Source organism: Manis javanica, chromosome 9 (assembly GCF_040802235.1).
Source record: "Manis javanica isolate MJ-LG chromosome 9, MJ_LKY, whole genome shotgun sequence".
NCBI classification, from domain to species: domain Eukaryota; kingdom Metazoa; phylum Chordata; class Mammalia; order Pholidota; family Manidae; genus Manis; species Manis javanica.
Window position 1 is genome coordinate 157,571 of NC_133164.1, and position 139,120 is coordinate 296,690.

General features: G+C 55.6%; 1 protein-coding gene and 3 long non-coding RNA genes across 15 annotated transcripts; 2 read left to right on the plus strand and 2 right to left on the minus strand.

The window, feature by feature from the left end:
• Positions 1-3,479: 3,479 nt before the first annotated feature.
• Positions 3,480-8,809, minus strand: LOC118973614 (uncharacterized). 3 transcript variants are annotated; one of them, XR_012120946.1, is made up of 4 exons: positions 8,435-8,706; positions 7,839-8,157; positions 7,324-7,621; positions 3,480-5,347 (listed from the first exon to the last, which is right to left on the minus strand). It is a non-coding gene; the product is annotated as an uncharacterized lncRNA (long non-coding RNA). The 3 variants fall into 3 exon arrangements; XR_012120947.1 differs by lacking the exons at positions 7,839-8,157; positions 8,435-8,706 and adding an exon at positions 8,765-8,809; XR_005063059.2 differs by having other exon boundaries at positions 7,839-8,706.
• Positions 8,810-9,068: 259 nt separating this feature from the next.
• RASA3 (RAS p21 protein activator 3) lies at positions 9,069-100,960 on the plus strand. Of its 5 annotated transcripts, none has more exons than XM_017665056.3 (24): positions 9,070-9,235; positions 38,293-38,410; positions 52,142-52,245; positions 61,299-61,393; positions 67,488-67,564; positions 76,577-76,657; positions 76,958-77,030; positions 79,301-79,377; positions 81,089-81,193; positions 82,501-82,657; positions 83,199-83,347; positions 83,814-83,928; positions 84,690-84,764; positions 85,587-85,710; positions 86,570-86,676; positions 87,362-87,439; positions 88,784-88,861; positions 89,769-89,842; positions 90,521-90,627; positions 91,149-91,231; positions 94,149-94,357; positions 95,110-95,213; positions 98,805-98,988; positions 99,605-100,960. In XM_017665056.3, the coding sequence occupies exons 1-24, from the start codon at positions 9,181-9,183 to the stop codon at positions 99,678-99,680; spliced, it is 2,505 nt and encodes an 834-aa protein (XP_017520545.1). In that variant the 5' UTR covers positions 9,070-9,180; the 3' UTR covers positions 99,681-100,960. The 5 variants fall into 5 exon arrangements, with proteins under 5 accessions (XP_036880764.1, XP_017520545.1, XP_073068391.1 ...); XM_073212290.1 differs by lacking the exon at positions 67,488-67,564 and adding an exon at positions 39,412-39,502 and having other exon boundaries at positions 9,071-9,235; XM_017665058.3 differs by lacking the exon at positions 9,070-9,235 and adding an exon at positions 36,729-36,821.
• Positions 100,961-107,131: 6,171 nt separating this feature from the next.
• On the plus strand, positions 107,132-120,848 carry LOC108399962 (uncharacterized). The gene is made up of 7 exons (XR_012120954.1): positions 107,132-108,114; positions 108,199-109,174; positions 112,436-112,506; positions 112,646-114,966; positions 116,220-118,730; positions 118,972-119,036; positions 120,499-120,848. It is a non-coding gene; the product is annotated as an uncharacterized lncRNA (long non-coding RNA).
• A 145-nt stretch (positions 120,849-120,993) lies between these two features.
• LOC140843330 (uncharacterized) lies at positions 120,994-132,866 on the minus strand. Of its 6 annotated transcripts, none has more exons than XR_012120952.1 (3): positions 132,722-132,866; positions 126,036-127,989; positions 120,994-125,945 (listed from the first exon to the last, which is right to left on the minus strand). It is a non-coding gene; the product is annotated as an uncharacterized lncRNA (long non-coding RNA). The 6 variants fall into 6 exon arrangements; XR_012120949.1 differs by having other exon boundaries at positions 120,994-123,770; positions 123,868-127,989; XR_012120951.1 differs by having other exon boundaries at positions 120,994-123,233; positions 123,488-127,989.
• Between the last annotated feature and the right edge of the window lie 6,254 nt (positions 132,867-139,120).

Here is a 139,120-nt window from a genome sequence, read left to right on the forward strand (position 1 = left end):
ACCACCAGAACTCCAACCTCTGGGACCCTTGACTCATTGCTTAAGAGGGTGCTGGTCAGTAGGCTGCAGAACAGCTATGGGACTGGAAAAGTCCCCAATGACACAAAATGATTATGATGTCAGGATCTTAATTCTCACTTTGATGTACCTTTAAATTTCCATTTGAATCTAACTACTTTTCTTTTTGTCAGTTTCTTTTTCAGTGGCTAACTTGGATGGCTGTGAAAGTAGTTTGTGTGTGTATGTGTGTGCACATCTGTGTGCAAACGTGTGTCTGCATGCCTGTGGGCACATTGTATGTGTGCACACATGTGCACATGCATGTGTGCACGTGTGTGTGTGTGCGCATGCCCATGCACGCACGCATGTGTGGGTAGGCCAGACCAGGGAAAACGCACACACACAAATGGCAGGCTTACTTGCTGGCATCAGACTGTCCTGAGCAAGGGTGTTGAGCAGCAAGTCTCAGCTCCCTTGCATGGCTCTGGAGAGAGGAAGGAAGTGGCTGGCTAGCTGGGAGGTGTGAGCTCGGGCTGAGACTCCCTTCCAGGAGGGCCCAGATGTGCGTAGGGGCTGGTCAGCCCTGGGAGTTCTGAGAAGCTCCGGAGCATCTCCGGGTCTCAGTGCTTTCTGCTCAGCTTCTTATTGACCATGATTCAAAAACCACAGTGTGTGAGGTTCAGAAATCCTGGGCATGTGGAAACTGGGACTGCTACTGAAAAGTCCATAGACTGGGTGTGCGGCTTTGGAGAAGTCAGCAAGCCTCTGTTTCTGCACTTGGTGGGAGTCCGGCGAGGCAGTGTGTGACATCCTAGTGTGGCGTGCGGCAGGTGGCAGATGGCAGATCTCAGGCCTTTCAGTGCTGTCATTCCTAGTGCTGGGTGGATATTGCCAATTTATCCATGGAATAGATTTGCAGGACTTGAAAAATAGAACCTACAGAAGCATCATTCTGAGTGCAGATCAGTGGCTGGCTGTTGCTGCAAAGTAAGGTCTAAATTAGATATTTTCACCTCACTAAGTCTGGGAGAGACAGACAAGCAATCAATTCCGTATGTAATAGGTCAGGTCGTGATAAATAAAGCAGAGTGAAGAGCTGAAGGATTAATGGGGTGGAGAGGGCAGTTACTGGACATGAGGCCATCAGAGAAACCCTTTGGCAGGTGTCATCTGAGCCAAGTCTTGAAGGAAGAGCGACATGTGGCTGTCGAGGGTCGGGGGGAACAGCCAGGGTGGGGGTGTCCCAGCGCAGGTAGCAGGGGGGTCAGTGGGCCAGGAGCACAGGAGGTGAGGTCGGCGGACGCAGAGCAAGACCTGGTGGTTGCGGCTGCACAGCAAGCCTGACCGTTTAGACAGGAGGCTGTCAGGGTTTGAGAGGAGGAGGGAGTCGGCCTGCACCAAGCTTCAGAGGATGGTTCTCATTGTGAAGTCAAAGGCAGAAGTTTATTCCTGTGCAGTGCAGGGACCATACTTGAATTCATCCCAAATTTCTGGTCTGGTAAAATAGAAATGTATGCTTTGAAAATCTCAGTGAGTCTGCGTCCTCTCTCAACTCCACACGTTCACTTTACAGGTGGCCTCAGGGTGCACCAGGAGCAGTGACATCCCAGGAGTCCTCTCACCACCATGAACATGTGCTCCAAGTGCCCTGGACTGTGGGCCACAGTAGAGTGTGAACAACAGGGTGCCCAGGAATGGCCCCGCTGCCCAGCGCCCATGCACACTCGCCTGCTTGGCCACCGTTCTCTGTCTGTCCAGAAGCCGCGTCTCCACAGCAGTCGTGCAAGGGGCAGAGACACCAAGGCCGGGCCTGTGGGCACGGAAATTGGAAAGTCAAGGTTCCTCCTCCAGAGGAAGGGGCCTGCTTATGGTGTTCTTTCTTGATTGAACCTGAAAACTGCAGGAGAGCCAGGATGGAGTGGAACTGTGGCCTTGCGTGCCTGGTGCCTTGTCCCGTGCAGAGCCCAGGTGGGCAGGCCCAGGCCCAGGCAGACGGTCAGGTAAAATCAGGAGGGGACACAGTGGCTTCTAAAGGGGTGTGTGCCTCTAGCTGTCTGGGGCCTGGGTTAAAACTATGGGGAAAGACACACCTGGGGCTCAGTCTGCTGGTGTGAGTATAGGAACATGAGTTCAAAAGAGGTTTATGAATGTGTTCTTTGAAATTTCCCTTACTCTTGCTTTTAGAGCAGTTGAGACTGGTGATGGAGAAAATGCTTTGAAATGTGGTAATTAGACACTTTGTGTTGGTGAAAGGATCACATCACCAAGGGCATTCTGTGGGTCACATTCTCGAGGGGCGCCTGGAGTTGCGGCTAGAAGGACCCACACTCTTACTTGTTTTTTCCCCACTTCCTAACCGGTGTGTCCTGAATAAGCTTGGAAAGAGCAGATGCCCCTAGAGAACACCACAGCAGCAGGACGGGGTGGAGAGCAGATCTCACCCCTCCGCTAAGCTGGGTGCTGACCTCCACACCATCTCCTCTCACCCTGTACCCGGGAGCACCAGTGTCTGGCTGACCGTAGGTTCCGGGGCTCCTGACGGGATAGGGGAGGGCTACTGACTGGAACAGGGCATTTCAGACTGTGGGTCTCAGCCAGTATGTGCTGGTGAATGGAAATAAAGGGGTCAGTGTCCATGGTGTAAATACTCCAAGGTAGCAGGAAATGCAGAGGGCATATCATTGTATTGTATTTCCACCCCATAATAGGCAATGATGACTTCAATAGCGTGTGTTTTTGTAAGCTTGTATCATTTAAGTTTTAATAATGGGTCCGTTTAACAATCAGCTGCCAAAATCCCTGAAGTTTAATGGTTGGAGCTCGGTGAGCTGGTACCTCCAGTGCACCAGTGGCTCACTATCTAATTGAAAATTTTAAATTAATTAAAACTAAGTAAGTCATATTAGTTTAAGTGAGCTAGGATAGAATATAAAATGTTGGGACACATTATATCGAGTCATTGTGTGCGTGTATCAGGTTGTGACCAAAATGCATTTACTTTTAATAAGTTTGAGCAGCTGCTTCCACCCAGTGTTGGTTCGGGTGCCTGTGGGGAGGGCCACATGCCCATTCATGTGGCCCAAACCTCAGCCTTAAGAGAGCAATCCCAGTGGTCTGCTTGCTTCCTGGAGGAAGCAGAGGTAGCCAAGCCTGGGTGATGGAGCAGGTTCTGGGGAATGGGGCCCTGCACACGGGGTGGCAGAGGAGCAGGCCTGCCTGGGCTTCCTGGAGCTGCAGGTGCAAGTGCAGTTGAGACTCCTGCGGTGTTGCAAGAAAGGACCTTCCCTTGACACCATCAACCGTTTGCTCGCAGGGCAAGGTGAGTAAACACAGGGCACACCCTTCCTGTGGGGAGCCAGATTTCAGTCTCCCCGCAGGAGTGGGCGTAGGCCTGAGTGGGGCAGCAGGAGAGTCAGCCAATTTCTGTCTACCACCGTGTTGTCCTGTTCAAAACATTTTTATTTTGAAATGTAGATTCACATGAAATCCTAAGGAATGATACAGAGACCCATGTGCCCTTCAGCCAGTTTCCTCCAGTGGTGACATGGCCCAGGATGGTGGTGACCATGGCGCAAGGTCACAACCAGGAGACTGCGCTGCCATGACCGCACCCCTCGGGCTGCTCCAGCTCCACCTGCACTTGCATGTGTCTAGGTTGGTGTGACCCTGACGCGAGTGCTCCATGTGGCCACCACTGTGGGTAAGCAGACTTCTCTGTCCTTCAGGGTCCCTCCTGCTGCCTTGCTCAGCCACAGCCACCTGTCCCTCCCCGACCCTGCCACCCCCGTCTGTCTCCATCCTTACAATTCATCCTTTAGGGGAATTGCCGCGTGTGGGACGGGCCCTCCTCTCTCAGCCAAGATCTACCCAGGCCGTCGTGGGCATCAATATTTTGTTCCTTTTGCCGAGTGAAGTCTGGGAGCTGGTGACCTGCCCGAGGACCGGCTGAAGGCTGTTTCTGGGTTTGGCTGTCCCAAATAAGCTGCAGTGGACAGAGGGCTTAGTGCTACAATATCTTTTGCAGGGCATCTTCTTCCCTGGGAGAAGTTGCTCAGTGTGAACCTGAGCCGAGTCCCTCAGATGCCAGCCTCCCTCTGCACTGGCTGCAAGCACACCCAGGGGGCCTGACGTCCCCGTTGTTGTGCCTGTGGGGGCTGGGCAGGCCTGGCAGACCCAGAGCAGAGCCAGTGTCCGTACTTCACCCATTGCCCTGTCCTGGAGCTCTGTCCTGGCATCACCAGGCTGAGAGTGGAATGGCCCCACCCTTGTCCCGGGGCAGTGATGTTTCTCATTTGTAGGACACTGGCTAGCTGCTATACCACAGCCCACAAACCACCCGTGGTCCACGCAGTGGCAGGCACCTCTGTTATGCCTATTTCACAAACTTAGAGATCATTGGGGAGAAGAGTCACGTTCACATCAAATAATTTTGAAGGAATAGAAAGTAATTTAAATGGTATGTCACAGACCATAAATGTAATAGACACAGTGTCAATCATTTTCATACTCAAAGTCAAATGAACATGTTACCGCCCGCAGCTTTGTCTCTGCCTCTCTGCAGTCGGGTCCTTCCCGGTGATGCAGTTTGGCAAATGTCCTCCTCAGCCAGCTGCCACTGTCCACTCCTCCATGCCACCCACACCCTGAAGCTCTCGTGGACCTTGCCGGGTGCCGGGTGGCTCTCCAGTCTCCTGTGGCCATCACATCTTGGAAACGGGCCTTCAGTTTTCATGCATGCTCCGTTGTACCTGCCTCTTGGAGACTCTCTACTCCAGGATTTCTCTGCTGTTTGTCTTTCTTGCCTTACCATTCAGCTGGGCTGACAGCAGGCAGACAGAGCTGCAGCAGGAGCTCACAGCCCTCGGAGCCCTGAGGGCCCCGGGGCAGTTGGGCTTCTCTGGTGTTCCCACAGGACCGAACAGGTTCTGGACAAAGGTTTGCTAATAAATTAGTTGCTAAACAGAGTAAACACTCATTACAATAAATTATATATCTACTGTGTAAAATTGTATGTAAATATTATTAAAACCTTGAGACAGAAATAAAAATTCTTGTGTTGTAATGGTGGGCACATTATACATTTTGCCTTTTTGAAGTTTCTTTGAGATTATGTCACATCTCTAAATCTAATGTTTCACAGAGCAACAGCTCTTGCTGGCCATTGATGAAATTTGTTTCGCACAGTTCTAACAGTGAGGCAGTTTGGGGCTCGCTCTGCGTTACCGCGGCTCTGCAGTCGGGTCCCTCTGTGGTCAGGTGCTGGGTTCTCTGGCGTTCCAGGATCGCTTCTCCTCAGAGTGGGTGCTGTGATTCTGCTGTGAGAATCCAGTGTCAGAATAGAGTCTTCCTAAATTATGTGAATCAGGAAGGAGGGAAGGAGGGAAGGAGGATTATTATCATCAAATAATACTTCTTTGGGGATAATTTGATGGAGATTTTAGAAGGGAAAAAAAATCCTATCCTCTTGCCATAGCTAAGAAGACGAAATTTGGGGTCTAGTTAACTGCTGATTTCAGGATGTCTTCAAAAATACCTTGATATTTGGCTAATTAGGATCAAGAATAATAAGCAATCAAGGCATTACACAAATCTGTTCAGCAGGTAAATCCATTAACTATTGAGTTATAGTTCACTCTTAACTCAAATTGACATTTGCACTGATCTTAACCAAGTGGCGTCCCATAAAAACTCTATTAAGGTCTTATTAGTGAAGATCGGACAGGCTTGGGCTACCCCAACAATTCCCAGATGGTATTGGTTTTACACACGGAATTTCATTTCTGGCATTCACGGACAGCCTGCAGTTGACCCCAGGACAGCTGCCCTCTGTGGAGTGACCCAGCGGTCCAGGCTGCTTCTGTCTTATCTCTGAGTTTCAAAATGAGGCCTCTCACTTGCCATAGCAGGACAGACTGGAGAACACCACAGCGGCTTCCTTGGCTGCCAAGAGAAGGGATTCCTTCGTGTTCCCAGGTGTGCAGCTCCATCCTGGGCTTGGAGGAGGGTGGACAGTGTGGCCCCCACCCTCCCAGGAGGGAGCCGCGGGTGAACATTGGCAAGGCCCACCCCATCCTGTGGTGGAGGGGCCACATGTGACAGTGTGGCTCACGTGCCCCTGGGCCCTCGGGCCCCTTCCAGGAGCAGGACAGGACGTCTGGGCTTGCACACTCAGGAGAGCCTTACTACAGGCGCACTCAGTGCAGCTTCTCTGCTGTGTGTGACCCAAACAATGCGCACTGGAGAAAAATTATCCAGGGCATTTGTCAGCTCTGTGGCCATACACAATGGGCTGGATCTGCCCATCACATCACATGCCTGGGGGGGCACATCAGCACAGCCCTGCAACTGGGATCCCTGAGGGCCTGAGTTTGTGGGTCCACTGCCTCCTCCAGAACTGGTATTAGAGGTGGGGCTGCTGAATTAAATGACCCCTTAGGTCTTTACGGGCAGTCATGGGCTCTGTCTCTCCCCCAGGATGTGTCACTACTTCTGATAATCCCCTGGTATCCCACTTGGCCTTCTCTGCTAGAACATCTCCTAAGCCACCAGACGACCACTCCACACCCCTACCACTGCCATCTGTGCAGTGGGGGGGGGGGGTCACTTGGAAGGTGCCCGGATCCATGGTTAGCCACTCCTGGGCTAGGGCTCCATTCATATAGACCTCTCAAGTCCCACTCTCACTGGGGCATGACAGCCTTCAGGTTCCTGGGCACCAGTGTTGACACAGACCCTGTACCCAACAGCCCTCAGAATGTTTAGGTGTTTTGTTTCCCCTTCTCAGGTGTACCATTACTTGAGCAAATAGCCACAGACTCCTTTGGGAAGTTCCTCGGGAATCTACCACGTACAATGTGGCCAGGTCCTCTGCTCCCACCAGTGGGCTCTGCAGACGAGAACAGCCTCACGTCTGGAAACTGGGCTAGGGATTGTGACGTTATATTAGGACAACTTTCTTTGGCTTCCAGACACCTTCTGGGATCTCCTTTGATTGTATAAATCGAGCTATACTCTTGGCTGCCCCCACTGGTGAAGGTCCCACCAGCACATTGTTCATCACTTTCATAAGTGGTGTGTCCTCTGGGCTTTCCAGGAAACCTAGTCAAAGGCTTACAGAGTTTATTTACCCTCCTGTGCCCACTCTGAGTATTCGGGTGCTTGCCTCTGCTGTCTGCCACGACAGCATTGCACTCAGATGTGTGGGAGAACATTTAACGAGCTTCCAAAGGCTGTACTGGGAGCATGGGGTACTTGCCAGGGGCCAAATCCTGTATCATGGTCGAATGATCCCAAGACAACAGACTCTAACCTCCCCACCTTCACCTCCTGCCTCTCCAAGTCCAGCGTTCTCTGAATCTGGCTCTGCACTCAGTCTCCCAGCTCCCACTGCGTGGGTTTCTTGGGTCCTGAAGCTCCTTTGCTGAACGGACCTTTCTCTCTCGGTGGACCCAGCACTTCTCCAGCTGGGTGAGGCCGATGGGTGGAGCGCTGCGGCTGGAGGCAGGTCTTGGGGCACATGTATGCCTTACAGGGTTTCTGTGTCATCGTCAAGCACAGAGAGAGCATTGCCTTTACAGAGAGAGGTGGGACACCTGTTCAGGTCCAGAAGATTTAAGGATACCTGGAATTCAAGATTTTTAAGGGCATTTACTCCAGACGAACCCTCTCTCAAGCGTTGGGGTCTCCCTTCCACCCAAGAAGGGTCCTGACCCTGACACAGCTTCCTTAGTCTGAGCACCCCACCTCCCCTGAGCACCCCTCTCCTCGTCATCAGGCCCTGGCAGTGGTACACAGCATTGTTTTAGGGTCTCTTGCAAGAGATGAGGGTGTGTACGTACCGAGGAAGTCCTCTTTCTCTCACATTTTCTTTAATGGCCACAGACACCTCCTGGGGTCCTCGAGTTAGCAGCAACATGGGTTTGAACTAAGAAAAGCTGCTTGCCTAAACTCCACGCAAACCACCCACAAACGCCCCACACGAGGGTCTTGAGAGGATAAACTGCCGGTGACGGAGAACCAGGCAGGAGGCTCAGTAGTCAGGGCAAAGAATGGACATTAATTCTTCCAATTCTAAGCATTTCTTTAGGAAGTGAGGATGAAGCAGTGAAACAAACAGGCATGTATTCAGGCACACGCAGGGTGTGTGTGGTGCCCGCCCTGTACAGATAAAGGAGAGGAAGTCGGGAGGGGGCCTGGGGGAGAGGAAGGGGCCCTGCGGATGCCTGGGGGTCAGCGGGGCAGTGCGGCCCTCGCCCTCCCTCGGCTCGTGCGAGTGGGCGCGGGGGGGGGCAGCAGAGGGCGTCGGGGGGAGATGCGAGCGGGGAGCCCAGGGCTTTCCTGCCCCCCTCCTGGCCAGCTCTTGCTCCCTGGGGGTCATCTCTGGACACACTCCGAGGGGACTCAGCTGGGCCAGGGAGTCCTTCTACGGTGATACCTTTAGGTCTGAGTTTCTTAAAACCCAGAGCACCGCCACTTTCTAAATTTCTCCACCGAGGTAATCACACAGATCCTTGCAGTGTAAGAAACCCAGGAGGTGGGGGCCAGGCCGCAGTCGCTCCTGTCTCCAGGCTCTGAGACGAGGGTGGGCCGGGAGACTCCCACCCCGCTGCCCGTCAGCAACCCCGGCAGCAGCGGGGCTTCGAGGAGCCCCCGCCGGCGCCTGCGGCTCTGGGACCCAGGCCTCCCCAGGTCTTCCCGCGCGCCTCCGTCCTCCGTGCCCCCCGCCCCGGTCGCCCTCCCCACGCGGGCCCCCTCCGCTCCCCACCTCCGGCGCCCCTCCAGCGCCGGCCCCTCGGCCCCCGGAGCCTCTAGCCCCCTCCCAACCCCGACTGGGCCCTTCCGATCCCGCCTCTGGCACCAACCCCGCCCCGCTCCAGGCCTCAGCCAGTGGGGAGCTGCCGTTGGGCCATGGGCGTGGCCGCTTCGCTCCCGCCTCCTAGCTCTTAGCCAATGGACAGGTGGGAAGCATCGTGGGCGGCACATACACGCCCCGCCCCCATGTAGCCCCGGCCAATGGGGAGATGGCGGCCTGTGGGGCGGGGCGGCGGGGCGGTGGAGCGGGGCGGCGGGGCGGCGGCGCGGGGATTGCGCGGCCTCGGCCGGGAGGCTGAGGTTGCTCCCGCTGCATCCGAGGTTCCGGCGCGTCCAGCGGGGCCGCGAGCTCCCGGGGGCCCAGCGAGTATGGCGGTGGAGGAGGAGGGGCTCCGCATCTTCCAGAGCGTGAAGATCAAGATCGGTGAGCCCGGCCCGGGGCGCGACGAGCGGGAGGTGGGCCGTGGGGGGCGCTGAGCGGACGGCAGACCGCGACCCCCCCTCAGCTGCTGCGCGAGAAACTTCCTTTCTTGGGGGTTTCCTTGGGGTTTCCTGGGAGTGTGGGCTCTCCGCGTGCTCCGGGGCCGTGGGGCCAGCGTGCGCGGGTCTGTGCGGTGGACGGGTGTGCGCGCGTGTGTGTGCGCACGTCTGTGCAGGTGGATGCGTGTGCACGTGCGTGCGTGTGAGTCTGTGGAGGTGCTCTGCTCCGGGCTCCGTCAGGGCGGGGAGCCGCCGGAGCCACCCCGCCCCCCTCCATTGAGAACTGGCTGCAGAGCTTTTGGCCGCCAGCGCTGCCATTCAGGCCCTGTCACCGAAGCTCTGCCCTTCTCCCCGGGCGCAGAGGCTGGGGGAGGGACATGACCGCAGATTCTGCAGTGGGCTGGGAGGCTATATCTGGACTTCCTGGGTTTATCTGGAGAGATTTGCTTTTTCCCAGTTCTGTTTTATTTTGGGAGGGTGATGTGCAGTTTTTCTTCCCCAAAAATGATTGGTGCCTGGAGTGACTGTCACACATTGATGCCATAAACGTGCCGGGTGAGGGGACAGCTCATGCCAGAGAGGCTTCCGAGGACCCCACGTGCTGAGGTCCTCAGGGGCCACGGAACTCCCTGTCCCCGGGGAGTGCCCCACATTCCCATCTGTTCCCACGTGAGAAAGGGCCGCTGGGAAAAGTGCCAGCGACCCAGTGACAGTGTGAGTGTCAGTCGTTGATGACATTCGATGCTGCCTGAGGAATGCCAGTCACCCCAAGTCAGCGCATTGTTTCCTGTCCGCTTTATTTTGGTTTATGGGTCACTGCTGAGACACTGTTGATACTTGGCTTGGAGGCACTACTGGTAGGATGTGGTAGCACCTCAGCCTTGAGGAGTCTGCCTGGAGAGGGTTTCTCTTGTTTACTTGGTTGAAATCTGCTGTCACTTTCATACTCAGCATTGCACTCCACCAAAGTGGTGGCAAGGGCCGGGCCTCTGTTAGGGTCCCATCAGCCAAGAGCCTTCACTGAGTGCCGGGTCCAGTGAGCTGTGTGGGGGTCCTGTCACCCCAGAGGATTGGAGGCACTTCCTTAATCAAGGGGGGCAAAGGGGGCTTGGGATGTGGTGGGGGTGTGTGCCAGGCTTCCTGGTGCAGCAGACAGGAGTGGATATGGGGATACTGTGCTTCAGGCCCAGCACAGCCAGCCCCAGTTCAGCTCAAGCAGGGTTTTGGGACTGTGGTATGTTAAGCAGAGAGGATTGTTTTCTTTCTAGGACAGCACAGTATGTGAAGCCAGAGGGCGAGGAGACACCCGAAGGTCCAGGAGAGCAGCTCTCGTGTCCTGCCAGTGCACACTCCTGGTGGGGGATTTCTGCACCGCAACGTGGAGGGCCTGGTGTGGAAGGAAGGGGGTTTGCAGTTGCTGCTCTGTTAGGCTTTTTCTCTTTTGTGCTCTACTTTTGTGCTTGCCACCACTTTGGTGGAGTGCAATGCTGAGTCTCTTAGTATGAAAGTGACAGGCAAGGTGCCCGGCTTGGCTGATGATGAGTGCAGGGACTGAAGCATCAGGGATCTCTAACCCCTCATAGGCACTGGGGACTGGTACTGGAGCAGCCCCCACCTTTGAGGGCTAGAGCGTGAGGGTGGGCAGAACTGCCCAGCACCAGCTGTCCTGCTCCCTGGACGTGGTTCCACATCCGAGAAGCCCATTTTCCCTTGCCTCTCAGGGCCTTCTGCCGCTGTGCTGCAGGAGAGAGGCATCTGCTTTCACAGCTGGGCCGTGATAGGAGCAAGGGCCTGCTCACCAAGGCAGGGCGCCCTCCTGTATTTGAGACAGAAGTGGTCTGGACTGCTGCTGAGGGAGAGCCTAGGCCACAGACTTGTGAGTGAGCCGTGGGTGGGCTGGTCTGGGGTGTCCTGTGCCTTGAGGGAGCCCATGTTAGCAGGGCAGGCTTAGGGTGACCCTGAGCATGGAAGGTGGTCTCTCGGCTCTCCATTTCAGCCCTTTGTGCCTTGTCCGGGTGTGGCCTGAACACCCTGATCTGGGAGGCGCCGACAAGATGAGGAGGGGCCCCGCACTTGACTTGGAGGAGGGGCGGATGTGTGCGATCACATGCCCACTTGCCTCCTGCCTTATTCCCAGAGACACTGGCCAGGCCACCCATTCATCTCCAAGCCCCGTCTGTAGGCTGGCTGGCTGCCTGCCCTGTGTGTGCCACTGGCCTGCTGGACGGCCCAGGGCTAGTGTCCTCCCTCCTCCACTCTCATTTTTCCACATGCAGAATGCAGGCAGTTGCTGGCCACTGCATCCGGAGGGAGCTACAGGCCCCTGTGGTCCAGGCTTACATGAACGCCCATCCCCTCACTCCCAGGAAGAGACAGAAAGAGACATTCTCCCTAAAGGTACACCAGTAAGCAATAGCACTACTCCTGTTGCTAAGAAAAAAGGCAGAACATTTCTAGGGGGTGGAGAGAATTTTAGGTGCAGGCACTAGGCCTTTTAGCTTTTTAGTAGTTTCGGAATGTGTGATGGTACTTGGTCTCACGGAGAGGCTAACGTTGGAGAAAATGGGAAGAATCTCTTCCTCTCTTCTCCCCCCTTTTCCCTTTCTTTTTCTTTCTACCTTTTGCAAATGAGAATGTACTTAATTAAGAAAGTGCCAGATAAAGTAAGGCATTTTTATTGCAAGTGTTTCCAGTCCCTGTCCTGCCAAACCTATTGCTTTTCCCACTTATGTCTCATAGTTATTTTGGGTAGTTCTGCATGCATGGTCCTGAGCACTGTCTGTCTTTGGTAACAGTTGCCCTGTGTGCACCACTATCTTATGTCCTGCGAGAAGGCTTTGAGGAAGTGTGCTCTTCCGACTTTCCGTGAGTCAGGGCTTCAGGAAAGCAGCTTGGAGATCTGCAGGCCATGTCTGCTGGGCAGTGTTTGCTGTGGACGCAGCACGTCTGTGAGCCTGGTGATTATAGCTTCACTCCCCAGTGCATGTTTCCTTCTTCACAGTCATCACCACTGGTTCTTCCTTGATAAGTGTGTTAAATTAAGAGCAGTATACAAAGCTATTTCTCTCAAGCTGAAGAAGAGCCCTAGCCTCGTGCCCCAGCGAGAGAGAAGCCCTCTTGTTCTGTCGGTGGTCTCCATCCTGGCTTGAGGGCCCAGTCTCAGTCAGCCTGTGTGTGGACGTGTGTGTCCGGGCGAGGCCTCCTGCTGCCTTCTCCTGTCCTTGCGCTTGCATCGGCGAAGCAGCCCTGCGGGCTTAGAGCGCCTTCTCCTGACCCGTCTCTGAAGATCAGAACTTGTCCGCCGAGGAGGTTGAAGGCATTCTGTGTCCAGCCTGAGCACAGCAGCCTGCTCAGCCCCTGTCCTCCTTCCTGGACACACACAGAGACCCTCCAGAAGCAGGAGGTCCTGCAGGCAAGGTGCCGAGGGAGATGAGAGCAGAGCCCCTGTCTGTACCTCCCTTGGCCATTTGGCTGATGAGCACAGAGCATGGTGAGAAAGCCCAGACCACAGGCGCTGGAAGCTCAGGTTCTAGGTCCACTCTTCTGAAATTGTGATATTGTGATACTTAACCCAATTTCTTCCATGGGAAGCAGTAATGTACCTGCCACAGGGCCGTCCAAGGATCAGATGGGTGGTGGTCTTCCTCAACAATTTGAAATAACTATTGTTAGGTGCAGTGTCTTCACAGAGCCAAGAAGAAATTGCTTCTCAATTAGAAAACGTTTTATGACTCTAAAGGAATGACGTCAGCAACAGCAGCTTTTTCCGAATGTGTGTTCAGCAGTGTGGGGAGGGGCTGTGTCAGCCACACATGGTTCCTGGCATCAGGAATTTCATATTCCCTTGAGCTCACTGATGCTAAAATTAACCTGGATATTTTATTAACCGAGCTCAGCTAGCTGCCTGTGCTATTTTTAACCCCTACAGACTAATGTGCCTAATGGGCTATGCCTGGGCAGCAGTGGGGCACAGGGACCAAGGGGTACTTCAGCCCCGGCTCCAGGTTTACCTGGGACTGGGGTGGGTTTGTTGTGCATAAGTGGGAGAGAAGGATGCACACTGTCCGTGTCTAGTTTGTGCATTTCATCTCAGGTTAATTTAAATTCCTACAACTCCATGACATTGAAGCTGAGGGAGGGAGCAGGTTTGGGGTCTGAGCCTGTCTTCTTGTCCTTACTACTTACTAGGCTGTCTGTCCTTTCTGTGTGATTGTGGGTTTGAGTGGCTGGGTTAGTGAAGGGCTGGGAAAGCGAGAGGTGTGGTGTCTGAGCAGGGAGGGGCAGGGCTGCTGACGCTTACAGGCAGACCACAGGGGGCAGTCGCTGAGCAAGGGGCCCCAGCGGAAGTCGGAGAGAGATCAGGAAGATGCGGTCTTGACCAGAACACAGAAATCCAGGGCCACTTTTAAGCAGAGCCCCTGGAAACCCAGGGAGCCCCAGGCACCCCGGGGCGAGGCGTGTGGTGCAGGGGCTGAGCATGGAGCTGCGTGGCTGGTGTGTAGCACTTGGTGTGAAACACAGATCAGCTTCTCTGGAGAGAATGATGCATTCTGAGTGTGTAAACACACGTGCTTTCCTCGAGGTGTCTGGGAGTCAGAACAGCGGTGCATCATATTTTAGTTGCAGACACGCGCATATTTACAGAGGAGATGGATGCATTCACTGGGAACAGTCAGGAGTGGTGGCCGCTGACCCTGAGAAGCAGGGTTTACAAGTCACACTTCAGGGTGAATGCTGTGTGCTCCTCGCTCCCTGTGGCCTTGAGTGGTGTCCCCCATCGCCTTCCTGGCCTTCTTCCCGTGGGACAGGAGCCCCGGGAGCCAGCTGAGGACAGAGACAGCTATGCTTCTCACTGATTCTGCAACTTTAGAGAGATCTCAGCCCTCTCTGCCTCAGTTTCCTCGTTTGTCAAAGTGGAAAGTAAGAGCTTTATGTGGAGCTTGTGTGAACAGAGACCCTCCCTTCCCGGCCCTTGTATCGAGGACCAGCGTTTGCACATAGGCCTGCCGGGAGGGGCTCCAGAGGAATGGCCTTGAATCTGCTGTGAAGGTTCATGAGTGGGGAGTTGTGTGGGGCAGTTGGGCAGAGTGGCTGTGCTGTGCGGGGCTGAGCCTGGTGGAACTTGGTGGTGCTCGTCACCCTGAATGGTCAGAGGTGAGAGGGCAGGTGCAAGGTCTTGGTGCCTGCATGGGAGAGCGCTCACCGGCATCTGGTCCCTGCACTCTGAGCCTGTCTGGGGGAACTCACAGCGTGACCACTGCTCTAGCCTTGAGCTGAAGGAGCACACGCAGGAGCTGCCAAAGCCAGCAGGTCCTGACCAAGTAGCAAAAGGTGCCACTCAAAGGGTGATGTCGCCATGGTGCAGCTGTCAGAGGGGTGGGCCAGAGCCAGGCCAGGCTGTGTGACATGCAGGGAGTCCCCTGGGGGTGACTAGGAGGAGAAGCCAAGTGCAGAGAGTCTTAAGCTCATCCCTTAAAGGACAAGTCAGGTGTGTGTGCAGACTCAGAAGTGAAGACGCACACAGCCGCGTGGGGGGATCCCGGTGGGGTATGTAGACGGGCTTTGTGGGAAGAGGGAAGCAAGTCGGAGGAGGTCTGTTTTGGGAAAGCAAGGACATTACTATTATGCAGGCATATGACATTATGGAGTAGATAGGTAAGTGAAGAGTTCAAAATTCACAACTTTAAAAATTGGAACAGCGTTCTGTAGGGGACACTGAGGCCCAGGGAGGCAAGGCAGTTTGCCTAGGTCTCAGAAGGCTCCTACTGTGCAAGAAAAGTGCTGGGGAGATGAGAGCAGGGGCCGAGTCCAGAGATGAGTGAACAGCCCGTGGAGCAGAGTGAAGGCTTCGGGGGCATGGAGCTGACCGTGAGGGGCCTCGGGCTGACCCCAGACTTCCTGGCTCTGTTCCAGAAGCTGGCATGGATGAAAGAGGCTTGAAGCAGATGACTGCTGCTTTTCTAAGTGTGAGGCAGCTTCCAGATTAACAGTTTACACATTGAAACTGTGGTGTAAATACAAGCCTATGGTCATCATGAGAAAGAGGGAGAAGGGGGGTCTGCAGCTTCGTGGCTTCCCAGGTTGCTCCTTGGATGGGACTGAGGAAGTGGTTCTCACACGAGGGTCGTTCGGTCCAACTCAAGGGCCAGCCACACAGCAGAGCATCAGAAGCTTTTGGTTTGGGTGAAGTTTTATCTTGGTTGTGAATGATGGATCAGCAGATGACTGTGGGGTCACAAATAGTGATGCCTCATTCCTGAGTCCCTGAAAACATGAGGCATGTTTCCACACCCAGGGCTTGATTTCCTGGGGCCGTAGCTCTATCTGCTCCGAAATCTCGCATCATTGGTTTCAGTTCCCAGTAAGCTTTTGAACCTCACAGTGGGGACAGTCAGCTTCCTGGTGTAAGGGCCCAGCTGGTGAATGCCGATCTCAATATCTGAAATGTCGTGGGGGGCGCGCCCTCTTGGGAGGCTGGGAGGAGGCTGGATGCTCGCTCAGGTGGTGAATCGACTCTCCTTGAGATGGGACACACAGAGCCCGAGTCCATCGAGGGATGACTCCGGTCCATTTTCCCCTCTTCACAGCTCTGTTCCTGCTATCTGGATTTAAAGATATGTGAAGAATCGTTCTGCCTTGGGCCCTAATTGCTAGTGCGACAAATCCAAAGTAACAGAGTCACCAGGCCTTGCTCGGGCCCAGGGGACTCAGAGCCTGGGTCCTGGCTTCAGGGGCCTGCTCCCTGACAAGCACCAGAGGCAGCGTGAGGGCCCCAGGGCCTCTGAACACCTCCTCCCGCTTGCGCCGGCCCTGGGGATGGAGGGGTCCTGGGACTGGGTTCGGGCTTCTGGATTCTCCCAGAGACATGGAACAGGGTCCGGGGTGCTGGTCATCAGTGTGGCCTTTCCTGGAGCTCCACGTGGGTTCGGCTAGGGGCGCTCTGTGCGGACCGGTTGTCTAGTGCAGAGTCAGGCCGACCCCAGCTGCTGTAAGAGGTGCCAGGTGATGCCTGGCAGCCCCCTTGGTCAAGCACATCCGATGGTTGAGGACCCACATGGGCCTGGAGATGTCTGTGGCTTTGTTTTGTGCTGTTTTTTCCTTAAGAAAAAAGGTTTCATTTTCCTTCTTAGCTCTTGTGGTTTCTCTGGTTCTAAATCCACTCCTGGTAGTTCCTAGAACAACTGGTTGGTTAGTCTTTGGGTCGTCTGTCCATCCTCCCGACAGCCGAGTCGCTGCTCAGGGAGCCATGGACTCACTGAGCAAAGCAGCAGCCAGCTGTCCTTGTCAAGTTGGGATCTTGTGACGATTCTGTGCAGTGCACACGACAGCTGTTTTAACTGGCCCCTCCTCTAAGACTCAGAGAAGCTAGGCCACTTTCCCAAAGTCACTCAGCAAGAGTTCACGACTGCCCAGGTTGTCCTCAGGTGATCCTGTACAAGCAAAACCCATGCTTTTGTGGTTATAGAGGACTTCATGGGTAGGTCACCAAGTCACTTCCTAGACGGAGGTAGCTGGCCCCTCACCGAGGCCTCCTCCACCCTGTGAACCTTCAGATGAATGTTGTGAGACTTATTCAGCAGAACGATGCCTTCACATGGTCCCTGAGAGGCCAGGGTGGGTAGCCGGTGGCTCAGAGACTGCTACTCACTCCCCTCCGAGTGTCTGGGGCCCTAATTGCTGCCTGGGGAGGTGGCCCTGTTCTTCTTGACTCCCGTCCTCTGGCTTCTGCCTGACCGTTCCCTCCCCATGGCAGGAGCGGCCCACGCTCACCTCCAGGACCCAACTTGCCTTCTGCAGGGAAAGCCCCAGGGGCAGAGCAGGCGGCAGAGGGTCCTGTGCAGGCGAGTGGGGTGCTTTCCAGAGGGTGGTTCACCCCCAGGCCCCTGAGCTTCTGGGCATCTGCTTATTTTGGCCCAGCTAAATTGGGGCTTTCCACTGCTGGGGTGAGATGGCTATAGAGCTATTAGCAGAGACCAGGAAAATGAACTGGTTCCGGAAAATCCATCAGTGTGCAGACCCCAGGGGACCTGGCCAAACTGGCTTCTTGTTTAGAGGTCTGCGGAAGGATGCTGAGATGGGGCTGGCTCTCCCAGGGCCTCTGGGATGAAGGCTGGGCTGGGGAATTCCGGATAGCTCCTGCTGCAGCTGGCAAGCTCAGCCTTCTCAGGAGTCCCTGCCGGCCTGTCCCGAGGTGGACCACCATGAATGGTGTTTGACTTAAGATCAAACAATTGGGTATTTTATCTGCAAAGGGTCAGTTTCAGGGGCAGTAAGCTCTGCCTACGTGTTGTTCACAGGAAAGCACACTGTCGGTGTGAGATGGTGGGTCAGGGCTTGTGGAGGCTGGACCTCCCCAGTGGGCAGAGGGTTCAGTTCATCTTTATGAGGCCTCCTGTTGTAGAGTCACGGCTCTGCGTGTGTGCACACGGAGCACAAGCATGTAGGCCCTGGGTGCGTCTCATGTAGAGGTCCATGGAGCCGTGTGCCCAGTGTGGTCTCAAGGTGTAAGTGGCCCAAGCTGACTCTTTCCCATTAGCTGAGGAACTGGCCTCCATGCCCCGTGAGGCCCTGCTTCTCAAGCATGTCTTAAGCTCTTTGCTTTGGCCCGACAGGGTGGAGGCTGCAGACGCACTGCCTGTGGCCTCGTGGGCCTCATCCTCAGGGGTCTGCGGGTATGTGTTTGGGCCACCAGGCCCCCAGCCCCGGCCAGGATCCTTGCCCTGGAACATCAGCCTTTCTACTTTCTATGACTTGAAGCTTTTTCTGCGATTATTATTTTTTTTAATACTTTGTGTTTGTATAGGGAAACCTTTCAGTATTTTAGGCCTACAACTTGGGGTTTTTCTTATAGTTTTTTTCCCATTTGTTTCTGGCCTGCTCTCTCCCTGGTGGTGCTCAGGTGGCCATTCCCAGTCTTTGACCAGCCCCGAGGACCCTGCTTGGGAGAACATTCTGGAATCTGAGTGAGAGGGATGTTATCCTAGGGAAACATGGAATGGAAACCCTGGCAAGCATTGGTACATTAGCAGTGGTCAGTTGGAAGTGGCCTCACGGCAGCCTGCACCCCATGGACGGGGTCTGCTGCCAGCAAGGGAGGCGATCCTGGGACAATTCTCTAGGTTTTGGTGGGCAGTTCCATCCACTTGTTGCCTGGAGCAGCCTCAGGGTGTCCACCTACCAGCTCTTGTGTCCAGTGTGAATCCTGAGAATTTACTGACCGGCTTCTTAGAGCCCCCAGCTGGCTGCCTGGTGGATGCAGATGCCTCCCTGCAAGTGAGGGGCCTTGCCTGTGGGATATGATTCCCTCTGAGCTGGTGGGCTACAAATGGCTTGATGTCCGTTGCAGTTACGGGGTGAGGTCCCTTAGAAATCAGGGTGGGGGGGGCAGTCAGAGCCCTTGAGGGCCTCCCGAGCCTTCAGCCGGCTTCATCCATCTGGAATCTGTGCATTCCTTTCTCTGTCCATCATTTCCTGCTCCACTCAGCTCCGAGTCAAGTATTTGGAGAAAGGGTTTCTCAGCATTTGGACCCAGGAATGTGTTTGTGCATGTCCTGACTGGAAATAAGGAAATAAGGGGTCACGTGGGGAAAAAAACCACTTGTCATTATGTTTTTGCTCAGTGTCTTCGTCTCCAGTGTATGGAGCACACTGCGGCATTCTCTCTGGAGGGCTTTCTGTCTTCCCTGTGCCTTCCTGGCTCAGTCCCGGGAGCTAGAGGCAGCGGCTGGCAGGGGCAGGAAGCAGGCAGTGTCTTTCTTCCCACCCGGTCATCATTATTCACTGTAATTGGTGACAGCTTAGCTCTGTGTCTCCCGTCCCCTTTTGGAACACGGGGCAGGGCTGTCCCCCCAGATGCCCCCTCCCTGCCCAGTTGGTGTGCCAGTGCTGGAACCTGCTGGTTTTGTGATGTGAGAACTTTGGTGTTTTAAAGTAGGAGTGTCTGCTCACTTTCTGCAGAGAGCTGGGCAGCGGGTCACTGACTCATCGTGCACGGTACCAGTCACCCCCGCTGCTCTGGAAGCTCGACCCGGTTTTAGTGTCACTGGGGCCTCAGTGAAGGCATTGTTTTCCAAATAAAACATTTCATAATTCTGGGGGGCCATCAGGTGAGAAATTGGGGAACAACAGTGGTGAAGCTTAGAACCTCACCCCCCCGCTGTGTTGAGAGAAAGCTTCTGCATCCATGGATGTTTTATTGCCCTTGTCTAGTTCGAATTAGCACATAGTCTACAGGCACACACCTGATCATCTACAGTTGCTCTCTTACAACACTAAACTATGTTTTCTACCTTTATCTTGCATCTACCTACCACTTCAGCAGTTTATAAAAAATAAAAATAATAATAATAATAAAGGGAGAAATGTGGGATCCACATATAAATCAAGTATAAAAATCAAACGAATATTCATATTTGACCTGATTGTTTATAGTTCGTAATGTGTGATCAAAACCGAAAGTTTCTGTGATGACTGCCCTTGTACTGTTCACCATGTAAGAACTTATTCACTATGTAAGAATTCGTTCACCATGTAAGAACTTGTTCGTTATGCTTCAGAAGATTGGAGACCGACGAGAACTAGGCTTGAGATGGATTCATGATTGTGCATTGAGCATTGACCCCCCTATACAGAATTTTATTGTTGTTAACAACCATTTGATCAATAAATATGAGAGATGCCCTCTCAAAAGAAAAAAACATTTCATAATTCTTTGGGAAATTTGGGGGTGCATCTAATCTGGGAAGGATTTGGGTGCCAGGAGGGCAGCACTGAGTGGTCAGGCAGCAGAGGGCTTCCTGGGGCTCCCCGCAGGCAGCAGCATGAGCTCTTAGTGTGACTCCATGTGTTAGTTACGAATGCTAGTTGGGGAAAAGTTAGCTTTCAGAGGGTTTCTCCTGCTGAAAAGCACTCATGGTGGCTTAGGTGGCGATTCTGAGTCGCAGGCTGACCGTTGGCTGAGGCGAGCTCAAGGGGGTCTGTCGTGTGCTCCTTCAGCAAGTGGCTTGTGTGGGTTTATGGAGCCTGAATCTGGGGATACCATAGGATGCAAAAGACATACAGGCCTTTGCCTTCCAAGATTTTAGACTGAGGAATAAAAACAAAGCCCATCAAGGTCAAGCATTCACGGATAAAATGGCTGGGGAGTTTGCAAGTCTTGCGACTCGAGCTGTCCTCTGCTAAGGACGACTGAGCCGGTCTAACACACTGCTCCCGCTCTCCTAGGAACAGGTACCCAGGTGTGTGCACATGTGCGTGCATTCACTGCGTGCGTACAATGTGTTTTCCAAACCTGGGCAATCCTCGGAAATCACAGAAACCACGTATACAGAGTTAATATTTAATTTATAAAGTGGCCCCATTGAATAAGGGCGGCACTTACTTTTATCATTAAAAATAAACAGTAACTCAATGTTTTATCTCTTCTAAGGTTTTGCTTATTCTAAGTGCAGCGTCCCCGCACTCTAAAAGCTCCGAGGAAGGGTGCCCTTGGTGGGCAGCTCCACTGTCCTCCCTGCAAGGGGCAGAGGACACTGGCCTGTCTCACAGTGGAGGCCTCCTGGTCCCTTGACATGTGGCTTCTCCTGGGAGGCAGAAGCGGGGGTGCTGGCCTGGGGCCTTGTCAGCAGGTGGCAGGACACCACTGTGCATTCAGGGCCATGGACCACCTTCGGTTCACCTGCTGTGTGCATTGCGCTGGAAGGGTAGGTTCACATGAGTGTAGGCCTGGCTCAGGACCACCACAGATGCAGACACGTGGGTATCTGTCCTCGTCTCTTCTTCCTCTTGAGGTTTCCGCATCCCAGTCTTTCCCAGGAGCCTCAGCCTCCGGGCCGCTGTGGGCGACCCGTGTCTGCCTGGGACTCAGCAGCAGCTCCAGGAAGTCGAGGAGCCTGTGGGAGTGGGAAGCCAGGGGGCGAGCCCCTTCTGGTCGGTCGTGGGGGGCTAGTGCACCCAGCTCCTCTCTTGAGAGCTCCCTGGGCTGGCAGAAGGGTGGGCTCCATCCTCACGTCTGGCTCCGTGGGGCCACCCTGGCAGCTGCAGTCACCTGGGCATGAGTGTGTCCAGATACAGAACTCCCTTTAGTGCCGGGTTTTAAACCAGGACAGTTTTGCCCCCCAGGAGACATTTTTGTTTGTCACCACTTGGTGGTGGAGGGGGCTAGGGGGTAGAGCCCAGGCACCTGCCCAAGGCTGGCCACACCGATCTGGGAGTGGGGAGAGGGAGGTCTGGGGCTGAAAACCACGGGTGGGTCTGACTAGCCGCTCCTGCTTCTCTTCAGGAAGGTGGCCTTGAGGGGCTGGCTGTCACAGTGCGGGCAGGGGCATGGCTGATGGGAAGACCCTGGAGACGTGCAGCAGACAGGCTCCGTGCAGTCTGGGTGTGGACAGGAGCTGCTGGGCAGTGTGGACAGGTGCTAGTGACTCCGGTTTGCACCTTAACAGCCCTGTGACCTCCGGCAAGTCTCTGAGCCTCTCTGCACCTCAGTTTTGGTGTCTGAAGTGAGGGTGGTGGCAGCTACTAGGCACAGAGGGCTGAGTGGCGTGAAGTCTGTACTGTGCAGCCCGCATGCACCTCACCTGCCTGTCACCATCGCTGTCCTTTCCTGTCCCCGTACCTCACTCAGGAGTGAGGCCTCACACGGCTGGGGGGAGTCATGGCTGCTTTCGTGACCAGGACAGAGGGAGCAGTTCCTGCGAAGGCCAGGCTGGTGGGGAGGATGCAGCTCCTGGGCACTGGTCTGCCGTGTTCTGTGCCCCCAAGGCCTCGTTCTGCTTGTGGTTCAGGCTGCCCTCCACGGGCCCTGGGCGTCCCTGCTTCCAAGCCTGTGCTTCTTCAGGAGTGTGCCAGCCACTTCTTCATGCATATTGGTCACGATGAATCAAAACACTAACCAGGAATCGTAACTGCAGGGTTCCGGGCAGTTTTGCGGGGCAGAGGTGTCTGCAGGAACTGGCTAGGTGGCACTTTCCCTTGGGGTGCAGCAGAAGCAGGAAGTAGGACGTGCCCAGCTTCTCGGCTCGGTATACGGCACTTACACACGGTTGCATGTGCTGTGGAAGAAACTCGAACAGCAGTGGCCACTGTGGCCCCACTAGATTCTGTGGGCTTAGGTGACAATGAAGTTATTTAGGGTGTTGTTTGAATTCTGTAACTTTTTTCTGGATCATTCTGTGGTGTCATCTCCACAGCAGTAGGCTCCGAGAAAAGGAAGTGGGTATTAATGACTTAGTTAGTGTCTTGGAAACTAGGAGGTTCTCTTCTGCACCTGCCCTTAGAGCACGAGGGCCCCCAAGCCCAGGCCCTGACTCAGGCCTCGCTTCTGTGTGCCAGCTGAATGGGGACACACTTGCCCGGCCACAGCCAGGATCCTGGGGTAGGGTGCCTTGTCACTGGGGGTTGTTGTTACAAAAGCTGCTGCATCTGTCCCCGCGGCCAGGGGTAAGTATGGGTGACGTCTGGGCTGCAGATCGTCCACTGGCAGGGAAGCCGTCTGGCGCCGGGGGCATTTCTTGGTGGCCAGTTGCTCTGTACTCTGCGGCATGGTGCTGGGCCATGTGCCAAGGGCTTTCTGCACATGGGTGCAGCCTGCTGGGATGGTCGCATGGCTCTGGCTCCCTTTTCCCCTCCTTGGGATAAAAAAGGAGTTCTGGATGCTTCCACTGAGGATTTAGAGAGTCTGCCTTCTCCCTGCACGTGGAAATAGGGCTGCTGGGGAACCGACACCAAAAGTTTCTGCAGGAAACATGTCCACCTCCCAGCAGGCTTACACCAAACAGTCACCCATTTTCTGTTTACATTTAAGAGTGGACAAAGACTAGTGAAGAATGAAGAAAAACAAATTGGCTTTATAAGTAAAATTAAATATGTAATAATGTTCCACTCATTATGGCCTGCATAATTAAAGACCAGCTGAGAATAAGGTATTATTTTTTAAAGGTAGAATGAGGGTCCTGGCCCATTTTACACTGTTTAGTGAGTGGCTAGGTTTTGTAGCTGGACCTCACACTGGGCCAGAGCTAGCAGACACCCCCTTCTTTGGGCCCTGCCAATCAGTTCCCCTGTTCCCATCCTCCACACTCCCTCCATGTGCAAGGCCCAGATGGCCCAGAGTCTTTGCAAAATAGTTTTGGACTCATGGCTAATAAAGGAACCCCAGGAAGTACAGAATAGAAGTCAGCTTGTGACAAGAGGAAGTCCATTTTCAGCTCTGCAGATAACCTTGTGGTTTGGATCCTAAAGTAGCAGTGGCGGTGCTGCCCTCACGCTGAGGGTGGGGTGCCCGCGCTGGCTCAGTGGCCCCGACCCTGCAGGGTGCCGCTTGATAGCGGATGTGGAGGTCGGCAAGCTGACAATCTCCAATGTAGACCGTTTCACAATCTTAAAATTTGGGAAACAAAGGCTGCCAGTCTTGTTTCTCATGAGCATGTCTTTCTCCTTTAGAAGTTTGGCAAAGCACCTGTTTGTTCCATGTGAGCTTAGCAGGCCCTGTGCCGTGAAGGTAGGTTCGCCGTCCCTGTCCGTTTCCCTGGTTTCTGGGAGTGTGCCATCTCCCAGTGACCTGCTGGGATGCCGTGGTTGAATTCTGGGAGGGTATGAGGGGGTGTGCCTGGGGACCCCAAGCCATGACTGCGGGGTCGGGGTGTCTGCGGGGTCGGGTGATGCAGGGGCAAGGATCAGGGTGACTTCAGGGTCAGGGTGTCTGTTTAGGGTGTCGGGTGTTGCGGGAGGAGCCCACTGGGGGTCCCCCAGCCCTGGTACCCTGTGAGCCTTCCCAGCAGGGTGCTGACTTGCTTGCTAAGCTCGCCCTGAACAGCAGAGCAGGAAAGGGAGCAGCTTTGAGTCCTTGGGTTCAGGTGGTTCCTTTGGGTGGGACCAGGACCTCCTCCACCTCCCAGGTCAGGAAAGGCTCCTGTGCCTACTCCCAGGGCCTGGCCAGCCTGGGCCAGCAGGTCCCAGCTCTCCCTTTGGCCTTGGTGGCCTCCTGGGCGCTGTGGGAGCACCCGTCAGGATGGACAGGGTTCTGGCCCTCTCATCTGTGTCCTCTGCCACCACACTGGTTTGACCACACACCTGCCTTCCCGCCTGGACGGCCCCGTGCATCCATCTGAGGCAGGTGGGCCTGTGGCCTGGAGTTTACAGGAGCACTCGGACTGCTTTGCACCCACGCAGCACACACCCATGGAGCACACACAGGGGCCTCTCTACTTTCCCCTTTGTTTCTTCCACTAAACCCCAACACAACCGGGCCTTTGGAATTAAAGGGTAGAGGGAAATCTCTATCCCCTCCAATAGTGTAAATAGAAGACATTTTAGGTTGGTCATATCCTGGTTTGATTTCTGCTCCTGTGCACTGCTTCCGCAGCCAGGGCCTGGGACTGGACCAGCCCCGGGAGTGCCGTCGTGCTCGCATTGCGGTGGGGATGTGCGCTGCGGTATCCACGGGTAGACGTGCCGTGGGCCCCCAACCCCCACGAGAAGCCTGCCGGGGAGAGCCAGGTGGTTTCCCTCGAGCTGGCCGCGCACTGCAGTCCCCTGGAGAGCTTTGGAACATGGGAGCCTGGCCCAGCTGCCGAGGACCTAGCCCCACAGCTCTGGGCTGGAGGCTCGCACACTTCCAGAGCCTCCTGGGGGATCCCTCCACCAGGGATGAGAGGAGGGCAGGCAGGCAGTGAGGGGTGCGGTGGGGCTCCTGGTGTCCTTTCTCCTTCTCTCCTCCTCTGCTGTGAGGGTCTCAGGTCCAGGTGTTCTGTGCTCTCAACCTCTGAGGATGGCCAGCAGCTCTTCGCTTTGAGTCTTCTGGGTGCTGTGTGTGTATGTGTGTGTCTGCAAAATTAAACATTTTCATTAAAGATTTGGGGAATACTGAAAAACAAATTTAGAATATGAAAAGTTGTAATTCCACATTGTGTGCCTTTCTATGGGCAAGATTGGCCTGTCACTATTGTCTGGGGGTGACCAGGATGTGAGGACATTCACGTAGCTCCTGCTGCAAGGGTGCTCTGCACACAGATGTGCCACATGAGTTCAAAACTGTCCTGGAGATGCACCCCCATCAGAAATCACCCTCAACCCAGTGCCCAGGGTGTCTCTGCTTAGGAAGCTGGAGCCAGGAGGAGGCTGCAGCCAGGAGGAGGCTGCCACCAACTTTCCAAGGACTGAGGGACTGCCATGCCCTATGGGGTATTCAGGACCTCAGAGCAGAGAGGACAAGTGTAGTCAGAGGCCTGGCATTGAAGTGTAGGTGTGACATGTGCTATGGGAGAAAGCAGCTGCGTTCCCTGCATTGCATGTTGGCTGGGTGGAGACCGGCAGCCACCAGCCACGGGACCTGGTGCTCAGAGCACCTGCTGTTCACCTAACGTGCTTCTGGGGACCTACCGCAGTGCCAGTTGGGACTGAAGGGTGGACTGCCTGACTGACCAGGTGGTTCTAAGAGCTGTCAGGCCAGCTCTGCATTGCCTGAGGATTGACAGCTTCTCAGAAGAATTGTGGGGTCTCGTGGGGTTTTGACCCTGTTGAAGGTAGTGAGCAGTCTAAGGTGGGCACTGGCTCTGCACTTCTTGGAGCCTCCCCTGGCTGCCCAGGCATCCTTTCCTTTCTGCAGACTGAACTTGGTGTCCATGCTGGCTGCATGTGTGTTGTTCTGGAAAACCTCTCTGTAAAAATTGGATATTCACTGTGGTAACTTAGTGGAACCAGGTTTTGTAAATATTTTCTTTATTTTAGTGAAGTGTAGTTGACATAATAGTTTCAGGGGCACGATGCAGTTATCCGACAATTGTGTAATCCAGGAGCTCACCAGGGCAGGTGTGGCAACCCCGTCACCATACCGTTGTTACAGCATTGTTCACCGCCTTCCCTGCGGCACTTTCCATCCCCGCGATAAACTACTTCATGATTGGAAGTTTATGCCTCTGTTTCCCCTTCATCCATTCCGCCCATCCCCAGCCCCTCCCCTAAGCTTTTCTCTGTGTTTAGGAATCTGTTTCTGGTTTGTTTGTTCATTTGTTTTGTTTTTATACATTTCACATAGAAGCAAAGTCTTCTTGATATTTGTCTGTCTCTGCCTGGCATATTTCCCTTGGCACGATGCCCTCTGGGTCCCTCTTGTTGCTGCAAATGGTGGGATCTCTTTCCTTTTTATGGCCGAGTAATATTCCACTGTGTATATGCACCACAGCTTCTTTATCCATTCATCCATCAATAGACACTCAGGCTGCTTCCACATCTGGGCTACTGTCAATGCTGCAGTGAGCACAGGGGAGCAGATGCCTATTTGAATCAGTGATTTTGTTTTCTTTAGGTAAATTCCCAAAAAAGGAATTCATAGATCGTATGGTATTTCTGTTTTTAGTTCTCTGAGGACCCTCCATACTGCTTTCCATGGTGGCTGCACCAATGTACATTCCCACTGACAGAGCACAGGGTTAATGGAGTCAGATTTTTATGGGAAGACCTATTTACTGTGTGAACATTTTGTGGTGGTTCAGAATAGCTCAAGTCAGTGCTGGGATTGGGGGACATCAGGGCGCAGCCCCCAGGGCCACTCTGGGTGCACAGTTCTGTGACTCTCCTGTGGTCCCACTCGCTCCAGCTCCCGGGGGTGGAGGGTGGTGCCAGTGCCTGGCCCCAATGGCGGTATCTGTGCAAACTCCTGCTTCATGTGGTGGGGTTGGGTGGGACTGGAAGGCTCAGGGCAGTGGTGGGTGGTGCTCCCCGTGAAGCTGCCAGGAGCTGTGGCTGTGTTCCACAGGAGTGCCATCCCTTTTGCTGATGGGGAAGCTGAAGCTTGGTGACAGGCACATACCTGAGCTTAAGGACCACAGCTGTTGGGAGGGCTGTTTCGCTATGTTGGTGTGAGCGTGGTTATCACCCCCCTGCAGGGCAGCAGTGGTGGGGGACACCCTCAGGTTGTGCTGTGGTTGTTCAGCCCTTGCAGGGCCCTGCTCATCCTTGGGTCCGAGCAGCTTTGAGCTTCCAGGGAGGACTGGGGAGCGGGTGGGGGTCCCAGGGCACAGAAGCGGAACCCACCGGGAGGACTGGGGAGCGAGTAGGATTCCCAGGACACAGAAGCGGAGCCCACTGGGGATGGCTGCTGCCCCAGGAACCTCCCCCAGGAGTCCCTGGAGCAGGCCCCCTTTCCCAGGTCGAGGTGGATGTCCAGGACCAGGGTAGCCTCAATCCTTTTGGGGGTCCCAGGCCTCAGTGGGAGGAATTGGCCCAGAGTCATGGCACAAGAAGGCAGGACATGGAGTCACATCGGCCCATCACAGCAGTGGGGCACACGGGGCACGTGAGCTGGGCCGCCACTGGTTGTGGGCTTTCTGCCTTTTCTGAATTTCAGGTTCAAGGTGGCCACTTAACTTCTTAACACACAAGTGGTTAGCTGTTTCCCAGGTTCTAATTCAGGCCACTGGCAAACATTTGGGACATGACCTCAGCCCCCATGCCTTCACCTTCTCTGATCCCCAGCCTGCCCTCTGACCTTGCAGCATTTGTCACCCTGCGTGGCCTGACCTCTGCCCCTGGGTCCCTGACCTTAGTGGCCCGCCTCCTTCCTCAGTGCCTGGCAATGGGGCCCACAGTTCTCGGGGTCAAAACACTTTTCATTTCTTAGATGATGGTAGAGATTAAAATTGGGGGTTTCTTTGGATTCAGTTTATTTTAACTAATGGAAAATAGTGAATTGGTCCTTAGCTGAGTAACATGCAGATGGTCTAGACCAGTGAGAGGCTCAGACTCCAGACTTGAGTCGCCCTAGAAAGGGCAAAGATGAGTCAGCAGGTAGTCACCAGGTCTCTGTGCAGTTACGGACATCTTTCTTCCATTTTGGACTGAAAGGGTGCAGGGCCTGGAGGTGTAGGAGCCGAGCGGTCAGCGTGGATCAGAGCTCAGGGGCTGGGCTGGTTAACGGGGAAAGACGGTCCTGTCTCTGTGCATACTTACGGTTCCAGTGAATATTTCTTTTGTAATTAAAAAGGATCGCAAGTACAAAAGAAAAAACAGTTCCCTTATAAAACTGAATGTTAAACATAGAGCTTTTAAAAAGAGACCATGCCTATCGCCATGACTATGGCTTATGTGTCTGCTGTATGCATGGAATGGATGGATGATCAGGTAGCATGGGTCACAATTTGTACCTCGCTGGTTCAGGAGTTAACAGAAAGCAGTTACTTAATAAAATAATTAAAATGGTTAACTCAGCAGACAGAAATGGAGCATCTGCTGTTTGCCAGGGACTCGAACTCTGGGGTAGAAAGCACCCAGCCTCAGTGGGGTTTGTAAGTGAAGTGAATTTGTCATTTAAGGTAAATAAAGTGGGCATGTATTCACAAAACTCTGAGTTATGTTTAATTTTACACTTAAATTTAATTACCAAGAATTGTCTTTATTACTACACATGATAATAAATTGACTCTGTCTGTGTTCAGTAGAAAAAGGAAGGATTTGTTGGCAAGAGATTAAACCAAAAATTTTTATTTAAATCTCAGATGCTATTAAATTTATAAGCATTTCTATGTAATTATAAACATAATACATACTCTATAGAAATTTTGGAAAAGCTATTTCGAGGTTTTCAAGAATGAGAAAAATAATGACTCTTTCTCCCACTGTTAGTGTTTTGGTCCCTCTGTTCCATTGTTTTCTTTGATCTTGTTTTCCACGTGGAGACATATTGTGTGTGCATATACAGTTATTACACATCAGTCGTAAATACACACATGCCCCTAGAACTTTGACTCCAGACACCCCTACGGTCCCTGAGAGTCCGTGAAGATCCCCTCTGACCCGGCCCCCTTTCGTACCCATCCTGTGCCCATCCCATGCCCACTCCCTCTCTCCTCCCCTCCGGGGAGCACTTGCCCTTTCCTGCCTGGGTCCCCAGGCTCCCACCCACTCTGCAGACAGGGGCTCTGACCTCCCCAGCTGAGGTGCTCTACCTGCTGGAGTTGCCCATGTTGAACTGCCATTTAATTGTATTTTTATTTGCCAGAGTGAATACTGTTATAAAAAACATTGATCATTCATAAATATTTGTTTCATAGATTTTTTCCTATAGCATATCCAGATAATTGATTTATTCACAGCCTTTAAAAAGTATCTTTAAAAGATTGAGAAGAAATGGTCCCAGTGGAAGTCGTAGCCAGGCACAAGGAGGGGCAGAGGGCGGTCTGGAGGCTGGCGGTCCCTTCATTTTCCCTGAGTGCACAGCTCTGGTGACAAGCTTAGGTGCCACATTGCGGATGCAGGTCGCTGAAAATGTGAAAGGTGAATTTGCATCTTGTCAGTGTGGTCCTTTGATGTTATGGAGGTTTTTTTCGGGAGGCAGGAGGCTGGTGGGGAGGGGTCCCTATCCCCGTGAGAAGGCAGGGGCTGCTCTGCCCTTGGCAGAGGGGCCTTAGGGCCTCTGTCCCCACAGTTTCTCACCCTGGGCACTCCTCCCGAAGCAGGGCTGCTTAGCAAATTCAGGGCAAAGTGCTTCAGAGACAGCTTTGGAGGTCCTGGGCTCTGAGCCTGGGCTGCTGTACACAAGCCCCGTCCCCCAGCTCACCCGTGAGCTGCCTGCTGGGCATGGTGGGAGAGGCATCGGATGGTGTGTGGCCCACTGTGGACTCAGCCAGAGCCCCTGGGAATGGGGACTTAGCACCCCTTCAGGTGTGCAGGTTAGGCCTCAGCTCCAACCAGCAGTGAGAGAGCCTGCAGAACGCCACCCCCTGTGCCAACACCAGGCCCAGGACCGCCCCTTCATTCCATTCTTGCAGGTGCCTCTGGGCTGCCTGGACCCCTGCCCTGCTTCCTGCCCAGGTTCCAGGAGGGCTCTTCTTCAGGTACCCCTGACTAGGGAGGGCACGGCCATTTCCACAGGGAGCCTCTGCGACTGCAGTCCTCCTCCAGGTGGGAGTGATGCTCTGTGCACGCAGGCCCCACTCGGGCTGGGCCTGCTGTGGGCGGTGTCTACACAGTGGCGAGCAAAGGTCTGTCCTAGAAACCAAGGTGCACCCCCGACGTCAGGGGAGCCTGCCAGCCCCCTGCGTCCCAGTTCCCCTTCTGCCTCCACAGTGTGGTGGCTCTGCCTCAGTCCCCGTCTGTGAAGTGGGCCTTGGGGGAGGCCCGGGCGTGGTACTGCTGCTGGCGAGGTCTGTGGGGCCGGCAGCCTGCACTCGTGTGCTTGCTGGAAGCAGGAATTCCCGGCAGATGCAGGGGGACAGGGGCGGCGGGAGGGTGAGTGACCAGGCTGGCCACAGACCCCTGCAGAAGGGCATCTGAATGGGGAGATAGGACCCAAGAGTCAGAGTGGAGTCTCTGCAAGTCGCTTTACTCACTTTCTGGTTCCATCCGTGTTCCAGCACCTGTGAGAGCAGCCTGTTTTCCGGGTCAATATGGTCTCAATTCCTGACTGTGCACAGTTCTTCCAGTGCAGCCGGTGTGTAAACTTGGCAGTGTTTTTTGCTCAGTTAGACCAAAAGTAATGTTAAAAAAGGAATTTGGGCGGTTTAAACATGTCTTGAGCTCAGCAGGGAGAACCCTGACTCCAGTCTGCTGGTCAGGGCTGGGGCTCTGCGGCAGAGCCCCGGTTTGAACGCAGCCTCATCCAGGCCCCTAGGAGGGCGGGGCTGAGGCCAAGACGCATGCTGGCCAGCAGAGCTGGCAGTCACTCTTCTGCCTTCCTGTGGCTGGAGGCGCCATGCAAACATCTCTTCTCTCTGCACATGAATTATGCTCAAAGAACATGCACAGATGCTTAGAGACCATTTTAAAGGCTTTACTCCTTCCTTCTCTCAGCCCTCCCAGAGGCCCTGCCTCCCTCATCCTGGGCTTCCCGGCTGCCTATCTCCTTGCCAGCCTTGATCACAGGCAGGCCTGCATTCTGGAACCCCCCATGTGGCTCATGCCTCCGTGTCTATGCCGGCCTCCACCCGCCCTGCCCTTCCTGCGTCTCCCTTGTCCCCACAGAGGGCCCCCCACACTGCATGCCGGCCCGTGCCCCTCCAAGACTGCAGTCTTCACGGGCAGTTGGTTTCTGCCCTGCATGTCTGGGAATCCGCAGGGCCTGAGTGCCTGGTGCTCCTGCGACCATCTGTCCAGCGTGGCCCTGGCCACGGGGACCCCTGCCTGGCCCCTGGCTCTGCCCAACATTGTTCGTGGGCTGGATGCTTGCTCCTGGCAGTGAAACCAAGGTGACAATAGAGCAGCCCCAGGTGGGGACACGCCCGCCCACGTGTCCCCACAGCTGTCACATTTATCTGCCGTGCAGCCTTGTGCTGGCCGCATCCGAACTGGCTTTCCTCTTGAGGAGATGCTCAGGAAGAGTCAGGAACAGGCCCTGCTAAACTGCCCTCTACTCCAATGATGACTTGCGCGCCCACCCAGCTGCTAAGATGGTGACTCACACGTGGAAAACACAAGCTTTGGTAGAAGGCCTCTTGGCTTCTCCATAGCCCAGTATAACATATGGAAGACGACTTTGGTTTGTCAGGGCCTGGCGTGTCCCTGGCAGGCCCAATGGGAGGGCACACAGGGATGATGTTGTTTGAAGTTCTTTCCAGAGTTTTGTGTTTTGTGTGGGATGTATTAATGGTAGGTTCTGATTTTGTAAGGAAGAAAACAGGTTTTCTAATCATTTGTTAACATGTAAGACATTTTCTTTCTCAAGTCCAACCCAGGACTCTTTCAGAGAATGTCAAAAAAAGAAAGGCAAAAATAGCACCAGCACAGGCGGTGTGGGAGAGAGCCGGGCGAGAGTGCGCTGGTCCCCGCATGTGATCCTGGGTCTGAAGAAGGTTCTCTTCCCAGCTCACACTGGGGGGCTCAGGGCAGCAGGGCTAGTAGGGGCTCCCCCAGAATTTGCTATTTCCGCCCTCCCTTCCTTCCTGGACTCCACAGTAACACGTACTGCAAACTGTGGAGAGGTTTCTGCTCTTAGAATCTGGAAACCTGGACTGTGGTAGTGATGGCCAGCCCTTAACTGGTCCTCAGCACCCCCAGGAGAGCTCTGGTTGGAGTGTGGGCACCCCTGTAGTGTCTGGGCTGCTGGGGTCCCGGCCCCTCGCCCGTGCTCCTTGGGTACTGGAGCTGGTCAGACATGGTGGATGCAGACACAGCTGGAAATACCAGGATCTGGCATGGAGATGATTTCACCTCCCCAAACTCTGTCCTCAAGGAGTCCAGCAGGGTGACGAGTGTCTAGTCTCCATCAGGCTGGTTTGTGGGGACTTTGTCTCATGGAGGATGGAGAAGAGGGAGCAGGAAACCTGTCCCGGCCTGCGAGTGGTCTCAACCCCGAATAAATGGAACGGAACCAGCTCCTTCAGTAGCTTCCCCACTGCTTGTGATGACGGATAATAACTTAAGCAATTTTAATCATTAAGTGTGGAACAGTGATAGGAACATAAATGACAGTAAATGTTAATCCTTCATAGAAAACCGTAGAGCACACATGCCACTCTCCACCTGTCAGATTGGTAAAGAGCCAGTTTTGATGACTCACTGTCAGCCAGGAAATGGGAAAATCATACTTAAAACTCACAATGTGGGCGTGACGATTGCTACCAGGCAGAGCTGTTCAACAGTACGACAAACTATGAAAATTACAAAATGCCCTTTGTGCCCAAATCCTAATTGTAGGAATCGATTGTTTGTCACACAGAAATGGACTCTGTGTGGGGTTCTTATGGCCGCACCCCTGGTAATAGCAAAAGAGAAGAATACCACAGGGCCCACCCTTGGTGGGGGGGGTCACTCAATGTGGCCCTGAAAGAGGAGTTCTTAATTGAGATGATCTCCTGGGGCTGTATTCTTAATGTAAGTTCAGAAAGTGGTGGTTTGACTAGTGCACGCTGCCATTTATATAATTCAGTAGCTTGTGCCTGCACCCCTGCCCATTGAAGTTTGTCCTCAGCGTGCGGAGCTCCGACCTGGCAGGCAGCGGAGGGGCAGAAAGAGCCAGCGCCAGCTCTGCTGAGGCTTCCGCAGCGTCTGTTCAGGCCCTGCTCTGGCTTCTGTTGACAGATGGAACCAGAGGAAGCCGCGGGAGGCGTGTTTCTGCATCTTGGGTACAGTTATGGGGGAAACGCGTGTTTACCATCCCTGTGAGCACAGTGCGCAGTGGCTGTGGGCTGGCTCCCCCTGGGGCCGGGTGTGCCCCGTCCTTCCACCTGCTCCTCAGCTGCTCGGGGGGCTCAGGGCTAAGTCGTCCCTGACTCACAAGTTTGGGGCCGGGTAGATGTAACTTCCCTTCCTTTTACCATATTTTAAACTTTTGGTTTCCACACAAAGCCTGATTTTATACGTGTCTTTTATATTGTAACATGTTGCCTGTGCTTTTTGGAAAAATTGGAGGAAATCTGAAATTATGTGGCTGGGGACTCTGTGCCCTGGCCCTGGGAGCAGACGCCGCGTGGCTTGGATGGTGTATGGCGCCTGCTGGGTGCAGGCTGCCTGTGCGGAGCATCCTGACTTCTGAATCAGCAGAAGACCGATGGCTCATAACGCGATTGGAAATCCAGTCTCATTTGGTTTTGTGGAGTTTTGCTCTGTTTAACATCCAGTGCTAAAATAGACAAAGGCAGTCAAAAACTCAAGGAAATAGCGTAGTTTAATTATGAAACTGACCTTTGTGGGGAAACAGAGTTTTATGTTGCTACAGTGAGCTTTATTGGCAGCCAGAATTTGTAGACCCATTTGGTGTACATCAGAGAGGCCTGCTGACAGGTGGGGAGGGCTGTCAGCTACAGGTCCCAGGTGTTCTGCCTGTGCTCAGGGGCCACAGGGCAGGCAGGTGTTGCTTTTCTGGGAGCAGTGCTCAGACTCTCGTACCTGTAGTGAGCCGAAGTCACCGTACCCAAGTAGGAAGGCAGAGTTCCAAAGCCGTGGGGACACCGGGAAGCATGCAAGGCTGGGAGCCACCGGGGCTGTGAGCCCTCGGCCCCACCCTTCCCTCTGCGTGCCCACCGCCCCTTCCTTTCCCTGGGTGGTTGAGAGGTTGCAGGTCCCTACATGGGTGCTGAGGGTAGCAAACATGGTCCTCCCTCGGCAGGGCATGGTGAGAGACCTTCGACAGCTCCTCTCAGGGTACAGAGCACACTGTTCCCAAGTCCCCACAAAGGCAGTGTGCCTTCCAGATGGGCAGGGATTCCTTTACTGGGACTGAACCTGGTGGTGGCCCCTAGAACCCCCAAGGAACATGAGCCGCAGGCCAGCAGCCGGGGGTTGGGCTTTCTGGCTGTTCAGTGGCACCGGTGCAGGGATTGCTACCGGGAGCCCAGGAATTTCTGCTGGGAGCCTCTGCTTCCTGACCCATTGCCTGATCCTGTGATGAGCAATCAGGGTTTCTGCCCCACATATGTTACCATTTTTAAAGTGCTGCCATTTACTGCTTTTAGTATATTAGGTGATTGGGTTTCAGACTTGATTATCCTATCAAATCTACTGGTGTGGCTGGTAAACAGCATAAACATCAGAGGTGTGGTTACTGGGGTCATGAAACAATTTCATGTTTGGCTCTTAGCGTGAAGCCAGATTTCACTTGTCTACCCTGTGGTCACATCCATCCATCGTTCAACAAATAACTCAGCACTTCCTGAACCCAGATGGCCCTACTGTCCTGCATGAACATCTCCACATATAAGAAAGAAGGAAAAGCTTTTCCCCTGAGAGACACAGGGCACCAAAATATGCATTAAGAAGGGGAGCAGTCTTAGTCTTAGGGATGAGTAATCACCATGGAAGAAACAGCCGTCTGTCTGAGTGTGGTCGGCACAAAACAAGCCCTGAAGAGCAGACATCCACCCCTCTGGCCAGGCAGAGCCGTGGGGGCCATACTTCAATGTGGGCCTGTTTGGTGAGGGCTGTGTGATGGCCCTGGGCAGTGGCCCCAGGCGTGGTGCTGTGGATAAAAATGAAGGTTCCTGTGGCCAGGATTCTCACCTGGCCCTGGTTGGCTGGCTCACTACACACGTGTGGGCAATGCGTTGCTATTGACTCTATTATATAAAGAGCCCGGCCCAGGGCTCTGAGCCACACGGTGGCACGGCTGCAAGGCTGCAGGAGAGCAGAGACAAGGCTGGAGTGGTGGCAGCGTTGAGGATAGAGGCCCAGATGCAGAGACCGGCTTGTTGCATGCAGACTCGTGTGAGTGGACGAGATTTTAGTGATTGATCTGCCACCGTGGAAGTAAAGTTGGGTAAAGCCTTTCACCCCAAGAGTGTTCTACTGTCATTTATTTGGTCACACTGAATCCATAGCGAACTTGCCCGGGGCTGAAGCCCATTGGCAAGCTAGGTGCTGCTCCGGCTTCCCACTCTCCTGGTCTGAGTGCCTGTTAGAGTCGGCTCTCTGGCGTAACCATGATCATAGCAACCAGGATGTTTCTGTGACAGACTGCGGCCGGGTGAGGGGTGGTCAGACGCACCCACACCAGCATGGGCGGGGCGGCACCTCTGCATCCCAGTGTGTTGTTCAGAGCAGGTCCATGTTTCTCTCCTGCCCTACCAGGCCCCCCCGTGAAGTGACGTGTCAGCCACTATTGCCACGTTCTGGAACAAAATCCCAGTCTTGTATTTTCCAACAATGCCCCTCTCCCTTAAGACTTTCAAAAAAGGTTTGTTTCTTCTTTTAAGGAGAACTGACAGCTAAATGTTTTGTTTGTTACCAAAAAAAAAAAAAAATTCCAAAGGAAAATATGGTCCCTAATTCATATGATCAAAGCGTCAGCTGGGAAGTCAACAGTCAGGCTGGTTTGGAGGTTCAGGATCTGTGAATGCAGCAAAGGTGACCAGTCCCACGATCAGAACCAGCAGGCTGACGGGTGTGTGTGTGTGTGTGTGTGTGTGTGTGGCGGCCCCTCCAGGTGAGGCCAGAAAGCCTGTCTGCCCCCTTCCCAAGCCACTGGGCCACAGGCCTGCACACACACGTGTGTGCACAGACTGCCTTTCCCATCTTCCAGAAGATTTAGAAAATCTACCTTTTGACACTTAACTGATTTGAAGCTGGCTCAGATCCACATGCCTTTTACCAAATTAGTCATGTTTTCTCGTGTTCAATTCATGTTAAGATGGCACATTCTGGGAGTGTTGTAGCATTAAGGTGTTAAAGGGAAGCAGTGGCTACGAGAAAGCATGTATTTATTTTGATTCACCAACTGATAATCCTTGATGATTCCCAAAAGAAACATTTCCAGAAACTTACATTAGCAGAGTCTCAGAGCTAGAGGAATCTTGGGGGGCTGCTCTAGCTTTTAAAGGTAGGGAAACAGGCCCAGAGATGGGGACCCCGTGTTCCAGCCATGTGCAATAATGACCATGTGCACAGATTACAGCTGGTGTTATGAGTCCTGAAAACACTTGGGTGCATCGGCAGTAAGATTTATCGGCACAGGAAACACCTACCCACTCACTGAACAGCCTCTATTAATTTGCTGTTCGACTCTGTGTCTTAGTAATGTTAGTGAAACAAAAAAAGGAAAGTTTCGAACTAATCGAGCCCATCCCTACCCTCTGCAGGCAGTTTCCAGGAGCTGATTTTCCTGAGTGAGTTATGTCTACTTTATTGGGGTTTTGCAAAGGAAGGGGTGTGCTGGGGGCTTTGATGTGGGTTCTGTGCTGAGCTCTGAGAATGGAGTTCTCAGTAACTTCTACTCTGGTTTAGGCTTAGTTTCTGTTTTTTTCAGTTTTACCCAGAATGAGGTAGTTTGGCCCTGAGTGGTACTGACAGGGTTCCAGGCAGGGGGCTAGGGGCTCAGACCTGGGTTCCCTAGTGCTGGGCCTGGGGCCTGCAGTTGCCAAGACCAGGCTCTTTAGCCCGAAATGGCCCAGAAACAAGGAAAGCCCCTGGGCGGCAGGAGCCTGTTGGAGGCATTCCTTCCCCGGGCCACCTGGGCCGAAGGCCACCTCTCTCTGTTCACCAGCAGATGCAGCTCTTCTGACCCGCCATTCACGCTCCAGGTCTGACAGAGGATGCCAGCAGCTGTGGTCTTGGTGATCATCTCTAGGCAGACGCAGGGTCAGATGAGGAGCTATGATGTCATGGGCATTTTCTGCAGGGCCAGCCAGGCACCCAGGCTGCCTTTTCTCCAAATGTCCTTCTTGGGCTTCTTGCGGAATCGGGGCTTCCAGGAGGGCAGACTCACGACCTACAGCTGGTGTTCCTTCTTGGCTTTTACCCAGCTGGCTGATTGCTCTATTTTAAACAGCTGGAGTTCATAGTTTACTCTTGTCAATAAAAAAGAGTCCTTTTCCTAATTATTTCCTCAACTTTGACCTACTAGTGGCAAGTTAAATTCAAAATAAAAAGGGGCCCAAGAGATGGGTGGATAAGCGAAATGTGGTGTAAATATCCAGCGGGATGTAATTCAGCTTTGAAAAGGAGGGGGACTTCACACCCGCTACAGAGCGGATGAGCCTGGAGGAGAGGCGCCAAGTGGATGGCCAGACACGGTACGGATACTGTGTGGCCCCGCTTCCAGGAGGCCCCCAGAGGAGTCAGATCCACAGGGACAGAAAGTAGGTGGTGGGGTCAGGGGGAGTGGAAGGGAGTTGTTATTCAGCAGGTGCAGAGTTTCAGTTTTGCAAGATGAGAAAGCTCTGGAGGTGGCTGCAGGGCAATGTAAATATGTGTGACATACTGAACTGCACACTCAGATGGTTAAGGTGATAAGCTCTAATTTATGCATGCCTTACCATAATTTAATCATTAAAAAATTAAAAGGACTTTTATGGGTAAAACAAAACTAATGACCCTTAGCTCCTAGGCCAGCGGCCCCCTGCTTGTATCATTGCTAAAGAGGCCAGTGTGTGTGGGGGCACATTCCTACCTGTGCTGCTGACTGGGGAGAGCAGGAAAACTATGGCCCTGTCAAGCAAGAGCTAGTGAGTGCACTAAGGTGAGAGCTGGTGCACTGCTGTGAAATAACCCCGGTATTTGGAAATGTGTGTGATCAGCAAGGGGACCAAATAATTCTATGCTAAGTTGATAATGTGTTTATTTACATTTGCTTTTTAGGGGAAGCCAAAAATCTCCCCTCTTACCCCGGGCCAAACAAGATGCGAGATTGCTATTGCACCGTGAACCTGGACCAAGAGGAGGTTTTCAGGACCAAAATCGTGGAGAAGTCACTCTGGTAATGCCTGCTGTTGCCTCGTGCTGTCCTGCATGGGGAGCATCCCAAAGGGTGCCGTCTGGCCATTTTCCATGTGGCTCAGTCCGAGTGCAAGCAGGAGACACGCGAGGGCTCTGCACAGGGCGGGCGCAGGGGGGCCGCTGTCCTCAGCCGTGGGGGGCCTGAGTGGCCGTCATGTGCCGGACTGAGCAGCATAAGGGGACAGAGCCCACGTGCGTAACTGCCGATCTGCCACACATGAGTGCGTCCTAATCAGAGGAAGTGTGTACGGGAACAGAAGGGGACCAAGGATTTTGACAGGTTAAATATTTTGGAGAGCATTTTTTTTTTTTTTTTACAGTATCATACAGAATAATTTTATTGCACTACAAATAAACTTTTCATAATCCTTTATAAAATAGTTTATAGAATAGTTATTTATAATCCTTTATGCTCTGCCTTTTTATCTTTCCCTCTACCCTCCCACTTCAGGTCTCCATGGTTTATCTTTCCAGAATGTTACAAAGTATGTAGCCTTTTCAGACTAGTTTCTCTATATTTAAAGCTCCTCCATGACTTTTGATAGCTTGATAGCTGTCTTCTTTTAACGTTGAATAGTATTCCATCATCTGGCCACACGAGGGTTTATTTATTTATTTTCAAAACTGCATATTTATTTATTTTGGTATCATTAATGTACAATTACATGAGCAACATTGTGGTTATTAGATTCCCCCCATCACCAAGTCCCCCGCACATACCCCAGTACAGTCACTGTCCATCAGTGTAGTAAGATGCTATAGAGTCACTACTTGTCTTCTCTGTATATACTGCCTTCTCCGTGGCCCCCACCCCCTACATTATGTGTGTGAATCGTAATGCCCCTTATTCCCCTTATCCCTCCCTTCCCACCCATCCTTCCCAGTCCCTTTCCCTTTGGTAACTGTTAGTCCATTCTTGGGTTCTGTGAGTCTGCTGCTGTTTTGTTCCTTCAGTTTTTGCTTTGTTCTTATACTCCACAGATGAGTGAAATCATTTGGTACTTGTCTTTCTCCACCTGGCTTATTTCACTGAGCATAATACCCTCCAGCTCCATCCATGCTGTTGCAAATGGTAGGATTTGTTTTCTTATGGCTGAATAGTACTCCATAGTGTATATGTACCACCTCTTCTTTATCCATTCACTACTGATGGACACTTAGGTTGCTTCCATTTCTTGTCTATTGTAAATAGTGCTGCGATAAACATAGGGGTGCATCTGTCTTTTTAAAACTGGGCTCCTGCATTCTTAGGAATCCCATTCCTAGGAATTTGCCCTGGGTCAAATAGTATTTCTATTTTTAGTTTTTTGAGGAACCTCCATATTGCTTTCTACAATGGTTGAACTAATGTACATTCCCACCAGCAGTGTAGGAGGGTTCCCTTTCTCCACATCCTCGCCAACATTTGTTGTTGTTTGTCTTGTCGTGGAGAAGTCACTCTGGTAATGCCTGCTGTTGCCTCGTGCTGTCCTGCATGGGGAGCATCCCACAGGGTGCCGTCTGGCCATTTTCCACGTGGCTCAGTCTGAGTGCAAGCAGGAGACACGCGAGGGCTCTGAGCAGGGCGGGTGAGCCTGTTTGTCTTGGGGAGCATTTTTTTTTAACCATTTTCCTTTAAATTTTTCTGCAGAGGCATGCCTAGGATGGGTAAGAGGCCTAGAAAATATCTGCTAACAGCATTTGAGGAAGGGGCGAGGGGAGAAAGCATTTCCTAGGTCTCCAGACTGAGGAGCTGGTTATGTAATCAACCCATCAGGGCTTTGCACCGCCTTTTGCCTAAGAACCACTTGGTGGGCTGGTGAAAGCCAGTGTCAGCCCCAGTGCACCTAGCATGGAGCCAAAGTTTGCTTTCTGACAGCTCCCCAGATGCTGCTGCTTCACCAGACCACACCCGTGGGGTGGGGAGGGATCGCACCCTGAAGTCAGGTGTTTACATCAGGGATGGAGGAGAGGAACCGCACATGCGGACAGGGAGGGTCAGCAGGTGAGCAGGGGCAGGGACCAGCAGCTTGCAGTCTGGGTGAGACACACCAAGGCCAGCACGGGGCTCTGAGCACCTTGTTTACAATCTAGTGACTAATGGAGCGAAGAACCCTCACGCAGCCAGCTGCTCTACCATCAGGCTTAGAACTGTGGACTGCCTGGGCCCATCAAGACAGCTATTTTGAGTTTGAGATATTTTTAGCAGATGAATTGTATCCTTGCATCTCGCTTCTTCTAAGTGGGAACAAGCAGCATGTTCTGATGACTTACTGAATTTAATTTACAGAAAACTGTTAAGGGTCTTTGGCCCCTGAATGTGAAGACTGGCTCTGTTTCCCCTCTGCACAGTGCCCACCAGGGCTGGCAGAGCTGCTCTGAGGCCGAGCGATGCCAGCCGTGTGTGTTACTGTCATGTGCTCAGCGTCTCTGGTCTAGATTGGTAAAGTAAAAGGGAGAGACAGGAGTTGGTCAGGGGTCAAGTCTGGCCCTGGGGCTGATGATGAAGGTCACTGGTCTGACGAGGTCTGCTTATATCTGTTACCCTGGTACAAGAGAGATTCTTTGTGTCTAAAATGGTCGAGGCCCATGGGGAATGGGCCTGGGGAATGGCTGTGAGTCTGTAAAGCTGGGCTCTGCCCAGATCTCTGTGTGAGGATGTCTGTGAAAGTAATCTATTTGGGACCCTCTGTTCTGAGATTGAGGGGTCATCATCCTCAAAGTATTTTAGACAGATTGAGGAAGGGTGTCTGGTTTTGGTGGCACTAGAAAATGCTTCTGGAGCAGAAAGGCTGAGAGTTGAGGAAAATCGTGATGAATCCTCTCCTGCCCGGTAGTGCCCTGTCTGCGATCCAGCCAGGGTCAGGTGACTTTCCCCAATACTGTTCTAAGAAGCACTTAGCTCTGGCGAGTGCAACGAGGTAATGCTTCAACCTATCAGGTTTTCAAACCCCTTTGCAGGATATGCATGCTTTCCTTACAGACACTTTTAATATGCTTGGCTATTTTTGTTTATTCATTAGCTTGATGAATATTCATTGAGTACTTATCTAATATACCGATGAGGGCGGTGCTATAAGCAGAAAGTTAAAACTGACAGCAAAGAAGAGAGAAACCTACTCAAAATCATTCTCAGAGCTTAAAAAATATGGGTATATGTGGTCCTTTAGTATTGAGGCAGAAACCCTATTCACACTGATGGGCCATGGAGCTGGCAGCCCCGAAGTTCTCCATTTTTAAGGGCAGAAGACAGACCTGCTTCACAGAATGTGAAGTGAAGAAAACTGCCTCCACCTGCTGCCAAACACTTGAAATAAAAAACCATCTCTTTCGTGAGTTTGCAGCCTGAATCCACACCACATCTGTGGTCCAAAAGCCTAAACCCATACGTACATATTAATATAGTCCTGGATTAAAACTTTGTAATGTCCACCGAGGCAACAAGATACCAGTTCAAAGCAAATCCAATTATCTCTTTGAATCCAGACTCAAAGAATTCTCCTGAAGTTCCAAGAAACATGAGCTCAAAGGAGAAAGTCACAGAGCACAGGCAATGGAGTGTCTGTGCCAAGAGAAACGACAGACCGCAAATCAGACCTGCTGAGCTTGTAGACTGTCAGCTGACAAAGTTTAATGAATTTCAAGGAATGAGAGACAAGATTAAAAACAGCAGCTTAAAGGAACCCATATGACTCAACATGCAAAAAACAAATCACCTGCCTAAAAAATGGGTGGAGGACCTGAACAGACACTTCTCCAAAGAAGACATACACGTGCCAACAGGCACATGAAAAGATGCTCCACATCGCTAATCATCAGGGAAATGCAAGTCAAAGCCACAATGAGATGTCACCTCACACCAGTTAGGATGGCCAGCATCCATAAGACAGGAAATAGCAATCGCTGGTGAGGATGGGGAGAAAGGGGAACCCTCCTGCACTGCTGGTGGGAATGTCAGTTGGTGCAACTGCTATGGAAAGAAGTATGGAGGTTCCTCAAAAATTAAAAATAGAAATACCTCTTGACCCAGTAATTCCACTTCTAGGAATTTACCCAAAGAAAACAAAATACATGATTTGAAAGGATATGTGTACCTCTATGTTTCTGGCAGCATTATTTACAATAATGAAGATATGGAAGCAATTGAAGTTCCATTAATGGATGAATGGTTAAACATGTGGTATATATGCACAATGGGATATTATTCAGCCATGAAAAAAGAATTCCAGCCATTTACAACATGGATGGACCTAGAGGGTATTACGCTCAGTGAAATAAGCTAAGCAGAGAAAGACAAGTACCATATGATTTCACTTACTTGTGGAATATAAAAACAAAGCAAAACAGAATGAACAAAACAGCAGTAAACTCACAGACACTGAGAAGTAACTAGTGGTCACCATGGGGGAGGGGCTGGGGTGGGTGGAGAAACAGGTGAGGGGTGAAGCAGCACATGATTTATGTCAATCATGATATAAATGGGTCATAGGGATGGAAGTGCAGCTGGGAGAACATAGCCAGCGGTTCTGTGATGTCTTCCCGTGTCTGCAGTAGCTGCACTAGCTGGGGTGAACATCTGATGACACAGATGACTGTTGAATCACTGTGTTATATACTTGAAACCAAGAAATAAAAAATGAAAATAAAGCAGGTTAAGAAATGACAAAGAAGGGCTGAACCAACTTGAGAAAGAGTCAAATAGAATTTCGAGAAATTAAGAACACCCGTGGATGGAAAACTCAGTGGATGAATTAAATAGCTGGTTAGCCATGGCTAAAGGGAAAGTTGGTAAACTAGAAGGTAAGTTTGAAATACACCCCAAAGACACAAAAGAGGCTGAGAGATGCAGAAGGCATGATGTCCAAGCTCAGCTGGGGAGCCCCAGGGGCCTGGTGCGATGGTGGCAGGGAGAGGGGACACACCCTCATGTGGCCTTGGTGGAGGGGCAGAAGTCGGGGTGGGAGGGCGCAGGCCCCTCTGGGGAGGTCAGGGGGGCACCCACCAGAGAGACTGGCCATGGCGCCTGCCATGCCAGGTTCAGTGCCGAGACATGGCAGATTCCAGGGGGAAGCACACAGCCCCACCCCCCCGGCTGAGCCTCCAGGCCCCACAGTGCTTTGGAGCCTGGTCACTGGACCTCTGCCCTGACGAGGTGAGGGCGTGGTGGCTGGCAGGACCTGCTGTTCCCCGAGGCCCTGGCCAGGAGACCAGCCCTGAGCTCAGCTGCTGCCCGTGTCTGTTTTCTGACTCTGCTGAAGTGTGGTGAGTGAGAGGAGCTCGCTTCCCGGCTGAGACTGGCTCCCCAGCCAAGTTCACCCAGGGCTGCAGGAGAGACCCCTCAGGCACCCTTTTCTTCCTTTTCTCTTTGTTGCTGGTGGGAGGGTCGCAGGTCTGTCTGTAGGAACCCCTTACATCAGACACATTCGGAAGAATGGCCTTGCCCTTCTCTGAAGGTGATTTGGACCCAGTGTCTGTCCTGCTGGGACACACATCACACCTTCTAATGGGAAGGAAGGACTTGTTTGTGTTTAACTTTTTATTGCTATAACTTTTTAATCACTTAAATAGCACCTCATCACTGGTTGTCTGTTTATATAAACTAAGTCTTACCTAGTGGGGCTTATAAGACAACGTGGACTCCGCTGCCTGGCTAGATGCAGGAAGCATCTGTGAGAGCGTCCTGGGGTCCCCCCAGGAGCCGCTCTGGCCTCTGAAGTGGGAGGGGAACGTTGCATCACAGAGAAAATCCCCGCTTCTCCAGCGCAGTGCCACATCCTGATGTGAACAAAGGGAGTTGAAAATGAGAGGTCCTCCCTTGCTGGGCTGGTGCAGTCACAGGCGAGAATATTCCGGAAAGTCATTGCTCTCGCTTCCTTTTGTCCCCCTGAGTGATTATGGTGAGGGTTCATCTGCCCTTGCCCATGAAATCCCACGAAATGTGTGAAGAGAGCAGCTGCCCGGCCTGGCCTCACGCCTTCCTGCCCCCCACCCCCCGTGGGGCCTGCTGAGCCCCTCCCGGGCCTGGACCCCTGCAGCTGGGCCCAGAAGCCCTCCCCTCCTGGCTCTCCCTCCAGGCTGAGCTTAGTTGCCGCCTGGAGGGGAGGGCACTTCCTGGGCAGGAGCCTCCTGTACTTCCCCAAAGGCAGAGCCTGCGGTTGCCATATTCCAGCCCTGACGTTTCTCAGCTTACGTCTGTTGAATGATGGAGGCAAGTCGCACAGCTGCATCTGTCGCAGGATTCCTTCTTGTTTAAAAAAATTGGGATTGCTCCAAATTGCTCAGGAATACATGGACCAAGTGTCAACGTGGCTGTTTTTTCTAGGCAGTGGGATTGGGGTGGGGAATATTTTTGTTCTTTGGTTTGTGTTATATATTTTTTTACTTAAAATTAGAAGTTAGACAGTAAAATAACCACTTTCTGGAGCAAAGTGGGGCAGGGCTGGTGCACCACGATGTTCGTGGACAGGGCGTAATTACAGTCTCCGCTCCCGCAGTTCTTGCTGAGAACTTTGCCAAATGAAGGACTGTTCCCAAGCGGACGGGTGTGCACCTCCAATTTGAGATCCAGAAGGTGCCATGGGTCCACGACGCTCATCCTGAGAGACATTTGCTCAGAAAATAGTACCACGGCAGAAGTGACAATACTCAGGAAGGCATGGCGGCCCCCGCTGTGTCAGGCGGGGAGCCTTGGGGCTGGAATCCGGAGGCACGGGAGGGTATCTGTTTTGGGAAGACAATATTTTCACAGATGTTTTTAGTAAAAACCAAGTTGTTGACTAGGAAAAACCAACTTTGAAATTATGAGGCTATAAATAACATTTTCTCTCCTAACATTTACTTTTCTAATTTCTTAAGTTAAAGCTTAAATAAAAAGTCTTCTTGACATAAATGCAAACCTCGGGCCAGATGTTTCATTCTAGCTGGAGTAGACGGATCTGTCCCCCACGGCTCTGGGTGCTCTAGGTGGGGATCCATCCCCCCATGCGTCCCTGTGTGGCAGGGGCCTATCCCCTCATGTGTCCTGTGTGGCAGGGGGCCCATCCCCCCATGTGTCCTGTGTGGCAGGGGCCCATTCCCCCTTGTGTCTGAGTGGCAGGGAGAATCAGGATTCTAGTTCACTAACGACAGATCTGGTCTGCAGTGGGTTTTCACAGAAAGCCTGTTTTTCTGGTCATCTAGCCTTATTTATGATTGCTCTTTCTATGGGTGAGTCTCGTGGAAAGGAATTTCCTGGACAGCTCTGTGTAAAGCATGTTTTGTGAAATCTCATATGTTTTCCATACCAGCATTTGCAGTCCTTAGTCTCTGCTGCAGACAGAGAGCTGGGGTGTTTCATGCTGGACCCCAAGGTCCCAGACTTAGCACCCTTTGGCATAGGACCCAGGACAGAGCTGGGTGAGGGCAGTAGGTGTGTCTCTCACCGCCAGGGCACCTGCTCATTCCAGGCCTCAGGAGGGGGCATCTGTGTCCAGGGCGGTCCTTGCAGAAGGAGCCCTCTGTGTCATTTCTGTGCCTAGGACTTTTTGGACTCTAGGTAATCTAGGTGAGGGCTTTCTCCTCAGCTGGGAGGTGGGTGACAGCCGTTGGGGCACGGTTCCACCCACCTTCACATTTCAGGGTAGGCTGAGTATCGAGGGGCTTTCCTGGGGGCAGGGTGGACTGGCACTGTCCATGCCTGCTCCTGACACGTGGCTTCAGGCCTCTGCCAGTTCATCCTAAGTGTGGCCCTGTGTGGGAACATGAGGGCTCTCCAAACTTCCCAGGGATGCTCAGCTGGGGACCACTCCCTGGACCCCACACTGGCCTCCCACGGGGCCCCAGCAGTGTTCTGAGTTGCAGCCGGCCTGCAGGGAGGCTGCACTTGGTCAGGGGTCCCTGTGGGAGGGCCAGGTCCACGTCACCCCTCCTGCCCTCCTGCCCCACTGCCCTCTGAGTCCCTCACTGGCTGGCAGGATGCTGGAGTCAGACCTAACACCAGGGAAAGTTCAAATCCTCTGTAGGAGATCCTAACACCTCTCCACTGGCTGGTGTCCCTGCCCTGGGCTCCTCCCTCCCTCTCTCCTTCTTTGTCAGGCCCTCCTTCAAGTTTTGTAGTTTAAAAGCTTTCTGTTGTCACAACTGGCCAGTGTGTGACTGGCTTCTAAGAGTCATCATTTCAGCCCCCTAAAAAAGCATGGTTGGGCCATAACAGATCAGTCCGGTCATGATTCACTGGTAAGGACCTGGGATTTCTGCTCAGGAGATGTGGGCCAGGGTCTCCTTGGCAGTGGGGCTTGGCTTTTAGGAGCCCATGGTGTAACTGTCCTGCAGACCCACCATAACCCTGTGGGCACGTATTTTTGCAGATGGGAAACTGAGTCTCAAGGGAGGTGATGCCCAGCCGGGGGGCTGTGTGCCTAGAGCTGGGTCAGGCCAGGAAACCCCACAGGTTAACTCCATCACTCCAGACCCAGTTCGCATCGGCAAGATGCACGGGCACAGCATGCGCCCTGTCTCCTGTGGTGATGGTGGCCCCCTGTCCTGGGCACCCCTGCAGTTCAGCACCACGCTGAGCATCCTGCTGTCTTACTGAAGCCTCAGGAAAGAGCTTTAATGAGAGTCCACAGATGCTGAGGGCCTTGCTGCTCAAGGACTTTAAAGGAGTTGTGCACTTAGAATTCTGAGCACAGAAGTTCTCCTTTGGCCTGTCGGGCATCTGGTGGGAGAGGCCTCACCGGCCACAGGCAACACCACACGGGCCCTGCAGGCGCCCTTAGTCCGTGCGGGGTGGGGCTGCATAACTTCCTTTCTGTGCCTTCTCCTTTTGGACTCCATCGAACACAGTATTTAGTTCAGTGAAATTCTGATCCAGCTGTGAGTTAATGACTTAATCACACGCTAGTTTTATTGCTGGACTCTGAGCTGTTCAGAGAGAGTCTGCTGCTCTTTGGGAAAACTTGCCCACCTGCTTGGTTCCCACTCACGCTGGGCCGTGAGGTGGGCCCTGGGTACTCCTGGGAGCCGTGGGCCGCTGCTTCTGGGTGCTGGGCCTCCCTGGAGATGGCGTGTCGGTAGCTCAGCCTTGAGGTGCGGAGGCCACCTTAAGACAGACCTCAGGGAGGACCCAGTGTGGGCCGCTCATTCGGGGCACGTGGCCTCTGTATCTGTCTGGACTAGAGAAGGGCAGCTCCCTGCCTCCCAACTGGGACGTGATTGCAGACATCTGAGACACAAGACAAAATGGGGAAAACCAGGCACACAACTGCTTTCTCCTGAGCAGCAGCCTGGGGGTGGGACCGTGCAGCTGCTGGAAAGTGACTCACGGGGAGACTGGAGGCCTCTCCGCGGGTCCCAGACAAACCCCGGCTGGCCCTGCTGCCTACCTGTGGGCTCTGGGAGCCGAGGGGCATCGCAGGTGGTGGCCCTGGCTGGTGGCTACTTGGTGGCCAGCCCAGGGCTTTTTCAGGCTTTTTCTTTTTTCCTTGTGAGACTTGGCTGGATTCTGTGAAACTTCTCTGAGCTTCTCCCGATAATTACTGAGGGAGAAAGCTTGTCGCTCTGGCTGGCCTCAGAGGCGGATGCCTCTGCGCAGCACACATTCGTCTCCTTCTGTCAGATCGTGGCATTTAAGGCAAGCCAAGTCCTTTGGGCGGCCTCTCTTCTTTGTGCAAGTGGCCCACAGTGCAGGGCCTTACTCATGCATCTGCTGGCTGCTGACCTGGGCTGGGGACAGAGCTGGGTCTCTGCAGAGGCACACCCCAGGTCAAGCCTCTGCGGGAAGAGCGCATTCAGGGCTGTGCGGCCCTTTGAGTCCACCGACCGAAAGGCGTCCTGCCAGGCTTGCTGGAATGTGGACTGGGAGACTCACCCCGCTCCAACCATCGCCGGCTTCCTTTGCCTTTGGGAGTAACTTGTGACTCTGCTCCCCACCAGAGATGGTCTCTGGCCAACAGAGGAGGGGCAGGCATCCAGGCGAGAGCAGGCTGTGGATGTGTTGGGCCTGGGGTTGTGTGGAGGTGCCCAGGGTCGGGGGCGTTTGTCGTACCTCAGCCTCTGAGGGATGGGGGAGTGGCCCACCCCACACGCACCCCACTGGGTCCCAGAAGCTGGAATGCAGCACGTGGCCTCCCACCCTGGGAGGTGCAGCCCAGGGGCTGAAACGGCCTTTCTGGGGCAGCCCCCGCTCCCCGGCGGAGAGGTGCAGGTCACACACCCGTCCCTCCCTGCGGGGGACAGACGTCCTTAATGAACTGTGGTGTTTCCAGTTAGAAAAGGTATTCCGATATGTTGTACACTCGTTGTTTGTCTTTTAATTTGCAACATAAGCTTAAAAGCTCTTATGCTTAGTATACTGAGTATGAAAAGATGGGCATTCAATAGAAAATAGGCCATCAGACTCAGTGTTGCTGGCCCTTTGGGGTGAATTCGTCCCCACATACGCCAGCAGCACAAAAGCCTTGGGCAGCGCCCCCTTGTGGGACTTTATTCAGAGGAGATTGGGGGGCAGCTGGGCAGAGGACCCCACTGGCCATCAAGGTTTGGCGCCCCTGCGCCAAGCAGGTACGGTCATTAGGCCTCAGGTGCCATGTGGCCACTAACATTCTATCTACTTATTTGGAAAGTGGTCCATGGCTTGACATTAAAAGAAAAAGCTGAGTATGTGCCAGAATATATAATCGAATCCCACTTTTATTTAAAAAGCACGTCTCTGTCTCTATTCTGTTCTATATCCATATATCTTTAGAGGAAAAAATATTTCCAGAAGGATATACCCTAGAATGTTAATTGTTTTTCACTTCCTGACATACATAATATTTAAAAATATCATGTATTTTAAAAATTTTTGTTTTTTAAAAATAGCTTTATTGAACTGCAATTAATTTACTCGTTTATAATATACAATTCCATGGTTTTTAGTATATTCAGAGTTGTGCAGCCATCACCACAGACAAGTTTAGAATGTTTTCATCTCCTTAAAAAGAAACCTTTAACTATCCCATTTCCCACCAACACCCCGCCTGTCACCAGCAACCCCCAATCTGTCCTCTGGGCGTTCCCCCTATCTGCCCTCTGTCTGTGGGTCCACCTGCTCTGGGCCTGTCATAAAGGGATCACACACTGGGTGGTCTTGCATGTCTGGCTTCTCTCTTGAGCCCCGTGTCTTCCAGGCTTGTTCATGTTGCTGCGTGTCAGAGCTTCCCCCTCTTTATGGCTGATAACACTCATTGTGTGGTCACAGCACGCTGTGTTTATCACATCAGCTAATGGACATTTGGGCTGTTTCCACCTTAGGCTTTTGTGAATAGTTGTGTAAACTTGTACTGGCTTTTATGTAGAAAACAGACTGTGTTTTAATTTCTCCACGGGGTGCACCCTGCAGTGGGTTTGTCTGGCCACGTGTACCATTTTGAGGAACAACCACTGCTTTCCAAAGTGGCCACACCAGTTTACGGTCCTACAGGCCTTGTGCAAGGGTCCAGATTTCTCCACATCCTCACCAACACTTGTTACCTGTCTTTTTAATTCTGGCCATCCGACTCCACCTAGGATGTGAGCCCCACAGGCCAGAACTTGGCTGTTTCACTGTCCCCGGTGGGTCATGGCCCACGGGCCACTCACAGGGGCCATTCAGTTGTCTGACCTACACTGGGGGTCCTCCCCCGACACACGTCTCAGGTCGTGCAGAGCCAGAAATGCGGCCTGTGAACACGTGCCCCACGTGGTGCATCTGTGCTGGGCAGGGTCTCAAGTGCTAAAGTGTGGCCCCTCTCTGGGAGTCTTCAGCTTTGATTTTGTGTGGGCCCCAGGGTGGGCCTGGTTGGTTGTTCATCCACCCGGATGGGTGTCCCGGGAGATTGAATGCTTATGTCTAAGTGTTTCAGAGTCTTTCCCACCAGGGTGGGGCCAGGACGGGAGGAACAGCCTAGCTCCTGCCCAGGCCACGCGTGTCACGCGTCCTACTGTCTCTGGAGAAAGGGGCTCAGCAGTTAGCTCTCTGTCCAGGCAACACAGACATACTGCCATTCTGAGGGAAGTGTGAGCTGCTGAGTCATGCGGACTGATCCCGCTGGCAGCCCCGGGGAGAATCCATTCCCCAGACGGACGGGCTTCTAGAAGCCACCATCCTCCCTGTTGGGGATTATAGCCTCTGCTTCTGTCACTGGGTGCCCTCTCTGACTCTGACCCTCCTGCCACCCTCGGAGGGCCTGAGATGCCCTGGGCCCGCCCGGGCAACCCAGGACACCCTCCAAGCTCAAGGTCCTCGCCTGAATCCCATCTGCCCAGGCCCTGTGGCCGCACGAGATGACACAGTCCCAGGCCCCAGGGATTAGGGCCTGGGCATCTTTGGTGGGATGCTGTTCTGCTGACACCAGCCCAGGTCCACTGCCTCTGCTCGTGAGCACGTGCAGCTGAACTGCCGGCTGCCTCAGTTTCCCCACCGTCTGGGGGGTGGGGCTCATAACAGACCCTGCATGTTGTGTACACCAGCTGGAGCTGCCCACTGGAGCAGGGCTTTGGGGAGGCGGTTCTTGGGGCAGCACCCAGAACAGAGCACCCTGTCTAGGCTGGCCTCTTAAGGGTGCTGGGGAGGCTGGGAGGTGGCAGGTGTGGGGGCAGCAGGGCCTCTGGGTGCCGTAAAGTCATTTTAAAGCTCATAGTTGAATGCCTCTTCATAAATTTGCAGTGTGTCACTGTCACAGTCCAGTTAGTGGACTGCTTCCCTCACAGGCCTGCCCCCAGTAGCCACTGTGGGCAGCCGCCTTCCTGACGGCCCAGATGGAGGGTGAGCTCTGGGGCCCTCTTTCCTCCTGCAAGTTGCCACTGGTTGTCTGTCTGCATCTGATGGTGATTTTGGCTGTTCACCCTGGGCTCATGTGGCTGTGAAACTGCCAACATTTACGAGTATGTTTCAGCCCTTGCTTAACTACGCTGGGCCTTAGCCACCCGTGTGCGTGGACACGGAATTGGCAGGCCCTGAGGGCCCTGTAGGTGTGCCCAAGTCACTCTCCATTCTAGGGCAGCTGGGGCAGGTCTCCATGTGTTCCTGGGGCTTCCGTGAACCTGCGCTTGCAGCCCCTGCCAGAGCAGCCAGGGGCATGCTCAGTGGTGGGGCCCCCGGGTCTCTGCCCCTTGGTCTGGCTTTGCAGTCTGTTTTGCCACCATCTCTGGTGATGCACACATGAGCCGCGGGCCGGTGGAGAAGGTCAGTGGTGTTGTTGGGGGGCCTCTCCCTGGCAGGAGGTACAGACGGCCACCAGTCTGGATTTTGCCCTGAGTTCTGGAGAAAGAGGAGTGCTGGGTCTAACTTTTATACTGAAGCCTGCCACCAGCTGCCCCAGGCCTTCAGGACGGCATAGCAGTCGGTCCCAGTGCGCCTTGCTGACCTGGACACAGATGCTAGATGTAATTCTGCTAATGCCACCACTGGTGTCAAGCTCCCCATTCCCTGGGCTGGTGCTGGCCAGGTCCACAGTGTCTTCATTTGATGGGACATGCCCCTGGGACCAGTGCTGGGGCTGCACCTGCCAGGGGTTTGCAGCCTGCCTACTGCTGGGTCCATTCCCATCCCAGGATGGATCTGCAATGTCATGTCTCATGAGTGCAATGCAGAGTAGCATGTTCAAGATGAGGTCACACACATGTGCCCAGGATCAGCGCTTGGTCTATGGACCTCACTGCAAGGCTGTGCGGCTGTGGATGAAGGGCCACCACCCAACAGACACTAATGGTGCCCCTCTGTTTATCTGTGCAGCCCCTTCTATGGAGAAGACTTCCACTGCGAAATTCCTCGGAGCTTTCGCCACCTGTCGTTTTACATTTTTGATAGAGATGTTTTCCGGAGGGACTCCATCATAGGTGGGTACTCCGCGGGTATTTCTGTCACTCTGCCTCTGCTGAATGAGCCATCCTCCTGGCAGAAGTGGGGCATCTCTTCCAGGCACGCTTGTCTGAGAGTCCAGCAGCCTTTTTAGCCTGACCCCCAAGGCTGGGACAGGCCTCCTGACCCCCGAGGCTGGGACGGGCCTCCTGGCCCCCATCAGTGTGGAGGAACTTCACAGACTCCCACGGGAGGCACGAGAACAAGCTGGCAAAGGTTTCAGAGCTGCCCTTCACAGTGAGGGGACGGTGACCCTCAGCACGTCCCCACATAACCTCCAAGGACTTCTCTGAGGGGCTGGTGTGCAGAGGAGCTCTCCCCACGCTCTGGGGCCCCACCCTCTCCTTTGTTCTGGGGCTGTGGTAAGTCCTGTGCATGCCAGGGGGCCCGATTCCCCAGGGTGACATGGAGCCCCACACTGTCACTGAGCCCCTCATGTGATTCTTGAAGTCATACGGAAACTAACACCCATGGCATGCTTCCTAGCCACTGCCCGCCCGCCCCCACACCCAGCCACCACCTCCACCCACCAGCCACCATCTACTGCCCCCCAGCCACCATGTCGGCCTCCAGCCTTCATCCTGTCTCTTGACCATCAGCTTGGTCCACCATTTTCCAGCCCCACCTATGTCCCACCCCCTGAAATATGTTTGATGCAACCCTGTAACCCAGGAGTTATTCTGGACCCCCTACCCCATTTAGATCTGCCCCAGCCCCTGACATCCACCCCTTTCCTGGAGCAAGCCACATGATTGTGCATCACGTTCTGACCTGGAGCTGAACACCAGATCCCCTGGGCGGGTGGCTCTGTGCACAGTCCGCAGGGTGGCAGTGCCAGCCTGAGGGGGTGGCCCTCGGAGCTACTTCCGCAAGGGAGTGCCGTCCACTTCCGCCAAAGGCTCCTTCCTGCTGCGCCGCCTGGTGCGAGCCCCCTGGGACGCTAACCCCCTTTGTCTTCCCTGCTGGCAGAGGTGCCTGGGTGGTGGGTTCCATTCGACAGGTGACAAGGAAGTTGAATTCAAACTCCAAAGTGTGAGGGCAGCTTGGGCGCTGATGAGGAGGGCTCACCTCTGGCGTGCAGATCGGAGTTTTGCACTCTTAAGAGGCAGATGCTGATTCACAGGTCTGGGGCCGGGTGTGGGAGCTGCATCTCCAGCAAATAACGCCCTTGAACACTGCTATGATCTAAGTGGAGAGGAACAGAGTCTGTTAGGAGATACTCGGGTGCAGATCACATAGGAGCCCAGAGAATTCACACCTGACTTGTGTTAAGGGGGAGCTGTGATCTGGGCTTCCCAGCAGAACCCTATCTCAGGATCACAGCTGACGAAGGTTCTGTAGTTGGCTGTGTGTACGTTCTGGGTCTTGTGGGTCCCTCTGGGCCTGGAATTCAGATTGGAGCACAGCACCCCACCACCAGGCCCTGAGGGCTCCTTTGCTGTCAGGGTAAGGCCCAAACCCTTAGCCTGGCTGTGGTGCCCTTCACAGCTGCTCCTGCTGAGGGATTCCTCCCTCAGCACCCCCACCGTCAACCTGCAGTGTGGGCCTACAGCCGCCTGTCACCGGCTGGGTGCACAAGGTCTGTTCAGGAGGAGAGGAAGATGCCGTCTCACCCGAGGGCACTGTGTCTGTGCGGTCCCAGTGCGCTCAGCTGGGGCTGAGCCTGGACGTCAGTATGAGTCAGAGTGGCTCCAATTACCCAGGAGTGAAGAGGGACTTTTACTCCTCAGAGGTGCATGAGAACCTTTTTGGTAATCCTAAGGAAAAAGAAATTAAAAGGTATTTTGCACATTTTAATGAGAGAAACTGATAGAGTTGGTTCTGGGATTATTTCCCTTCAAAATAATCAAATAAGGTGTTCATCAATCATTCTGTTTAATGTACTTGCCATTTTTAAAGGTAACCAGCAAAATCATGGTTCAGCACTTCTCTGTGGCTTTAAAGACATGGTGTGTTGGTGTGGTTGCACTGAGGGGCTCACCCCACCATTTTCACAGCTGTGGAAATCAGTGGCTGTCTGGATTCCATGAATAATTTGAAGTTATGACTAGTAATTCTGTTGTTACCAGGATGAGAAACCAGGTTGTGTCATGGAAATGAGTGCAGTATCACCAGCTTCTCGCGGTCCCGTGTCAGATCCAGCGCCTCCTGTGCCCAGAGAAGCCCACCCTCACCTGGGGGCTTCCTGCTGCAGCCGTGGGTGTGACCTCAGGTTCCAGTCCAGGAGTGGGACACGCCGCACTGGGGGTGCAGCTGGACATGGGCAGCATGGAGTAAATGGAGGACTGTGGAAGGGGTTGCAGTGACCAGGTGCAGGGAGAGCTGACCTCACTCTCCTCTGATCCAGTGTCCCCGCTGGTCCCACTGGTCAGGTGTAGGCAAGAAGGGCACAGAGTGGACAGAGGGCAGATGGGTGTCCCGTGCAGGAGGCGCAGCTCGGACAGGACTCCCCTTATGCTTTGGGTGTCGTGGACCCACAGATACCAGCACAGAGGAATCTGTTCCAGAGGCAAGGCCTTCACACATAGGTGTCGAGGTGGTGGATGGCCTAGAAGCTGCTTTTGGGGCTCCCAGAGCCCAGGAGATGTCCTTGGCTTGGATGAGGCCACTGGACTTGCTAGGGCCCCGTGGCTTCCCTTTGAGTGGTGACTGTACCCACCAGGGCCCTGTGTGCAGGTCCAGTGCTCAGATCAGCATTTGTGGTATTGATAGGCAAAGGGGGTAGTTGGCGTCCATCTAACGGGTGCTCCTGGGCTGGTGGGGTTCTGTTAAGTGGCCAGCTGCGTGGGCGGCTCCAGGACTTACTAGCCTCACCTGCAACTCGGGCCAGCCCTCGCTCCCAGCAACGCGGCTTCCAGCTAGGTCTGGGCTGCTGGGCTTCTGGGCTGTGGGGAGGAGCCTGGGCATCTCTCCTTGCACCTCTGGCCCTGGCAGTGCCCCGTCTGGGCCCTCCCTGACTTCGTCGTCCTCTGGGTCTGCTCTTCCCACCACCTCCCACTGTCCTCCAGCCGCAGCTGGCAGGGGCTTCCTGTAGACTAGCTATCACAGGGCAGAGGGGTGAAGTGACGTGGTGCAGCTGTGTTATCCACACCACGACGGAGGTCCATTTACAGCAGTTGGATAGGCATCCGTCCTGCATCCCCAGGCCTGGCAACCACAGATCTGGCATCTATTTCTACAGGGCTACATTTTTCAGAATGCCACAGAAATGAAACCACAATGTGGGCGGCAGCATCAGGCCTCCCCGACTCAGCAGGCCCCCTCCTGAGCATCCCGTGACCCTGCACCATCACTTCCTGTTCAGGGTGTTGGCGTTGTTTCCAGATTGTGAATAAAGCTGTTGTAGACGTTGTTGTGCAGGACTTTGTTTTTATTTCTTTTGGAAATAAGTAGCAGTGAGACTGCTGGGGCACACCCTCTATGTTAAAGGGCATCAGAATCCGCCCTAAATCTGCCGCTTTGCCACGAGGATTAGCCTGAGCTGAAGGCAGTTGAGAAGTGCAGTCGCCGCAGCCCGAGGTGGCGTAGAGGGGCCTGCACGGCAGGCTGAGCAGCCCTCCTCCTCCCCCTCCCCCTCTGCTCCCCTTGCTCAGTCACTTTTCCCTTTGCCTCCCCCTGAGAGTGCGTTGTGCCGACTGGGGTGCCTCAGAATCGCAGCCCCCGGCACCCCTTGGGCGCTCGCTGAGGCCCTGTGTGATGGACATTACTGAACTCATGTCTTTCCGCTGGTTGCAGAGCCCCAGGGACCCTAAACAGCAGACGGAGCAGGGTTTTCCCACCGCCTACATTTCCCTTTGTTGGGAGCCACCCCTCCTGGAGCGAGAGTCGAGCTGCTTCAGCACCTGCGTCTCTGCTTTGACTCAACTGGGCGTTGCTATTCCAGCTCCTGTGCAGCCCCCTCCTGCAGGTCTCAGTGCATTTTCAGTTTCTCGCAGTGTGTGGCTTGCCTTTTCATTTCCCTACCATTGTCTTTTGAAGAGCAGAAGTTTTTGATTTTGATGAAGTCTTGTTTACCAAGTCTTTTATTTTATGGTTCAGATTTTTGGTGTTGTGTCTAAGATAGCTTTGCCCACCCTGGGGATGTAAGATTTTCTTCCATTGTTCCTTCTAGAAAGCTTATAGTTTTAGTTCCTACATTTGGATCTGTGTCAAGAACATGTTACCTATGGCACAAAGTAAAATGAACAGGCGGGTCCTCGCGCACAGCCAGTGGCACAGTGACATTTGCTCAAAGCTGTCCTCTCCCACTGAGTTATCTTGGTACCTTTTAGAAGGTGAACTGACTTAATAGGTGTGGACCTATTTCTGGCTTCCCTCCTGTGTCCCGCCGGTCTGTCCCTTGCCTCACACCAACACCCTGGTGGGATTCCTGTAGCTTCAGAGCAAGCCTTAAGTCAGTGGTGTGACTCCCCAGTGTTCTCTCCTTGACTTGCTTTCTATACTAGCTCCTTCGAATGGTCACTTACGTTTTGGAATCAGCTCCCCAGGTTCTAAAATGGTCTGTAAACCAGCTTGGGGCAGAGTTAACGTCCTACACGTGAGTCTCTGGACCCCAGACAGGGCCGCGCTGTGTGCTTGGGTCTGAGTTTTCCTGCAGTGTTTTGTGATGTGTCTCAGCATACTCATCCTGTACGTGTGTGTGTGTGTGTATTTGTATCCTAGTATGTTCATGTTTTCCATGGAGTGGACAGATTTCTCAGGTAATAGAGCAGAAGCACAAGCATCGTTTTGTGAATGGCTCTGTTAGGTTTTCTTGAATTCTAGTTTTTGTAGTTGTTGCTTGTTTGTACAATTATGGTTGGTTTTCACATATTGACTTGTGGTCTTGCTGAACACACCTGTTCTACTAGCTTTTCTTGTAGGTCTTCTGTAGATTCTGTGAGTAAATACATTCATCTCCCTTTTCTAGTCTATGAGCCCATGTGTCTTTTCCTTGCCTCCATGCACCAGGATGAACAGACACCTCTGCCCTTCTGGTCTTGGGGAAGCACTTGGCTGTCCTGCACCAGGTCTGACCACAGCTGGCCTTCCACAGGCCTTGTCAGGTCCCTCTGCCTTCCCTGCACCCTCAGCCACTGGGCCTGGCTCCCCAGTCACGTGCCTGAACTTCCTGGCATGCTTCTCCCTACTGAGCAGACCCAGACAGGTGCAGCACCCCTCAGAGCAAGTAACGCCAGGTTTTTAACAGTGAAGAGGCAGGTGACACCTCTGTCCTAGTGAGAAAGTGGAGCCCAGAGTGGTTTGGTAACCTTTGATGTCTCTCAGAGTTTGTGACAACTTCTTGGACTATAGCACATTACAGACATTAAGTGGACATTGTGGCTTGTGGGTCACGCATTCTCTCAGAACAGCATTTAGAAGCTCTGATGCACAGGTTTTAAAGAGGGCACATTCCTATATTCTTGAGTGTGATCGATATCTGGGAGGACAGACTGGAAGCTGGGGGCAGAGGTGACCCTGAGTCAGTAGACAGACAGGGAGAGACTTACTCTTGGCTGTATTTTATATCTTTTTGCATGTTTCAAATTTTGTACTATGTTTCCATATTACCTACTTAAAATTAATTATGAACTTCCAAAAATAAAGAGTGACAGTGATGTGTGAGTTGTAGGATTCACATGAGCATGAAATATGAGACTCTTTCCAATAAAACCCATAAAAACATTGCAGTTACTTAAAATGTCAAACTGCAAACATAGTCTTCTGAACAGCTGAGCTAATCATGAAATCTGAAAATTTCTTTATCCTTTCTCAGTAAAATATATTGCCCATTTCAGTTCCGAGATGTGTTTGTTTCATTTGGCTTTATTCTTGTGAGATTCAAGATCTATTCCTACTGTGGGAAAAGGAAAGAATCTTGCAGGGGCCAAGCAGAGAGAAGGGGAGGCTTCTCTGGAGCCCATTCCGCCTGGAGACGGGCTCTGGAGAGCGCTTGCAAGTGGGGCCCCCCATCTGGACCTCAGCAGGGGGGCTCCAGGGAGGCCTCATGACTTGGTGCCAGCCGGAGGAAGCCCCACGTGGCCCACAGCTTGGACTCCTCTCTGCATCTCCGTGCAGCCTGCGCCTGCTGCATGCTTTCTGTATCTGCCTCTCCCGCCTCAGCCTCCTCCCTTCTGCCCTCTCCCACCTGCTGACTGTGTGTGGAGGCTGGGCCGGGTCTGGCTCCGGACAGCTCTGCGTGGGGACAGCTGAACCAGGCGACATGGGTGATGGGTTGACCCTTCAGCGGCTGGGTGTGTGGCGTCCACTTCATGGGGGGTGGACATCCTACTCTGTGGAGTTCACCAGCCTTGAACCCTTGCACCCTGGCTGTCTGGTGGCGTGGGAAGCTGAGGTACAGTCACCGTCCCCTTGAGAACACGGCATGTTGCAAAAATGCTGAAATGACGAGACGCCCAGCCAACAGGAGGTGGGCTGTGGGCAGGTGGCAGTAAGTTGTGCCCACTGCCTTGGTGCCTCGGCCCGTGGCACCTGGGACAGCCGTCTGTGTTTGCTTTGCCTCCAGACTTGCCATGTGTGCCCCGGGGGCAGGCTCATGGGGTCAGGAGTCCAGAGCAGGGACAGGCCGACCGAGTCCGCAGAACAAGGTCGAAGACCCAAGGAGGGATCTGGCTCTGCTCTCCACGGTTCTCCGGCTGGGCCTGTGAATCTGTTAACCTGACAAAAGACAGGTTAATAAGGAGCAACAGTTTATTGACACAGGCAGTGCCCCCCAGCGGGAGAGACCTCAGTGACGAGCACCTGTGAGGGTGCTTGAGACTCTGGCTTGTGTGGCGTCTTAGGGAAGGAACCTGTCTTCAGAGATGGACAAGACCAAAGAAAGAGATTTAGGCTTCCAAGGGCAGCAGACTGAGGGAAGGTACATATATGGGGGCCGGGTGGGCCTAAGTTTGTGCAGGAGCATCGTGGGGCTGGTTCTCCGTCTCATCACCATCACTTGCCAGGGGAGAGGTCCTGGCTGCCCTCACTTCTCAGGAGTTCCAGCTCATAGTCAGATGAGGGAGCTCTGGGGAGGCTTTTCCTGCACCTGTTGATGCTCAGTTGCCTCCGGCTCAGACAGTCCTCGTGCCCAAGTGGCACATGTTAGGGTGGCCTATGCTGAACTCCCAGACCAGACAGCAGCTAAGCGCCATCACCTTTACCAGAATGGGCTGGATCCTCAGTGAGGCCTCGTGTGAGCCTTTGGGAGCAGAACAGGGTCCAAGCTCCATGGGGAGGCACCTAAGATGGGGTGGCGTTGCAGGGGGACCTCACAGGGTGAAGACATTTAGGGAAGAAGAAATGATGGAGAAAAATGAAGCAAAGCCATGATGTGGAGGAGCACGGCTGGAGCCCTGGGGGGCCACATCCTGGCCAGGGTCGTCTGTGACCGGCCCCTCTGGGGTCACACCAGATGGAGTGAGGAGGACTGGCGGGTAGAATGCTCGAGACATCGCAGATAGCTGGAGACAGAGTCAGGCCTCGCGGTGAGGCTGCTGGACTGCAAGCTGCTCAGGCAGGAGCCCGCGGGGTTTTTGAGGACTGTCTGAACGAAGGAGAGGCCTTCCTTTGAGGACACCTGCAGGTGTGTTGACAGCATCTGTGTCAGACTGGCAGCCTCGGGTGTGGTGAGCAGGTGGCCAGGGAGTGTCCATAGCAGTCAGACCTGCAGCAGATGGCACGGTGGGGAAATGGACTCAGAGGGGACCCAGAACCCTTGGAAATTGAACCACCACCCTAAATTAGACTGTGTGTGTGTCCCAGGGTTACAGAAAGAGTGCATTTGAACTTAAAACACTACCACATCATTTCTATTTTTTAATGATTTTAATATGTGAGCATCATGTGCATACATGTGCATCGCATGTGTATCATGTATGAATGGGGTGCTCGTGTGGCTGGGGCACCCAACTCTGGGTGGTTCCAGTGCTTGGAGGCCCCTGAGGTAGGGGGGCAAGGCTGGGACAGGGGAGCAGCTCGGTGCGCCTGTGTCCTCCTGCGCTGTGGTGGGCACCTCTGCCCAAGTGCCTCTTGGGATGAATAAGGAGATGCCCAATGGTATGTGCACTAAGTCTTGCAAGCCCACTCCAGATGATGTATAATACACAATCCTATTTATGTAAGTATTTCATTGAAATTCTAGTCCAAAGTACCAAGTCTGTACAAGGGACATAAAACTATTTGTACGAGATGTCCTTAAACTTTTGGGGCTGCAGAGGCTCGCTGAGCACCCTGTGAACATGAGGATTCTCACCCCCACAACTCAGACTCTGGGATGGGACCTGGGAAACTCTCCTGGTGTTTCAATGAAGGTGGCACTTTGACACACTGAGTCATAGACCCAGGTTGGGGATGGGAGGCAGCAGCTCCTTCTGACTGCATCTGTAGTTTCTGTGGTTGCTGGGAGCCCACCTGAGTGCACACGTTGTTGTCACAACCATGGATGGGCTTGGCACACACATGTGTGCACAGCGCTGTATAAGTTAAATACACACACATGCACCCTGTACAAGCTGACATGTACATGTGCACACACATGTGCACACCTTGTATAAACTGACTACACAGCATGTGCACACGCACATACGTGTTCTGAGCGGTGGTCTATACGAGCACACACACACGTTTCCATGAAATCCTCATCAAAGCCCGCAAAGCAAACATGGCCCTGCCCCTACTTTGCAGTGCGAATGACAAGGCAGGTGGTGTCTCCCACCTGCACGGCCCCTTCGCACTTCTCCGCCCATCTGACCTTACCCCCAGGTCCTGAACAGGTCCCTGAGCAGATGCCACTTTCTTAAATGTGGGAAATGCTCCTCCCTAGCCCCCACCCCACTAGACCACCCAGGGTACCAGGCATGGAGTGGAAGTGCCCAAGAAAGACGGCCTTGTCCAGCCATGGCGGGATTCCCTCGGAGCAGGCGGCTGCATGTCCCAGGAGTGGTGTGGGGCATGCTCTGCCCCAGCTGGGGCACGACATGTATGGGCCTCGGGGAGGCAGCATGGCGGTTGGTGTCCCTCTCATCACTGATTGTCCTCTGCATTGTTTCAGGGAAGGTGGCCATTCAGAAGGAAGACTTGCAGAAGTACCACAACAGGGACACCTGGTTCCAGCTGCAGCATGTGGACGCTGACTCGGAAGTGCAGGTGAGACTCGGCAGAGCCTGCAGGGTGCAGGGGGCTCTGGGAGACAGGCAGCGGTTAAGGAAGCAGGCAGGGGCGTGGGTCCTGAGTGGGAGGATGGTGTCCCCCTTCGGCAGTGAACGAGGCTTGTCGGCTTTGTTTCTTCTTGGGTCATTATCACACTTCGTCATGCATGATTGAGGCAGACTTAAAAATATAAAACTCCGAAGGACAGTAATTACACATAACTGAAGGTAAAGACAAAATATGGGAAGAAGTAGAGCCGTGGAGGACAGGGCGCATAGGCCTTGCATGGGGGAAGGTGCCATACACCCAGCCAAGAACGATGTAGAGCTGAAGGGGCAGTGGCCGCTCCCAGCAGGACCGTGCTGAGTCCTGGGGGCTCAGCCCGGCTCCCCGTGCAGTGCGCTGATGGGACTCCCACCCCCTTGTCCTGGGAAGGAGCTGCCATCTGCCCCAGGCCTGGGCTTTCTTCCTCTCTCAGGGAAGCCTGTGGGGCTCTAGTCCCCAGCCCTCCCTGGTAAGGCTGCTCCTGACATGCCTGCAGGGGCTGTTCCCCATGCTGGGTGTCCAGGCCACCAGGGGACACCTGCCAGAAGTGGCCTTTACCTCCTCTTCTTTCGCAACCCGGGCACCTGTGGCTTCAGGGCAAGCCTGCTGCCGAAGCCGTGGTGGTGTCTGGACGCTACGACCGGGAGCCACAACCAGACAGTACAGTGGCCCCAGTGCCAAGTCGCTCAGGAGTTTTCATCGGCCATGCTGGGAGCCAAGGCTTGGACAACGCGGGTGGGTGACGCAGAGGCAGGCCTGGCTCGGCACAGGGCCAGTCCACTGGTGACAGCCGGACGGTGCCTGACATGTCTGGGGGTGTCCAGACAGAATGCCCAGAAGTGGTGCTGTGAGGACCCCAGGGCTCCTGGCCCAGCGTCAGAGGCCTAGCTGCCCTCCGAGTCCTCACGCTGCCTCTTGGAGGCTGTGGGGCTCACAGCCCCCTGGTGGCCACTGGGACTGAGCCACAAACTTTGACACAGAGGCAGCCAGAGCGAGCGGTTGAGGAGCTGAGCCAAGGAAAGGCATCATAAAGGTGCCTCACTTAGTTAATCCCAACCGAGGGTCCCAAGTGCTGCAGAAATTGGAAGACACAGTAACACTGCAGGACTAATACAGTACCTGACGTCAAAGAGCTGGGCTCCAAGCATAAAGGTGCACGTTCACACCAGGAATACAGTGGCCATGCGCTCCTGCTCAGGTGTCCAGAAACCTGGTCTTCAGAAAGGTTTCAGAAGCCACGTCTATGCAATGGTGCTTTACAACTGAAGCCATTTCTCCTTTATTCTGGAATAACACAGCCTGTGGCCCCGTGATCAGAAGCTCTGTAAGCAGGCTGCAGATGTGTGACTTACACATTCCTCACACACATATCTCACCAGTGCTGCATGTATGTGTGAGTGCGAGGGTGTGTGCATGTGTGTATATGCATGTGTGTGCAGCTTACCGTGTGTGGACACAGTGTGCATGTTTGTGTAGCTACCACCACAGTTAAACCATGGACCATGTAAACACAGGTTTGTGCGTTAATTGTATGGCCATGTGGGGCATTCGGGCTGTTTCATAACTGATGTCCTTGTGTGCCTGTGGACTGGTGCTTGTCCTGCTGAGACAGTTCCTGTCCCATCTGAGGTGGGTACAGATGCTCAATGGGCCCGTTTCCTGGGCATTTGTGTGACTAGTGGTTCATGGGTGCCCTGCTTCCCCTGGGGCAGGGAGGAGATGCCTGCTGAGCACCTGGGGCTCCTTGGAGGCCCCCCATGAGGTGGGGGCGTAGAGATCCCAATGTTGGGAGCTGCCTCCCTGGATTCTAGATGGCCTTTAGAAGTGCTGTGAGGATCTTTTCATGTTGAAATGTCACATATATGGTGTTTAGAAGGCAGAGGGTAGCATATGGTTTCTTGAATCCGTCTGCTATAATTCACAGTGAAAGGTGTGTTTCAGAGTCACAGAAATGGAGGAGAAAGGTGATTTTTAAAATTGCTTGCTTCCTTCTGGAATTGATGTTTTTAAATGTCTCTGGTAAACCGCCTCATTGAAAGAACTAGTCCCTCCGTCCCGTCCCCCTCGGAGTGAGGCGGTGGCCGGGGCGGGCCTGACACCTGCACTCACAGCTGCGTTGGGCGGGCCCCTTCCCCTGGCCCCTGCGGCCTCACCCCTGTCCCAGTGCTGGGGCCGCCCCTGGTGCCCCCTGCGTGCAGCGCGTGGAGCGTGGAGTGCGGCTGTGCCTTGTCTCTGATGCCGGAGGACTTCTGTCCTCTCTGTCCTTAGCCTGACCAGAGGTGTATTCATTGATTTCATCTTTTCAAAACCACCTTTTGGCTTGGTAGGGTTCTCAGTTGATTTCTGTTTTCAGTTCCATTGGTTTCTGCTCTCTTACTTCTTTTCATCTGCTTGCTTTGGACTTAATTTGCTTGTCTTTTTCTAGTTTCCCAAGTGGAGGCTTAGATTACAAATGATCAATTTTAGATATTTCTGCTTCTCTAACATACACTTTCACTGCTCTAAATTTCCATCTAAACACTGCTTTTGCTGCATCTCACGTTTTGATGTCTCATTTTCATTTTCATTTAAGAGAAAAAATAAATTCGAAATAGTTCTAGTTTCTCTTGAGAGATTTCCTCACTGACCTATTTGTTATTTGGAAGTGTGTTCTTTAATCTCCAGATATTTTGGGATTTACAGCTGTCTTTCTGTAAGTGATTGTATTGGTTTCCACTGTGGGCCAAGAGCAGGCATTGTATGGTTTCTGTCCTTCCAGACTTGTTTGTGTGTCCGCTGGGTGGCCCAGGGTTCGCAGGGCTCATCAGTCTTGGTGAGGTTCCAGGTGCAGGGCCGTGTTCTCGTGCGCTGTTACAGGTGGCACTTAGATCTGCTGCGTTGGTGACGCTGGTCGGTCCCCACGGGCTTTTCGAAACTTCTTGGATTCATTATTCACTTCAAATAAAAGTGGGAACAAACTGTCAAATCAGTGTTTTTAATGCTCTGTCCTAAGGTTTTTCTTCTTACAGACCAATGCCTGAGTCTTAGCACATCTGTCAGGGCTATTAGTTAACCTGCACAGTTCAGCTGGACCATCTGTGGGGCAGGCCTGCCAGGTGGGTCCTGGGAGCTGTGCAAGGCTAGGCCAGCTTCCCTGCCTCAGCTCTGCAGGGATGTCTGTGACTTTATCTGTCTTGGCAAGAGCTTCTGTTGGGGGTAAAACAAGCCTGGGGGGCCAGTTTCTCCAAGGGAGGCATGGAACTTATGTGGCTGAACCAGCATAAGCTCAGACAGGCATGTCCAGGTCAGATGCTCCATGAGCAGACGCCAGCTGGGCAGAGCCTGAGCCTAGAAAACCCACACTTCCTGCCTGACCGCAGGTGGAGGGTGTGGCCCTCTGCCCCTGGGCGTTGGTGTTTGCGGCTGGGTTGTTTGTGTGGGAGGTGGTGTGTCTCCCACACCAGGAGAGGTGCTGCCGGGCTATGGGGCGGACATGAACTCTCAGAGGCAGATGCACTGAGCTCACTTCTGGGGGACATCCTCTCGGCCATGCACGTATCCTCTCCCAAATCACCAGCAAGCAGTCTGATGCCAAGTAGCTGACAGTATCTGTGCCTCGTAAAGGAAGCATTTGCCCCTCATGAGGAAACCCCAGCGGGCATGGGGGTCCGCCTGGTGGACGTGCTCGCCCTCTTCTGGGAGAACAGGAACAGGGAGTGAGCTGCTGCTCTGCTGGCTGCCCTCGCACGCTCTCCGCAATCAGAGGCACACTGAGGGTAACCGGGGATGGGGGGTCGGGTGAGCGCCGTGACCGATTTCACCAGTGCAGCCCCGAGAGGGCCTGAGGTGCAGGGGCTGCAGGCAGCCACCACACACTCCTTGGGAGCTCGTCCTGGGCCGCCTAGAGGGCCTAAGGGACATCCTAGCATGAGGATGGCAGTGCACGCACCCACCAATAATGGGGAAAGTGCTAGGCATGGCCAGTGCTCAACAAACGGGAGTCACTTCAGTGTTGGTGTCCCCGCCGGCCAGGCCGCCGTGGCACTGAGGCCCTTCCGCAGTTACCGGCCCTGAGTGTTTGCTCCTGGGCTCGGGGGCAGGTGAGCCTGCATGGCCGCTCCAGGCTGCGTCAAGAGCCTGCTGTGGACACACCTGCCAGATGCAGCAGCTCCCGGCGGAAGTCGCCTGCTTGCAGTTCTGCAGTTCCAGGCGTCCCAGGCAGCTGGTCACGCTTTTCGTAGATAATGGCTCTGCTGTGGGGACACTGGGAGCATCCAGGGCCCCACAGTGTGATGCTAGCCGGGGGCCCCACGTCCTGCCTGCCGGCAGCCCTGCCCATCCTACAGGTGAGGAAAATGCCTGAAGGCTGCACCACCCTGCCCACAGCTGGGACATGGCGTGCACGGGGGCTTTGGGGCTTCTGCCCATCTTTCAGGAAGTCGGCCCTGGCTACTGGGCAGGGAGCCCACTGCCCGCCAGTATGTCTCCCGGGTCTGTGTGAGGCGTGGTGGCCACCTAAGCTGTACCTGCAGGGACCGGGAACTGGCCTCCCACCGTGCTGCAAGCAGGCCTGGCCATGGCTTTGGGAGCAGCAGCTCGTGTCTGGGCTCCGTGGGACCTGGCTGCTTTGCTCTGATGAAGAAGGTTTCCATGTGTCACATGGGTGCACAGGGCATGCAGGGCCGCAGGGCTTGGGGCCAGTGAAGGAGGCTCTGCCGCCCCTTCTGGCCACCAGATCCCAGCTTCTTACTTATTTCTGATGAGGGGCTCGTGGTGCCCGCCCCACCTCACCTCCCTCCTCCTCAAGCTGTTGTGACAGAAACACCCCAGACGGCCTCTTTCTTAAAAAGCAGTGCTGCAGACTTCTGGTGGGATGCTTGCCGGAGGCCTGGAGTTGAAGTTCAGGATCTAGCAGGCCAAGGGCAGTGAGGCTGTTCATCCTGCTTCCTGGAGGCCTGTCCTGGGGCATGGCTAAGCAGCAGCTTGGGGAGGTGGGTCCAAAAGCCCTACGTCGTTGGCCAGGTGGTTTCTCTCAGGCCAAGCGCAGAGCCAGGGTTCTACCAGCAGATGCCCCGGGGCCCCACGCTGGGGTGGCAGGGCTGCGCATGGGGAGACACATGGTGGTGCTGGACTGCCATCCCTCAGAAGAGGAGGGTGGTGGCTCCTGCGTCCACACATGGGCCGGGGCCTCCCACTGTGTGTCTGAGCTGCTGTGGTCTAGTGGCACAGGAGGTCCGAGTGTGCAGAGGTGTCAAGCAGCCCAGCCACATTCTCCCTGCCTCACCTGCTGGGCTCCTGCGTCCGGAGTCCCTCTGAGATGGGGCAGCCTTCCAAGGGCTCCCAGCGTAGCAGGGTCCAGGAGGACCTCGGAGGTCGTCTGGCTCTGCAGCCTGCCTTTAATTAGGGTGCCTTTGCTTTTGCGGTCCTAACATGACACACTCTCACGAGCACCTGAGTGCACCCCAGTGACCACAGCGAGGTCTCAGCAGCTTGTTTTCCTTCTCTTCATGGCCCCTTCCCACTTCCACTGTGACCCCCGACCCCGATGGTGACCTGCTCATGCCCTCCCTGCGACTCCCTGCACACGCAGTCCTCCAGCTGCTGTGACCCTTTGTGAAGGTGCAACCAGAGGTGGGACCGTAGGCGGTTTCTTCCTATTACCCCAGCTACCCCTGCCCCCCGTCCTTCTAGAAGCATCGTGCGCAGTCACATCCTGCCCTCAGAGCAGGGCTGACTTCTCGGCTTGGATCCAGGCCTCACCACAGACACAGATGTGTCAGGGCGTCTGGGCAGAGGGCTGCCCAGGCCGGCCCCAGAGGCCGGGGGTTTGCATCCAGCCCGCACCCAGTAGATGAACAGCCGAGCTCGGGACACTGGGTTCTTGAGGACCTTTCCTTGCCCATTCTGACCTTTCTTCTGGAACAGTGGCCAGCTGTCATAGAGGTGGGAGCCAGACAGGCCAAGACCTCCAACTGCCGGGGCACCACGCCTGTGGGTCTCTGGGTCTGAGTGGGGAGGGTGGAAGCGCACGTCTGACCCCATGACCCTCTGTCCTTGTGCCTTGCAGGGCAAGGTGCACTTGGAGCTGAGGCTGAGTGAGGTCATCACCGACACGGGCGTCGTCTGCCACAAGCTGGCCGCGCGGTAAGACACGGGCCATGCGGCTGGTCCCTGCAGCCCCCAGGGGTGGGTGGGTTGTTTCTAAACAAACGAATCAGAATTCCCAGACTTTGCAGTTCCCTGAGATGCCATCCTTTTTAGAGGTCCTGGCACATTCTTAACGTCCTCATAAATCAGAAGCTCATCCATGCAGTAGTATGTTGTCTTTTGCAAAGAGCCAGTTTTCAGAGTAGCGTTCAGTTGAGAGGTTGGTGTCTAGCCCCTGGGATCATAAGTGAGGAAACAGTTTGGGGCTGATGGCACAGCCTCAACTCAGACCTGCAGCCCTGAAGCAAGAGCTCCTTCTACTCCAAAGTGCCTGGTGGACACATATGTGCGGAAGGTCCACAGGCTCCCTGACCCCCGTTATTCACCGTCTGATGGCTGAAGACAGCCTCTGGCCAGTTCAGGCTGCAGGGCTGTCCCCATAGAACATGTAGGAGAACAGGGTGTAGGAGCACGTGTAGGGCACAGTGTAAAGAGGGGGTTCTCTGTTACCTGAAACGGGGCCCGGCACGCATGGGAGATGGCGCATCAAGCTTTTCCCTCCATCACTCTGACTCTTCTTAAAGTGGTTGCTGTGCTATGCTGTCTGATGCTGCAGCAGTGAGGGCACAGCTGCCTGAATCACTGCTTATTTATTGGTTTATCCCTTTTTCGGAGGGAACTTAAGGTTGCTTAACAGAAGCCTTACATAGAATAAAAAAGTGTGAGTTGGTGCAGACAGAATGGACCAGGCTGGGCAGAGAATGGAGCCAGGAGGGTGAGCCCAGGGGATGTGGGCAGGGAGCCCTGTCCCAGGAGCAGCCTTGTTGAGCCCCACATCTGCCTGATGGAGGAGCAGTGATTGTTGGTACAGGGGCCACAGTACTGACCGGATGACTACCGGGGCGCCCCTGCGGAGGAGACCGAGTGAGACAACGAGGAGCCTCCTCACTGACGTCACAGCCCTCCACCTCTCCATCCCTACTGTACGCACTGTCCCCACTGTCTACTCTGCACACTGTCCCCGCCATCCACACCGTCCCCATCATCTGCACCCCTCACTGTCCACTCTGTCCCCACCACCTCCCCATCCACACTGTCCACTCCATCCCTGCCGTCCACACCATCCCCCCTGTCCCCACCATCCTAACTCTATGATGTCCACACCATCCCCCCTGTCCCCACCATCCTCACTTCCTACTGTCCACTCTGTCCCCACCGTCCCTCCATACACACTGTCCCCTCCGTCCTCGCTGTCCGCACCGTCCCCACTGCCCCTGCCGTCCATTCCATCCCCACTGTCTACCCCATTCCCACCTGTCCCTGCCATCTCTGCTGTCCACACCGTCCCCAGGGTTGCCCACATCCAGGGCAGGACGTGAGGGACCTCACTTCAGTGGGAGTCAGGCATCCTGGCCAGGTGGGTGCCCATGCTTCCCTCCATCCTGGGCTTCCTTGGAAACTTTCCCAGATCGATGGGGCTCGTCTTTGGCAGTGGTCTGTAAGCACCTGTGCCTGCCCACTCAAGCCCCCAGATGCTGAGTGGACCCTGGAGATGCCCTGCCTGGGGCCCATTGGAACTTGGTTTCTCATCTCAGCTGGTGGGGACTGTCAGGAGTCATGTGGGAAACCTGCTCATCCTCGGGCCATTCTCAGCTCCAGGAAAGAGCAGGTTTCTGGGATAGCCAATCCCAGGACCTTCCCGGCCAATGAGTGTGCTCACTGATGGGCGTGCCGGGACACCACCCTGTTTGGAGGTGGCTCCCTCTGTGTCCAGTCTTGGTCTTTCGCATTAAGGGCAGTATGTAACCTTAGAGGCTACTGCTGTCCTTGATTCATGAGGGGATCTTAAAATGCTGTGATGGAATCCAGCCTTATCAGCCACTCGCTCCTATGTCCAGCATGAAGGAGGGGGTGGGTAGCAGGGAGTCAGAAGCCAGAGGGCCTCCCTGGGCCTTGCTCTCTCTGTCTGCGGCAAGGGAATGGCAACACCTGCCCTGTTGCCCAGAGGCTCTGAGAGAGGGGAGTTGGTGGAGTTTCCATGGGGGGCTCTGTACCCCTGGACAGTAGGGGAGGAGGTTGGTCTGGGCAATAAGGGGTTTGGCCCCTAGCCCAGTGTGGTGGAGGTCACTGGAATGCAGCACTGGGGCTGCCCTGCTGGCCAGCGAACCCGGCTTGCCCCTCTCAGAACGTTGGCCAGAGCACCTGTCCCTGCTGTCAGGCCCTAGGACCCAGGGCCCACCTGGGAGAGAAGGCAGCCCCTGGAATGCTGCCCATGCGGGGGGGCAGCAGCCTGGGTAGGGCCAGAGGGAGGGGCCCGCTGCCTCTCTGGTGTTGTCTTCTGGGGTGCTTCCCACTGAGGCCTGTGGGCCTTGTCAGCTGGGGCTTCCTGGCCCTCCTGGGAGGAGATGTGACATCACAGGCTTGGAGAGGCCCACCTGCTGGCCCAGGACCCTGGACTGACACTCAGCTTTGGGCATGGAAGCCCCACCTTGATTTGCCTGCCAGGCACACCCACCGCACGTCCATCCACGCTGTGTCCGCCGTCCACGTGTGACACACCAGGACGCTGTAGCTGTGGTCCTGTGTCTCCCGCATTTGGCTGTTGTTTCTAGGAACACAAATACCTGAAGTGGAGACCGTGCGTGGGTGTGCCTGCCTGAGGGGCAGGGCCCACTATTCCCAGACTCCTGCTGCCAGCATGTGGGCCTCGGGGTGACTTGGGCTGAAGGCTGAGGGCTTGGGTTCTACTGTGAAACGTGAGCAGGCTGTGCATGTGGCCTGTTTTCTGGTTTTGCTCCTGTTAGGAGCTTTGGTTTGAAGAGAACATTTGGGTGGGAGCTGGGAGATTTCTCAGCATCCTGCTGTTTCTAGGGAGGAAGGGCCTCCCGCAGCCTGAGCCAATCCCGGGGCCCTGATGGCCTCAGGCCGCGTGGGCTGTCTGGGATCTGAGCAGATGCTGGGTCTGGACCGGGTCTCGCCAACACTGCTCCTCTAACCCAGCTCGGATCCACGCAGGAGCTCAGTCTGCTCAGACAGCGCCTTATGAAGTCTGCCCCCTCGACTCCTGTCGTTTCCTGCTCAGATGCCTGTGTAGTGTCCAGAGGGTCCACCCTGCCTTGGCCTTTATCAGGAACACCCTCCTCCAGATCGCCCTAGTATACAGCATACCCATGTACACCTGCATGCCTGCAAGGAACACGTGTGCACACACTAGGAGAGCTCTGGGCAGGGGGCCCCCACACAGTGCAGTGCAGGAGAGAGCCTGGGGTCCCGCAGGGCTTGTCCCTGGGAAGTCAGGAGTGTCTGCACCGCTGGGGGCTTGTCTCTCCCACTTCGCCTCCTGCAGATTCTGTTTTCACTAAAAGTGCCCAGTGTGGCAGGGCCGTCTTTCTGTTTTCCTTTCCCCAGAAGGAAACCCACCCACCTGCTCTGAGGGTGCCTGTCGTGGACATTGCGTGTGCAGGCATCACACGTGTGCCCTGGGGACCAGCTTCTTTTCAGGTTCATCCATGCAGCACATGTCTGAGCTCCACCCCTTCCCACGGCCGAGCGATGGCCTCGTGTGTGGCGGACACCTTGTGTTGGTCCGTCAGTGCGTGATGCACTCACGGTGGGGACTGATCCCAGTTTCTGTCAGTTGTGAGTGATGCCTGGTGGGAAGGTGGTTTCCGGACCCTCTGAGTTGCCGGGTGAGGACTGAGGGTCGTGTCTGAGTGTGAAGCTGCCAGGCTGCCTCTCCTAGAGGCCTCCCCCAAGCTTGGGGTCCCCTCTTTTTCTCGATGGGTCTGGCCAAGGACTTGGTCTTCTCAGAGGCCCCGCTTCAGTCCCGTTGATGTCCCTCTTGCTTTGTGGCCTCCGTCTCGCCGCCTCCACCCTCGGGCCCGGCATTCATTTCCTCCCTGCCTGTGCTGACTCGACTTTGCTCTTTTTCTGCTTTCTTAAAAGTTTAGGTTCTTGATTTGATACCTTTTTTTCTAGTTTAATGTGGGCATTTGTAGCTACAAATCTAATGCCACAGTAGCTTTTATATTTCGTAACTTTCTTTCTTTGAGCTAAGCTGTCTCTGCACACCTGGGACTCCCACACATTTACCTCTGAATCAGGATTAAACAGGAGACAGCAGGCACCCCAACTTCGATCAGGTGCAGAAGGCCTGGGCCCCCACCCTGGTGTCCAGAGTCAGCAAAATCTGACCTGTGGACACTGGGCCGGCTGTGACCTGCGCTGAGTGTCATTTCCATGTGTGAAATTAATGTAGTAGCATCTCCCTGGGATGTGGAAAGGAACCCACATGGTGTGTGCAGGGGGCTACCCCTGTGGCCTGGTGTCTGGGGGTAGCACCGTGCAGGCCACCTGGTGGCATCATGGGCTCAGTATGAATTAAGAGCTGGGGTGATGCGCCATGAGGAGAGGTCGCCAGGCAGAGGCCAGCCCACTGTAAGTCTCCCCTCCTTGCTGAGAAGCCCCTCATGCCCTCCCTTCTGCCAGCTGCTCCGGGGCTCACCCCGCACCACATGCTGGGAGGAGGTGGGGCTGGGGCATCCCCATGCGTGCTGTCCCCTCACTGTGGGCAGGTCAGCTTCCCAGCTACTGCAGCAAAGTGCCACAGTCTGGGTGGCTCAGTGCAGTCACTGGGGCTCTTGCAGCCTAGGGGCAGAAGTCTGCAGTCCAGCTGGGCTGCCTCCCTCTGAAGGCTCCCTGCCTTTCTCTCCCACCTTTTGGGGCTCGTGGCCATGTCCCTTCACCCTCTGCCTTACCTTCACATGGCTCATCCTGTCTGTGAAATGTCCCTCCTGTAAGGACACTTGTCATTGACACCCTAAACCCAGGAGGACCTCCTCCTCTCAAGAGCCTGAACCTGATTGCGTCTGGGAAGACCCTTTTTCAAATCAGGTGGAATTCACAGGCTCCAGAACTGGGACAAGGACACATCTTCAGGGCCACCCAGCCTGCCGCAGTGGGTTCCCCGCCCAGCCGCTGAGCCCTCCTGGGCTCCCCTCACCCGTCCCCTGGCCCTGATGGCCTCTGTGGGGCCCCAGGCAGGGCTGAGCCCTTCTCAGGGCTCACCTCTCCCCACCCCAGCTCACCCCTCCCCACCCCAGCTCACCCCCAGCTGCCAGGCCTGCCCTCCCCTGCTGGCCTGAAGATGGAGGTGGGGCCTCATCCACCTGCCCTGAGTCCTTGAAAGTCCTTCCCCAAAGTTGTGCACCCCATGGCCCAGCCCTGGAGCCCGTGCCCTCACCCGCCCTCCCTGGTGACAGGGTTATCCTGGCACAGGACAGACACACCTCCCCTCACCTGCCTGGATCGGTGAGTGGAGGCTGCTAGCCGGGGGCCTAAGAGCAGGAGTTGTTCACAGAATGAGTCACAGCACGAGGCTGTCCCCCGGGCCTGCCTGTCTGCTCCGCATCCTCTTGGGTCTGCGGAGGCCCCCAGGTGTGCTCCGGAAGCCTCGCCCTCCCCTGCCCGCCTGCTTCTCCTGACCCTTGCTGCTCTCTGCCTTGCTTTCCCTGCTTACGTCTCAGCTGCTGACCTGGATGCCTGAGAGGCGAGCGAGGCCTGACTTCCTCATCTGCATGGGGGCTTGGCAGCTGCCAGTCCCTGCCTGGCACAGCTGCCTGTACGCCTGGCCTCAAGCTTGGACTCAGGGTCCCATCTCACGCTTCCCTTTATTTCCAACAAAGATGTACACAGTGTCTTTTGGTCAATCATTTGGAAATGTGTAAGGAGCCCCTGCTCCATGCCAGGCACATGCCAACCTCCAGGGGCACATGTACTGGTGAGACATGTGGAAACGAGCACACTGGCACTGCCCTACACTGGAGAAAAAGGGGGCTGTGCGTGCAGACCATGGACGCCCTGGCAACCAGTGCCTCCTGCCTGTGGTGTGGACTGTCTTCAGGGGCAGGGGGCTTGCTGCGATGGAAAGTGACCCATCACTGCTGAATGTGACCCAGGATCCCAGTTACCTCCTGTGGGCGCAGAATGGGGGACATAACAGGGGATGCAGCCGTCCTCCTGCCCATGGGCACAGACTGGGGGATGCAGCTGCCCCCCCACCTTCTGGGCACAGAATGGGGACATGGCCGCCTTGCCCACCCGTGCCGCCTGCTTTGTCTGCAGGCTTCTTCTGTTCTGCATCCCAGCTCTGTCACCTCAAAAGCAGATGACAGGCCTGCGCACAACCTTACCAGCCTGTGTTGAGCCATCCTCTTGACTGGCAGTGGGAGGGTGGGGGGTGAGGGCAGCACGTGGTGGCCAGACTCAATGCCAACATCCAGGAAAGGTGGCAGCCACTCTACCTTGAGGGGCAGCCCAGAGGGAAATGACCTGTTGTCAGGCTTCCAGCGACATCACAAACCCAGTAAAGATCTTATTTTCCAGTATTAGGGGAATATGGAAAAGAAAACCAGCAGAGGGGCATCGATCCGCGGCTCTTCTGGGCTGGGAAACCTTCTGATGTTGGGTGAGCCTGGGTGCCCCCTGCTGCAACCGCAGACGGTGCTCTGTGAGGCGGCCAGAGCGTTGCAGCGCCTGCAGGCTGCCCCTGAGGCCCAGCAGGCTGCCTGCACTTGCTCTTGGCAGGGTCGGGAGTGGAGGCACCAGCCGTGCCCGCATCTGCAGGGAGGGCCACGGGAGCAGGAGGCCGCGGCTGTAGGCTGTCACCCACTGCGAGGCACAGCCCCTTTTTTAGGCCAGGTTGAATATCGAAGCCATTTATGTAAATGTTAAAATACATATAGAACAGTGTACTTCTGGCAGTTAGATTCCTGGTGAGTGGACTGGTCACTGTGTCTGCATCAAGGCATCCTTTTGGGACAAAGGTGTGCCCGATTTCCCTGTGAGCCCCTTGCGTCTATGGGTCTGTTTTGCACAGAGCAGGCTGAGATGTGCTCCGTGTGGGCACACCTTCCAAGTGAAACGGACCATGGCCCCGCGTGCTCCAGGAGTCCATGCGTGCCCCCAGGCCCGGCCGTGCCTCTCTCACCCAATGCCGTGGGACGGTAGTGCCACGGTGCCATGGGAGGGTTGCCTTTTACTCCAGCTTGTGCATATGCATAAAGGGAGGGTGGCGTGGACTTTTCTTTTCTCCCAGGTGTCTTTGTGTGACCAAAGTCACGAGTTAGAAAACAGCATTTCTCAAGCTGGTCTTTTTGGAGAAAGTGTGAAGGTGACAGTCACATGCTTCAAGTGCGGCCCCCCCCACGTCTGGCAGATGAGAGACACAGAACCAATCGCTTCCTGTGAGATGCTTAGCGATGCCGGCTAAGGAGCTGACCGTTCTCTCTGAGGACCCCAAATACGACTCTCTGACTTCTTCCTGATCAACAACTGTGAACGGGGTGAAAACGTGTTTGCATTGACGTGTGCCTCTGGCCGCATGGATGCGGGAACAGCCCGGGACCGACAGCTGAGCTTCTCAGGAGTTTCTGTCTTGCTCAGGCTCCTGGAATGTCCCAGAAATGTGACTAGAGCCCAACAAGCATTTATGCATTGATGAGTTACTGGAGGGAGGGAGAAGCCATCAGGCCACATTATTAATCTGGGAGAGAGACAGAAGATTCCAGAAAGTAGAGTAAATAGAGAGTACCAGCTAAAGAATAAAGGGTCAGTCCACAAGGCCAACCACATCGCACTGGAGTTGATAAGAAAACGGTAGAGAAATGGAGCGAGAAGAAATTTACAGAACCCCAGCATGCAGGATGGGAGGCATGAAGGAGGCGGGTGCCCCCCAGACGGCAGTGTTCCTGTGGGGCAGCCCCAGCAACCTGTGCCCACAGGAACGAGGGACCTGCTGCCTTCTGGCCTCCTGCCACACAGAGGAAACACTCTGAGACACTTGAGGGAAGTGACTTCGGGCTCTAGGCCTCTGCCTCTGGCCACGTGGATGGCGGGGACAACCCCTCCCACTACAAGCAGCTGAGAGCTGGATGCTGGGTGACTGTGTCAGGTGTTGGGCGGCTCAGTTGGGACACCCAAATATGGGCAAGCCCAGGTGTGCCGCTGTAGACACGGTGTTGGCCTGGAAGCATGCTGGTGACATGGGGCAAGGAGGGCCAGCGGTCCTGGGGTCTGAGGCCCCTGTGGGCACATGTTCTGGCAAGGAGGGTCTTCACAGCACCCAGCAGCCTGTGTGAGTGTCCAGGGTGAGGGGCCCAGGTCAGGCTAAGCAGGGGCACCGTGGGATGAAGAGGCTTCTGAGAGGCTTGGCTATCGGAATCTGCACCACCCCTGGGGAGCCATATCACCATGGGACACGCAGCAGCCCCACGTAGGGTGCTCGGGCAGCCAGCCAGACTGTCCTTAGATATGGCTGCTGTGCTGGTGCCTCCACATCATCGGCCAAGCCACCCAGCAGGGCCTGCAGATGACGACAGAATCTGGAACCAGCACCACAAAATTCACTCCATCCAGCTTCTGCCCCAAAGCCAAATGCTAGTGACTGTGCCCTGGGGGAGGGGCAGCTGACAGACCCGCCCCAGGGTGCAGAGGTGGTGGGGACTGGTGAGAGCGGCATCAGAGCAAACTGACCACATTCCAGAAGCTAAAGGGCACCAGGAGCTGAGTCGCAGGCCTGGACCTCCCAGAGCTGCCCAGCTTGCTTAGGGCCAGGGCTGGAGGTGGGTGGAGGTGCCAGCAGTACCGTGAACCCCCTCTACTTGCCTGGGCCACAGTTTGCCCATCGTAATGGGAACTTAGCAGGGGCACTACTCCTAAGCCCTCAGGGATGGGAACCTGAGTCTCGTAGGGTGTTGTGTCCTCAGTCGGGCTGGTTCCCTGATGTGACACAGTCTCTCCTGCCCCAGTGCACTGATGGGTGTGAGTCAGTGCATCCCTTACTGCTGACAGGTGGGGGGCTCTGGCGGCTGGCGGCTGGTGCTGAGCCAGAAATCACGGCTTCGGCCCAGGCAGTTAAGACAGCTGCCCTCTAGGACTCCAGCATGGGCTTGAAAGACCGCCCATGGCCCCTTGTTCCTGCTCCTGACCGCTCCCCACTTCTCTCCTCAGCATCCTCGAGTGCCAAGGCCTCCCCATTGTGAATGGGCAGTGTGACCCTTATGCCACCGTGACACTAGCAGGTCCATACAGGCAAGTGGTCGTCACAGGATATGTGGTGAGGACATGGCCAGAGGGAGCAGGGTGTGTGGCGAGGCAGGTGTGGACAGTTTTCTCTTGCTTTTCTTTCTTTTACTCTCTTTGCCAGAAAGAGAACATCTCTGTCCTTCACTTTGGGTATTTTGGACTCAGTAAGGTTCCTGGTCTGCCACCCGGGGTGGGGCCACGCAAGGGACAGTGATGACCGTCCGGCGCTGTGCGTTTCGTAGCTCAGTCTTAATGCCGAGAGCGCGGGCACCAGCGTTGATGCTGACCCTCCCTCCTTGGCCACAGGTCGGAAGCAAAGAAGACGAAGGTGAGGAGGCGGACTAACAACCCTCAGTTCGACGAGGTGTTCTACTTCGAGGTCGGTGTTCATGGGCATCAAGTTGAGACCCCAAACCTGAGAACATTTGGCAAAAAGTGCAGATCTGAAGGCCCCTGGCTTCCTCAGGGCCTCTCCGAGTGACTCCCCGCCTGACCCCGGCCTGCAGGGTTTCATCCTGGGCGCCTCCCTTCTCTCCCTGGAAAGAAGGGGCTGGGTAGCTTCCGGAATGGGTTACGCTGAATGCCAACAAGTTAATACGTGGTTCAAATTACCAGGACTTTGGGGGTTTTGTTTCTTCTTGAGTTTTGGGGTTTTTTTTTTTTTTTTGCCTTCCCCTCCCAGTCTTTCCTGAGCTGTGGGGCTAGTGAGGGTTTTGAAGCAAAAGATGAAGTGCATTTGGATGGACAGCCCTGGCTGCCTCAGAATGTGAGCCACCAGAATTAGTGAGATGGAAGCTATGGGCCCCAGGACAGGGCGGAGCAGAAGCCAGCACGGCTGGTTGAGTTTTGTGGCAGCCCCTGAGTCCTGTGTTCAGGCAGGTGTCCTTCTGTCCCAAGGGGGCCTGCATGCTTCATGTGCACCTGGCCCTGAGAGGTACAATCAGTGAGGCCTCCACCATCCCCGTGGCTTGCTGCCTAGCAGGAGAGCACACGAAGGTGCCCTGTCGCCCTTGTCCCATGACTAAGTCAGAGGTTTTGGGAAAGAGATGCAGCCAGAAGTCCTCTCTGGGACACAGCAAGCTCCCTAGGGTGGTGACACCTCACGGTCGGGGGCTAGCCTGCAGTGCGAGGAGCTGGGCGTCGTCCGGAGGCTGCAGAGTTCATCTGGGGAGGAAGCACAGGTTTGGGAAAATGGGGTTGGAGCAGAGGGCTCCTGTGCAGAAGCCCAGGCCCTTCCCCCAGCATCTGGAAGCCCCTGCCCGAGTCAGGGAGGAGGGGTGTCGGGGGTGGGCAGAGGCATGGGGAGCGCAGATGAGCCTCTTGCCGGATGGAGGTCTTGCTTTATTTCCAAGTAAAGAAAGTGGTTTTTAAGCAGCTCAAGATGAGGCAGGAAGCCAGTGTGGTCCCCCTAGCCTACAGGATTTGCTCCCCCAGGAGCAGGCGCACACAGACGTTTTTAGTAGGACTTGTGCACAGGACTGCCTCTGGCTTAGATACTCACTTTCCAGACCTGTTTCCTTTGTGGCTTGGTAGAGCCACAGCTGCGTGGCCTCACCCACACCAGGCACATGCCTGTCTCCAGTTTCACATGCTTCCATTTCGCCAGACTAGCTTGGTGATGCCAGATGCATGCAGTGAACGCCAGTCAGGATCACGGCCTGCAGGCCCCAGGGAGGCCTGGCTGGGCACTCAGCACCAAGGTGGGCTCTAGGGTGTCTGCTTCACTGTGGCTTCGGGCCTATGGCTGGGAACAAGCTCCTGTTTGGGGTAAAGGTCCTTTGATCTTGAGGCCCAGTCTGCACAGCAGTGAAAAACCCCCAGCTGGGGAGCGTGCAGTCTGTGTGCTGAGCTAGGGGCTGGCCAGCAGCTTCTGACAGGAGTTTGAACAGAACGTTTTCTTCTAGGGTAACAGCTAGACTTACCTGAACACTCTTAAATATAAATGAAGTTACTTAAAGTCCTGTAAGAGCCACCTCCACTCCGACAGATGTGTTAGATGACAGATGGGAATAAGACAGAGGAGAAAACATATCAGGCTCTGTGGCCATCATGCTGGAAGCCAGATGCAGTGACCTCGTCACAGCACCGGGCAGTGGAGGCACTGAAGGGCCTCCTGGAGGAGGTGGCACTTCAGAGATACCTTCTAGTTTCCCCACATGGGCATGAGGGAGGCAGAGACCCATGGTAAGCTGGGGCAGGGGTGCAGGTTGTAGAAAGAACCCCGTGTGCTAGGTGAGAAAGGGTGGCCACCAAAATCTTCAGCCAAAGGTAGATGAGGCCAGGGCCATGCTGGGTGTGGCTGGCTGGGACCCCTCTTGTGAGGCACAGGGACAGACTCCTGACAGGTGGAGGTGATGTGATGGGTGGATCTGGCACACAAGGGAGCAAAGGGGGAGGTGTTGGACTATGGCACTGAGGAGGGGGTCCCTGGGACAGGGTGCCCAGGGAATAGGGAGGGTTTCAGGCAGTGACTGAAAAGTGCCAGGCTCAGCCTCATACCCCCGCCCCCGGGAGGCTGGCCTTGAGGCATGTTCCTGGATTCTTGCCTCTGTTCTTCCGTGGTGAGTGGGGACATAGGGTCCGGACAGAACAAGGTTTGTTTGGGGGGCAGTGCGAGGTCTGACCCTCTGTCCCTCCATCTGTGTCCAGGTGACCAGACCCTGCAGCTACAGCCGCAAGTCCCACTTTGACTTCGAGGAGGAGGACGTGGACAAACTTGAAATCCGGTGAGAATAGGGGTTTCAAGAGGCCTGCCTGGCAGCTGCTTGTTTTTGTTTTATTTAAAAGGGGAATGGGTGGAGAGGAATTTGAGTTTTCTTGGTAACTTAATACCAGAATGTTGGAGTTTGTGGTTGAAGCTTCCCAGTTATGTGGGTGGTGGTCACCCAAGGGGCAAACTTGGTTTAGTTCGCTTTGCAGTGCCCTCTGAGAGGTGAGGGTCTCAGGCTTTATGCTTCTTGGCATGCGTGAGGCTCCGCCCTCCAGACAGCCTCTCCATGCCCTGCGCCGGCCGCTGCCACAGGACGCCGTCATGAAGCCCCCTAGATGGTGTTGCTGAGGTTCCCTGGCACCCTCTCAGGAGCCACTGGGGGTCTTCTTCCCACCAGCTACCTATCCGGCAGCCCCGCTGGCCTGCAACGCCTCCCCAGGCGAGCAGCCCTGGAGGAGAGGAAGCGTTGGTCGCCGGCCTGGCATCCACTTCCCTCCCGCTGCTGGCGCCTCAAACTCTCAGCTTCCTCCTCTTTTCAGAGGAAGGAGTGTTTATGAAAAAACAAGGCTGTGAACTCAAGTGTTTTTAATGCATACAAACCAAGCATGTTTTACTAGAAAGAAGAGGTGCAGGGCAAGTCTAGTCGTCTAGTCGTAGGGCTTATGCTGGCACCCGGCAGAGAAGGGTTCCTCTTCTTTATTCCTGAAGCGCCGTGCCACAGAACATTGCTCCCCTTCGTGTCCCTCACGTGCACACAATCCTGCGGAACACACTTTACCTGCAGAGTGTCCACTGTTCCTGCTTGGACTCATGAGGGTGGTGCATCTTCTAGAATTTTCCTCCGACCACCAAGTGTGGTGGGAACTGGGCATAGACTTTCAGCTCCTGGAGTAACCTCTGGTTCAGGGGTTCACCTGGGTGCACGCGATGGTCCTCATTAGCACCAGGACCTCCACCCCTTCCATCCCTCTGGCTGTCGTGCCCGAGCAGTCACCATGGCCCCAAATCAGAGGGGACACTGAGCGTTCCACCTGGGAGAAAGGGTTGCTGAGTGACCAGACTCCAGGGGGGTGGGCATGTACATTCACAAGTGTGTCAGTGAATCATGCGGCCATGGACCAAGCACCACCTCTCCTTCCCTGTTGGGAGGTCAGCTCCTCGGTCACGATTCACACTGGGGCCCAGGTGCTGGGTGCCAGGTGCTGTGGGAGTAGTTGGGTCAAGACACCCAGGTTTTCTTTCCAGGTGTACTGTTAGGTGATGGAAGGAAGGGGCTCCCTGGCTAAATTGGCACCATTCCCTGCAGTGACCTGGCAGAAAAAGGCTCCCTTCATCCCCTCCACTCTGTTGGGCCTGAAGCCCAAGGTGGCCCACTGGGGGCTCCTCATGTCTGGGACACTCCCCCCTCTGGGGTTGTAGGTCCTGCTTTACTTGATCCCTGCAGATGAGGGGACACGGAGCAAGCTGTAGGCGCAGCAGGGGCCCTTCACCCCAACACAGGGCACAGGATCTGCCTCACCACCTCCCCTGCCCCTGACACCAGGGAGGCATGCGTCTCCATTGGAGTCATGTCCTGCTTTGACCTCACATTTTAAGTGTGCTCGGTGCAGATCTCCAGGGGACTGACCCAGAGGGACCGAAGGCTCCACCCTGCTCCAGCCCTCCTGGGGACGGCCTCTGCCCTCCCTGGGTCATCCTATAAGATCTGCCCACCTGTTGTTTTTCAGAGTTGATCTCTGGAATGCCAGTAACTTGAAATTTGGAGATGAGTTTCTGGGGGAACTAAGGATCCCACTGAAAGTGCTGCGGACATCTAGCTCCCACGAAGCGTGGTAAGGCGGCCAAGCACCTGCATTATTGGCGAGCCGCTGGGTGGGCGGCTCAGACAAGTCACGATACAGAGCTGCATCTCAGCAGACGGCATGAGGCACCATCAGCCCCCACCTCACCACCTGCCCTCATTTTGCACAGAGCCCTACCAGGCTCGGGCATGGGGATGGATTTGGGGTATCATGCCAAGTGGCGGCTAAGAGCTTTCAAACAGAATGGCACCTGCACGAAGGCCTTGCAACTCTGAGAACATCTTTTGGGGCCTGATGACTGCAGGGTAGACACTGGCACACCTGAGAACATCACCGTGCCAGGCTCTGCCTGTGGTGGGTGCCCATGGCCTTGGCCTGTCATCAGAAGTGTCACCTGATAAGGTGTGCAAGGGTGTGAGTTTCAGGCAAACCTCCCAGTAAATCTACACAACTAAACTGGAGGGCCTCGTTGCTCACATTCCTCAGAGACCAAGGTTTCACCACCTGCCTTCTTGTTGCCTGGGGATAAGGAGGCGCCCTCACGTGGAGCTGGGGTCAGGACGTAAATCACACTGACCACAGGGAATAGCACCACGAAGGGGCCTCTGGCCCTGGCCCCACATCTCCTAGGACAGACACGCTGTGGGGGCGGGGCATCCCATGCCACACACCAAGAGCCACACGTGTCTGGGGTCACCGTGCCCAGGCCTGAAGGCAGTGCCCATCACCAAGGGAATCTGTCTTTAATCTCATGAAGACAGCGCCAGCCCAGTTCCCGCTGGGCTGTAGTTCCTGCTGGAGTCACTGCTGAGCTGAGCAGGCCCTGGCCTTGTGACTAGGATGTGACACTGGCCTGGCAGCCAGATAGAAGCCCCTCGACCAGACACAAGTGCTGTCCACATGGCTTCCCAAACTGCCTGGCCAGTAACCCAGAGCAGACGGCCCCTGCATGGCCATGCTGGGAAGGACCCAGAGCAAAGGGTGGCAGCCGAAGTGACTGTGTACCTGGTTCTGGTGCCTTCTAGCACGGCTCACCACCTCTCGTGGCCAGAGCTGCCCCACACCCTACCAGGATACTGCCCTTTGCTGGCGCTGCCCGGATTAGTCCCCACAGGCTGCTGCAGTCTCCCCTCGCTGCCGCGGTGCCGCCGCCTCAAGCCTCCCAGCCCCCTGCCTTCCCTGACTGCGTCTGCGGGGTAGTGAGCACCCGGATGCGCAGGCCCCCACCTGCAGGCGGGCCGCCGCTTCCACAGACCCCGACGCGGAGAGCCCCCGCAGGAGGCCCAGCCTGAGGCTGCTGCCTCCTCACCCGCTCTCTCTGCGTGTCCTGCGAACAGGTACTTCCTTCAGCCCCGAGACAATGGCAGTAGGAGCCTGAAGCCGGGGGACTTGGGGTCCCTGCGGCTGAACGTGGTTTACACGGAAGACCACGTCTTCTCCTCCGACTACTACAGCCCACTGCGTGACCTGCTGCTGAGGTCTGCAGACGTGGAGGTACCGTGCCCGCGGTCCGAGCCCCCCGCACTCCCTGGGGTGGACGGCCCCACCTGCCCCGCCCACCCGCTCAGCCCCGCCCCTGCCTGGCACGTCACCCCCAGCTCCTACCTGGCCCCGCCCACCTGCATCCCTGCGTCTCCGGCCTGTTTTGTTCTCGGGAATAGCTGCGTCTCCCTTTGCTGGGGGTGGGAGCCCAGCGCCCAGCCCCCAAGCTTGCAGTCAGAGCTGGTCGGCAGCCTGGCACGGCCTGTGGCTGACTGGTTTGTGACCCTGGGGTCATGGTTCCCCGCTCACATCCGAGGACTGGATTTGGGGGGTGGAGAAGGGGCAGCCTGGTGAGGAGGCACCCACAGCACGTGTGCAAATTGGAGGTTTTAATGTGGGTTTCACGACATGCACGTTTTCTGCTTTACCGAAAAGTTATGTTCGTCGTGGTGGGAGGCAACAACAGAACCGGGTGGGCCCGGGGCCCCTGGGGGCGGCCAGCTGGTGGGGGACGGGGTCTCAGGCCGTCCCGCGTCACCCCGGTCTGTCGCAGCCCGTCTCGGCGTCCGCGGCCCACATCCTGGGCGAGGTTTGCCGGGAGAAGCAGGAGGCGGCGGTACCGCTGGTGCGGCTCTTCCTCCAGCACGGCAGGGTGGTGCCCTTCATCAGCGCCATCGCCAACGCCGAGGTCCGGAGGACCCAGTGAGTGCCCGGCGCGCCCCGCGCTCCCTGCGGCCCCACGGCCCCTGCGTCTGCGCCCCCTGGCCCCGCAGCCTGCGGCGCCCGCGACAGCCATCTGGAGCGCACCCTGGCTGAGCCGGGGACAAAGCACGCCCGTCCCTCTGCGCCCCGGCCCCGTCTGTGCGACCCGTGGGGGTCCTTAGAGGTGCTGATTTCTCGACGAGTCTCGAAAAGCGCAGGCGAGAGCGGCTCCGCTCGCTCTGGGCGGGCAGCCGGAGTGGCCCTGGCGCCGCTCTGCTGAAATGCGACCGGCTGTGGGCAGGGTGATTGTGACAGGGCCCCAGCAGCAGAAAACCAGGCTGCCCTCCTGCACCTAAAAATCTAAAAGCGGCTGGCTGATCAGGGTAGGCCGACTGGGGCCGTGTGAGCTCCAGAACCTGCCTGGCTGACTTAGGAGGAGGTGACAGCCTCCGGTGCTGTTTTCCAGGGACCCGAACACTATTTTCCGAGGAAACTCGTTGACATCCAAGTGCATTGACGAGACAATGAAGCTGGCAGGGATGCACTACCTGCATGTCACTCTGAAGCCCAGCATAGAGGAGGTGAGCCGGGGTCCTTCGTGGACCCCAGTGCAGTTCTGTGAGGACGAAGGGTCGTCCAGGAGCCAGCATGCCCGCCTGGAAGAGGGTCGTGCATAGTGTGGACCCCCAGTTCCCAGTGAGGGACTGTCGCCTACTGTCAGCTTCTTTCCAGCTCCCTGGGGGGACCCTCCGTGGATACTCCAGAATTGTCCTCACGTTCTCAGATTAAAACCTAAAAGATACATCGTTCTGCCAAAGAGAGAGGACACGAGGACTAAACCGGTTCTTGGCAGCCCAGCCTTTCCCCAAGCACCAGGTCTCCTTGGGTTCCTGAGGCCAAGTCGTGCTCACAGCTCCGTGTAGCCCAGACAACCAGCCGCATTCTGTCTGGTGACACAGTGGAAGGCCACACCATTCTTTCCAGGCAACCCAGCACTTCTTACCTGATGCCGTGTGGGGCGCCTGGCAGGCAGTGTCTCCCCAAACCATTTCATGAGAAATGGGCCCTTGGCAACATCAGGAAACCTGCAGTGGCATCCTGGTTTGCTGGTTGCCAGATCCAGGCACAGTTTAGAGTAAACGTTCTGGAGAAACATGGCTTGCGTGGCTCGCTGGTAGAGGCCCCCAGGCTGCCGGAGTCCTCACCGGTGCCCTGGGCTCCCTCCGGGGCTGGTGGGCTTGCCCAGCAGCTCTCTTCTGAACGAGGCCCATGCCAGTTCTGGGCCGCCCCGCTGACCCTGGCCCGTCCCTCATCCCCTCCTCATCCTCAACACTCCCTCCAGATATGCCAGAGCCACAAGCCCTGCGAGATCGACCCCGTGAGGTTAAGAGACGGAGAAAACCTCGAAAACAACATGGTAAGGCATTCCTTAGCGTGCTCTGGGGCCAGCGCCTGCCCTGACGGCTTTCGGCACAGCCTCCTCAAATGTTTCATGTCACTAGGATTCAGGGCAGGGTGGGGACCACCAGGGCGGGAGATAGGGGGGACTGTTCCAGCCAGTGGCGAGTGAGCAGCCTGGCAAGGACTCGCCATCATATTTCTTTGCCCTTGACTCCCCCCTGCTGGCAGGTGTGGCTCCGTGGTCCCCCCACCATGCCACTGGCAAGCGTGCCTTTGTGGCCTCTGTACACGGCTTCAGCTCCTTCCCTTCTCCCGTGGGTAACCAGCAACCCTAGCAGCCTGACCAGTCTCTCCACTGGTCTTCCCGCACCTGGGCCACCTCAGGCTGCTCCAGGGCTGTGTCCTGTCAATCAAAGCAGCAGACACCCCCGCTGGACACGTCGCCCTCATGTCTTAGTCTCCCCTGTGATTTCTTCATCCACATCGTGCACGGTCTCCGTCAGGCCTGTAGGAAAGGAGACAGGGTTCTCACCCTCGGGGCCACAACCTGGTGAATTTTACCCATTAAAGAGAGCAGGAGTGGAGGGGGATGCCACGTGGCTTCCCCACAGCCCACAGCTCCACCTGTTTGCACGTCTGGATTATAGACCCTCAGTACGCATTCTGGGAGTGGTGTCTCCAGCAGACACCTGTCTGTGCTCTCCCTGGCTGCCCTGAGTGAGCCTGAGGTCCTGTTCCCTCCCCGGGTGTTGAGTGCATCACACGGCCAACGGGGCAGCACTAGGAGAGAGCCAGTCCAGATGGGCGCTTCTAGGATGCCCCCTGCCTCCCATTGCAGGAGAACCTGCGGCAGTATGTGGACCACATCTTCAGTGCCATCACCAAGTCTGGGGTGAGCTGCCCCACCGTTATGTGTGACATTTTCTTCTCCCTCCGAGAGGCGGCTGCCAAGCGCTTCCAAGGTGAGCCGTCCATGGACGCTCTCATACAGTCCCTCCCCCTGCTGTTCACCTCAAAACAGAGGAGCTTTAGGGCTCTGTAGGGTGGTTCTACCGCAGCTGCTGGCCCACTCTCAGGTGCTGGCATGGAGCCCACACAGCACCCTCCCATCTCTATGCCTCTGCACGGCACTTCCAGAGGGCCTCCGACCCAAGAGGGATGGCCAAGCTGTCTTGGGGCTTATGTAGGACGTGGCACTAACTCAGCCGGCAGAGCAGCCATGCCCCCCGTTCACCTGCAGTTTCCTGGTGGTGCCTGCTCAGTGCCCGGGCATCTGACGCTGCCTTGCTCCATTTTGGGGAAAGACAGGATGAGCTCTTTGAGGAACCAGGGCAGGAGGGGTCCCAGGGGTGAACCCTCTCCCTAGTTATGCTGATTCCTCAGGAGGCACCAGGTGCCCTGCCTGGGGAGGCGTCAGGCCGACTGTGATGGACCTGGCCCATCCCGCAGGTGCCATGCCCACCTGCCCCGCCCATCCCTGAGAGCCTGTGCATCAGCTCAAGGGTGTCCTGGGCCACGTGGGAGGCCAGTGGGAGCTTGGCACCTCCATGCATTTCAGTGGGAAAGTGAGGGCCACGCTTAAAGGTCAGACCCCTGCCTTCAGGGTCGCAGGCTCCTTTTGCGCTGAGCAGCACCTGGTGTCTGGGAGTCCTCTGGAGTAAGATGGAAGTAAATGAAAGTTAAAGTCAGACACCCCCACCTCACATGTGAGTAAAGAGCAAATAGGAGAGCGGCCAGGGGCCAGCTGGGCCTCCGGGAGGCCCTAGGCTCTAGGTAGCAGGCGCCCAGCCCACAGAACTGCTTTCTGTGTCCCGGCCACAGACGATCCGGACGTGCGGTACACGGCCGTGAGCAGCTTTGTTTTCCTGAGGTTCTTCGCACCTGCCATCCTGTCCCCCAACCTCTTCCAGCTCACGCTCCACCACACGGTAAGGGGGCAGCAGCCTGGTGGGCCAGCTTGCCCGGGAGGAGACAGCCCCACGGGGACAGGCTGAGAGCACCTCTCGCACCGAGTTTATCAGTTAAAACATAACCAGAAGGTGCGAGCAGGGTTTTAACAGGAGAAATGGAGTCTTTACAGTCTTGCCTACATTCAGTCACTCAACAAATATTTACTGCCGCCCATTTTCCAGGTTAACCACATTGGCAGAGAAAGTGCCAGGGTTGGCCCTGCTTGGCAGGAGGCCCAGAGCAAGGGGATTCGAGGGGGAGGGGCCCATTCCATTTTAAATTAAACCTCCAAACCATGTGACTGGCATGAGTGAGGCCCCCGGCCAGGGCATGTGGGGGACACAAGTGGGGAGGCCCCCAGGAAGGTCACTGCCACATTAAGATGCTCCTTTGGGGCATCGGCTGAGCCCTGACTCCCAGCTTCTCCAGGAACCTGGAGTCTGGGCTGGGAGGCTGCATTTTAGCAAATCATGGGCTGGGAGTAGGGATGTGCATGCACACCTCAGAGTCCAGGGTTTCCCTGTTGGTCCGCTCACAGACAGCGTCCTCGCATCCCCCAACTCTCGGAGAGACCGGTCGTTCTGTCAGCTCTAATTCTGAGCTCCATCAAGCATGGCAGTAAAACTGGGTGGAAGCTCACGTTCTCTCTCCTGGCTCTGGCAGGACCCACTGACGTCCCGGACGCTGACACTTATCTCAAAGACGATTCAGACTCTGGGCAGCTTATCCAAGTCTAAGTCTGTAAGCCATTTATTTTAGTTTTCTCCTCTTTTTAACACAAAAGAAAGAGTGTGTGTTTAATGCAGTCATAGGATAAAGAACAAAGTCGGTATCCCCACCACTGAGCTTAAGAGACAGCACATACCAGCACCTTCCAAGTGCCCCTTAGCCCTGCTGAGTTCTGAGAGGAAAATCATGCTGGCATGCGGTGCATTTACCGTGTGAAGGGGGCTTGCGCTGCCACCTCCGAGATCTAAAGAACCAGTCCTCAGTCCTGCTGAGTGAACCTGATAATGGCCTCGGCCTCAAGTGTCGGCAAATGCCCCGCCCCAGGGGCTCAATGCCACCCAGGTCCACGGTTCATCACACTCAGCCAGCAGCCCCTCTCCCTCCCTGGGCTCCGTGTCACCCTTTGGTGACAGATCTGCGTCCCCAGCACTGTCACCCACTGCAGGCTGGACTTTGCTACAAGGGCCCCTTGACAAGCAGTTTTGAGGACTTTGGGTGCTGACATGTACAGATGGTGTGTGCAGGCCCAGGTGGGTATATCCCTGGAGTGGGACAAGGCTGGCCCCACTGTGGATCGGCACCCCCAGGGAAGCCCCTCAGTCTGGAAGGGGTTGAGCAGACATCACAGATGCTTGCTCCCAGCCCACTGCATCTCTTCTTTGTGGGACCACAAGGGAGTCAGGGTCCCATAACTCCTGGCGAGCAGCCCCCTTCAGGGAAATGTCTGCTTCTCTCTGACCCAGAGTAAAGGAGGGGTGTGTGGTGGACAGTGGACATGGACCAGCAGGAATGGCTCTTCTCCCTCCGTCAGTCCCAGTTTTCACTGGCTGGAGGCTCAGATAAGCAAGCATCTGTCTGGGTCTACACAAAACCCACCTCAGTTCACACCCAAAAACAGTAAAGTGACCTAAGTGTGACAACACCTGGGGTGGAGCACAGGGTGGTTGCTTTGGAGGCCCCTCCCTGAGTTCCTGTGGCCCACCTGCCCCAAGCCCCAGGACGTCCTCCCCCAGATGCCTCCTGGCTCCCAAGCGGCCTGTCCCAGCAGCCAGGACTGGGCACTAGCGTAGACTGCGCAGACCCGGAGCCCAGAGGTTGGTGACCATGTGGGGAAGGGGGTCAAGTCCTTTGTGACGAAGAGCTGGCCAGGATCCTGCACTCGAGATTCTAAAAACACACCCTAAATGGGGTTCCTCTCACGGGAGCAGCCCAGCCTATGTCATGATCCGGGGTGGGCAGGCCGACCCAGGCGGACTTTAGCACTGGCGGTCCTGGGCTACGAAACTGAGGCTTGTCACGGTCCAGGCCTCTTGACTCCAGATTTGAGTCTTCACTGAGTGATCTGTTTCATTCTAGGCCAGTTTTAAGGAGTCATACATGGCTGCATTTTATGAATTCTTCAATGAGCAGAAATACACTGAGGCGGTAAAAAACGTAAGTGTGGACGTCACTTAGCTCCAACTCACCACCCCTGACAAGGTCTGCAGCTACTGAAAAGAAACTGAGTTAAAATTCACATAACATAAAACTGGCTGCTAACCATTTTGAACCCATCAGAGCATGTGGCCCTTTGCAGTGTTGTGCGACCACCCTCCCCGAGTCCCAGGCCTCCCCAGCCAAGCACTGCCCCTGGACCTGGCATTGGGCCGCCTGCATTTCTCCTCCCTCAGTGACTGTGCCCCGACCTCATGGGGCTCTGCCCACGGCTCCTCTAATCCCCATGCCCTGCCGCATCCTGCCCTTCCGCTCCTGATGCCCCAAAATGCATCAGGGTCACAGTCCCTGGGACACGAGACCCGGAGTCAGAGACACAGTGTCCGGGAGTAACTCTTTCGGTCCTAAAGCTTTGCTTCGCTGCCTCTGTTCAGAGGCAGTCACACCGATCCATCGCCCAGAAATCACATACACCGTGATGCAGAGTGGGGCGAGGGGGACAGGAACAGGGCAGCCGATGTTGATGAGAGGGCTCCAGATAGGCCATGGGCAGTCGCAGGGAGCAGGGGGCAGCTGGGAGAGCCTGCGCTGCCTCAGGCTCCACTGGAGGCCATCAGAACGACAGCCCTCTGGTGTCACCTGAAGCCTTTGGCCGAAGCGGCAACTGGTGCATGGGGACCTTCCTGAGGGCCAGCAGGTGGTCAGGTCGGGGCTGGAGGTACCTCAGCCGCAGCGGAGACGAGCTGACCCCATGACTCGTGGGAAGACCCTGTCCGGGCACCTGCTTCCCAGACTCCCTCTCTCTGGTGCTGAGGGAGGGCCCCTCTGCGGGCACCCGGGGCCTGGCCGTGGTGGAGGAGCCATGTCGTCCAGCCCACCGACCCCCCAACAGTCTCTCCTGCTCCAGTTCTTAGATTTGATCTCGTCCTCTGGGAGAAGAGACCCCAAGAGCATAGAGCAGCCCATCCTGCTGAAGGAAGGGTAAGGCGTGCACCTGCCAGTGCGAGGACCACGGTGGTGCTCCTGGGCTGGCCTCCTTCCAAGGTCCAGCCGGCCCAGGTGCTTTTGGGGTCTTGAACTCCCAGCACTGCCCCGGGCATGCCTGCAAGGGGTGCTGTGCCCATCCATTTCTCTGCTGAATTTGCAAGTGGAGAGATGCCTCCGTGTGGGGAGAGGCCCGGAGAAGTCTGGTGCCTCAGCGGAGCCGGCTCACCCCTCACGAGCTCCAGGCCCCGCCTCCCCAGCCCCTCACGTCCATGCTGCCAGCAAGGGCCCAAGCAGGGCCTGTCAGGAGCCAGCTCAGTGGCCTCTGCTTGCCGCACACCCCTCCATGGCCCCAGTGGCCCAGCACACTGGACGGTCTCCTGCCAATTTCAGTCCGGGTGGGGGAGGCTGCCTTGCGGGAATCTGGAAGCCCGCTGTCACCAACAACTTGGCGTCCAAGGTGACACCAGCACAGGGGCTGAATTCTCAAAAGTGGAGGCATTAGCATTTTGGTTTCTTGATCCTGTGACTCCGAAGGAAGACTGTAAGGCACTGAAAACGACCACGAATATGGAAGTGGCGAGCTTCTTTGACCCTGCTGTGGGGCGGGGGTCCGTGGAGATGTGCCCCTGAGCCTCGGATGCTCAGCCTGCTAGCGTGTCCCATTTACAATAGGTTCATGATTAAGAGGGCGCAAGGGCGGAAGCGCTTCGGAATGAAGAATTTTAAGAAAAGATGGTTTCGCCTGACAAACCATGAATTCACCTACCAGAAAAGCAAAGGTAATGAGATTCCTCTGTTTCCTTGTTTCCACCTTTTTTCTATGGGGCCAGAGACTGTTTATGCCCCACTGGGGTCACTGTCTGCTTTCCTGGACTGAGACTAAGAGCAAAGGTGTCTCCCAAGGAGGGAGCAGAGGGTCTTCAGGCAGAGGAGCTCGGGGGGTGGCCTGGGCGGGGCGGCGGGGAGCAGGTGGGCCTGTGCCCTGGTGCCAGGCGTAGGAGTCGGATCACGGGCGGTGGTGGTCTTGTCCTGTTTGGCTGCATCCTCCTGGACCTGAAATGGCCCAGGTGTAGACAGGACTATCGAGAAGGTAATTCTCTCCATAAAAATGTGGGAACGTGGCTCCAGAGACCGCATGCCAGGAGGCTCTCACACCAGGATGGACACCAGCATGGGTCCCGCGGGGTGCAAGGGCGTGAGGCTGGATGCTCTGTGGCCAAGCCCCTCGCAGGCCCGGCCTGCCGGGATCCTGGCCGCTCGCCTCCTCCTGGCCTGCCCCTCACCACGCCTCTCCACACAGGGGACCAGCCACTCTGCAGCATTCCCATCGAGAACATTCTGGCCGTGGAGAAACTGGAGGAGGAGTCCTTCAAGATGAAGAATGTGAGTGCACTTCCCCCACGAGCCCCTCAGGAAGTCTTCTGTCAGGGCCCCACTTCCCCAGGGTGCCCACAAGGCACCACGTGATTCTGCATCCAAACCACAGAGCAAAACAGTCCGGTCAACCAGGGCCAGCAGAACGTGCCAGAAGGTGGCTTCTCTGGCAGCCCCAGGGTCCACGGGCCCTCTGCTAAAGGGCACCGGACACAGGCTCTGGGGCCTGTGGGATTTCTTTGAAACCTTCTCTTCTGATCTAGTTTTGAACTAGAAAAGATACAGGAGTAGAACAAGGGCATCATGCTGGCCACCCAGGGCCATGGGCATTGGCGTTCTGTCCCACTTGCTCAGTGAATGTCTTCGCTCTTCTCCCCGTGTTTCCGTGTATAAAGTACATGCTGAGCATCCACACCCCAAGGTCGCCATGAGCGCCCTGGGCACCCGCTGCGGGCTCACCCCATGTCCTGGGATCACCCCCCACGACCATCTTGTGGAGCAGCTACGACGGAGCCTGACCCGGATGAGAGCCGAGCCTGCGGGAGGGGAGGAGCTTGGGGCGTCTCCACCCCTGCAGCCCGGACACGTCCTGTTCTGTCTCCGGGGTGCTGCCTGCCCCACACGGGAATTAGGCCTTCTAGCTGCTCCGATTTGCCTGCAGGCCTGTTTCAGACCCCAGGAGCCATCCCCAGGGACCCCTCACCCTGGGAGGATGGCCCTTGTCCACAGCCTGTGGCCCTTGCACACCCGGCAGCTGTGCCCCCTATGTGGAGTTCACGGCTTAGGGCCGACCCCGAGTGGGGCTCTGCCCCCTGGAGCTGGCAGGGCTGTCTTCCTCCCTACCCTGAGTCTCTGCCCCTTCTTCAGGGACACAGCTTGGTGGCCGGGACTCTGCAGGTACCTATAGCTGCACCAGGTGTGGGGGCACCGGGGTCTGTCTGGCCTGGGCCACGCCGATCTTGGCCCAGGGTCGCTGAGGAGTCACGAGAAGCTCACATCTCCATTAGGTCGGAGGTCGGCTGTGGCCAGGGCATGGCATCCACTGGGCAGACAGAGGCAAGGTGGCCGGACAGCCCGGCTAGTGGACGGCGTCTTCCCCTGGCGTGGCTCTGTCTCCTTCATGTGGCTTCTCGTCTCCTCCAGGAGTATTGGAGGCTGTTCCTGGGCCAGCTAAGGGCCCCAAGGCCAGTGGGAGTGCTTTTCCTGGACCTGAGGGATCAACACCTTCACACCTGCTCCTGGCCTGGAGGCCACCTCCTCTGTGGGCAGCGCCCTGCAGTACCAGGTGTCTGTGCCTCTCATGGGCCATTCCCAGGCCTGTGACACGATGCCAACAGGGGTCTCTGTGCCACAGCCTGAGGCATTCCAGATGCCCCTGGAAGCACGCGGTGTGGAGGCTGTCCTGGAAGCAGCTGTGAGCTGTTCCATTCCACAGGCCCTTAATTTAGGTTGAGAATAATTCCCTAATTTTGGCGTTTACTCATTTGCCTATTTTTCCCACTGCCTTCCTCAGAGCCAGCTTCTCATGGCACTACTTACCAGGCTAACATCCTGTTCCCTTTGGGAGATGTTTTCAAAGGCCTGTAGTGCATGCGGAGGTGTGTGAGGGGGTGCAACCTGTGAAGACAACCAGGACAAAATTCCATCTAGAGGTTCACCCTCCACCGGGCACTGCAGCCATACAGACTCATGCCGTCTGAAGCCTGTGCCTTAGTGCTTGTGTAGACTAGTGGGGCAGGGGCCTTGGTCTCCGTAAACAAGCCCTGACTGTTCACTCAGGAGCTCACACCTCCATCTCCCTGAATCCACCGACTGCTGTTCCTCCTCTGGGTGCACACCCCCACCCCTCAGAAAAGGCCCCATTACTTTTGATGTCCTCTCACTTTGATGTGCTGTGGCCTGACTGCCTCCTCGCTCACCATCCTTCATTTGTATGCAGCACAGCCAGTTGCTGCCAGGAGCACCTGACCCTTCTTGGCCTCAGGACCTTTGTTCCTGATAGTCTGCTGCCCCAGGACCTTTGAGCCTACTTTCCCTGCAGCCTCTGGACCTTTGTAGCTTCTTACCCTTCTAGCTAGGATATTTCCCCACTGAGCCTAGTTAACTCTTAGCAGTCCTTCTGAGCTCAGCTGCTTTAGCTAGATGGTCTTTTCCTGACACCGCCAGACAGCCCCTGCACTTGTGTTCACTTTTATCTTTCTTGCTGGCTGGAAGCACACAAGGGCAAAAACTCTGGACCATCCTGTGTCGCCAGACCTAGGACAGTACCTGGTACTCAGGAGTGTTTGCTGAATGAAGGATGAAAAGGAAAGGTGGAGGAGGCTTCTAGAAGCTGCACAGAGGAAGTAGCACCTTCCTGGAAGGAAGAAGAATGCACAGGGTGCCAGTAGTGGGAGGGAGGAACCTTTCAGATAAACAACACATGCAAAGGCCCCGGGGCTGGTCTGGAGTGGTGACAGGAGGGAGGGTGGCATGAGCTCTAATGCTTCTTGTACAAAAGCCCCAGCTTGAAAATAAGGGGACCTGGAGAAGCCAGCCTATTTGTGTAAGGCCACATCCACTGAGGAGGAACCCCACAGGGGTCCAGCCCTGCTGCACCCTTGCTTTGGAGGCCTCTAAGGCCCCAAAAGAGAAGGTGCTTGGCCTGCTGGGCAGAGCTGACCCAGCTGAGTCACACCAGCCTCCTCAGTCCCCAGGGCCCCCGCCACGCCTGTCTGCCTCAGCAGGAGGGATGTGGCTTTGCTCCAAGTCTAAGGGCAGCAGAAAGCCACTGGGCTTCTCTGGGCTTCTGGGTTAGAGCCAGACCCCTGACCCCCTACAGCCTTGGGCTTGAGGGCACCAGCAATAGCGACCAACAGCTGCCAACTCCTGTGGGTCAGGCAGGGGTCTTGCTCGAGACCCACCAGCCCATTCCCTGTCTCCACAGATGTTCCAGGTCATCCAGCCCGAGCGGGCGCTGTACGTCCAGGCCGACAACTGCGTGGAGGCCAAGGCCTGGGCCGACACGCTCACGAAAGTGAGCCAGCACAACCAGCAGCGTCTCACCACTTTCCACCCATCTGCCTACCTGAACGGCCGCTGGTTGTGCTGCAGGGCCTCCTCAGACATGGCTGCTGGCTGCACACCCTGCACCGGGTAGGCCTGAGCCTCTCCAGCCTGTGACCCCCAGGGCTGCCCAGTGTAGCAAGCCAGTGGTTTGGCTTGTGCACCGTACAGGGAAGTCACACTAAGATGCAGCCCCTGCCCACTGGGCGAGCTGCACACAAGAGGCTGCTCTCCAGTGTGCCTGAGGGGGCTTGGGGCTCACCTCACAAAGCCTCTGTGTGGCCCGGCAGGAGCCCGGAGCCATGTCTGGGGTGTGTGCGCACAGGGCGGGGCTCATGCACAGAAGGCCCCCGGGGGTGTGCTGTCTTGTCTCTCCTGAGAAGAGTCCATGAGCTCCACCGTGCTGCGCACACACCCCTCCTCAGCAGACTGAGGCAGCCCTTCTCTCCTGCCCTCCTGGCTGGGCTCCTAAGGGTCATGAGCGGCTTTCCTTTCTGGTCCTGGGAGGAGGCCTGGGTAGCCCCGGCGCAGTTGGGCACACTCAGCCGGGCCCTGAGCCCCTGTAGGGGCTGTTTTTATTCTAGGTCATTTGTTACAGCAGAACAAGTCCGCCTTGTGTGTGTGTTGCCTTGGCAGATCTGTGGGTGCTGAGCAGCCCCCAGGGCTCTGAGACCACAGTCATCCTCTGAGTGCTCATGAGCTATTTCACAGGCCACCTGCTATGCCCCAGCCCCGGTGGGAGATGAGCTCGGTGTGGGTCACTCCGTCACCTCCGGTGATAGTAAGCACTCAGCGTCATGACTGACACACGCCTTTGTTCTGCTCTCCCTGTGTCTGGGCAGTGGCCTCCCGGCAAACATCCAGCTGGACATTGACGGGGACCGAGAGACGGAGCGCATCTACTCCCTCTTCAACCTGAACATGAGCAAGCTGGAGAAGATGCAAGGTGAGGGCAGGCCTGGGGTCGCGGGGTCGCCGGCGGCTTTCAGGGCGGCTGCCCAGGGTTCCGAGACTCAGGGGCTTTGCAGCAAAGATGGGGAGATAAGCCCTGATGAGCCTCTGTGATGTGCATGGGGCACTGTCATCGGCACCACTGGTGGGAAAGGCTCTCTGCAAGGGAGGCAGCTATTTGGGGAAATTTAACTTAATAACAGGTTGTGCAGATAAATTTTAAGGAGTTCATTTTATAACCTATCAACTGACAAATTCTTGGGAAAAATCTTCTCTTGATACCCTTCCATACCCCCAAACCGAGAATTTCATTCTTTTGTGTTTTGCATAGGGACGTGTGTATGTGTGGGTGGATGCGTGTGTGTGTGTGTGTGTGTGGACATGTGTGCATGTGGACACAGTGCACATGGATGTGCATGGACGTGTATGAGTGTGTGTGCATGCGCAGCAGCTCCAGGCATCATTTTTACCCGGCTTCTTCATTCTTACCATTAACTGCTTCACATGCTCTGCAGAATCGGGCGGCGCAGGCGTGACATGTGGGTGGCATGGGTGGCCATTCGGGACTGTGACTCAGGGGGGGCAGGGGTGAGAGCTGTTGGGAAGTTGGGAGGCTACCTTGTCCTTGGGGGGCTCTGCTGGCTCTCAGAGTCACCGAAGCCCACTCAGAATGTTAAATTAAACTGAATGTGCCTGGAAATAAGCTTGTTAAACATTTTTCCTTCTCATTCTCCTGATCTAACCCAGAAGGGTCAGTCATGGGCTGTGGCCTGGAAAACACTTTTCTGTGCTTGGGTGGCCATGTGGCTTCCCACCTGTGCCCACTGGCAACTTCCGAGGACTCATTCCAGTGCATGCCCAGGCTCCCCCCCACACATACAGCCACACGCGTGTACACACACATATGTGCACATGCAAGACAACTGTTGACACACGAACACTCACTCATGTGTAGACACGTGCACAGACAGCACACAAGTGCACATGTACAAGCCCACACACACCCAGGTGAGAGGGTGGTCCCTCAGCAAGCGTGCCACACACAGTTCTGGCTCTGAGCTTCCAGGAGGCTGCACAGCAGTGGACCTGAGGCTACATGAGGCCTCCAGGTGGCAAAGACAGAGCAGCCAGAACAGAGGGGGTAGGATCAAGGACTCTTGGAGGGGCTGAGGCCACTGTGTGAGGCCCAGGTTCACAAGGAGGCTGGCTGGGCCTTCCACGATCGGCCACCTCTCTCTTGCGTGGGCTTGCCCAATGTCACGTCTCCACAAAGCCCTGTCCTTTGCTGCTGGTGCCGCCCTTCAGCCTGGCTAATGCCTGCTTGTCTCCCAGGAGTTTTCCTTACCTGCCCTATGTCCTGAAGGCTGTGCCTGTCTCTGCGATTGCAGCATATTCACCCCTAACCGGCTTGTGCTCAGAATGCGCCACCCTTTGCAAGAAGAGGCATTACACCAGTGCCCAGTGAAGGGACGAATTCAGTACCCGTTTGCTGGACAGAGGGATGGATGAGTGGAAGGACTGGTAGATGCACAGGTGGACAGACAACTGGAAAGGGGTCTAACACCTTCAGCCTCCCCTCAACGTAAAGGTCACTGATGACAAAGGTCATCTGACATCAGCGATGAGAGGCCTGTAGCTCCCCCAGCAGAAGCGGCAGAGCACGTCTCCTCCACAGGCCTTGGGCCCTGCCCGCGGTCCCGGTGCTCTCCTGTGGCAGGTCATTGTCAGAGGCTTGGGGCCGCGAGGCACTCCCTTCACATCCTGAGCACGTGGCTGCGGGCTTTTCCCACCTGACATAAGTCCTTCCCTCTGGGGCCTGGCAGCCCTTTGGCGCCCAGAGGCGGCTGCTGCGGTCAGCTGAGGGAGGGGAGATGGTCTGCGCAGTGTCACTGGCCACCCTCCGTGGGGTGCTGTCCTCTAACACTCCTTGAGGTGTGGCGCAGGGTAGGGCAAGCACAGTGCCTGGTGGGAGGGCTGATATCTCCGGGTTGGGGCCTCTGTATGGGAGGTCAGTGCAGACCAGCCCCTCGAGGCAGCGCAGGTCGTGGCTGTGCACGTGTCCAGGCATAGCACTCACTCCCCTCTCTACAAAGCAGGGCCACCCCCTTGGTCAGGCCTTTGGGCAGGTGAGGCAGGGTGGCTGATGGCATCAAGGGCCATGACCCTGTGTAGTGGCTAGCATGGCACCACAGCAGATGGGCCTGGACCCTGAATCTCGGCTCTGTCACCAGTGTGCGTACCCTCCCAGGGTGCTGGTCCCATGGTGACTCCTGGCTCTCGGCGTCTAGCTGCAGAGACGGGAGATGCTCTCATCGGTGAGGATGCCAGCCTACTCTCTGTCAGTTCTGTGCCCCAGCGAGAACTGCCTCATGCTTCCTATTGCCTTTACCAAAGTCCACAGACTTGCTTGGGGGGCCTTTGCCCCCCTGACCTGTTCCTGCTGGCTGCGACACTCCTGTTTGTCCATCCCTTTCCTCTGTCTCTGTGAGCACAGTGCACATGTACTGCCAGGCGCCAGCCGGGAGCCTCATGGGAGCCCAGACCTCTTGGGGCAAGTGCCCCCATTTCCAGAAGGGTTCAGTAAGGCCCAGGGCTTAAGTGATCTGCAGAGGCCAAGCAGCTGCAAGTGGGGGCTTTGAGGAGGGAGCCAGGCAGTCACTCGTGCCCTGCGCTTCCCTCAAAGAGGTGGTGGGCGCCAGCCTGGCCCCACTCCCAGCCCTTCGCCCCCTGCGTCCAGAGTTCTCCATCTTTCCTGTATCTCAGTTCCTTTTTATATGACATTTTAAATCTTGACAGTGTTCCTTGGCACAGACTATGATTTTTCAGTGAGAATTAAGAGATTTTCTCTGAGTTGGAAGTAAAGACAGTAAAGTGGACACCAAGGCCCTGTGATGATGACATAGCAATAGGCTGAGAGTGAGGACCCCAGACACCGGCTCGCTGAGGCCAGACTGCAAAACGCACATCCCACATGGTCTCTGTGGCCCTGGAATGGGGGGCCCAGGTCAGGTGTTGGGCGCTTCCTGTGGGGACCAGAGGTCACAGCGCAGTCGTCAGCAGGAGGGATGTGGTGCAAGAGGGAGTCACATGCTGTACGGGTGGGGATGACGGGGTCCTGGTCAGCTGCCACAGGCTGCCTGAGAGGTCGGCTGCCTGACAGCTTCTCCCCCGCCCTGTGGCCTGCGTGGTCTGGCCTTCAGCGTCTTCATAAACACTTGGTGAGTGGAGTAAGGGCAGGCTTCTTGAGATGGGGTATTCCTGGAGCCCAGCCCTGCAGACTGACCCTAGGGGACCCCACAGCCTGTGAGCCAGTGCCCAGGAGCCTGGCTTGGTGAGCCGGTGAGGTGGATGGACGCAGGTCACGGGGAAAGGGCTGGTGGGAGGTGGGGCTGGGCCTGGCGCTTCGGGCCTCAGGGGCCTGCCTTCTGGGCCTGGCTGTCCAGCGTCTGCCGGTCCCTCCAGGAGCTTCTGCTCTGTGACTTGCCTGTGAGTGACGGGCCCTGCCACCAAGGCTGCGGGGGTCCAGGGCGCAGCCTGTCTGGGAGAGCCCACCTCATGCCGACCCCCGCCTTTTCCCCACATGCAGAGGCCTGTGGGAGCAGATCCGTGTACGCCGGGCCGGAGCAGGAGGAATACTCCTCGTTTGTCATTGACGACCCCCAGGAGACCTACAAGACGCTGAGGCAGGTCATCGCCGGGGTCGGGGCCCTGGAGCAGGAGCATGCCCAGTACAGAAGGGACAAGTTCCAGAAGACCAAGTACGGCAGCCAGTGAGTGCACCCGGCCAGCGGTCGGTCGGCTGTGTGGGGCGCCGGGGGCAGGGCTGCGGGACGGGACGGAGGATAGAGCTCTCTGAGCGGACGCTGGGGTGGCTGGGCTTCTTGCCTCCTTCAGAGCAGGGCCTCATCGCCCTGGCCAGGGCCCTGCGGACGGTGTCAGGAGACGGCTTTGGTCCGGGAGGGGCCCCAGGAAAGACCTGACGTTGACGAGGTTGGTCGCAGGTGCTGAGCACCAGCGCCCTCTGGGTGGAGCCAACAGACTTTGCTCCAGAGGGTCTGCCCGCCCGTTTCAGCACCCCATCAGGAGAGCCCCCACTGACCTTCTACAGAGTGTTGCCTTTTTAACGTGGTTTAATGTGGTAAAGCCACAGGTCGAAACAGCCCATGAGCACGGTTCCATTTCCTGTGGTGGCAGCTAGTAGGACCGAGTGCCCGTGATGTGCCAGGCGTGCCATGCCCTCCTGGAGCTCCGTGTGCACATGCCTGTGCTCACACAGGACGGCGCCACCGTGGCTGCGTCCCCAGGCGGCTTCTGGAGAACCGCGTGTGCTGTCGCGTCTGTGACAGGGAACCAGGGCCTCACCTGCCTCCCTGCCTCCTGTTGCAGGGAACACCCCATCGGGGACAAGAGCTTCCAAAGCTACATCCGGCAGCGGTCTGAGACCTCCACCCACTCCATTTAAGCTGCAGAGAAGGAGAAGCTGCGGGCGGGCGGCGCGCTCAGCTGCGCGCTCAGCTGCGCAGTGGCTCTCGGATCTCGCGCTGCTCCGGCCTCCGTGCGGTCGCTTTGTTCATGCCCGTGGCCGGTGACCCAAGCTGGCCCGCCTCTGTGGCGCGTGGCCACGTGTATGTCCTCGCCTTTGCTGGCTCTGCAGCGTCCGCCCCCAGGACACTGGCACCCACCTAGACGTTCTGCTTCAGCACTGCCGGGACGGAAGAGCCTCACTTCTCTCCTCGGAGCCTCCACTGGAGGCCCGGCAGACGGCCCTTGGCTTCAGCTTCTGGGGTGGTGTTCCTGGCCGCAGAGTTGGTTTTGTGGCTGTGCACAGCTGCACAGAGGTCCCAGTTGGAGGACCTTCTTCATATTTTGGGGGGCATGGGGCCTTCTGCAGAGAGCTCCTGGGGGCATCCGAGTCCCCCTTCTCAGAGGCTGACTCCAAGACACACCCACAGCCTGCAGGCGCCAGAGACGGGCTGAGCTGGGTGTCTGTGCAGTCCCCACTTCAAGCACAAGACGTGTTGTTCCGCTCTCAGTGGGAATTAAAGCAGGACCCACGTTTGCCACCCCTTGTGGAAGTGTGGGGAAGATTTTAAAATCAGAAATGTGCATAATTTTCAAGTTGTTTTTCTTAATATTTTAAAACTCTCTCTTTGATATAAAGTGCACCCAGACCTGTACTCGTCAAAGGGGAGGTCACAGCAGGGCCATAAAGGGAGCAGGCAGCGTCCTCATGCAAGCCAGTTCAAGGTCCCCGGGGGAAATCGAGGGAAAGAGGAGGCGCAGAGCTTGAAGGGTCACCCTCGCCAGTCAGGTGTCTGGCCCAGGCCCTCGCCAGTCAGGTGTCTGGCCCAGGCCCTTTGCAGCTACGAAGCCCAGAAGCTCTAGGTCAGGGACCGGCTGCTTTTCTGTTGGGGCGGGGGTCCTTCCACAGGGGCAGTCAGCCCCCAGCTGGCGTCACGGCGGCAGGCGCCAGCACTGGAAGCCCCGTCCAAATAAGGACCACGTGCCCGCGCTCATCGCTGTTTGCATCTGCACATTCTGTCATTCAGACCCATTGCTGGATGGCAGACTTAAAAAAATAGGGGAGGAAATGTTACCAAAAAACCCTTTGGGACACACAGCTATGAGGCTACACAGACGTGTGGTTTTTAACATGGGTTTGTAACTTAATGTTTCTGTTTATAAGATACTAATGACTTGTGATGTATTTTACTGGCCCATTAAAGTGGACGTTTTATTCTTTTTTGAGGACTGGCTCAGTTTTTCAGGAGTGACCATGGCTGCCTACGGGGGAAATGGGGGCATATGTTGGAACCAGGCAAGTAGGGAGCTACATGGGGTGCCTGTGATGACAGGGGAGGCCCAGCTGTGGGGCTCTGAGTCAGGCTGGAGGCCAGGGTGCTCTCTGGGACAGTGTGGGTCCGGCACTCTGAGGGTGCTGTCCTGGGACCATCCAGTGTGGATGGCGATGGCGTCCAGGTCAAGGAGGGCAGGAAAGAGGGAGGCTCAAGGACACACATGGGCCAGTCCCCCAAGCGGAGGAGGAAGGGGAGGGTGCAGGGCCTGAGCGGGCAGGGAGGGGCTCAAGACAGTGGACAAGGGTGCCCCCATCGCTTCGGTACCCCGTCTCTTCTTTGGATTTCACTCTGTTGTGTCTTAAGTTCCAGTCTGAGTCAGCTGTGAAGAATCGGGGGTCTGCTTCTGGGGACTTGGTCTGACATGCCCTGGGTGGGGGGGGGTTGACCTCCCTCCCCAGGGGTGTGGACTCGCTGCTTCTCTCTGGCCCCTCCTATCAGCTCCAGGGCTGGTGGGGTGAGAGGTTGCAGAGGGGAGCCTGTGGGGACGCTGGGGACCCATGAGGGCCACGGGGCAGCTCCACAGAGGCTGGCAACTCGGATTCAGGTACCAGGAAGTTCTGCCCCTGGAGAGACATGGGGAATCCTGGGGATGTGGGCCAGAGCTCCTCTCTGGGGACCAGGGACAGTTCATAGCTGGCTTTGGGGACTCCCTCTTTCTTCAGACAGCCCGTTACCTGGAGAGTGAAGCCTCCCCTGGCAGCCACTGCCCTGGCTTCCGTCTGGGACTCCAAGATCAGCGCCTTCTGGTGGGAGCAGATACCTCTGAGTCATGCCGTAGGACCTCGCGCCTCTGACTGGTCGCCCCCTGGAAGCGAAGATGCTGTGTGCTTGCTTGGGGTAGAAGTACAGGGGGTTCAGGGGGTCACTTTGGCTCCATTCCGAGTATTTATCACACCCAATGCGACCAACTGGCTGCTCAGGAAGGCAGCCACTACAGTCCTGCATGAGTGGAGGAAAACGGAATCAGACATTTTCTGTGAAGCTGTTGTGGGCTATTGGGTATTGTGGGCTGAGTTGTGTCCCCCCAGTGGTGAAGTCCTGACCCCAGCACTTCGGACTGTGGCTGTATCTGGGGATGGGTCTTTGAAGAGGTGAATGAAGTCACATGAGGTCCTAGGCGGGCCTTGCTGCAACATGAGTGGCACCCTCACAGCCAGAGGCCACGTGCAGGGCCGGAGGGCACAGGGGCCCAGGCGCAGGAGGAGCCAGCCCACACCCTCCTGGGCTCTCGGCCCCACATCTAGGAGGAAATGCCTGTCCAGGCCCAGCCGACTGGCAGACTGAAAAGGCAGCAGCGGGGTTTTGGTGGGCGCTATACGAACCCACCTGCCCCAGACGGCCCTGCCTTCCATGTGGGGGCCACACAGAGAGCCTCCGCCCCTGTGCTCCCTGCCCTGCCATCTGCGAGTGCCCACAGCACTGCCATGCCACTCGAGTCCATACATTTGATCCCGTTTGGTGCCAGATCTGTCCCTGAAAAGAAGATGCTTCAATACGAGAAAACCATCCAAAGGCGTCCATCAGACACTATACAAGTGCCCACAGTGTCCATGCAGAAGGCCCGTTGGCTGCCCTGGTCCCCTGCCTTCTCTGCCAGAGGCACCAGCCAAGGCCCCAAAGGAGGGGAGCCGAGCAAAGCCCGCTCCCCACAGCCGGCTGACCTCTGATCTCTGACTTTGCAGTGACGTCACAGGGACTACGTAGCAACAGGAGGCCCCTGGGCACATACACTACTCATCATGAGAGAGCTTGGAAGCCATGTGCTCTGCCTGAGGGTGTGTTGAGAGCCGGGTTCCGTCTTTTCCAAGACAAAGGCGTGGAGGGCAATGGAGAAGGACACAGCAGCTGCACCTGGGAGGCCGCCGCTGGGCCCCGGAGCCCCTCCCTTGGGGGTGGCCCCCGCACACCTCAAGGCAGCCAGCAAGATAGTGGGGCTGCAGAGGACCAGGAGCCTGGGCAGCTTACACCGTAAGGGAGACCCGCTGAGCCGCATCCAGAAGCTGTGCAAGGAAACAGGTAAGGCGGCCATGCCGCCACTCCTCTGGGCCCAGGCGTGGCCCTCCCGGCAACAAGGCCCCAAGGCCTGTAGGCGCATGTGTTGGGCACTGAGGTCCATAGGCAGACCCAGCCTGGGGTGGTGGCTGAGCTGCCTGGAGGGCCAGCGACCCATCGTGGTGGCTGGGTAGGAGTGGGTGAGGACAGACAGGCTACAGAAGCCATCAGAGCATCAGGAAGGATGCATGGGAAGTCTTGTGGGGCCACTCGTGGCCTTTGAGGTGAGCCTCAGTCCCGCTCGGGGAACCATGCCCCCAGGCCCGGGGGCAGCAGTGAACCCGCGGGGGCAGCACCAGCCTTTGGCCTGGCGCTCGGTGGCTTTGGAGTCCCGCAGTGCGTGTGTCCAAGCTTGCGTCCGGCGGTGTTTGGCTCTCTAGGACTGCCCTAGACGTGCTATGGCACGGGTGCACAGACTTCCCTTGTCCTGGCCTGTATGTTGGATCCTGGCTCACCAGGGGCAGCCCGTAGGCACCTCGTGGCACTTTCCTTAGAGCAACAGGACCTGAGTTGGCTGAGAAAGGAGCGGCTTTTTTTTGAAGCAGTGGCTGATTCACGCATTGGTCGGCCCTCCGCAGTCCTGGCTGGGAAGTCCAGCCAGCAGGGGCCCCTTGCGAGTGGTCTGTGGGCCATGGAGGTGAAACAGTAGGAGGGGATTCATTTGCTCACTCAGCCCTAGGGGCGGTAATAAGAGGTATCGGTGTGAAATATTTTCTTCTTTTAGTTTAAGAATCCAAAGACAGGTTGTTTCAGGAGGAGGGGGCACTAGCCAGCGGCAGCATAGGGGGAGCCAGCGGTTCTGAGCCCCACCTCCACCCTGTCAGCCTCGAGCCTGGCCATGCGTTCTCAGGCTCACTCAAGAGGAGTGGAGTTCCACAAGGAGAAATAAGCCTAAGTCAGCTTAGGAAATGCTGCAAATAGACACCGAGGGCATGTCTCGCACAGTTCCGTCACAGGGTCCTCCCCAGGCTGGGACACACACAGGTGGAGAGGTGCAGGAAAGTTCAGTCCACGGCACTTGTGGACATTCCCACCCAGCACCACCGGATGTCCCCGGAGCGAATGGATGGCAGAGTCTTCCCAGTGGTGCACACATGCACACCCTCCATGCGGCTTCCAGGGCCCACTGCAGCCTCCACACTGTGTTGGAGGGGCTCACCTCTCAGAAGCTGAAGAGCCTGAAAGGCATCTCACCAGACACATGCCCTTACCAGGCACACACACCCAGCAGTGACACAGCCCCCCAGGCACACGCCCCTACCAGCCGCATGCCTAGGAAGGCTGCTCCAAGCTTTTCTGTCCCATCATAAAAGGAGACAAGAAGGGGCCCTGCCAGCTGCCCAGGACTGACTTCCAGGACTTGACACTCGCCCCTCACACACTAGGATGCTGCCTGAATCCACAGGTACTGCGATGGCATGGATGCCAGTACAGTATAGGACAGTTCACTTAATGGGTGGGGTGGAGGGGGTGTCCAGAGATGGGCACAGAGGGAGGAGTGAGCCGGCAGAGGACAAGCCTCATCTAGAAGAGGGACGGAAAGAACCCCTCTGCTGTGTCCTGGAGCCCTGGGTACCCCCCTGTCCTCACTCACCCCAGGACCCCCTGTCTGTGCGAGGGTGCCCGGCAAGCCCCAGCGCCCCACAGCAATGATGCAGGAGGCAAGCTGGGGGAGTTGCTCCCACAGGATGGGCTCCACGCGAGGGGGCTTACCTTGGGCAAACAGGACCTGCCAACATCTTCAGCAGGTAGACTTGTGCTCCCTCTTGTTGCAAAGGGTGTGCAGGGGCACTCACGGTAAGGTACCATCAGGTCTGTGCCTTGGGGCCTCGAGCCACCCCCGTTACAGAATCAGTGCTCGTTAGAAGAGGGTCTCGGTCACTGTGCCGCCCCTCGTCCTCAGCCAGCCTCACGCCTTCCCCGTCTCCCTGGGACTTGGCTGCTGAGTGTGGCCAGGGCCGGCCCCGCCCCGCTTCCACCAGGCTACACCAGACCTACAGGGGACTACCTCTCACTCAAAAAATAATCTGTAAGTGGCTGGAAGGTAGTTTAAGTCTCACCTGAACATAGGTGAGGGTGCACAGAAATGGGCACTCGGGTGCTGGTGGCGAGGCACAAATCGGTCCAGGTTTGCAATTTGAGATTTAGCAACAGGTATCAGACGAGTTAGTCTGCTTGTCTTTAGTCCCTACAGGTCTGCCCGGAACCAAGGAAGTGAGAATATGCAAAGAACAACTTTAACAAATTAAATTTCTAATAATAAATTACTGATTTAAAAAACTTAGCTGAAGAAACACAGTCAAGGAAATACTCTATTCGGATCATGTAGCAACACTTCTGAACACGCTACCACTCATTCTAAGACCCTGTGCCGCTCATGAGCACCACAGCTCCTGGGTGTCCATCAACCGAGCCCTTCAGCTAAAGGGACCCGTGTTGCCTCCATGTGCCCAGAACCCAGGGTCAACACAGGATCTCTCTTAGAAAAGTGAAACGGGGTGAAACCTCCAAAAGTAGCCATCATGTTTCACTTCACGATGTGAGACGCCTTAGGGGCACGGGGGGTGGTGTTCACTTCTCCAGCTGCTTTGCAGCAAAGAAAGTCGTGTCTCCGCCAATTCTTTTCCTCTTGGCAGATACGCGTTATAGGAAGGAGCAGGGTTTGAAGATCTGTATGGGACAGGCCGACATCTTCTGAAACGTGCACACACACATGGGCTAGGGGGCTGCTGATTCTCTAGGTCGATTTTTAAGTCCCTGCTCGAAAACTATCGATTTTGAATGATTTGGGTCCTCTTCTTTGGGGCTGGGCTGGGCTGCGAGGCGTCTTGGAAGGAGACTCTCAGGGTTGCCCCACTGCTTACTCACGCCCCCACCCTTTGCCTTCCGGGCTCGTGACTCTGGCGTGTAAGTGTCTGCTGGGGACGGCACGGGGCAAACACCCCTGGGCCTGTGTGGGCACTTGAGGCAGGACATGGGTGAAGACGTCTAGTTCTTACCTGTGGGGAGCTCAGATGATCGGAGACAAGTACTTGCACGTCTCCGTCCAAGGCCGCGTGTGCTGGGCCGGGGAGGCCTGGCCGTGATGAGAAGCTCCCTCTGAAGCAGGTCGCCTAACAGCCTGGATCCCGTGAAGGGTGGTGTGGAATTGTCCAGGTGGGGGACAAGCGTGAGAGAGCATGAGGCCCGGCCAGGTCGGCTCCCACAGAGAGGCAGGAGCCGAACCAGAGCACCTGCCGGGAGCCAGGCCTGCCATGCCCGAGGCCCGTGAGCTGAATGGAAGGCCTGGAGAAGCCCATGGGGTGCCCGTCCTGTAAGGAAGTCCTCCAGGATAGAGGTCGCTGGCCGGGTCCCCATCAAAATCATCTCTTAAAACCTCAGAATTTCCGCTGCTGTGTTTGACCCAGGGCCCAGGTGGGTCAGGTGTTGGAAGAGGGAACAAGCTGCTTGCGAGGAGGGCTTGTGAGCACCCCAGGCCCCTGGCACGTGTGCGGCCTTGGGTTTGCAAAGAGGCCCCTGGTTCCTGCTGGAGTCAGGAAATTCCCTGCTGCACGGCTCCGCCCTGCAGGCTCCCGAGGCGAGAGGGCCCAGTGCACGGACACAGCCGTCATGGCCCTGGCGCCCCTGCTCCGTGCCTGTCTGGCCAAGGCCACCAGATGAAGGGTCACCTTCATTGCCCTCTCTCAGCTGCTTCGGAGGCTGGGCTGGAAGAACAGCCTCTCCGGCAGGCTCGGCTGGCCAGTGGGGCCCTACATTCCCCCACAGGAGACACCAGTCTTCGCTTTCCTGGAAACGACTGCACTGTGCAGTCCCTGGCAACACCCCTTAGAGAGCCAGGTGGGACTAGGGGTGAGCTCAGGGGGGCCCAGCCTGTCTCCTGGGACTGCGTGGTGCCCCCAGCCACCTGTGGAGGAGCCCAGGGCTGCCAACATGCTGAGGGTGATGCCCCGCCCCCCACCCTCTGCTGCTGCCCGGCCAGTGGCTGTGACCTGAGGGTCTCCGGGCCCTGGAGTCGCGCATGTGGACCAGACAGGCCAGGCCTGTGCCCTACCTGAGCTGTGCCAGGGGGCCTGGGCTACCGGGAGGCTGGAGCCCAGCTGAGCACTGAAATGAGATGGGCAGTGTGCTGGGCAGGGCTGCAGGGCACCCGTGAGGCCCGAATCCAGACTTGCTCACTCATAACCACCAGGTGTCAGGTGGGCAGTTGGGCACTGCTGGGCCCTGGGGCTGGAGGGGCCAGCGAGGTGAGCCGTGGGGTCTGCAGCCTGCCCGCCGTGTGACAGACACACCTCCTTCCTCCTCAGAGCCTGAAGATGAGAGAAAGGATCGAAGGAGCACAGCCGAGGGCTCCATCCGGTGAGGGGCTTCTGTCCCGAGGGGCTCCCAGAGTGAGGGGGTGCAGGGGGTGGCAGGGCTGGCACCAGCATGGTGTGGGAGGCCCCGAGAAGAGCCCGAGGGCACAGGTGGGGGGTTGGAGGCAGGAGGCCCTGAGGCGGTCCTCAAGCCTTGAGCCTTCTCCCGTGCCTGCCCCGCTCCGGCTCCCCAGAGCCCCCCAGCCATGGTCCCAGGGCCTTGGAGCTGACGCCTGTCTCAGGGAGCGTTCACACTCCATCGCCAGAACAGAGGGGCCGGATCTGCAGGCGGCAGGGCCTGTGGGACTCACCAATGAGCTGTCCATAGGCAGAGCCGACTGCGACTCCCCCTCGACCCCTGTGGGCCCGTCCACCCAGCCCTCCTGCCTCAGAAGGGCTCACGGGGGGCATGCCGCAGGCTCAAGTGCCCCCAGAGCTGCTGACGCCCAAAAGGGGTAAGGGTGGGCATGAAGCCACGTCTCCATGACCCCTGTTCCCACCGTGGCTCTCACGTCCCTGCAGTCAGGCAGCCCTGGAGGAAGACAGGCAGGACCGCAAGGACAGGAAGTCAGAGCCGGAGGTGGAGCGGAGCGACTCGGAGGCGCAGGCAGAGCAGGGCACCCCGGAGGCCCAGGTCGCGTGTGGCTCCAGCACCCTCGCGCTGTGTCCCCTCAGGTCAGAGTCCAGCCTTCATGACCTGTCTGGTGTGTTCTTACAGGGACAGGAGCCGCAGTCCATAAAGCTGCATAACCTGGAAAGACAGGCAAGAGCTTTTCACTTTAGTATCAAGTCAGATGGGGAGCGTGCCGTGGGCGCATGGTCCCGGGGTCATCGCAGCCCGGCGATGCTGCAGGCTGGACCGAGCCTGCCCGAACCCCTAGGGAGCACGGGGCCCAAGCTCTGCTCGGCGCCAAAAGTACAGCTGCTGAAGGCGTGTGTGGCCCCGACACAAGGCCACTCGGCTTGCCGTGGGCCAGACACACGCCGGGACACCTCCGTGCTGCAGGAAAGACGTTCGCAGCTAACTGAGGGAAGGTAGCTTTCATTCTCCTCCCAGTCCAAGCGGGGGGAAGCACAGAGGCCGCTGGGTGCACTCCCCCGGACTGACAACGGATGGAGCTGGCTGTGATGCCAGGGGCCGGGGAAGTCCGCCACCCACTCCCAAGGACGTCTCTTGGTGTGGACTGGAGACTGCCACCAGAAATGTTCTCGGCAGTGCCGACTGCCCAGGTAGAGGCTTCGGGGCAGCAGCACCTGAGCTGCTCGGGCCTCCTGCTTTGCAGTGCGAGTCTGACCAACTTAGGCCAGGTGGGGCCCAGGAGGTCTGTGGGCAGGTCAGAGGACATGGAGGGACCGCCCAGCCCTCGGCTTCGCCTTGTCATCTGGAGGCCTGGTTCTCAGAGACCTGATGAGAGGCAAGCAGGGAGGTGGGGAGACCACTCCTCCCTCTGAGGTCTCCAGAGCTGGCCATGGGCACCTGCCGCCGTGCTCAGCAGCTCTCCACCAGCATCTCAGGGGCCCCGGGTGCGATCGCCCAGACCCTGGCTGCCCGAGCCGGGGGTCCGTGCCTCTCCAGGAAGTCTCTGTCCTCTCCCCGTGAGCCCACCTGAGCCCTTCACCCACGCCTCTTTGGTTTCCATTCACAGAAACCATCTGTGTTGGTGGAGATCGATTTGGGAGACCATGCCGATCAGGTAAAAACCCACAGGCAACGCCAAACTGCCCCTCGGGAGATGCTCACGCTCAGGCCCACGAGGCTTTTCCGGGGAACTTGCCCCATGCACGTGTGTATGTGAGAGGCTGAGGCAGAGGTGGGCCGGCGAGCTCTGGGGGCTGAGGATCAGCCTGGCGGGCAGGGGGTGCCTGCGCCTCTCCCCCATCCTCCCCCACTCTGACCTACATGCCTTCCAGTGCCACCAGAGATTCCAGAGCTCAGGTCAGACTTCAGGGTGCCCGTGGGCCCCATACCCTCTTGTGGGGCCATGCAGGGGTGGAAGAAAGGGCACAGGCTCTTCCAGTAGGTGCTCAAACAGGTCGCCCTGCCTCTGTGCCTCAACTGTCTCGTCTGTAAAACAGGCATCTTTGCACCCCCACCGAGGGTTTTGTAAGCCCTCGGAATAGTGCCTGGTACCAAGAAAGGCTCAGAATTAGGTATCGTCACCACCTCCACCACCATCACCCCCACCATTTTCTGTAAAAAGAATTGGTTGACCCAATGGCCAGTGTGGTCCCTTCCGAGGCAAACATTCTTGGACGTCTTTCTCCATTTCCCTGCTGCAGAGAGCAGTTATCTTTTGGAAGTTTCTGGAAGTTCTCTCTTGGCAAAGTTAAGCTGCTGCCTGTCATTCTTTTCAGATTGGACCTCCTCTCTCTTTGCCTTCAGGACATACTGTAGAGGGAGAGAGCTGGTTGTTAACCCCCCACAAGGCCATCAAGGGGGCACCACAGGTTGTAAGGACCCAAGGAATGTCAGCCAGTGGCAAAGTTGGGTCAAGGGCCCAGGTCTCCTGACCTGCAGCCCAGAGGTCATGGTGGCCCACCTCAAGGGCACAGGGCCTGGTCAGGACCCCTTAATCAGAGATTCCTGTTGGACAGCACCCTGTCTTGTGGGACGATGCTCAGAGCCAGCACAGCCTCCACACCCGGTGACCCGTGGGCAAGCCCGGCAGGTCCACCCTTGATGCCCACGGTTGCCTGGTGCGCTCCATCCCCTCAAAGCTCCTGCTGCTTCCCACAGGGGGTCGCATGCGCCTTGGGAGAAGAGAAGCAGCCCCAGATGGGTGCAGGGGGATTTGTCGGAAGATGAGTGAGTGACACACAGGGGCTCACGTCGGGAGTCGGGGCTTTTCCTCTGCCTTGTGGGAGGTGGGCAGAAATGAGCGCAGGACTCGCCGCCCCTCCTCCTGGGTACGTGCAGAGGCCCCCGGCCTTTAACAAGGCCGGGGGGGCTGCAGGGCTGGCCACGGCATTCAAGGGCCACGGGCTAGGGACAGCCTGCACCCGAGCCTGCCGTGCCCCGGAGCCAGACCCCGCTCCCCATTCCATCAACCGACAAACAGCCGGAACATGGTGGTGGGGGGTCCTCGTGTGGGTCATTCCAGCTTCTTGGCGTGGGGTTCTGGCTGCAGCGGTCATAGACCCAGGTCCCACAGGCAGTGGAGGGCCCACCACATAGGCCGGTGTCTCTGCAAAGGGGTCAAGGCTTGAGGCCAGGGCAGGAGCTGGGCCTGGTTCTCCCCATCTGTTGAGGTGGAGGTCAGGTAAGGCCCATGAACCCACCACCTCCTGAGGCCATCGAAGACGCGGAGAGTGGGCAAGATGCTCACCTCCATGTTGCCCAGGGCCTATAGAGCTGCTTCATCTTTAACAATATGGAGAAACAAAGAAAAAAATCCCAATTTACACAACTCCCCACCGCTCAGAATTAACAACTACCTCCTAACTCATTTACTTGCACATTTTTTTTTTGAGAGGGCATCTCTCATATTTATTGATCAAATGGTTGTTAACAACAATAAAATTCTGTATAGGGAACTCAATGCACAGTCATTAATCCACCCCCAGCCTAATTCTCAACAGTCTCCAATCTTCTGAAGCATAACGAACAAGTTCCTCCATGGTGAATAAGTTCTTACATGGTGAGCAGTGCAAGGGCAGTCCTCACAGAAACTTTCGGTTTTGATCACGCATCATGAACTATAAACAGTCAATACTTGCACATTTTTAAAGGGAATTACTCTACTTTGTATAACTGCTAAGCAGCCATCTTAGTAATGGCAGCGACGGGAATACAGCGCCAGGAAGGACGCTCTGTGAGGCCCAGTCCGGCCCAGGCAGTGGCATCCAGGGAACACGGACCAGAGCACAGACGTGGTGCGGGTGCGCCCGTGCTCCTCCGTGGCGCCACCACTGCTCCTATCGCCCCTCCTCTCAGCCGGAGCTGCGACCACTGCCCTCCCCCGACCTGGGCGTCTGGGGAGTTTCTGTGAGGAGGTTTCACTCCATCTGACTCAGGAGACCCCGTATCTCCTGTGAGCTCCCCTTACACTGGCCAAACCAGGACGTCAGGGCTGCCCTGTCCTTGCTCCCAACCTGGGCTTATGATGGGCAGTCTTTCCTGAGCAACTCTATTCCGCTTTCTTAATGGACATGCTGATAGATTCGGCCACAGTGGATGCAGCTCGGTGGCTTTATTTTCTGCCCCAAGGGACAGACCATCCGCAGTCCACCCTCTCGGTCACCTGTGCTTGGCTCTCTCCCCCTTGACTCAGCTGCCCCAGAAAACCTGCAAGATGAGCCAGGGCCCCGGAACCAGGACCGGAGCCCACTCGGCCAGTGGGAGGGGCCTGGGGGCCCTCCATGGGGGGGTCTGCTGTCCGCCCTGCTGCCCTGCCCCCCTGCAGTCTGTCTCAGAGCGAAGCCCGCTCTGCCCAGCCCCCTCCCTCGGGCCCGCGTGCCAGCACTGGGCGCCTGTGTGCTGGCAGCCTGTGGCTGCCCGTATGTCCTGCTTCATCTCAGAGGCAGCCTTGGCTGGAAATGGAAACCCAGAGGCCACTCCACAGGGGGACAGGCACAAGCAAGAGGCTCTGGAAACAGACCGGGCTGGTCAGGGGGTCGATCCCGTCCACCCTCGCGACAGCCTGGCCTTGAGGTCAGGAGCCGCTTGGCCACTGGCCCTTGAGGTCTCTGGTGTTAGGGGGTCTCTCTGGCTCAGGCCGCCAGGGCGGCTGGAGGGGAGGCAGGCCCAGCTCTGCGCAGGGCCCGGAGCACCCCCTGGCTGCCAGCCCCTGGCTCCCCTCGACTCGATGAAGTGGAACCAGCAGCTGGGGAGGAGACCCTGTGGCAGGAGTTTGGCACTGGGCTTGCTGCCCTGGGCTCCGTGCTCCAGGCGCAGCGGCCCGGCTGCCAGGCTGGGAGACACCCCACTCCCATCCTGCACCCCTCTTGGCCCCCAGGACAAGACCCAGCTGGTTGTGCTGCATCCCGTTTTCCACCAGAAGGAGGGTGCGTAGCAGGCATGGAGAAGGTACTTTGCGCTTGGAAATGACCTGGGGGCCAAACAGGGGCAGCCTGGGGGTACGGAGAGCACAGCAGAGGGGGCTGGGATGCCTGCTCGCCTCCGCTCAGCCTCCCCAGCGCCCTCCGCTCTCCATTCTGTCCCTCAGGTGGGCCAGACAAGCAGCCCTGACCGGTGCTGTTCACACCAGCTTCAGGGGCGCCGAAGACCTCCCAGGCGTGACTTGCTGACCCTGGGCGAAGGATGATGCCCTCTTTTGAAAAGACACAATAAAGGGTGAACAGAGGACATGCCCCCTCAAGGCCTCAAGGGACCCTGACACTCCATACATCTGGTTCCCCACGACGTGCACTGGGAAGGGGCAGAGCTCGGGGGCTGCCTGTGTGGAGGCTGAGTCTCCCTGGCCCCAGGGGCACGCCAGTGGCCCTGATCACACCGCCTACCCTTCAGATCCTGCGAACGCCCAAGGTCGATCCCCCACAGGGCCCTGTGGTGGGCCCACAAGTGTGGCCCCAGGTCCATCTTGGGGGAGCCCCAAGGGGGTTGGACGCTGTTCCCTGAGGGCCTGGGGGCTGAGCTCTGCAGCAGGAGTGGAGCGTGCTCAGAGCTGGCTGTCTCTAGGGCCTTGGTGAGAGCCAGGAGGGCCACGCAGGGGAAATCAGGGCACCGAGGACACTGCCCACAGGGAGATGGGCTGGGTGCCTGGGAGTTCCCATGTCCCACCGGCTTCCTCGTGGCAAAGCTTCACAGGCCACGCAGATGCATGTTTGCACGCTCATGTGGCTCAGCCTGAGCCTGATGACGTGTGGGCCAGCCTCCTCTGCAAGACATGCCACGTGCTCGCTCTCCTCACGTGTGTAGTGTGCACATATGTGCGCATGGCACACACTGCCACCTAGATGACAGCAGGGAGGCTCAGAGGCAGGCTGGCCAGCTTTCCCAGGCATGGCGCATGGGCCAGGCTGTCAGACGAGTGGCTAGCAGGGAAGGTGCTCTGCTGGGCACTCACGATGCAGCAGGCACTAAATGCCACACGCAGGCGATCTTACATACCCTGGAGGCTGGGGCTGCTGCTCATCTCCAGACAGGGAGCCACCAGGCAAATGCCCGGGGCCCCACACCCACAAGACAAGGGCGGCCCGTCCCTGCACCTGACCACCGGCTGGAAAGGTGCCAGGAAGCTTCTGGAGAAATGGCTGGTGGTCTCCCCCTTGGGCGGGTGGGGCAGGGAGGCCTCTGCCCCGGGGTCCCCAGGCCAGGCCTTCCACAGAGCCGCTCAGTTGGCTGTTTCCCTGGTCCCTCTGCCTGGCGGAGGCCACAACCAGGAGCGTGACCGTCCTGGGACCACCCTTCACCTCTGTGTGTTGATCCCTCCTGCCGCTTGTGACTGGCCTCATTCTGAGCCTCCTGCTGCTTGTGCTGTGGCCATAGTGGCCTCCAGGGAGAGGAGGCTCCATGTTTGCACACGTGGCCTCTGGGTTTGTGGCCATGACCTCTCACTAGTTCAGAACAGAAACCCTCCCAAATCAGACGCATGTTTCGTTTTTCTTTGGGCCTCTGAGCCTCAAGGCTTGGAGGTGTTCTGCCCCTCTTCCATTGCCTGGGGGTGTCTGCAGGGGCCCTGGGTGGGAAGGAGGGTGCCTAGGGGCCCCGGGGCCTGGTCTGCAGGTGGTGGCTGTGGGTCCTTTCTGCTCACACCCACCCCCTCCCAAGTGGCAGCAGGTGGCTCTGGAAGCTGGAGAGCCTCCGTCCTGGGCACCACCTGCCACCTGGAGACTGAAGAGCCAACGACCCTGAGGAAATCATTCGCCCAGAGCAGTGAGAACCGGGAATCTGGTGCTGGTAACACAAGGCGTCGGAACAACCAGCTGTCCAAAGCTGGAGGGAGCCAGGCCCGCCCCTGAGGGCGCTGGTGGCCTAGGGGCTCTTCCTGTCTCAGCCAGCCAGGGCGGATGGAAGGGGGTGACACAGCGCTCACACTCAGGGGGGTGGTGAGGTCGACTCCCCTGGGAGCCTTCCCCTGGCCTCCCCCTGCTCAGAGCACCCGGTCTCCAAGGCCCGCAGCCTGTGCGGCACTGAGGCAGGCTGACCTGCTGGCACGCCCTGTCACAGGAAGGCTTGGCCCGTGGTTCTGGGTGCCGGCCTCGGTGGCTGCAGGCCCCACGCCCAGCCTGGCACCCCTTTGGTCCCTGTGGACTCCCCGCCTACTCAGACACCAGTAAGTGGGAGGCCAGCAGTGCCCTTGGGCAGCCCCAGCGAGCCACCAGCTTCACTGTGGCATGGCCCCCCCGCCCCAGACGCCCCACGGCAGGACCTCCGGCTTTGCCCCCAGACCCAAGAGGCACTGCCGCTGAAGGCCAGGTGGGGACCTGGCTGCCGTGTGACACCTGCAGATGGTCGCCTCTCCAGTGGTTCTCTCCTGGATACAGAGAGTGCTGCGTGTGGGAATGGAAACGAGCTTTTTACAAGGTCAGCATCACACTGCGTCAGTTTGTTTTTCACAAGTTTTCATTTTCACAGCATTTTCCCCAGTGTCATCCATCATGTCTGTCGAGCCTCTCTGAGTGCCGGGGATGCGGTGGTGATGAGGCAGACCCCTGGCCTCCTGGAGCTTCCATCCCAGTGGGGGAGACAAAGTGGGTGTCCAGTGCATCCCAGCTACCTGCACGTGGTTCCCTAATCACTAATAACGGCACCGCAAAGGGGTGCTTGAAGCTGCCGCCCACAGGGCACGGCCCAGGGCACTCAGCGCTCAGTGAGTGTGAGGCCTGAAGCTGCACTGGGGTAGGTGAAAAAGGGGTCTCGGAGAGAGCAAGGTGCCAGCCGTGACCGGGGGGTCGGTGCTCCGTGCCAGGCTCAGCAAACTGTCCTGAGCAGCTCTGCACGTGTGAAGTCAGTGACTCCATGACATCCTACGTACAAGGGAGACGGGCTCTATCATCACCCCTGTTTTGTAGCTGAGGGAATGAGGGGCACAAGCAGGACAGCTAGGAGCCCAAGTCCGGAGGGCTCTGAGGGACTCAGGGGTGCCCGTCTGCATGGGGCACCCCCACAGCCGCCGCCCTCAGAACAGCTGCCCCCAAGGGCAGCGTGTGAGCACAGTCACGCCACCTGAGCCCACCTGGCACAGGGACCCCACCGGCCCTGCCTCGCCCCCTGGTGGTGGCCCCCACACAGCACCCTCAGCCCGTTGCAGTCGGGAAGTCACTGGGGCCTGAGGCCTGATGGGGAGACTGTGACCCGGTGACCTCGGGGACCTTGTGGCCTCGGGGACTTGGCGACCTTGGGAACCTTACCTCTTCCAGTTTCTCACTAAGGGGCAGGCAGAACATGAACATACTGCCGGCCTGTGTGCAGGTCTCACTAGAGCTTACACACGGCCCAAAGGTCAGGTGCCCATGACCTTGTGACCTGTGACCCCACAAACTCTCTCCTGAGGAGAGTCCCAGGTGTCTCCCGAGGCTGGAGGATGCTTGGCTCCTGTGGAGCCCCCCACAGATCCTAAAATACTGCCACCCACAAGACAGCCTCCAAGTGTGAACACCCAAGATCCCAGCCCCCAGCAGCACTGGGGAAGGCCGGGGTCGGCCTGGCTGCCCTTGGATGGGAGGGCTCCCAGGGCCGACGGGCCTCAAGGGCAGCCCAGAGCTTGTCGGGCCTGGGCAGGAGGGAGGTGCTCCTGCATCCTGCCCTCCTCCCAGGAGCCTGTTGTTCCTTCCCAGAACACAGCCCAGGTGCCGCACCGAGGCAGACCCCCGTGCCCCAGCCAGACTCACCCAGGGTGTCCTCTGCACCTGCACTGACTTGGTACAGGTTTCCAGGTGAGGACCGTGGACACAACGCACGGTGTTCGCCACGTGTTCACTCCTTATGCCGTGCTGGGCTGAACGGGTCCAGGACACAGCCGTGGTATGATGGCCTATGGGAAAAACCATTTCTGGTCCTGACAAAGGTGAGCCATGTGGATATGGGACCCTCATCTGGAGCAGGGAGCTCGCCCTTGGGGCTTGGGGCACGGCTCCTGGGTGGGGCAGGATTTCGATGGGTTCCCTTTAACAGGCCGTGAGACTTAGCAGGAGTGGACACTCACATCCTGCAGGTGAGAAAACTCAGGTGCACGGAGGCAGGGAGGGCAGGTGCCAAGGGCGCCCGTCACAGCCCCGATCCCTCTGCTCCAGCCCTGGTTTGGCATGACTCCTCTAAGGATCTGGGAAGTGGGGCTTCTCTCGTGGCGTAGACGTGCACGTCCGCTTCAGCAGCTGGTTTGTTTGCAAAATGTCAGCCAATATCCAACTTGGAGACACAGGATCCTGTCAGCAGCTGCTTCAGCTTTCTGCTGCCAGGTGCCCTGGCTCACCTGGAAATGCCTCCCTGGAGGTGCCTCATCCCATAGCTGCCCCAGTCACAGGCTGGCCTGTGGGCGATTAGGGCGGGCATGGGGCTGAAGTGAAGCCCACAGACACGGGGTGGGGGCGTGTCATCTGAGTGGGGGACAGAATGGCGGGTGTGGGGGTGCAGGGCAGGCCGGCCCTCAGCCAGCACAGGACTTGGGGCTAGGATGGCTGATGCCCTCTCCCGGCTGAAGCCTGCTGGCCCCTGTCCTGACACACACGGAGCCATCTGGCCCCCGCGCCAGAGCCAGCCCTTCTAGAGAGGGTGTCCTGGGGGACAGTGATGTGCTCACATCTGTGGGGAGGATCCCCCACCGGGCTCCAGAGGCCAGAAAGGAGTGTCCCTTCCCTGCTAGACCTCCTCTCCCCAGATGGGCCGTCATCCTGCGGGAGCCGCATCCCTGGTCCCCCATGCCAGCCAGCAGTCCAGCAGTCCCACTCCGTCAGACACCGGGCTCAGCGCAGACACCGTGGGCCGCCCCACTGCAGGGTTGCGATGGGGGCTTCGGGCGCCTGCGCTCAGCGGGCCTGCTGTGAAATGGGCCTCAGCGAACCTCATGGTCTTGTCCAAGGGGTTTCAGGAGGCCACATAGGCTCAGTTGACTCACATGACAACCCCCAGCCTCCAAGGAGGTCAGAGGTCGGGGGTCACAGAACAAGTTCCCCTGAAGGGGCTGCCAGGAGTCACCTCTTTAGCAAAAATTCAGGTGTGGTAAAAGGGGCCCCTTATAGATAACTAAAGGAGCTCCTCTCCGGGAAGTCCGAGGGTTTCAGGACTTAGTGGGGAACTCAGGCAGACCAGACGTGTCTACAACACCAAAGGGCCCTGTTTCTTGGGGCTTCAATTCACCCCCCCCCACCGCGATGCTTCACACTCAGTGTGTGGGCCTCACGTATCTCTCGTCAGGGTCACCTGTAAGTGTTTGACACTTTGATGCCAAAACGTTACCTAGAAGGTTCTTTCGTGCCCCTCCCTTCACAGGCCCGCCCCCCCCCAGCGCTGCCCAGCTGCCCCAGCGGTCGGGGGCTGTGTGCGGGGCGCCTGGCCCCTCTTGCAGTGTGGAGTCTGCAGGATCCACCCAACTGTCAAGTTTTTTAGATTGCTAGATGGTAATCCTGCTACGGAAGTGCATTGGGACAGATTTTTGGTAGCTTCACACCAGCTCTTGGGAATAATAAAGCTTCTGCAGTCCCGCAGCAGGACGTGGTGAGGGGAGCCTGAGCCTGGCCCCACGGTTTGGCTCTCTGGGGCTCCCAGCATCCCAAGTCTTGACGTGGGTTCCTGGAAAGGGCAGAACAAGCTGTCCATGCTGACAGTCCAGAATTACGGGACAGGGACAAGCCAGGAAGTCACCAGACATCTGACTCCTGGGTCTGGGCCATCCCTCCGCAGGCAGATGGTGGAATGCTGGGGAGGAGAGGGACCCAGGACCCTGCAGGGGACAGAGCAGCAGGCTGGCGGTAACTGAAGTGGCCGTGCCTCTCGGTTTCTCCCCCCAACTGCCTGTTCACCCGCCTGACCTGCACTTGTCAGCCTAAAACATCCTCCACAGGCTCGTGTAGCAGAAGCTCCAGAATCAGACATGGGCATCCAGAGCATGGGAACCATAGGACGGCCCCCGGCCAGTGGGTGCTCCTGGCCAGGGGACACCTGCCTTGTCAGCAAGCCCCTGGAGAGCCCCGCCCCTGGTGTCTGCAGACACGCCTTTCCCAGGCCCTCCCTGCTTGGCAGTCACACCTAGCCAGGCCCTCACTCATCCTGGACTCCATGGCCCAAGGCGAACAAACAGGACTGGCAGACCCTGGGCCCTGCTTCCCAAGGAGCCACCCACTGGACACTTGGTAATGCAAGGCGGGAACAGAACCTCTGAGCCAGCCACCTGCTCTTCAGATGGCAAGTGGCCGTAGTGGCCCCATCTGCTTTCCAGGGGCTCCACCCTGGCGACCTGGGACTCCCCTGCCAGGCTGGTCCCAGCTGATGCTGACCGACTTTCACCTCTGGGGTCTTGTGTTGTGTCCTCTTTTCTAACCCCGGGCTTTTGAAGACTTTGAGCTGACATGAGCATCCTTTCTGCCTGCCTAGGGAGACTCGCCGAGGGATCCTGTGCTCCTTCATCGGCTGAGCGCCGACCTCGCCCACGGTCCTAAGTCAGTATTTGACCTGTGCGTATACCACGCGGCACAAAGCCTTTCTGTCTGCGTCCCCTGCTTTGAATCGGTTTTCGGGGGGCGTTTGGCACAGAGCTGGCATGGGGAAGGCACCGGGGCTGTCGGCTGCTCCTGAGAAGCACTGGCACCGCGTCTGCTCTGTGCCAGGCATTTTGCCAGGGGTTGGTGGGCCGGGTCAGAGGAGGAGCCCCATCCCGCCTCCAGTGCCCAGCCCGACAGAGATCCCTGGAGGCATGGATACAGTTCACCCCCAGGACAGTGGTTGCCACGGGAACAAGAGAGCCGGCAGCCAAGGCCAGCAGCCACCATGTGGGCTGTCAGAGCACAGATGTCAGGGGGCCCATTTCACTAACGCATTTCCTCATTAAAGAGGGGGGAACTTCATCCAAGAGAGCGCTCTGAGACCCAAGAAAAGCGTGGGCCAGTGGGGTTGGGAAGGCTGCTCAGTCACCCCCACGCGCTGTTTGTTTTGGCCTCACCAGGGCCCTGCTCCACAGCAGGGGAACAGCAGCCAAATTTTGGGCTAAACAGCACACGTGGGCCAAGGTTGCTGGGGGAAAACACAAGGGCCCGGGGCCAAGGATAGCTGCTCAGGCTGCTTCCCGCTTTTCCTCCAAATATCTCAAAGTCCTGGGGGCTGAGCATTTCGCAAGCCAGGAGGCAAGGCCTCCTGGAGGCAAGGAAGACAGGCACTCTGCCAGGCGGCCAGGATCTTGCGTGGTGGAGAGGAGGGGTTTTAAGGTCACCGGGGCTGTCAGGGCTTGAATGCAGGCCGGGGTGCTTCAGAGCATCTCCAGCCACCCCTGTGCTCGCTCTGGGGGCGAGGTCCACCTGCCTGGGGCTGCGGAGAGCCAGTCCCGCTCCCGCAAGTTGGCTCTCTTCCTGTTGGGCTCCCTGCTAGCAGATTTCTGGCGCCCTTCAACCAGGGCACCTGGCGAGTGGCACTGTGTCGCCGGTTAGCTCCGAGTTAGTTCGGGAATGAATCCGTCAGGACCCTGAGCTCCACCAGGTCGGCCCAGGTGTGGACAGAGGAGTCTGGGTGGGGAGAGGGAAGGCAGGGCTCAGACTCACGCACTGCGGCCAGAGGGCTGGGGCGGGAAGACCACCAGGACGGGCCCGGGACACGGGGGATCAGGCAGTGGTTTGGCTGAAACACCAGGTCAGCCACTGGCTGCCGCAGGTCTTGAGTGCCAGACATGAAGGGGCCTCCCTGGCTGAGAGCCAGGGGCTTTGGAGGGGGGCTGTGCCGAAAGTCAAGGGGCACCAGTCCCAGGGGGCATCGGCCTTCCCAGAGACCACAGAGCAGAAATGGCCAGGTCTGCCCCAGGGCCATGTCGTCACATTTCTGATGGTGGTTTCTTGGAGTAACTTGATTGAATTAAAATCGAAGTACAACAAACTGCACATGCTTAAAGAATATAATTTGATTGGTTCTGGACAGGTATACTCACCCCTCCTCTCCCAGACACCATCATCTGCCTGGCCATGGCCAGCGTTGGCGTGCCGTGAGTGTCGGGTGCCCCATTTCCCCTGACAGATGGCAGTGAGATGGCCCACACTTCAGCGTGTCTCTCTCTTCCCATTGTGGAAGAGCATCTTACCTGACGGCCGACTGCGTGCCCCTGCCAGGTGAGAGGCGTCCACGCAGGAAGCGTCCTGTCCGCCTCTGGGCAGGACATGCCGTGTCTTTGGGGAAAACACCGGCGTGTGATGTTATGTAGTATGTGGTCATGTGCTTTGCCTTTTCTGTGTCTTAATGGTGTCTTTTGAAAAGCAGAAGTTTTAATTTCAGCCAAGTGTGATTTATCAATTTTTCAAATTGTTACATGCTTTTTGTGTTCTGAGAAATGTTTGCCTTCCCCAAGCAATAGATGTCCCCTTGGTTCCTTGAAGAAGCTGTACAGTATCAGAATTTCCATGGAGACCGGTGATGCACGTTGAATTACTTGTGTGTGTGTCTTGTTTGAGATGAGGGTCAGGGTTTCTCCCCCAACAGATGCCCAGTGGATCTAACACTATGTACTGAAGAAACTTTATTTTCACATTAAGTTGTCTTGGCACCTTTGTTGAAAATTAATTTACCCTATACATGTAGGTTCATTTCTTTTTTAAAAAGTGATTTTTGAAAGGAAAATTATAAGACCCGTCCTCCTAATTTTGGCCCTACATCCCCCACCCCCTTCATCAGCCTCATCCCTCCATTCTGCTTGTCTTGAAGTTGCTTAAAATGTAAACATATGACCCAGCAATTGCACTCTGGGCATTTATCCTGGAGAAATGAAATTTTATGTTCACACAAAAATCTGTACTCTGATGCTCATGGCAGCTTTCTTCATGATGACTAAACCCTGGAAACATCCCAGACGTCCTTCAGTGGCTAAGCTTGCTCTGGTGTGTCCACAGAATGGAACCCTACTCAGGAGCAAGAAGGGATGAGCCACTGAGAGCCTCACAAGGGTACTATGTGGGCAAAAAGCCCAGGCTCAAAGTTTGCATACACATTCTGTGCACATACTGTTCTTGAAATGACCCATCATAGAGACGATCAAGGCCAGGGAGGCCAGCACCAGGCAGTCCTTCCTGGTGAGCAGACGGGGGTCTTGAGTGTGGCTGTGGGGCCATGAGTCTGCACGTCACAGGATCCCTGCACAAGGACAGACCCAAAATAAAATGTGTGCAGGCAAAGCCTAGCCACTGAGCGTGCGCTGCAGTCTAGCTGACTATCGTGCCAACACGGAGTCTGTGGTTTTGATCATGTTCTATATCATGTGGGTTTCCACTGTCAGGGAGCTGAGTGGCAGGTGCACGGGACCTTCCCATACAATCTCGTGACTTCTTATAAATCTATAATTAGTTCAAAATACAAATACTTAAAATAAATTTGACAAAAGACATGTCAAAGATTTAAAAACTCATGGTTTAAAGACATTACTGAGTGAAATTAAAGACTTAATAAATGAAGAAATAACGTGTTCATGGAAGGGAAGACTCAACATTGTTAAACATTGCTAAGCTGCCAGTCTCCACAAATTAATCTCTAGAATCAACACAGTCCCCATCAAAATCCTAGCAGAGGACTTAAAATAACCAAAACAAGTATGGAAGCAACAAAGCCGGAGAATTTGTAGTACCTGATTTCAAGGCCAGTCACAGGCAGTAATCGAGACTGACACGTCGTGTCATAATAGACAGACGGATCGATGGGGCAGACGGGGGCCGAGAGGCGGGCCTGCTCAGACCTGGCCAGGTGGTCTTGACGAAGGCTCCAGGGCAGGTCAGGGGGAGGACGATGCTGTAGGATTTGGACGTTCGTATGTGATACACAGAGCGAAGAAAACCCTTAACTTACATGACACACATAAAGAAATTAATGTGAAACCAATCATAAATCTAAATGTGTAAACTAAAACAATAAAACTTCTAGAAGAAATGCAAGATGACATCATAGTGACCTTTAGTTTGCAAAAGACTTTTTAAATACAGCACACAAGTTCAAAATATTTGAACTATATCAAACTACGAAAAACATCAATGAATTAAATTCTATCTTAAAATTTGCCCTCCAAAAGACACTGAAGGAAATTAAAAGGCAAGCAGCAGAATGGGAGAAAATAACTGGAAAATATTTTCCAACAGAGGACTTTTATCTACAATATGTAAAGAAGTCTTACAACTCAATAATAAGAACACAAACAATTCAATCAAAACATAGACAAAAGCTTTGAAGGCCTGGGCAGCATTCTGGGCCTTGTAGCTTCTCCCGGCCACTGGCTGGCCTCAGGCTCCCAGGTGTCACCTCCCAGGTCATTTGCATCACCTGGCCTTGGGGTGTGTCTCAGGGGGCAGCCACCCTGGGCTGTAGCCCTCCTATCCAGGCGCCCCGGGAAGCGAGGATGGAGGGAATTTACTGTGGAAAGAGGCATGCAGGCCTAGGCAGGGAGCCTTCCAAATGCCAAGAATGGAGGCTGCAGAGTGGTCTGGGGTTCAGGTGCCCTGGGGCCCCCGCCCCAGGACTGCACAGGCTCACCTGGTCCCCTGGCACCACTCTAGGAAGAGACAGGTGTGCATGGCCTGACCACCATGCCCCACACACCCAGAGAGGCCCCTGGTGCACGTCAGAAGGCGACCGAACTCCAGGGAGAGATCAGGCTGTGCAGGCTGTTTGTGCTGACTGCACTGATGAAAGAAAACAGATTTGTCAGTAACTGTTGGTCAAACAGATGCTGTCACTCCTTTCGTGGGAAAGGGAACCGCTGACGGGAGCCCAGCGCTCCTGCAGCCGGCACTCAGCCCCATGTGCACGCACCGGGGGCAGGACCACTGCTGGCTGCCTGTGGTCCCTGACCGATTTCCCTACAAACAATGCTGCTCAGTCACCAGGGTGAGGGGTGCAGAGGCAGGCAGGCGGAGGTCGGAATGCTGTAACTTACGTGCGCTTGATCCCCTGGCCCCCTTGATTTGGGTGCGATTATTCCTCCCACTTCACAGATGAGGAGACTGAGGCTCAGAGAAGTCAAGGAGCAAGGCAAGGTTATGTGCCCAGAAAATAAATGGAGTGGCTCTCAAAGGAGGTTCCCAGGCCAGCTGGGACCAGCCCTCCCAGCCTTCCAAATGGGGCACTCTGGGGATGCCCACACCCTGTGAAGTGGGTCCCTACCTCAGAGGAGAGGGCCCTCCCGGTGCAGCTCACAGGGGCCGCCGGCTCTCGCCACCCTGCCCAGGATGCAGAGGAAACCACTTGGCTCTGGCCTCAGTTCCTTCCTCACCTGATTTTATGCCTATGATGTTGTCCCCATGGAAGGCCCCTTACCTGGACAAGCAGGCCCATCAGGGTGCCATGGAGGGGACGCATGCCGGCCCAGACAGAGGGGCAGGCAGGTGCGTGCCATAGTGGGGCTGCTCAGACACAAATCTGCACAAATGAACGTAAACCTCCAGAAACGCCAGGACCTGGAGTTACCTTTGGACCCCAACAGTCTCCCTGTGAATCCATTTCTCTGACATCCTCCCAGTCTGGCAGGAAACTGCCTCCAAGACCAGTTTTCACTGGTTTCAGGGGGATCCTCGGGCAGAGCTGTGAGCTGAAGCCTGCCCTCTGCTGGGAGCTGGCCTGGAGCCAGGGGAGCAGAGTGAAGGGGAAGCTGGGGACCTTGTGCCGTAGTCCCGACAGGGCCTGCCACCTGGCCTGAGGGTGCCCCAAATTCTTCAGGTCGCAGTGGGCATCCTGCGGGGAGGCTCAGGGCGAGGGCACAGGCTGAGCCTGACTTCTTTCCCGGCCTGTGGGTGGCTGGAGGGCGGGGGTGGCACTGGGGCCCGCCTGTTCTGGCCAGTGTAGCCAGGGCTTAGCCCCCTGTGACCGTGGCCTCAATCCCAGCCTCACACTGCAGTCCTGGACTCCAAGCCAGCCCAGCACGTGGCCTTCCACTCAGCAGCCAGCCCTCTCCACCCTGGACCTCAGGGTGGGGCTAAGTGACCCGGGCAATGTGACACTCAGGGTCTGTGTCAGAGGCCACTGAGAGCACAGGCCAAGAGCGGGTGAGAAGCAGGAGGCAGGGTGCAGCAGGCTGTCACTCGGGCCAAGAGCATGGGCCCCAAGAGCTCAGGGCGCCCCGCATGGGGGCTGCGCAAGGGGTAAGTGGCCAGGTTGCCAGGCTTCACAGAGGGGCTGCGGCTGCGCAGCCTCTCCCGTCTGGCCTCTCCAGGTTCTCTCCGCCTCGTGTCCGGCTCCTTCCTCCCTCAGGACCCTGCTCCAGGCCGACACCTCGCCCGTCTGCCGGGCCCCAGCAGCCCCCTGCAGGCTGGGCTGCACGCTGTCACACAGGAACCTGCTCATCCCCATCACCCCTCTGCAGATGAACGGCCCCTGTGGTCACTCTGTCCTGGGCTCAGTTCTTTTAATGAGCCAGGAAAACACAGGTTCCCATCCCACAGGCCGGCAGTTTGATCACCGTCTCTGACAGCAAGTCCTCAACCTTCCGCCGTGGCTCACATGTCCTGGAACTGCACTGTGTGCACTCCTGGCCAGGAAGACATGATAAACAGCATCATTGAAAAGAATAAACAAAAATTCCAGCCCTTCTTAACTACTCTGCGCCACATTTAGAGTGAATGTTTCGACATTTCTGGAGGAAGTTAGTGTTTGTTCTTCCAAGAACCTCCACAGAGCTTTCGTGGGTCACCACGGGGTGTCACCCATTCTCTTCTCAGGAAAGTGGGTCCGAGAGGGCCGTGGCCCTGACAGACACCCCTCCCGGAGCCCGGCCAGTACACATACTCCAGGGACTTGTGGCCAACTGTCTGGGAGGCTGACAAAGTTGGGCAGAGAAAGTGCTTTGGCCATCCAGGCGGGTGGCGCAACCGCCTGCCATGGAATAAGGACCTGGGCGCCCAGGCTGTTTGGCTGGCATCTGTGTGAGCTGCTCTTGGCCTCGAGAGCTGGAAACTCTGGCAAATTCAGACATGACCGAATCCTCCAGCTTAGCTGGCATTGCTAATAGCTTTTGGTCTTTGCTCTGCCCCAGCCCACCGCCCCTGTGGGAGTGAGGGGCTAGGGGTCTCTGCCTCCCTCGGGGTGGGAGGAGGAGGGAAGGCCCAGGCTCAGGACCAGACCTGGGTGAAGACAGAGGGTCTGCAGTCTGGAGCAAACACAACTTGGGGTTGGGTTTCCGGCCCTGCAGCCCCTCGGGTCTGCTCCAGCCACTGGATCCAGGGACGGCAACCTGACCACTTACCCCTTGCGCAGTGCCCATCCCGTGAACCCCACTGAGGGGTCGGCCCCTCTGCATGTCTGCGGCCTCGGCGGCGGGCAACCAGAAGGTGCACCTGTGGGCTCCAGTTATGGGGCTGTCCTCCTTGTTGAATAAGGCCCACGGGGTGAAATGTTTTCCTCTGCAGGGAGGTGGGATGGCATTTTCTCAGACAGGCATTTGCAAGGCTCAGACAGCCATGGGGACATGGCCAAGAGATCCAAGCTCTGACCTGGCCCAGAGGTTGAAGGCTTGGGGAAGACTTGGGTCGAGGCATCAGGTACTCTTCGAGGTTCCTGGGACAGATTCACGGGGGGCACCTTCAACAAGCCCTGGCCTCCAGGGCTGACCTGACCTGAGGGCCCTGACACGGCAGCAGAACAAGACTGGGGCCTGTTTCGGACACAAGTGAGGAAAGGTTTGCTCTACAAACTGAGATGGTCCCTGTACTGCCCCGCCCCAAACGTCGGCATCGGCTCACTCACAGATGGAGCTCTTCTCTTACAGATATTCATCAAGGAGGAATGTTCACACAGCAAGTGTATGAGCCCTTGTGCTGTGCTACTGCCCCTTCCGTCTAGTGTTAAGACACTTCCAAACACTCACCCAGGAAAACGCCCCGTCACCACTATGTAATCGCTCCCCTTCCTCCCCACAACCCATCTGCATTCTGCCCCCGGATTTGCTTATTCTGGATAATTCCTTTAAAGGGAAGCAGATAGCACGTGGACTCCTGTGTCTGATTTCACTCACTGGGCATGTTTCAGCGTTCATATGCGCTGCAGCGTCAAGTGCTTCGCCATGTCTTGTGGGTGAAGCGCTCCGTTGCACGTCACTCCGTTTATCTTTCCACCCACTGCTGGATGCTGGGTGTTTCCGCCTTTGGCTGCTGTGAAGTCACATGCAGGCTTCCATGTGGTTGCACGTTTTTGTTTCTCTTGGATGTACACCTAGGAGCTGAATTGCTGGGTCATGTGGTAGTTGTATGTGTGACGCTTTCGAGGAGCCACGAGACTGTTTTCCCATCCGCACCCGTTGTGTGGGAGGGTCCCCTTCTCCCCTCATTCTCTCCTGGTTCCACTGGAACATCAGACCCACCCTTGCAGTGGGAAGCAGGACCTCACTGGGGTTGTGACTGGCATTTCTCTGATGAGCATCTTTTCATGTGCTTGCCGGCCCCGTACACATCTTCTTTGGAGTGACATCTATTCAAGTCCTATGTCCATTTTAAAAATTGAGTTTGTCTTTATGTTGTTGAGTTGTGTTTTATACATTCTGGATGCTAAACCCTTACTAGATATATAATTGGCAATTATTTTCTGCCATTCTGTAGGCTCTTGTTACTCTCTTGAGAGTGTCTTTTGATGTACAAAAGGTTTTCATTTTTATGAAGTCCGACATGTTTGGTTGCCTGTGTTTTGGTCATGAAGACTTGTTTTCTTCCACTACTTTTATAAGCTTTAGGTCTTATTTACGATCTCTTTATTTCAACAGATGTGTTGAGATTTTATGTTTCTTCTTTTGTCAATGTTGGTACTTTGTGTGTTTCTAGGAAATGTCTGTTTCACCTCCATCATCAGACTTGCTGGCCCAATGTTGCTCAGTATTCTTATGATCCGTATGCTTTCTGTAAGATTGGTAGTAACCCAAACCTTTATTTCCGTTCTTAGTTATTTTTGTCTTATCTCTTTTTTTTCTTGTATAGCTAATTTCTAGACTATTGTTAGGGTTTGTCAATTTTGTTGATCTTTTAAAAGAACCAGCTTTTGGTTTTATTGTCTCTCTATTGTTTTTGCATTCTCTGTTGCATTTATTGCTACTCTGATTTTCACTATTCTTCCTGGCGGCTTTGGGCTTACATGGCTTTCCTTAAGGTATACTGTTAAGTTGTTGATTTGAGATCTTTATTCTTTTTTAATAGAAAAGGTAGTTTGCTTTCTTTCTTGAGGTGTAATTGACACTTAAGTTTAGTTTCAGGTGTACAACATCATGATTCGATATTTGTGCATATAGCTAAGATTCACTCTCAGCATTTTTCAAATATGCAATATAGTTAAATATGCAAAGTAAACTATGCAAAATCTTGCTATATGTATTCCATTTCCATTCTTCTCTTGGTACTTTCTAATTTCCTTAGTGATTTTTTCTTTGATCCATTGGTTGTTTAAAAGTATGTTATTTAATTTCTGAAAATGCAAAATGAACAAGATTAAAATGACCTTAAGCATGTCTAAGATGTTCTGAGGCATATCACAAGCTATCATTATGCAAGTTAACTATTCCAAGTTTATTCTCACAACCAGCTGCACATTTTCTCACAGCACATTGGACATTATTAACTACAGTCACCAACACCCCCATAACATTTATTCTACAGCTGGGAGTTTGTACCTTTTGACTCGCTTCACCCATTTCGCCCACCCCAATGCCACCCAACCCACCCTGCAACCACCTGTCCTCTGTATCTGAGCTCAGTTTTGTTGTGTTTTTTTTTTCCAGATTCCACATAAGTGAGATCATACCATATTTGTTCTTTTTTCTAATTTCCTTAGTAATTTCTCCTTTGACCCACTGGCTGTCTGAAAGTGTGTTATTTAATTTCTATGTATTTGCAACTATTCCTATTTCCCTTTTGTTATCAATCTCTTTGTTTCATTGCATTGTGGTCAAAAATAGTCTATATGATTTCAGTTTTTAAAAATGTACTGGGAGTGATTCTGTGGCCTAAGATGTGGTCAGTCCTGGAGGATGTTTTATGTGCCCTTGAGAAGAATGTGTGTCTGTTCTTGCCTTCTGGCGTGTCCTTCATGGGTCTGTTCGGTCTAACTGGCTTACAGTGAGAGCCGAGTCCTCTTTCACTTCCTGATATTCCCATGTTCTGGAACAAATGTTTTTTCATCTCGATTTAACAAATGTTTGCTCATCAAACATTTATCAACCCAATGAATAAATCCACAATGAGCTACATATATATACGGCAAGTACTGAACATCCAGAGGCGGATCACTGGCTCATTGTATAGCGATACCTGCTGCGGCCAACAGCGTGTGTGGTGCAGGAGGCAGAGAACTGATGCCCTACTGCCCAGGCGAGCAGGGTGCAGAGGACCTGCCCACCGGTAGCCAAGCAACAGGACGTAAGATCCTGAAAATGCAAGGGAGCTGCCGATAACTGGCACTGCAAATTTAAAGAACTGGTTGAAGAAGTTTTCTGGGCTTCAGGGGGAAAGTTGTCCTTAAACTCCAGGCAAAGGGAACAGAAGCAAAGGCCAGAAGCCCAGCAAATGGCGCTTGACTGGAGCTTCAGAGGTGCGGGCCGGTGTTGGACCGAAGGGTGCCGGGGACTTGGCGAGCTTGTGGGAAGCACGGATGCAGAGCCCAGTGGCTGGGCTTACGGCGCTGATTCTGCGTCGGGACTTCACAGAGCAGGGCTCCGCAAAGGGGAGAACCTGCTTCTCTAGAGCTGCTTGAGAAGGCCTGGAGGAGTGAAGCGTGGGGCAAGGCAGTGAGGCCTACCGGAGGCGGGCGGGCGGGCTGGCCCGGTGGGTGGGGCCTACAGGAGGGGAGAGCGGGCCCAGTGGGCGGGGCCTACCAGAGGGGAGAGCGGGCCCAGTGGGCGGGGCCTACCGGAGGGGAGAGAGGGCCCAGTGGGCGGGGCCTATGGGAGGGGAGAGCGGGCCCAGTGGGCGGGGCCTCCCATGCAGAGGCTGGGGCTATGGGTCACGGACGTTGTGGAGCGGGAGTCCTGCCCATCAGGCCCAGCGAGGCCAGAGCACAGGCCCCCAGACCCCAGGACGGCAACAACACGTGTGCTTTCCCGCTCAGGCCACTTGGTGGGTGGAGGTCCTGTAGCCAGAGGAGGAGGAGGAGGAGGAGGTCGTGGCAGGGCCACATGGCAGACGCCTGGCCCTGATGGGACTGCCTCAGTGATGACGCCATGAGGCCAGACCTGCAGGAGCTCCAGAGGCACAGCCTGCCTCCCTGGCCTTGTGCAGCAGTGTCCTTGTAGGACCCCTGCCTCCATTTTGTTTTCCTCATTTTGAGTTTCTATGTGCCTCCATTTTGTGTCCGCCATCTTGAATAGCTGTGTCCCCTACATGACTCCTGCCTCCATTTTGTGTCTTCCATTTTAAATAACTATGTCCCTCCATTTTGTTTTGTGTCCTCCATTTTGAGTTTCCCGCTCAAGCCACGCCCATTCCCGCGGAAATCTTGCGCAGCAACCCTCCTCAGCCAATCAGCTATGGTCACAATAAGCCACCCGCCTTGGAAAGCCCCTACCTGTTTTTGCTGCAGTATAAAAGCGAAAAGGAAACTGTTGAGTGTGAGTCCTGTGTTCTGACGGGCTGCTGGGTCCCTAGTTCCAACATTTCGCGACTGAGGCTGGTGACTGCGGCTCCGCACGGGGGACTCAAGGAAACAGGGCACAACATTTGGGGGCTCGTCCGGGATCCCCGTGAGGAGCAGCAGCCCCAACCACCGGGTGAGGTCTTCATTGAGTTTGGAGGTGACTAGTCACGCCAGCCGCAGGCCGGCTGGCTTTGGGGGGGCAGTAGTCCTAGCAGGACCCGCCCCGTCTGGTTCAGGGCAGCGGGAGGCTGTCGCAGGCTCAGGACTGTAGCGAACGGCCCTGGGTCTCTGGGGTCAGTCTTCTCTAGAGAGAAGAATGATTGGAAGATATTTCTGTCAGACTTCTGGAAGGGTTTTTTTTTTTCTTTTTGGTGGGTTTTGTTAGTCTTATTGTCCTGATTTGTGTTGTCATCATCTACTTCCGTTAGTCATATTGTCCTGACTTGTGTCGTCGTCGTCGTCTGGCCGGTTCTGACTTTTCCCCCATCACTCTTACGCGCACGGCCCTCACCCAGCCATGGGGCAAGGGCCGTCTTCGCCGCTGAGCCTCATGACTGACCACTTTTCTGATTTCAGGACCGAGGCTCGCAGCCTTAGCCTGGAGGTCCGCAAGAGCAGACTCATAGCCCTTTGCTCCGCAGAGTGGCCCGCCCTCGGGGTGGGGTGGCCCCCGGAGGGATCCCTCGCCCTCCCTGCGGTTCGGGCGGTTCGGGACAGAGTCACGGACCCGGGGCCCGGGGGCCACCCCGACCAGGCCCCCTACATACGCGCCTGGCAGCACCTTGTTGAGAACCCCCCTCGCTGGCTGACACCTTTTCTCCCGCCCGCTCCCACGGCAGCCTGTGCCCCCCGCTTCCAGGAGCCGCCGCCTGCGCCGCCCGCCCCGCCCGCCCTGCCTGCCCCCCCCGAGCCGCCACCCCCGGCAGTCCAAGCCATCGCCAAATACGACTTCAGAGCTACTAGAGACGACGAGCTGAGCTTCAAGAGGGGGGACATCCTCAAGGTTTTGAATAAAAATTGTGATTGGAACTGGTACAAGGCAGAGCTCAATGGGAAAGACGGCTTCATTCCCAAGAACTACGTAGAAATGAAGCCACATCCGTGGTTCTTCGGCAAAATCCCCAGAGCCAAGGCAGAAGAACTGCTCGGCAAACAGCGGCAGGATGGGGCCTTCCTTGTCCGGGAGAGCGAGAGCGCCCCCGGGCAGCTGGCCCTCTCGGTCAGGTGCGGGAACGCCGTGCAGCACTTCAGGGTGCGCCGAGCCGCAGCCGGGGAGTATTTCCTCTGGGCCGTGAGGTTCAGTTCTTTGAAGGAGCTGGTAGATTATCACAGATCCACATCCGTCTCCAGAAGCCAGCAGATATTCCTCCGGGACATAGAGCAGGTGCCGCAGCAGCCAGCGCACGTCCAGGCCCTCCTTGACTTTGACCCTCAGGAGGATGGAGAGCTGGGATTCCGTCGGGGAGACGTTATCCGTGTCCTGGATAACTCGGACCCCAACTGGTGGAAAGGGGCTTGCCGCGGGCAGACCGGCATGTTTCCCCGCAATTACGTCACCCCCGTGCAGACCCATAGTGGGACAAGAATGCCCACCCAGGCACAAAAAGGGAAGGGGGGAATGTAGGACCCCTGCCTCCATTTTGTGTCCCCCATTTTGAGTTTCTATGTGCCTCCATTTTGAGTTTCCCGCTCAAGCCACGCCCATTCCCACAGAAACCTTGCCCAGCAACCCTCCTCAGCCAATCAGCTACGGTCACAATGAACCCCCCCCAGCCTCCCCCCCCCCCCCCCCCCCCCGCCTTGGAAAGCCCCTACCTGTTTTTTGCTACAGTATAAAAGCGAAAAGGAAACTTTGTTCGGGGTCTCAGACGGAGTCCTGTGTTCTGGCGGGCTGCTGGGACCCTAGTTCAAACTAGCAATAAAGAACTCTTGTTCTTACATCTCGCGACTGAGGCTGGTGACTGTGGCTCTGCACCGGGAACTCAAGGAAATGGGGCACAACATCCCCAAACCTGGTGGCCAGGAACACTCCAGGCAGCACGCGAGCGTGGGGTGGTGAGGGGCACCCGGGGCGGATGCACGAAGGGCTATGAGGCGCCGGCCCCGCACTGCCGCTCCCACAGCTCTTCCTAAGCCCGCCCTGAAGACTGGAGGCTCACGGTCCTCCATGCGAGCCCCCCTGCTTACCCAGAGCCCACTTTGTGCTCCAGTGGTGAGCAAGGAGTTGGCCTCAGGCCATGGAGGCCGTTCTCTGAGTCTCTCAGGGTGGTCTGTCACGGCACTGGCACCTGCGCCTGCCTCCTGCAGCCCTGGCCGTGACCCCCAGGTGCAGCCCAGGTGGCTCAGCCTACTGTCAGGTGCGGCAGGGTGCCCACGGGACCAGGAGGCCTGGGCCTAGGACTGTCCCCCTGTCTGCAGCCTCCAGGTGCCTTCTTTTCTCTCTGTGCTTGTTCATTCCTGCCCTTCTGGTGCGCTTCACGGGCAGGGTGAGGCTTGCCCTAGGTGGGCTTGTGTTTTGCAGTGGTGAGGAGAGACTGAATGACATCAGCCCCCCTGATCCCAGGCATACCTGGAAATAGCCACATTAAAGACTGTGCTCCCAGATCCTCAAGCTGAAGGACAGTAGCCTTTTTTGCACCACTTCTCTGAAAGGACATGTTCCTTAGGCAACTGTGTAAACACTAAACGCTGGTTGAGATGATTTTTGTCCCCTGGATCCTGGAGAAAGAGAAAAGAGGAGACAGAATATGAGACCCCCACTTGTGTAATCACAAGCTCAGCTTCCCCTTCTGGAGTAACTGACCTTAAACCCTTTGCTGCATAATTGAATCCTGCTGTAAGCCTGGGCCTTGCTTACCAGAGACTTTTCTAAGTATTACCAAGACTTTTGCAAGCTCTACTGTGAAGTTTCCAGATTTTACAAGCACTTTCTCCATCCGGTAAATAAGATTTTGAAAGAGTTGGCAATCTAAGAAGCCTATTGCTATTGTAACCACTTTGGTAACCTCATCAGTGAGCATTTTCACAGCATTGGTGAGGACAGGAAACACATCAGGAACCTTCCAGATGGTGGCTGTCCACCTATTACCAATCTGCTGATGGACTCCCGTGTGCTTTCTTGGTGTTTCCTTCCAAGGAAACCACTTTCCGTGGTTTGGAGTCACAACTGCAAAGAGGAAAGTCTCACAGAAACAGCAGAATTATCTGCCTTGTTTGCCAAGGACATGCTGCTCTCCTAAAATCCTCTTGTCATTTTCTACAACCAAGTCCTGGGCCAAAAAACCAGCAGCCATCCAGACAGTCTGGGAAAGACAACACTGGTAAGGAGCTTCATTAACTGTCACTCTGAGCCACCAGCAGCATGCATGTTCTGATACCAGGACAGGACACCTGGACAGAAAGCCTGGGGGAATCGTGCATGGCGCACCTGGAGCTAGAGAGGTTCTGACTGCTTTCAGGGGAGCGGGGACTCTGACCAAGGAGGAAAACGGAGGTGGCTCTTTAAATGCAAACACAGTAAGGAGCTGACTTAGACTTGGCCGAGGAGCGCTGCCCAGTGCACCCCGATGCACCCCCATGGTGCTGAGCGCCAGAGCAGCGGGGCTGCCCATCGGTATGGGCGTTGTGCCCTGGCCACCAGACATGGCAAGTGCTCACTCTGCTCCCGACCCCCACGGGGGAGCATTCTTCCCAGATGAGGGGTTTGCTTGAACCGAGCAGCGCTCTTCTCCGATTAAACACGGTCAGCACATAAGCACTCTGTACGGACATGGAAGGGCATTAGGAAAACACACTGTGCTTACTCTGCCGATCCCAAAGTGGGCACCTTTAACCCTTTGAGGTGCCAAGAGTCCAAATGGTTGGCAAGAGAGGAGGATAAACTGGTCCATTGCTGCCAGTGGGTAAACAGTGACCTGCAGGCCTTCCTCCCAGCACAGCCGCCATCCTATCAAGGTGGGTGCAGCGGGCAGGTCCCCACAGCTGCAGGTCCTCCAGGCCATCGCTGGCTGCTCCGTGCACAGCACGGTGGCGCACCGGGCCCAGAACACCCTGGCTCCATGTGGACCCTGCACCCATCTCACACCAGGACTCAGTGCAGTGAGGCCCCCAGTGCCCCCGAGCCTAGGATAAGTTTCCACATCCATGGAAGAGGGACACAGCTCACAGGGCACTTGAACGGAATAATGAGATGGGTCATCTGAGTGATGGGCACTGGGAACGGTGTCAGCAGGTGCCAAGTTGTTATCCCTGCCTCTGTGGCTATGATGTTACAGGAAGATCTTTGTCCAGAAAAATGAAAGAATGTAGAGGAGCTGTTACTGTGAAATACGAACTATTTACCACCAGATGTCAGAGAGCCTAATGTCAGCAACCCCAGCCCCGTGGCTGTCTGCCAGTGGGAGGGAGCATGGGGGAGGGGCTGGGCAGGTTCAGGGCATCCTAGCACATCCGAGGCATGTGGGATGCTGCAGCCTCCCCTGGTAAGCAAGGGCCGGAATGCAGAAGGGCATCCAGAACCTTCTTTGAGCTTGCATTCCCCAGTTCAGCCTGAGTGCCCACTTGGTGCTGGAGCTGGTGGTGGCCTGGCCACACCCGGCCTGCACTGAGCCACCTGCCCCCAATTCTTGTGACCTGCCCCAGCTGCACCAGTCAGACCTTCAGGAGTTCCAGACTGTGCACAGACAGGTGACATCCAGTGGCCATGTGGACCAGCCGGGATAGCACTCCTGGAAGGAGGAATTGAAATAAAAACCTTGATGGGCTGGCTTAATAGGAAAATGGATAGGACAGAGGAAAGAGTTGGTCAACTAAAAGCTAAAACAATGAAAACCACCCAGTCTGAATAACACAGAAGAAACAGACTTAAAAAAAAAAAAAAGAAACAGCCCTTTTGCCAGGGCTTTTGGAACCTGTGGGTCAGGACCTGCGGCATTAAAACAGAAGCACTAGCATTCATGTCCCAGAATCCTGGACGGAGAAACAGGACGGGGCTGAAAGAATACACATACGTAATCGATGAAAACTTCCCAACTTTGCCAAAATTAGGAAGCTGAAAAGAATTCCCAAACAGGATAAAACCAAAGAAATCCACATCCGAAAACCAACATAATTAAACTTCTGAAAACTACACACAAAATGAAATTACATTTTACCCATGGGGAAAAAACTATTCAAATCAGCAGATTTCTCCTCAGAAAGTGTAGAGGACAGAAGGAAATAACCCAGCGTTTTTCAACTGCTGAAAAAGCTTTGACTTAGAAGCCTGTGTCCAGCAAAAGCAGCCTTCAAGATTGAAGGGGGGAACCAGGGTGTTTTCACTGGAAGGAAAACAGGAAATGTTCACCTACCCTAAAAGAACATCAAGGAAATTTCTTTAGACCAAAAGGAAAGGATCAAAGGAGGAAACTTGAACATCAGGAAGGGGGAAAGAACATGGTAAACAACTATGTGTGAATACAGCAGGCTTTCCTTTTCTTCCTGAGTTTTCTAAACCATGTTGGACAAATGAAGCAAAAATTATAGCATTGTCTGGCATGGAGGAAATAAGACACAGCATAGAAGAGGTGAAAAGATCTAAAGACAGGTAAGGTTTCCATACTTCATCTGAGCTGGTGAATGGTGTGGTTAAGTTATTTATATATAAAGTAATATCTAGAGAAACTACTAACAGGGCTGTACAAAGAAATATTCTGAAAGACATTATAGAAAAATCAAAAAAATTCTAAAAAATGTTCAGGTAATCAACAGGTAGGCAGGAAAAAGAAAACAGAACAAACAGAAAACAGACAGTAAAATGGCAGACACTAGCCCTCACATATCAATGATTATACTACATGTGAATAGTCTAAGCACACTAAATACACTGAAAGATTGGCAGAATGAATTAAAAACCATGACCTAACTATGTGTTCTCTAACAAGAACCTCACTTCAAATGTAACAATCTAGGCAGGTTGTAAGTTAGTGGAATAAGATGCATCATACAGACATTAATCAAAGAAAGCACAAGTGACTATGTGGAATCAGAAAAAACAGACTTCAAAGCAAGGAAGATTGCTGGAGACAGAGAAGGACGTTCCATCATGATAAAAAGACATAGGAGTCCTGAACGTTGTGCACCAAACAACAGAGCTACAATGTACAGGGAGCAAGAGCTGGTGGGGCTGGAAGGGGACAGAGGCAGACCCACATTCTGGCTGGAAGCCTCACCGTGGCCCCTCCCCGTGGCTGAGGCAGCGGCCAGGCAGAAGCTCAGCTCGGGCACAGGGCTCAGCACCCCAACGACAGGACCTGTTCGCCCTCTGTTGCACATCCCACCCACGCCGCCAGAATATGTTTTATTCCCAAATAGCCACAGAACATATACTAAGGTAGGCTGTACCTTGGGCCACAAAATAAACCTCGACACATTTAAAATAATTGAAATCATATAGAATATGTTCTCTGACTTCACCGAAATCAAGCAAGGGATCAGTGACAGCAAGATAACAGGAAGAACTAAAAAACTCAACATTAAATTTATAAATAATCCCAGGATCGTGTAGGAAGTCTCAAGGGAAATTTTAAAAAGACATTAAACTGAATGAAAATGAAAATACAACATGCCAAAATGTAGAGGGCTACAGCTCAGGCAGTGCTGACACAGTACTTGAAAGGACTAAACACATACGTTGGCAAAAAGGAAAGGTCTCAGGTTAATAATCTGAGCTCTCACCTCAAGGACCCAGAAAAGGAAAAGAAAAATAAACCAAAAGCAAGCAGAAGGGAAAATACGTTATAAAGGTAAGAGCAGAAACCCATGGAACTGAAAAATCAAAACAAGAGAAAAGCAATGAAGCAAAGAATACTTCTTCAAAAAGGTAAACAAAATAGACAAACTCTAGCAAGACTGACAAGGAAAAGAGAGAAGACACAGTTGCCAGTGTGAGAACCAGCCTGGGCAGCACAGCCGCTGCAGACGTCAGAGGGGACGGAACACTACACACAGCTCTGTGTAAACATGGCCACTCCCACAAAGTGCACCAACTTACAGAAAATATAAATGACCACAACTCTATGAAACAGATCATTTGATTAGCTTTATAACCAGTTAGAAAATTGGACTCATAATTTAAAACCTGTCAAGAAAGAAATATCCAGGTGCAGATAGTTTCACTGGAGAATTCTAAATTCTACCAAATGTTTAAAGAATTAATGACAACTTTACACAGTCTCCTCTAGAAGAGAGGGAAATAAACCTATCCTTTTGTTCACAGCCACATTATTTACAATAGCCAAGGTGTGGAAGCAACCAGTCTCCATCAGTAGATGAATGGATAAAGTAGAGGTGGTACATATATGTAATAGAACACTACTCAGCCATAAAAAAGAAAAACCTTGCTATTTGCAACAATGGATGGGACTAGAAGATGTTATGCAAAGTAAAATAAGTCAAAGAAAGACAAGTACCCCATGATCTCACACTGGAATCTAAAAACAAAGTCAACAAACAAACCAAAACAGACTCATAAACACACAGAACAAACGGGCAGCAGCCATGGGGGTGGAGGGGCAAATCACGGGGTGGAGATAAAGAGGTAAGAAAGTTCTAAGAAAGAAAATAGAAGAGGAGAAAACCATTTCTAACTCATTTTAAGAAGCTCATGTTGCCCTTACATCAAGACCAAAGACACAACAAAGAAAAACTACACACCAATGTTTCTCATGAATATAGATGCAAAAATCTTAACAAAACATTAATACATAAAAAGAATTACATTCCATGAACAAGTAGGGTCTATTCCAGGGATCCAAGACTGTATCAATATTTGAAAAATCATTCAGTTTAATCCACCATATTAGTGGGCAAAGAAGGATCACACAATCATGTCAGTTGGGCAGAAAAAGACATTTGACAAAAATCTACACCTATTCATGCATGACAAGACAGCTACCACTGTGGTCATGGACTTGGTAGGGTTGCAGGATTCAAGCTCAGTATAAAAAATCAATTGTACCTCTAAACATCAGTAGAAACCCACATATATATGATCTTCATTTTCAACAAGGCACCAAGATAATGAAGAAAGGGATGTCTTTTGAACAAATGATGCCAAGACAACCAGATATTCAGAAGAAAAAAAATAGCATTGACCTTTACCTCACACTATACACAAAAATTAACTCAAAAAGGACAATATCCCTAAGTTTCTGCATAAATAAAAAACTACAGAACTTCTAGAAGAAAATGCTTTGCAACCTTGGAGGCAGATTTCTTAGATTGGAGGGGAAAAAAAGCATGAACCATAAAACACAAACTTGATAAGCTGGACTTTATAAAAATTTAAAACTTGTTTTTGGAAAGACACCATTAAGGAAACAAAAAAGGAAACAGATCAAAACAGGAAAATTCTTTGTTTTTTTTCACCTATGCTGAAAAGGCATTAGTAAAATTAATCAGATTTTATCTGATAAAAAAATTGGTAGCTAGAAACAAAAGGAAACATGCTTCAACATGTTTTTGCTCTTAAGTGGTGAGAAGCTCTTTTGAATTTGTTCTACGTGCTGCTTTCATTCTCCAGTCCTGGCTGTACATCTAAAGGCATAAATCCTCTCCTTAAAGACAAGCGTGCCTCTACCTGGAAGCTGCCCACATGTTTTTGCCCAACACATTTCAGCATCTCTTTAGACTTAAAGATAAGAGAGAACAAAAAAAAAAAGGGTGGGGGAAGGAGGAAGTGACTCGTTCCGCATTAATGGGGTTGCTGTGCAGAGCAGACCCTCCTCCTCCCGCCTCCTGCGGCAGCGTGAAGCCCCTCGGGCAGAGGACGCCAGCAAGACAGCCTGCACTGCTGGGACGAGGTGGGCGTCCCGGGCCCTGTGCCAGCTGGCCCAGAAGCACCCTGGACTTCTGCCGAACAAGGCCACTGTAAGGTATTAGAAGCTGAGCGTCTGACCCGTGCGATGTTGAAAGGCTCCCTGATTTTCTC

Coding starts and splice junctions, on each gene's coding strand:
- RASA3 (XM_017665056.3), top strand. CDS start 9,181: ATGGCGGTGGAGGAGGAGGGGCTCCGCATCTTCCAGAGCGTGAAGATC. Junction 83,348..83,813: donor GCCGAGGTCCGGAGGACCCA/GTGAGTGCCCGG, acceptor GCTGTTTTCCAG/GGACCCGAACACTATTTTCC. Junction 85,711..86,569: donor GGCTGCCAAGCGCTTCCAAG/GTGAGCCGTCCA, acceptor TCCCGGCCACAG/ACGATCCGGACGTGCGGTAC.